The sequence below is a fragment of the Geotrypetes seraphini genome, chromosome 8 (genome assembly GCF_902459505.1).
Source record: "Geotrypetes seraphini chromosome 8, aGeoSer1.1, whole genome shotgun sequence".
NCBI lineage: Eukaryota > Metazoa > Chordata > Amphibia > Gymnophiona > Dermophiidae > Geotrypetes > Geotrypetes seraphini.
The window spans coordinates 120680059-120823537 of record NC_047091.1 but is presented as its reverse complement, the minus strand read 5'-3'; the positions used below and the strand labels follow the sequence as shown (position 1 = coordinate 120823537).

At 44.5% G+C, this 143479-nt stretch overlaps 4 protein-coding genes across 9 annotated transcripts; 3 read left to right on the top strand and 1 right to left on the bottom strand.

The window, feature by feature from the left end:
- Positions 1-5868: 5868 nt before the first annotated feature.
- On the top strand, positions 5869-32228 carry LOC117365382 (MICOS complex subunit MIC13-like). Its single transcript, XM_033955775.1, has 4 exons — positions 5869-6026; positions 13858-14014; positions 31531-31582; positions 32024-32228. The coding sequence occupies exons 1-4, from the start codon at positions 5998-6000 to the stop codon at positions 32119-32121; spliced, it is 336 nt and encodes a 111-aa protein (XP_033811666.1). The 5' UTR covers positions 5869-5997; the 3' UTR covers positions 32122-32228.
- A 4608-nt stretch (positions 32229-36836) lies between these two features.
- Positions 36837-90326, bottom strand: LOC117366212 (spindlin-W-like). Its single transcript, XM_033957448.1, has 4 exons — positions 89911-90326; positions 69083-69336; positions 41520-41753; positions 36837-37760 (listed from the first exon to the last, which is right to left on the bottom strand). Exons 1-4 carry the CDS (start codon positions 89928-89930, stop codon positions 37549-37551), a joined length of 720 nt encoding a protein of 239 aa, XP_033813339.1. The 5' UTR covers positions 89931-90326; the 3' UTR covers positions 36837-37548.
- Positions 52884-125424, top strand: LOC117366210 (survival of motor neuron protein-like). Of its 6 annotated transcripts, none has more exons than XM_033957441.1 (12): positions 52888-53095; positions 94235-94384; positions 108151-108222; positions 109116-109244; positions 111570-111767; positions 113001-113201; positions 113858-114052; positions 114438-114620; positions 114882-114950; positions 122945-123088; positions 123620-123702; positions 123980-125424. In XM_033957441.1, the coding sequence occupies exons 1-11, from the start codon at positions 53000-53002 to the stop codon at positions 123683-123685; spliced, it is 1503 nt and encodes a 500-aa protein (XP_033813332.1). In that variant the 5' UTR covers positions 52888-52999; the 3' UTR covers positions 123686-123702; positions 123980-125424. The 6 variants fall into 6 exon arrangements, with proteins under 6 accessions (XP_033813335.1, XP_033813337.1, XP_033813332.1 ...); XM_033957442.1 differs by lacking the exon at positions 52888-53095 and adding an exon at positions 53394-53471; XM_033957444.1 differs by lacking the exon at positions 114438-114620 and having other exon boundaries at positions 52884-53095.
- An 11167-nt stretch (positions 125425-136591) lies between these two features.
- On the top strand, positions 136592-140079 carry LOC117364642 (cocaine- and amphetamine-regulated transcript protein-like). The gene is made up of 3 exons (XM_033954064.1): positions 136592-136759; positions 138862-138945; positions 139629-140079. Exons 1-3 carry the CDS (start codon positions 136631-136633, stop codon positions 139734-139736), a joined length of 321 nt encoding a protein of 106 aa, XP_033809955.1. The 5' UTR covers positions 136592-136630; the 3' UTR covers positions 139737-140079.
- Positions 140080-143479: the final 3400 nt, after the last annotated feature.

Genomic DNA, 143479 nt, shown 5'->3' with positions numbered 1-143479 from the left:
CTCCGGATGAGGTCACACCATGGAGCGATACAGGGGCATTATGACATTCTTAGTCTTGTTAACCATCCCTTTTTTAATAATCCCTAGCATCCTGTTTGCTTTTTTGGTCACCGCTGCACAATGGGTGGAAGGTTTCATCGTATTGTCTACAATGATACCCAGACCCTTTTCTTGGGCGCTAATCCCCAAGCATCTGGTAACTGTGATTCAGGTTATTCTTCCCAATGTACATCACTTTGCATTTGTCCACATTAAATTTCATCTGCCATTTGGACGTCCAGTCTTCCAATTTTCTCAGGTCCACCTGCAATTTTTCACAATCCGCATGCGTTTTAACAACTTTGAACAGTTTAGTGTCATCTGCAAATTTAATCACCTCACTCATCATTCCAATTTCCAGATCATTTATAAATAAGTTAAATAGCACTGGTCCCAGTATAGACCACTACAGCACTCCACTGTTTACTCTCCTCCATTGAGAAAAATTACCATTTAACCCTACCCTCTGTTTTCTATCCAATAACCAATTCCTAATCCACAACTGAACTTGCCACCTATCCCATGACACTTTAATTTTCTCAGGAACTTTATCAAAAGCTTTCTGGAAATCTAGATACACTATAAGCTGGCTCACCTTTATTCACACCTTCAAAGATGTCAAGTAAATTGGTGAGGCAAGATCACCATATATTGTGGGGGCCACTAACAAACCTGACACCCCCCTTGGCTGAACCCACGCTGACTCCGTCTCATTAAATCATGTTTGTCTACATGTTCCACAATTTTATTTTTTATAATTGTTTCTACCATTTTGCCCGGCACTGAAATGAGGCTTACCGGTCTGTAATTTTCCGGATCTCCCCTGGAGCCCTTTTTAAAAATTGGCGTAACATTGGCCACCCTCCAATCTTCAGGTACTACAGACGATTTTAGCGATAGATTACAGATCACTAACAGCAAGTCAGCAATTTCATGTTATTGTTCTTTTAGTACCCTGGGATGTATACCATCCGGTCCTGAACCTGAGCCAGCGTTAATGACCTATTTACCTAGCATAAGTAAACAATTAAATCTCTTTAAGAAATTTTGGGCTCCTTTTACAAAGCTGTGGTAGAGGTTTCTACCATGGGCTAGTGAAGTAAATGCTCCGATGCTCATAGAACTTAAAGGAAATATGGCAAAGGAAGGTAAGTAGGTTTCCAAAGAGAGGGAATCTGCATGTTACTCAGTGTAACAGCACATTTTCCAAGCACATCAGGGAAACGAAGAGAATGGCAATAGGGAGATTTTTTTTCTGGATCCATGTATTCAACAAAGTTGTACACAGATCTATCATTCCTTCTGATCTATACCAAAATGTTACATCATGGAGTCCACATGAATCATGACAGTTCATTGTTATAGGGTCCCATGTATAGAAATGATAACTAGTAGTAGTTCTACTTATTAAATAAGGAATCAAACCATCTAAAATCTCTTTAGGTAGCCACTACTTGCTGCAGAGATCTTACCATGCAAACAAATCCAAGTTTATTTAAAATTTGATATCCCACAATCCCATTACAGCAATCTAAGTGTCTTACAATCTAAAAAAATTTTCTAATAGAGGGATAGTGCATTAAAAACATCACATGAAAGCGAGGATCAGGAGATGAACTACGCTTTTATGATAGAAAAGAAAAAGGAAGAAATGGAAACAAATAAGGAGCAACTATATGTCTTCCAAGAATTTGCCAATGGAGGTTGCTTTTGCTATAAGGTTATGTAAGGAACCGCTCCGTCTTACATGGTTAACAGATTTTCTTTAGCATCATATAAATACAGTAGAAAATCTCATGCCCTGTTTACCTTTCCGTCAATACAGGGCTGTAAAAGTAGGAAAAATTCTAGCATTCCAAACGGCTTCACATGATAAAGAATTTCAATTATTATTGCTTGAAGCCCATTCTTATAAACATTTCAGAACTCTACTGAAAACCTATCTCTTTTCAAAATACTTGATCAAATAATTTCTCTCTAGTCATCCTTAAATTGTTCTTAGTTTTTTAATCTTTTGTAAACTGCGTAGAACTTATGGTTACGCAGTTCAGAAGTACGATGTTATGTTATGTCTATAAGTGATCTAATAATCAGATATAAGCATCATTAAAGAGAAAAGTCTGATGCAAGATTCCTAACCATATTCAAAAAATAGCCTCGTTCCCTTTACCTTCCACAAACCAATTCCACAAACCTGAAAATGTAATTCTAAAAAATGCTCCCACCTTTTTCTTCATTCTTTAGACTTTCTTAAATAAAAGAAACCAGATAACAGAATCTCTATGCACTTATATTGAAATTTATTTTATTAAAACCTGGACAAACTGCCAGCTTTTGGAAAGTCCATCCGGGAACTCGGACAGTCCTCTAAAAGAGGCCATATCCGGTGACCTCTAGAAATCAGCATTTTCAGTTGGCCCAACCAATGTCAGCAAAGGCCAATGGGAAATGCTGACAGCTAGCAATGTAATGCTGACATCTGGGTTTTCTGTACGACTGGTAACTCCACCTATACCAAAGAGCATACCATCCAAGTCTGAGCAGAGAGAGATTGGGTGATGAGAATAGTTGCCATCATTGCCCCAATCCTATTTGGGAGGAGACAGGCAGGTGACACTGCTCTTGTGCCTTACTGGGTGACCCTCAGAGAAATGTGGCACAGTGACATACTGCTTCTTTCAAGAGCAAAGCCTCTAAATGGGTTTGTTTTGTGCATTCAAAGTGACACAAAAAGGCAATTGTGCACATATGTTTTTGCGTGTAGTCAATGTACTTGCACAACTTAAATAGGCTTAGTCGGCGCTGAAAATTGGCAATTAATACCTCATAATTGAAATTGATTGACATTAATTGAAAGTTACGTAAGTAACTTGGTAGGCGCAAATCTATAAAAGTTATGCATCATTAATTTTTTTATTCACTTTTCTATACCCTTCTCCCAGGGGAGCTCATAACGGTTTACATGAATTTATTTAAGTACTCAAGCATTTTTCCCTGTCTGTCCCGGTGGGTTCACAATCTATCTAATGTACCCAGGGCAAAGAGGGGATTAAATGAGTTGCCCAGGGTCACAAGTAGCAGTGTGGATTTGAACCCACAACCTTAGCTTTAACCACTGTGCCACACTCTCTCCATCAGTTCTAGTTTGTGATGCTGAAAAGGAAGAATGGTTAGGGGCAGATCATGGGCGTGATTTTAAGTTATGTGCAAGTTTATAGTATATTACATTACATTACATTAGAGATTTCTATTCCGCCTGTGCCTTGCGGTTCTAAGCGGATTACAAATTGGATGAAAACTGGACATTTCCAGGAAGTTTACATATCATGTATATAACATATACATATCAAGTTTACATATCAATAGCAATACATACAATATGTATATGTGCACAACTTAGACACAGGAATTTAGGCCTGGTTTTAGCTGACCTAAATGAGTGCTAACTAGTGCTGCCCGATTCAAATAAAAAATTTTGATTTGATTTGGCCAATTGGATTTTTTTTATTTGATACACTTTTCCTGCCCAATTGGGCGGGGGGGTTTTCCCAGATGTCCTGGGGGGTTTAATTTGTAGCCTTTTCACCCACCCCACCCCACCGCTGTCATGTAAACAAAATAAACAAAAAAAAAGACTTTTCCTCTCTCTGTTAGGTCCTAGCAGGATACACATTTCAAATCTGACATATTGTAATCACAAAACAGAAAATAAAATTATTTTTTCTACCTTTTGTTGTCTGGTCATTTTATTATTCAAATCATGTTGGTCCCAGGCTCTGTTTTCTGGTTGTCTTCTGTAAGCTCGCTCGCCAGGGTCTCCTGCCCATTTGATGTTTTCTTCTTTCTCTGTGCTCACCATTCATCTTCCATCTCTCTACCTTCCCTTCCACTGCCATATCCAATATTTCTGTTTCTTTCCCATTGTCTTCCATCTCTCTCTCTCTCCCTGCCTTGTGCCCTGGGTCAAACCTCTCTATTTCCTTCCATGCAGCATCTCTCTTCCTCCCCTGCATTATCATGTGCAATATTTCTTTCTCTCCCCATGCACCATCTCTTCATGCCCACCACTTTATTTCCAACATTTCTCCCTCTCTCTTTCCCGTGCATGTCTCCCTCCCCTCCACCATATGCAGGATTTCTCTTTCTCACCCATTTCTACATCTTTGTTGCATCTCTCCTCCACCCCGTGCTAATTTTGGAAAAAAAGCCATCTCTCTTCAATAGAGGCCCTATCTAGACCCTTCTCTACAATTCCTCAGGAATCCAGCCCCTTCAATCCCCACCCCACCTTACTCTGTATAATAAACAGAACACTCAGCAAGGAATTAATGACCAGCCCCTATGCAAGACAATATTAAACATTCAGGATTCTGCTTTGAGTCATATTGGTAATGGTATTCCAGATCCATAGTAGCTTTATTTGCTTTTGGTAAGAGCAGATAGCGTAGCTGGTTTTGAAAAGATTTTGGACAATTTCCTGGAGGAAAAGTCCATAGTCTGTTGAAAAAGACATGGGGCAAGCCACTGCTTGCCCTAGATCGGTAGCATGGAATGTTGCTACTCTCTGGGTTTTGGCCAGGTACTAGTGACCTGGATTGGTCAAACTGAGAACGGGCTACTGGGCTTGATGGACCTTTGGTCTGACCCAGTAAGACCAGGGGTGTCCAACCTGCGGCCCGTGAAGTATTTTGTGCGGCCCCGGTCGAGGGCGATGCAGGGTTTTCCTCTGCTGCCCCCGGGTGTTTACCATCTTGCCGGCTCCCTCCTGTGTCTTGCTGCAGCGTTTGAAAGTTTGGGCGGCCCCAGCCCAGTGAAGCCAAAAGGTTGGACACCCCTGCAGTAAGACTATTCTTGTTCCACTTCTAAACCTACCTGAGCTAGGCCACTGTACACCCAAGATCCTCAGTTCATTTACCTTCTTAATGTTGCTACCCTTGGGCCTCACACCAGCATGTGTGTCCAAGTGTGTGTCTGTGTTGTGAGAAGGGATTGTCTCTTACATATTTAGACAGTGCACTAGTAAATATTATGCGAGGTGACATGATCGAGACGTTCAAAATGCTGAAAGGCATCGATAAAATAGAGCAGGAAAATAAATTATTTGCATTGTCCAACGCGACACGGACAAGAGGACATGGTTTGAAGCTAAGGGGGGACAAGTCCAGGACAAATGTCAGGAAGTACTGTTTTACGCAGCGAGTGGTAGACGCCTGGAATGCTCTCCCAAAGGAGGTTATTAAGGAATCCACTGTGCTGGGATTCAAAGGCAAATTAGATGCATATCTCCTTATGAGAGGCATAGAGGGATATGGGTGACTAAAACTACATCAGGTGTATACCTGACTGGGCCTCCGCGTGTGCGGATCGCCGGACTCGATGGACCATGGGTCTGATCCGGAGATGGCAGTTCTTATGTTATGTTCTTATGTAGTAGGATCTGAACCTTGCTTTTCTGATTCTCAGCCGCTCAACCAAAACAGGTGAGGGAAAGGGCCACATTAGGCTATCAGGGGTTCAGAAACAACATTAAAAGATGAGGAGTAAGAGACTATGACAACGCATGTTAACAAGTGTTCTGCCCAGTTGAATTTCTATATCTGAAGAAAGAACAGCTTAATCGCTGCAGAAACCTGTTCATGTTTTCATGACACGATGGCCATGCCCTGGCCCCCGCCCATGCAAAGACCACGCTGAGGTCTGGCACGACTCATTTCACGGGTAGGGGAGGCAATAAGCCTGAGGATGTTTGCCGCGCCTTCTACTGGTGCAAACAACGAGGCCCAAACTACTACTCCCAGAGGCCCACGCACGGGCGGAAGTGACTTCATGCCAATACACTACAGCTCCCAGCGGCTCTCGCCAAATCACGGTTGCCAGCCAAAGGCGGCGGATGGAGGTTTGTCTGCGTCCTTGCAGACGAAAAACCGGTGACGCGTACAACATCTATTCTTGGCCACTATGAGTTCCCCGACTTTCCAGCTGCTGAAGTGAGTTGGGCCTCGTCTCTCTCTTTCTAAAGCTGCTGCCCCTGATGCCAGGACTTCCTTACGTACGACAGAGCGGAGCTTTCGCACGAGGTTAACGGCTAATGTTTCTAAAGCTTGATGGGTTCGAAAGCTCGGCATTTTTTTAGATGCTTGTCGATCTCTGCTCGTGAAAGCATATCAAACCCTAAAATAATGGATCGTGGTCGAAAGGAAGTAGGCTTCCACAACCCCCGCCTCTGAGATTTGACCGTGCCAACTACACAGCGTGCTGGAGGTCATGGAATCAATCCAAGTGTAGACGCCCTGCCAGTGCGAAAGAGACGGGGGTCTTGACAAGTGGGTTTCTTCCCTTTACCCGCGAGGGTTACAGAAGACAGCGTCTACTTTTTTCATCTTCTTCTCTTGTGTCATTGGGCAGTGTCTCAGCTCTTCAGTTTTTCCTTAGCACGTTTGATGTTTGAAGCTTATGTGAAATATAAAGCTGCACAGTCTGGAGTATCGCTACCTTCACAGAGTGCAGTTCCTTACATGAGGGGTTAGGCCACTGTACACCCTGCAACTGGACCTCAGCTTTACATCCTTTGACAGGACCTCTGGTTGCTGTGGAAAGCAAAGTTGCTTACCTGTAACAGGTGTTCTCAGTAGATAGCAGGGGAATGTAGCCACACTTGAACGTGAAGTCCAATGACTGAGCCTAACTGGCGAAGGCTCCCCTAGCTAATGGTAAGCTTTGAGCTTACTGGGCATGTGCAAGGGGACCCTACTCCTTGAGTCCCTCCCTCTGCCCTGACAGTTGTATGCCTAGCAGTAGATAATGTAAAAGTTGAGGGGATGGTGGGTGGGCAAGTGTTGCTGCAATCCCCTGCTGTCTATGGAGAACACCTGTTACAGGTAAGCAACTTTGCTTTCTCCATAGACAAGCAGAATATGCAGCCCCACTTGAAGGTGAGTCCCAAGCTGAGGTATTGAATGGGTGGAGGCAGTTCCTATATTGCAAACAAATTGCGTAGAATTGATTGTCCAAAGCGTACATCTTGTGATAAGCCCTGGTCTAAACACTAATGCTTTGTAAAAGTGTGTATGGAAGACCAAGTGGCCGCTTTACAGATATCCTGAAGGGAAATTGATCTCACATTTGCTATGGTGGAAGCCTTAGCACTCAGTGCATGTGACTGAGCAAGCCAGGAGACTGAGCTTGAGCATAACAGAACTTGATGCAGTGCGAAATCCAGGTACATATAGTTGCTCTTTGTCACAGGTTGAGTAGCAGAGCTGAAAGAAACAAACAGTTGATTAGACTTCCGTAACTGAGACGTTGCTTTGAAGTAAAAAAAGTAAGGCTCGTCTGTAGTCCAAGGCATGGAGGAGTGCGAAGGCAGGAAAAACAATGGCAAAGTTATAGTTTGATTCAAATGAAAGCCCATAACTACTTTGGGAAGAAATTTGGGGTGAGTTCTTAACTGTGTTCTGTGAGGAAAGAACTGAAGATAAGGATAATAAATGACAAGAGCTTGGAGTTCGTTGACTCTCCTAGCCGATGTCAGTGCAGTGAGAAATGCTGTTTTCCACGTGAAGAATGAGATCCCAATGGTTCAAAAGGAGCCTTCATCAATTGATCCAAGACTAGATTGAGATCCCATGATGGAGGAGGTTCTCGTATTGGAGGTCTGATGTTAGAGAGGCTTCTTATGGAACGAGACACCAAAGGGTGTTGAGAAATCGGTTTATTGTCCAGGAAAGGATGATTAACTATAATTGCTGCTAAATGAAAGTGGACAGAGTTTGGACTTCAGTCCTGAATCTGAAAAGTGAATCAGGTGTGTTAAAATAGGTCGAGAGGGCAGTGAAAAGGGTATTGCTTTCGAGCCTGTGCCTAAACTGTAAACCACTTCCATTTTGATTGGTAGAATTTTTGAGTCGAAGGATATCATGCTGCTAGGAGAACAGACTTTACAGGTTGAGAGAACGGAAGGTCAGTTAGCAGTGAGCATTCAACTTCCAAGCTGTGAGGCTGAGGCTGCGCAGATTAGGGTGAAGAAGTTGACTGTTCTGCTGAGATAGAAGCGAAGGATGGTTCCCCAGTGAAATTGGATGCACATCGAAAAGGTCCAGTAAAAGTGGATACCAGATTGTCTGGGCCATCAAGGTGTTTTGAGTATGACATGCGCCTTGTCTCTGAGAATTTTCTGAAGAACCCTAGGAAATGGAGGGAAAGCATACATCATATCGTTCCCCCAGTGAATGGAGAAAGCATCTCTTGCCATGGCTTGAGGAGCTGGATGGAATGAACAAAATTTGTTGCATTGGGCATTGTCCTGGGATGCAAAAAGATCCACGTGAGGGTTTTCCCATTGTTGGAATATTTGCTGGAGGATGATCAGATTGAGAGTCCACTTGTGAGGATCGAGTTTCCTGCTTAGGGATATTATGTTCTCCTGATATGTAAATCGCCTGAAGATGTATATGAAGGGAGAGAGCTTATTTCCACAGATGGTAAACTTTTCTGCAAAGAGAGAGGGAATCTGAGCCCCTTTGCTAGTTTACATAAAACATTGTGACTTGATTGTCCATCTGTATGAGGACCCTCTTGTTGAGAAGCCAGGGTCGAAAAGCTTGAAGAGCATAGTGGACAGTTTGGAATTCCAAATGATTGATATGAAGAGTTTTCCATTGGTGACCAAGGGCCCTGAGTGCACAGGTGGTCTAGGTGCGCTCCACAACCCTGGTTGGATGCATCTGTTATGGTAAGCTAAGGATGAAACGGACAATCGTCTTGGAGAGTCCTGGAATGAATCCACCACAGAAGAGAAGTACAAATTTTTTGAGGCAGCGGCACCCACTGTGCGAGTGAGTGACATTTCTGATTCCAATTCGGTCTGAGATGCCACTGAAGGGACTTCATATGCAGCTTGGCTTTGGGAACGAGAGATATTGAAGCTGCCATGTAGCCTAACAGTTGTAGAATAGTGCGATCAGGTAGAGCAGGAGACTGCCTGGCATGGTCTGCTAACTTTCTGATGGTCTGAAGCCTGTCCTGCGGAAGGTAAGCTCTTGCGGATAGTGTCTAAGTGTACGCCAATGAAAGTGAGGGAATGATTTGGAGTAGAGGATTTTTGGAAATTTATGATGAAGCCCAAATTTTGTAACATTTGAACAGTATCTTGGATGGTGAGCAGTGAACTCTCCCTGGATTGTGCTACCAGAAGCCAATCATCCAGGTAGGGAAACACCATATGATGGTGTTTGCGTAGGTGGGCAGAGACCACTGTGGGGCACTTTTTGAAAACCCAAGGGGCCGAAGGGGAGAACTCTGTATTGGAAATGCCTGTTGAGAAATTTGAAACGAAAGAGATGCCAGTGGGTTCGGATGGATTGGAATATGCACTGTTGGGGAACTAACAGAGGCATAGACTATGCAGGAGGAACAGGCTGGAATAGAGTGGTATTGTCCTGCATAAATTTTTGAAAGAGGAGGAAAAAATTTGACATGGACTGACTAGAACCCAAAGGATTGGCAGGAGGGACTGGCTGAATCCTGACTTGGAGGTAATGGAGAGGCTGCTTGATTAGTTTTGGAGAGATTCTTAGCCTTTTTCAAAATATCTATATGTCCAGAAGGTTGCTGACTAGGGCCAAGACAGAGCCCACGGGAGCCTTCGCTGGACCCTGCACACTCATAGAATTTGCTGTTCTGAGAGAGCTCCTTATTGAATTCGCCACCGGTGGAGAAGGGGTGCTGCACTGATCCAGCGTCGGGAGCTTTTTTTGAGCCTGCTGAATCTGCTTTTTCGTTAAATGCGGCTTCGGCAGCAAAGTGCTTTCCTCCCCTTGCGGAACCAAAACAGGGCCCTGGGGGGAGGGAGCAAGCGGCATATTGTCCTGTCTGGCAGTCTTTGCCAAAACCTCGGCATGAAGAGGAGCTGAGGGAGAACTCCCGTTCATCATGGAAAGATGACAGGCAACTTCAATGTCTTCACAGTCCTAAAGCCCACTTTAAAATCACCGGTGGGGAGAAGAGAAAGTGAACTTACAGTTCCTCCGTGATCTCCCGCACCTGTTTCTTGTTGGGTTGTTTGTTGTTGTGTTTTTTTTTTTAAGGGTCAGTGAGGTATCGATGTCTGACCCACTTGGTAAAGCAGTTGATCCTTTTTTTTAAAAAATATATATATTTCTGTCAATGTTTGACCTATGTGGTTTATATGTTGTTTGTTTTTTCTCTGTCTTTTCTTTCTAGTGAAGAGAGGGGAGAACTGTGGCTGTTCAGGAGCAGCAAAAGAAAAAACTGTCAGGGCAGAGGGAGAGGCTCAAGGAATAGGGTCCCCTTGCCACATGTACAGTAAGCTCAAAGCTTACCATTGGCTAGGGGAGAGTTCTGCCAGTCAGGCTCAGTCATTGGACTTCACCTTCAAGTGTGGCTGCATATCCCCTGCTTGTTTCTGGAGAAAGCTTTGCCATAGGAACCAGAGGTCCAGTCAGAAAAGACTGGGGGTCAGAGTCAATGCTTTTACTCCTTCAGAGTGAATCCTCAGGTTTAGAGGATTCTGGGTCTCAGGTGGGTGATAACAGACAACAGTCTATAGCATCCCTAGACTAGGGAGAAGACCTGATGGTGTGCAGACTCTTCAAAGTGGTGGATTTGATGGAAGTCATTACAGTATCTGTAGGAATTAAGGGGTCCTTTTACTAAGGTGCGCTAGCCATTATATTCTATGGACGCGTTAGCGTTTAGTGCGCACAAATATTTAGTGTGTGCTAAAATGGCTAGTGCACTTAGTAAAAGAACCCCTAAATTTGGAACTCCCACAGCTCAAATTTTGCTTATGAACAGCTCTTAAGACCCAGTCCACATTTTTTCCTTTGCATCCAGAGATAATCATGGAGTGAGTCCATAAAATCTTCAACTCAGATTCCTTTATTTATGGCATCTCCACTCCCAACTCCTCTATATATCTATAGAGGTGTTGTACTACATGCAAGGTGTGGCTTCTTGGGATTTTGGTTTATGTTTATTGTTTTTGGTCAGCTGTTATGCGACCAAGGTATTTTGTTAGCATGATTTTCTGTGCAGTATTTAGTAATATGGCTTGTTCAGTTGCCTCTATAGTGCAGGGAATATTTGTGAGGGGGAGGGGAGACAGTGTTTTTGATGATCCTTGTCCTGTATTTGTGATTTATAAAATGACAGTTTGGTATAGAATATTGTTTCTATACTTTATTAAAATGATTTCAATATAAAGTCAACTATTCGAGGCTTGTGTGGATAGGATCAGACAGAGTTTGCGGGGATGGGAACAAACTTTGTCCCCATGTCATTCTCTAAGGTGCCACTTTCACTAATATAAATATCATAAAATATATTACATTTTTTAATCAAAGAACTTTGTATCAAAATTTATTCTAAAGGTAAAAACATCCTGAAAAAAATGGGTTATGGTAATTCAATTATCAGTGAAATAAGAAATTTAAGCATTATAACATTTGCATGAGTCGGCTCCAAAAATTGCTTTTGACTCCGATTCCACAGCCCTGATTCTGACAGAGCACTGGAAGGCGCCAGAAGATCTTCTGAGGGTTGCCACGACTATGCCAAAATTGTACATGATGGGTCCTGATTTCCAGCAGCTTTTTGCCCCACCTAAGGTAGATTCGTTAGTAGCACAAGCAACTAAGTGCACTTTGCTCCCTAATGAAGGAGTGATATTACAGGATGCACAGGATCGCAGGGTGAACTTGGTCCTCAAAAGACAGTTTAATGCTTTAGCTCCGAGTCTGAAAGCAGTGGCTCTTGTACAATCCCACTTTATTTCAAGACCAGTGGGTTATTTCTGTCCATCCGCCAGGATTTTGTAGAAAGCCTCAAATTTCAGAGACTTAAACCTCTCCCCCTTATACCTCATCACTGTCACTGGTTCTGTAAATATCAGTCTTTCTTCCTACAAGCCAGGCTGTAGGAGCTTGCCTTTTCTGCTCATTTTTTTATTATGTGTAATTTCAGTCTTTACATTTGCGTTTTTTGCCCTCATGCTGCGGATATTCCATGCGGAGATGGCTCCGACTGCGGGAGCTCGCAGATCTTTGGGAAAAGTCTGTTTTTGGAGGGTTTCCTGCTTGTCTGTAAGCCCTCTGGACAGCCTGCACATCAGACTGAAACTCAGGGACCGTTCCCTTGGGAGCTAGCTCACCCCAGGTTTATCTGCTAGTGAGTTGAGCACAGGCTGTGTGGTTCTGTGGAGGCGCGCCCTGGATCAGAGCCAGACTGCGCTCCTCTGCCACTGGGAAGTATCTGCGATTCCTTGTCTTGGAGCAACATTTCCAATTTGTGGCAATGCTCTTTGGATTAGCAACAGCACCCAAAGTGATGGTGGTAGTGACAGTCCATGTTTGCACCCTGGGTGTCCTCGTTCATACGTATTTGGACGACCGGTTGATCAGAGCTCCCTCACTGTCCGTGGGGCATCAGGCTGTTCATCAGGTAGTACAGTTACTGTAGTGCTTGGGCTGGGTGATCAACTTCAGGAAAGTTCACCTCGAACCGAAGCAGGATTAGGAATACCTGGGAGTTCGATTTCACATGGGACAGAACAAAGTGTTTTTGCCTGTGACTCATCAGGAGAAGTTTCAACACCTTGTCAGGGACCTTCTGGCCACTCTGGTCCTGATGGCATAGCAGTAACTCCAGGTTCTGGGTACCATGGTATCAATGATCGATGTGGTCTCTTGGACCAGAGCCCACCTGTAACAACTGCAGGATGTTCTGCTTTCGAGCTGGAATCCCTAGCAGGATCCATTACATGCACAGTTGTGGACAACTGTGATGCAGAACTGTCTTGCATAGTGGTTGCGACCCCTCTTGCTTTCCAGGATCCTTCCCCTCCGGATCTTGGATTGGGTGATTCTGTCTGCAGTTGCGAGTCTCAAAGGCTGGGGAGCGGTGTACTGTATATGACTGCCCCTGTTTAGGACCAGTGGGCACCCTCAGAGCACAAGTGGTCAATAAATCACCTATAGCTTCGGGTGATTTGGCTGGCTCTTATCCACTTCAAGTATAGTCTCCATCATCAAGCCGTCCGTGTCGTCTTGGATAATGCCACGGCAGTGGCTTATGTCAATCGGAAGGGGGGGGGGGGGGGGCGCCATGAGGAATCCCTCCCTGAGTGTGGAGGCTCAGCTTCTCTTCTTGTGGGCGGAGAGACACCTTGTGGCAGGAGTAAACAACATTCAAGCAGATTTTCTCCATCCGACACTGGACCCCAGATAGTGGTCCCTGTCTCAAAGCGCATTCGATTGCATACTAGCTCAGTGGGGGTGCCTAACATTTGACATAATGGCGACTGCGACCAACAAGAAAGCCAATTGATTCTTCAGTCATCGTCGAGAGGCCAGCTGTGAAGGCCTGGACTTGGCCACAGGAAGGTCTGCTCTGTCTTCCCTCCCTGGCCCATGATGGGGCGTCTGAGGCAGATAGCAGTCCATGAGGGCTGGATTTTACAGTAAAGACATTTTTCCCAGTGGTTAGTTTCTCGGCGATAGGGGTTTTGGAGCTTCAGGCTCTCATGTTTTATAGTGATTTGTTTTTTTCCTCCAAATTGAATAGTCCTGTTTCTTTCACTAAAATTTGGGGTGCATATTTTTTTATGGGTCTTAATGAAAAAATGTAAAAAGGATATTTATATGCTATTAAAAATTTTTTGTCTAGTACAACCATTAATATGCAAGAATGTTGACCTTAAATCTACTGATCCCATCATAAATGAATGAAGCTACCACCAGTTGGCAAACATTCTTTCCATACTCAAATATTGTGCTTTTTTGTTTTAATTCCATTCTTTAGGATTATTACTAAATTGGGTCTGGCTGGAGGTGCAGTGTATGTCGCTAAAGAGCAAGGGCTCTTAGGGACCAGTAGCCAGGCAGAAGCAGCCCTCCAAAGAGCCAAGGCAGCCTTGCCACCAGCTGTACAAGAATGGGCAGACAATATTGGCGTACAGGTAAGGAGGATTTGTGAAGAAAGCTCAGAATCCCTGTGCCAGGGCCTGGATATTGAAGTGGAGGGGGAGAAAATAATTACTCTAAGGATAAATTAGTAATAATTCTATAGTTGATTAAAATTATATCCATAAACTGAATTATTTTAACTAACTTGTTGATTTTCTCCCTAGGTTGGTTTAATCTTCCCTAAGCTTAGATGGGCTATAGAAATATGGCTTTTGTATTTAATAACTGCGGTTGCATGAAGTTGGCAGTAAGTGTCTTGGGCTACCATTAAGGAGCTTTAAAAAAAACATTAGGGAGAATAGGTAATACTGCCTCTATATTATGTAACTACTTTAAAGATGTTCAGTTCCCATTTCACTAAGCCTGATGGTATCCTTTGTCATGTTAGAAGACTAGCCTGTAGGAAGGCACATCTTGTTTAACTCCTTGATAAGAGAATGACACAGTCCCTGTGGTGAAACTGCAGGAATGGAAAGAAATTTGGGATGTTTACCACAGGTGCATTAACAAAGCTTTTCATGGGAGCAGTAAAAAAACATTGCTCCTGCGGGGGGAAAAAATTATCGTGTTTCCGCACTAAACTTATAATTATCATTTTTCCCCACGAGTGCTTACCTCTGGCAGCAATACCAGCACTGGCATTGTCTGCCCAGCCATACTCCCTTCACCTCCTCATTTTTCTCCTTCCCTCGACGATGATTCTGATATCAGCGAGGAGGGCCAAATTAGCCTTGTCCACCCTCCCCTCAATTCTTCCTCCATTGCAACTTCAGAGAAGAGGGCCCAATTAGTCTTTTTTTTTTTTTTTTTAAATTCTTTATTCGTTTTCAATCTTACATCAAGTGCACAAATAATAAAACAATACAATTAGTCTTGTTCTCCCCTGCTCCTGTGTATACTCAATTGCCATTGCCGCCACCACACACATTTTAAAACCCTGTGACAAGTGCTATTTTGTAGGGTTTAGTTGTGGCAGCAGCAGGCAGACAGATGAGGAGATGAAGCAAGGAGCGGAGGAGGCCAGGAGGCAGGTGAGCTAGGACTGAGGAGCACAGGACCAGCAGATTGGCAGTCCTCAAATACATAGTAAGGGGAAAAGGAATGGGACTTGTATACTGCCTCTTTGTGGTTACACGTTCAAAGAGGTTTACATATAGTATATACAGGTACTTATTTTGTACCCAGGGTCACAAGGAGCAGTACTGAGATTTGATCCCATAATCTTAGGTGCTGAGGCAGCGGGCCACACTTTACATGCAAGGCAACTTTTTAAATTAAAAATGCTTTTTTTTTTCCTTTGCCCATTTCTCTCTTTCCCCCCTCCCTCCAATGACTTGATGCTGGCTGGCTGACTGCAGGTGAAGGAGGCAATGTCTTCTGGCCTGTACCGCCTTCACCCACTGAAGCCACTTGGTAGGGAGCCTGGACTCCGGCATGCAGTGGATTTTTTTTTTGGCTAAGTGTGACTTTGCTTTCAGTAGAATGCTATTAAGAATAAAAGGTTCTGTTTTAATGATGTTCTGCACTGCTCTCATCTGTATTTGAGAAATAACCTTAAAAAAAAAAATCCCTTTATTTTTAATGGCATTCCACTGTCTTATTTCAGGATGGCTTATGAAAAACTAAAATCCTGTATTCTTATTTATTGATATGCTGTAAATGAGAATAGCTATGACTGTTCTGTGATGGACTAGTAACTGTTCAGTGGCTAATTGTGTATGTTTGGTTGTAATCTGCCTTGTTTATAGGTGAATATAAATAATAAACTATAATGGTCTGTAACAAAACAGTCATACATTACCTTGGGAGAGGATGTTAATTGAGTAAGGATGATAGCAGCAGAGAAATCCATATACTGCAGTATGGGCAGAGAGAAGTTTAGAAATTTAGGCCTGCTTTTATCAAGCGTCTGAACACTTATCTCACCGGCCCCTGCTAAAAGCCTCTAGTGCAGGTTTGAGAGCAGTGTGATAATCCTCTTAAAATGTTAAAATACAGAAAACAAACAGCTGGATACATTATTTCTCCCCAGAAATTTTTTTCAGCCGGGTGGCATGAAAAAGTCGCCGGGTGGGGCGGGACGGGGAAATTTGGTGGTTAGAATAGGGTCATTAAATCCAGTGGCGTACCTAGTATATATGACAGCCAGTGCTAATCATTTTTAACAACCCTCTCCTCTATATAAAAAAGTTATTTTTTAGTAATAATCCATGAGTCACACAACAAGGGTACACCTAGGACAAGGCAGCATCTTAAACACTGCAGTGAGCACTAGAACACACACTGTAAAACTAAACAAACCAGATCCTGCACAATCAATTGATCCTGTACAGTTGATGCTAACAGAAAACCATGTCCTTTTCATACACACAGAACACAGATACACCCTTGCCCAATATGGAATAATCACAAACTAAAAATAAAAATATGTAGACAAAAATTAAGCTGAACCACCAAGAAACCAGAATCTGCCACCACAGAAACAGTGACACTTGTCCCCTAATACTGTGCAAAATATAAAGACAGTAGATGTAAATTTGAAAAAACTTCTACATAAGTCACCACTTTACAAATTAACAAATAGAAATAAAATAATGAGAAATATGAAAATACCATTTTTTTTTTAAATTCTTTATTCATTTTAAAAATCTTTCATCAAGTGTACAATATTCCTAATCAACACAATGAAACAAGGCACTTGCATATCTTACATTATAATCTAAACATATAAATACCATTTTATTGGACTAATCCATTTTTCAATTAGCTTTCAGAGGCCAAATCTCCAGGGCGGCTGTCACACTCTCGCACACCTCCTGCAGGCACTGCAGCGCCACCGCTGGGCTCGCCTCATTGATTACATAAGGCCGCCACCATCCTCCTGCTGCTACTGCCTGCGCCAGTAAAGTGCTGGCTGTGGTAACCACAGCCGATGGCCCCTCACTGCACCACTTCATAAAAACTAAGGAGCGATGTAGAGAAGTGCTGCCGGGTCCTGCCTTTGCGGAAAGAGAAAGTAGGCAGGACCCAGCAGCAAGAGCAACAAATTGTAAGTTTCCCGCCTTAGCCCGTAGCGAACTCATGCTCCAGGGCTCTGACGTGTGTGCCGGTTTCCCTTCTCTTCCCCCCTCCCCGCCCCGGACATAACTTCCGGCTTCGGAGGGAAGAGAAGGAAAGCCGGCACGCACATGTTGAGAGCCCTGAAGCAAGCGTTCGCTACGGGCCAAGGCGGGAGACAGGTTAGTGAAGCATTTGCTCTTCTTGCTGCCGGGTCCTGCCTACTTTCTGTTTCCGCGAAGGCAGGACCCGGCAGCATTTCCCCCAATAGAGCCCCAGAGCATAAGCTCGCTACAAGCTGAAATCTCCAAGCCGTTTTTTTAATGTTCAGCAGCGGCGGCAGCAGCAGATGATAGCCGGGCGCTTGTCTAAATTAGCTGGGCGGACCGCCCAGCTAAAAGGCCCTAGGGAGAACACTGGGATATGATCTAGGCAATTTACTTGTAAATTATTGGGGGGGGGGTTTTGTTCTTATTACCTGTGTGTGAAGGAAACATTTTAATTTCACAGATATGGTTGTAAATATGCAGCAAATTTCATAAATCTGTGAAAATGTGACTGGATGTACAAATTCCACAGTATCTGTTTGAGGCTTGAAAGATGGGAACAGAGCTCTTGAGCACAGAGAAAGCAAAGTTACTTACCTGTAACGGGTTTTCCGTAGACAGTAGGGGAATGCAGCCACATTTGCGGGCTGTTTCTGTTTACCGTTCACTACTGGTGCCGTTTTTTTGCTTGTCCAACGGCTGCAGTGATGAAGAGCTGCTTGTCCCTGGTGGTACCTATCCTGGGCCCTGAGGTGGAGGAGCGCTCGTTGATGAGAGCGGCCTCGGTGAGCTTGCAGTGCCGTTGGCGCAAAGCATTGCTGGAGTAGAGCTGCCTTCCGTGAAGAAGAAAAAATAGACTGCCGGTTTAAAACGGCATGGAGGTTGCCATCAAAAAATATCGGCATTTCTCCTCAAGTACATTGCCGCTTCTGTTTTCTTTTTTTTTAGAGGAACCACAGTCGGTTTAAAGTTCATGGTTTTGGTGGTGTTGTTTTTTTTAAATACTAAACTAAATAGTTCAATGAAGGAATAGTAAATCACTTTTTTTTTTTTTAAGCAAGGAGAAGGGGAGAGCTGTGACCTACTAGGACTAGTCAAAGAAAAAACTGAAGATCCAGGGGGTGGAGCTCAGGAGGCAAGGTGTCTACACATGTCCAGTGGTTAAAAACAAATAAACTACCGTACTTAGGGGAAAGCACCAGGGGCTCACAGGCTCAGTAAAAGGACTTCATCAGCAAGTGTGCCTGCATTTCCCCTGCTTGTCTCCAGCCAAAAAAGTCTTTTCCACAGTCATTCTCTATTCCTTGACATCAACACATGGTTTGCTCAGAAGTGCCATAAAAATAATGTACTTTTCTTGTACAATCTCTCTGGCAACTGAACGGCTGGGATCTTGTATCTCTATTAGCTGCAGGGCAACTAAAAGATCCTTCCCCTTTGTCTGGGAGCTTTCTGTCTTGCTAGTTTGATCCTGCAGTTTCACTACTTGGTTTCACCTCAGTTAATTCTGCTCGTGATTTGTTTTCAATTCCTACTCAGTGCGAGTAATCCTTTGGTGGGAGATCGCAGACATTTTCATGTTTGTCTGCTTCTGGAGGATGCTCTGTAAGCCTGAAACTGCTTTAAGCCCTCTGGGCAGCCTGCAGATTGAATCGGGTCTCCAGGTTCAGGAACCATCAATCCCCTGGTTCGTCCGCAAAGGGGTAGAGTGCAGGCTGCTGCGGTTCCGAGGAAGTACGCCAGGATCGGAACCGCGCCGCGGGTCTTCCCTGATTTCCCTGTGGGGTCCTGGTGATCGTGATCTGAGGTGGTAGGGAAGTTGAGGCAGCCAGAAGATCTGAAATTCCAGTTTAATCAGCTCCTGAGGTATGATCTCCCTATGCTTGCACTGTGTAATGCTGGCTGCCATTGAAATTCATTGCAGCACATGTATCTGTGGGGTCTGTGAGTCAGTTTGCCGATTTTGGGGGTTTTCTCTGCATGACCTGGTACCCCCACCTGTAAAATCCTAAAACGCAGTTTTTTCCTATGTTTTTATGTCAAAATAGGTGCCTGTGGCAGCCATCTTGGATTTTCTTTAAAGTTTTTAAAACTATATTTTTTGGACTTAGAAGCTTCGTTTTTGCTCCAAACTTCACAGATGGCCACCTCAGGTCAGGATGGCATGGATTCATGCTGTAAATCCGGCGGATGGCTTGCGGTTGCGCAGCTGCGTATTCTGTGCACCGCAGCCCATCAGGGGCGTTTTTAGTGTGTGGATTCCGCACTTTCCTCCTCCGGAGAGGACCTACTTTCCTCTGTTGCCGCCAGTGTTGCGATTCCAGTGTCCGGGACACTGCAGCTGTGCGAGGAGGGCATTTTCGCATAAACGTAGGCGCAGTTCCAGGGAAAGTCTCATTGATCTTCAAACAATTTCAAATCTGAGTCCTGCTGATCGGCTCAGGCCGCCGAGGACTAATTTCCGCCGGAAATTGTGGATATGTTGTCTCAGGCTTTCATGAGAAAGCGGGCTATGCCTGTGTCTCCCTTTCAGACTGCGGTACGGCAGTCTGTACAGCCTTTGGATTCCAGCATGTCAGTCTGATCCTTGCTGGTACGCCTGAACATCAGCAGCAGCTTCCCGCTATTGTCGTGGTACCTGCATCAGTTTCTAAGCTGTTGCTATTGCACGGCGATTCGGTGGGTCCCGCTGAGTGACTAGCCTAGTGGATCTCTGAGATTCCAAGAACGCTGATTCTCACAATGTGGGAGAGTATCAGATGGTGCGTAGGCTAAGTCCAGTTGCCTTCCTGATTCTATTTCTGCATCACTGTGGACATTGGTATTTGATTCCGACTCTGCAGTTCAGGCGGAGTGTTCGATCATGTGTTCCACGTGCCCATCCTCCGCTGCATTTCCGGATCATGAGGACTCAGTAGAAATGCTCTTGGAGGTTGGGGGACCTGTGAGGGTCCCAAGAAGTGCACTGGGGCCATGGCAAAATTGTATCCCATGGCTTCTGAATTTTCCATGCGCCTAGTCCTGCTGTGGGTGGATTCGGCGGTGGTTCAGGTCTCTAAACGTACCTCCTTGCCCTCGTATGGAGGGGTGGTCCTGACGGATGTCTAGGACCGTAAAGCACAGTTACTTACTGTAACAGTTATTATCCAGGGACAGCAGGCAGCTATTCTCATATATGGGTGACATCATCCACAGAGCCCTGATGCGGACAGCCTTGCAAGCAGACTTGCTTGTAGAAACGTAGAAGTTTGAGTCGGCTGTATCGCGCATGTGCGAGTGCCTTCCCGCCCAGCACAGGGCGAGTCTCCTCAGTTCAGATAGCTAGCAGAGAAGCCAACCAGGGGAGGTGGGTGGGTTGTGAGAATAGCATTGGCAACTTAGGAGAATAAATTTTGTAATACTCTCTGGCCAAAATGGCCATCCCGTTTGGAGAAAACATCCAGACAATAGTGAGAGGTGAAAGTATGAACCGAGTACCAGGTAGCAGCTTTGCAAATTTCAATAGGTGTAGATTTGAGGAAAGCCACTGAAGCTGCCATTGCTCTGTCTTTGTGGGCTGTGACTCAACTCTGTAGTTGTAATCGAGCCTGAGTATAGCAGAACGAGATACAAGCAGCCATCCAGTTGGAGATGGTACGCTTAGAGATTGGATGTCCCAACTTGTTTGGATCGAAGGAGACAAAAATTTGGGGAGCAGTTCTGTGTGGTTTGGTGCGTTCCAAGTAGAAGGCCAAAGCACGCTTACAGTCCAGAGTATGAAGAGCTGATTCTCCAAGGTGAGAATGAGGCCTTGGGAGAAAAAAAACAAACAAACACTGGAAGAACAATGGATTGGTTGAGATGAAATTCTGAAACCATTTTAGGTAGGAATTTAGGATGAGTACGAAGGACCACCTTGTCATGATGGAACACAGTGAACGGTGGATCAGCAACTAAAGCTTGCAGCTCACTGACTCTTCGAGCAGATGTGCAGGCAATGAGAGAGACCACTTTCCAAGTGAGATACTTCAGATGAGCTGTAGACATTGGCTCAAATGGAGGCTTCATCAGTCGAGCAAGAACAACATTGAGGTCCCAAACCACTGGAGGCGGTTTGAGAGGAGGTTTGACATTGAAAAGTTCTTTCATGAATCTGGAAACCACCGGATGAGCAGAGAGGAGTTTCCCTTCAACAGGCTGATGGAAAGCAGCAATTGCACTGAGATGGACTCGAATCGATGTAGACTTGAGGCCGGAGGTGGATAACTGCAAAAGATAATCTAGAACAGAAGATAAGGAGGAATCTTGAGGCTCCTTATTATGAGAGAGGCACCACGTAGAAAATCTAGTCCATTTTTGATGGTAGCATTGTCTAGTGGCAGGCTTTCTAGAAGCCTCTAAAATGTCTCTTACAGGTTGAGAAAACTGAAGAGGAGTTAGGTTGAGAGGTACCAAGCTATCAGGTGTAGAGACTGCAGGTTGGGATGAAACAGAGATCCTTCACTGGTAGAAGGTATGGCTCCCTGCTGCTGAGTTGAAGTAGAAGGGAGTACCAAGGTTGTCTCAGCCACCGAGGAACTATCAGAATCATGGTGGCATTATCGTTCTTCAACTTGACAAGAGTCTTGAGAATGAGAGGGAATGGTGGGAATGCATACAGGAAGAGATTTGTCCATTCCAGTAGGAAAGCATCTGCCTCGAGGTGATGAGGAGAATATATCCTGGAGCAGAACTGGGGCAGTTTGTGGTTGTTGGGAGCTGCTAAGAGATCTATCTGAGGTGTTCCCCACTGTGAAAAAATGTGATGAAGAGGCGAGGAATTGAGTGTCCATTCATGAGGTTGCAGAAGACGACTCAAGTTGTCCGCCAAACAATTTTTTACCCCTTAGATGTAGACAGCTTTGAGGAAGGTGTTGTGGAAGATTCCCCAGTCCCAAACCTTCAGAGCTTCTTGATAAAGGGAGGGAGAACCTGTCCCCCCTATTTGTTGACATAGTACATGGCGACTTGGTTGTCCGTCCAAATGAGGACTACCTGGTCATGAAGATGTTGAAAAGCTTTGAGAGCATTGAAGATCACTCTGAGTTCCAACAGATTGATGTGACACTGATGATCCATACCGGTCTAGTGGCCTTGAGTACGGAGACCATCGAGATGAGCACCCCAAGCGTAGGTCGAGGAATCTGTTGTGAGGAGCTTCTGATTGGGGGGGGGGGGGGGTTTGAAACAGCAAGCCTCTGGAGAGATTGGAAGAGAGCATGCACCAGCAAAGAGACTGTTTCAAGGAAGGAGTGACTGCAATGTGTTGAGAGAGTGGGTCGCACGCTTGCATCCACTGAGATGCCAGGGTCCACTGAGGAATTCTGAGGTGAAGTCTGGCAAAAGGAGTCACGTGTACTGTGGAAGCCATGTGCCTAGTAGTACCATCATGTGTCTCGCTGAGATTGAAGAGCGAGAAGACACTGCATGACAGAGTTGAAGGAGAGCTTCCAGATGTTGTTGCGGAAGGAATGCTCTGAGTTGGGTAATGTCCAGAACAGCTCTGATGAATTGTAGATTTTGAGAGGGCTGAAGTTGGGATTTGGGAAAGTTGATTTCAAATCCCAAACTTTGTAGGAACCACGTAATCCGTTGGGTCGCTACAATAACCCCCTGAGATGTGGAATCCTTGATGAGCCAGTCGTCTAGGTAGAGAAATACCTGAAAACCATGGTTCCTTCGAGCTGCTGCTGCTACCACCACTAGGCACTTGGTGAACACTCTGGGAGATGAAGCCAGGCCAAAGGGTGGCACTCTGTATTGGTAGTGCAGATTCCCCACCTGAAATCTAAGATATTGACGGGAGGCCAGATGAATGGGAATATGAGTATAAGCCTCCTTGAGATCCAGAGAGCATAACCAGTTGTTCTGATCTAGAAGGGGATAAAGGGGCGCCAGGGACAACATGCAAAATTTTTCTTTGACTAAAAATTTGTTGAGAGCCCTGAGATCCAGAATGGGTCGCAGATCGCCCATCTTCTTCGGAAAGAGGAAGTAACGGGGGTAAAACCCCGCTCTTCTGCTGTTCCAAAGGAACTGGTTCGATGGCACGGAGACGAAGCAGAGCTTGAGCTTCCTGAAGAAGGGTGGTCTAGGATGGACTGGAAGGATACTCTCTTGGAGGAAGCTCTGGTGGAACCTGAATGAAATGAAGAGAGTATCCTTCCCTGATGCTTGACAGCACCCAGAGGTCGGATGTAATTGTCTCCCATCAGTGATACAAATGATGGAGATGACCTTCTATGGGGGGAAGAGAGGACAGAGACAGAATGGTAGAGGTTATGCTCTATTTTAAACAGTCAAAAAGGCTGAGAAGCCTTAGGTGCAGCAGAAGGTTGAGGTTTCTGTTGCTTCTGATGCTGCTGCTTCTTGGGAGGCGGACGATTGTAAGGAGCTGCCCTCAGAACATAACGCCGTAAAATTGGAGGAGGTTATGAAGGCTTGGCAGGAGCTGGCTTAGGCTTTGGTCTGACAATGGAAGCAAAAGATTTTTCATGTTCAGACAATTTCTTTGTGGCTGCCTCGATAGATTCATCAAAGAGGTCATTGCCTGCACAAGGAATGTTAGCCAAGCAGTCCTGAAGATTAGGGTCCATGTCAATAGTGCGAAGCCAGGCCAGGCAACGCATTACTACGGAGAAAGCAGTGGCTCTGGCTGACAACTCGAAGGCATCATAAGACGACTGGAGAACATGTAATCTGAGTTGTGACAGAGTAGCAATGACTTCTTGGAATTCGAAGTGCTTCTGTGTATCTAAATAGTTGAAAAATTTAGGAAGAAGATCAATGAGGAACTTGAGATAAGTTACAAAATTAAAATTGTAATTCAGGACCTTGGAGGACATCATGGCATTTTGGTAAAGTTGACATCCAAACTTGTCCATAGTTTTCCCTTCCCTTCCAGGAGGAACGGTAGCATAAACTCTGGAAGGATGGGATCTCTTTAAGGAGGACTCCACAAGCACGGATTGGTGAGACAGCTGCGAATTCTCAAATCCTTTGAAATGCAGAGTTCTATACCTGGAGTCCAATTTGCCTGGAACAGCAGGAATTGTATAAGGAGTCTCCAGGCATCGTGTAAAAGTCTGAGACAAAAGCTTGTGAAGAGGAAGCTTAAGTGACTCTGCAGGAGGTTGAGGAAGATGCATGGGTCAAAGATGAAGCCTCACCTGGAAAATAATCCTCAAAAGAATAAGGAGACTTGGACGAGGCAATGGAAGCCGCTGAGTCCTCGAGGTCTGGAAGCGGAGACCTCAATTGAGGAGTCAGTGGTCTGGAAGAGCTGGAAGGTGTGGATCGAGGCTTAGATGAAGAAGGACGCTCTTTGGAAGAAGAGCTATGCCTGGAGGTTTGCCTCGATGAAGGCCTCGATCAACGACTAGAGTGGTGCTTAGAAGCAGGTCTCGAGGGTCGAGGAGACTTCGTCCCGGAGATGGAAGCAGGCATTGGAACCAGTGAATGGATAGGGCTAGAAGCTGTAGATCAAAGCTCAGTAGGCTTGATGGAGGAATCTCGAAGCACTCCCAAAGATTCTGCTCCTTGTATGGGGTGTGAGGATTCCTGTCGGGGCACTCGCAAAGAATCTACTTTTTGCTTAGAGTGCATAGATGCCAGACCAGACACTCGCAAAGTCTCTGCACCCTACATAGTGTGTGAAGTTTCAGCTCGAGGCACCGGAAGAGGCTCGACTTCATGGGAGTCTGCAGATTGCCCAGGCTGGATTAGAGAAGACAGCTTCGGTCCCATTTTGGTCAGGAACTGAACAAATTGCTGCTCTACCATGGTTTGGAAGGAAGCTGGCAAGGATGGATCCACATTTGAAACCGGACCACCTGCTACGGCTATAGGTTCCAAAGTTGCAGTGGAAATGTGCTTCGACTTAGAAGTCTTAGAAAGCTTGAGGACCACTGCTGGAACTTTCTGCTGAGCTATCTGACCTGAGGATTCAGGGGAAGATATAGCAGGTGTACTCGAGCTGAGAGACATCCCAATCGAGGAAGGTCTGATGAGGCTCGAGGTCAGAGTCGTGGAAGCATGAGGACCCTCGGTAGAAAGTGGAACCAAGGCCGCTTTCGAAGTCGAGGGTGTGACTGAAGAGTCCATCCCGAAAAGCTTCTTCACTAAAATCCGACAACGTTTAAGCGATCGAGGTTGAAGAGTAGCACAGTGCTCGCACAACTTCAGTTGATGGTCCAGCCCAAGGCACTTGAGGCACCAACGGTGTGGGTCCGTGAGGGAAATCGCACACTGGCATTGGCTACACTTCTAGAAGCCCGTTGCTGGCCAGGACATAGGAGGAAAAATAGCCGCAGCGAAGTCGAAGCCCGCAGGCTGCGGCCGAGCGGCCTGGCCCGCCAGTCGAACAAAGAAAAATATAGTTTTGTTTTTTTTTTTTTAAACTATAAAGAAAGAAAATAACACAGCTATTCTCAAAGAAAAGAAACACAAACCGCAGTGAGAGAAGGCATGAAGTAAGAAAGTTGAACGCAGAGAGTCAAAGACGGACTTCTCGGCTCTGCGGAAAACAGAACTGAGGAGACACTCGCACATGCACTTCTACAAGCAAGTTTGCTTGCGAGGATGTCCGCATCCGGGCTCCGTGGATGGCGTCGCCCATATGTGAGACTAGGCTGCCTGCTTGTCCTGGGATAAGCTGGATTTTGTCTTAAAGCGCCTTTTTGATTCTGCTGCGACGGGGGTGCGAGCTGCAGTGGCCACTTCCTTTGTGGCCCGGGCATGTCATACTACACCTCTATGATATTTTGACAGTTTTTGATAAGCTGGGAGCTTATTCAGTTTCTGCTAGGAGAATGTTATGGAATCACCGGAGCTCAGGGGATTCTTCATCCATGGCTACTCCAAGCAAGCTGCCATTCAAAGGTTCGCTCTTATTTGGCCAGGGTTTGGATGACCTTGTGGCAAGTGTGCAGGACTGTTAGCCTTGGGTGCTTCCTGGCCCTGGTTCTCATCCACTCAGGGGGCCAGGATGGCTGAATTTTCGTCATTTCAGGAGGACCTCGCAGGATGGCGTTTCAGAACCTCCTACAGGCCTCGCTTTGAAGGTACAGCGTGCCTGCAGCCTCCTAACTCTCGACCTTCGGTACCTTCCATAAGAGAATTATGACGCCAGGGCTCTGGCGAGGCCTCCCCGAATTGGGGGGTGGCTGTCGGCCTTCCGAAATGGCTGAATTTAACCTCAGACCAGTGGGTTCTAGAAGTACTCAGGGAAGGTCTTTGACTGCAATTCTTCTGGCTGGCGGCGGACTTCTTCATGTCCTCTCCTGAGGGCAATCCGGACAGGGCCAGCAAGGTGTGCTCTCCAGTGTGCCGGTTGCTGGATCTGGCGGCTATAGAGCCAGTTCCACAAGGTGTCTTGGGCTCTGGAGCTACTCGATTTACTTCGTCATGCCAAAGAAGGATGCCAAAGAATGGATTGCAAACCATTTCTGGACCTCATAGAGGTGCAAGCATTCTGGTGAGTTCCACGTTTCCGGATGGTATCAGTGCATGCGGGGTTACAAAGGTTGGCACCTGAGGAGTTTTTGGCTTCCTTGGATCTCACTGGAGTGTTATCTACACATCCCACTTTTCCTAGAACATTGGATGTTCCTGCGGTTTTGTGTTCTAGGGAGGCATTTCCAGTTGGCTGTGCTCCCTTTCGGTTTGGCATCGGCGCCCAGAACCTTTACCAAGTTCATGGTGATGATGGCTGCCCTTCTGCAATCTCTGGGTGCGTTAATGCATCCATATCTCGCTGACTGGCTGATCAGAGCTCCCACATGAGAGCAGGGCAGCTTGGCGGTTCGTCTAATGGTGTCTTGGCTGGAACATCTCTGATGGGTGATATTTCTGAAGAAGGTCGCCTTGTGCCAACCCAGGTATTAGAGTACCTGGGTATCTGGTTCAGCATGGGGCTGGACCGGGTGTTTCTTTCAGATTCCCGGAATCTGAACCTCAGGAGTGCGATTTGGGATGGGTTGTCAGTCCCGGCTCAGCTGGCCTGGCAGGCGGTACCTGCAGGTGTTGGGTCTCATGGTGGCAACCAGGGACATCTTCCGTGGGATGACAGCTCACCTGCGTCTTCAGTTTTCTCTTCTGACAAGGTGGAATCCCCTGAGAGATGCGCTGGGGATGCATCTGCCTGGGTTGGCAGTGGCGTGCAGCAGTATGCTGTGGTTGAACCCAGTCACTCTGCCTACATGGCTTCCTCTGTGGGTCTCGGATTGTGTGACCCTGACTAAGATGAGTCTCTCCGGTTGGGGAGCAGTTTGCATGTCCGTCCCGGTACAGGGCCGCTAGACAGGTAGCGGTTTTCATTAGAGAGAGCCAATGGTCGATCGATCGTTTGGAGCTGTGAGCGATCGGTTAGCTCTGCTACGGGTCTGAGTGCATCTCCACAGGACGGCTGTCCGTGTATTCTCGGCCAATGCGACAGCTATTGCCTAGGTCTGCCATCAGGGGGCGCGAAGAGGCTCGGATACTCTTTCCATGGGCGGCGCGTCATCTCTTGGCGTTCTCCACGGCTCATGTGGCCGGCGTCGACAGCATTCAGAAAGACTTCCTCAGTTGTCAGTGTTTGGACCTGGGAGAATGGTCCCTGTCCGGGTGGCTTTCGCTCCTTCGATCTGATGGTGTCCTAAGTGAAAAGGAAGGCGGACAGATTCTTAAGCCGCCGCCGAGAGATCGTCATCGTCGGACTTAACACTCTGGTTCAACCTTGGCCCACAGGGGACCTTCTGTGTGTCCTTCTCCCATGGCCCATAAGGCGTGTTTTGCGACGGGTGTCCTCGCACATGGAACCGGTGATTTTTGTGGCTCTGGATTGGACCAGATGACATTGGTACATGGATCTTATGAGGTTGAGCTCCGGGAGTGGTCTGCGTCTTCTTCGCCATCGGCAGTTCCTCACGCAGGGTCAGTTTACATTTCAAGATCCGGACAGCTTTGGTCCTGCTGCCTGGCACTTGAGTGGGCAGCCTTGATGGCCAGGGGGTTATTCCTCTGTGGTTTTCGCCACGCTCCTGCTGAGCAAGCGGAAATCACCGGTCTCATAAGAACATAAGCAATGCCTCCGCTGGGTCAGACCTGAGGTCCATCTGGCCCAACAGGTCCAGGACCTGTGCAGCAATCCTCTATCTATACCCCTCTATCCCCTTTTCCAGCAGGAAATTGCCAATCCTTTCTTAAACCCCAGTACCGTACTCTGCCCTATTACGTCCTCTGGAAGCGCATTCCAGGTGTCCACCACACGTTGGGTAAAGAAAAACTTCCTAGCATTTGTTTTGAATCTGTCAACTTTTCCGAATGCCCTCTTGTTTTTTTATTTTTCGAGAGTTTGAAGAATCTGTCTCTCTCCACTCTTTATGCCCCTCATGATCTTGTAAGTCTATCATATCCCCTCTAAGTCTCCTCTTCTCCAGGGAAAAGAGACCCAGCTTCTCCAATCTCTCAGCGTATGACAGGTTTTCCATACCTTTTATCAGACGTGTCCCTCTCCTCTGAACCCTCACGAGTAATGCCATATCCTTCTTAAGGTATGGCGACCAATATTGGACGCAGTACTCCAGATGCAGGCGCACCATCGCCCGATACAACGGCAGGATAACTTCTTTCGTTCTGGTTATAATACCCTTCTTGATTATACCTAGCATTCTATTCGCTCTCTTAGCGGCCGCTGCGCACTGTGCCATCTGCTTCATTGTCATGTCCATTACCCCCAAGTCCCTTTCTTGGGTACTCTCATTCAATAATATTCCTCCCATCGTATAGCTGTACCTCGAGTTTCTGCTTCTCACATGTAATACTTTACATTTCTCAACGTTGAACTTCATCTGCCATCTTGTCGCCCATTCCCCTAGTTTGTTCAAGTCCCTTTGCAATTCTTCACAGTCCTCTTTAGTCCAGTTCCACTAATAGTTTGGTGTTGTCCGCAAATTTTATTATCTCGCACTTCGTCCCTGTTTCTAGATCATTTATGAATATATTAAATAGCAGCGGCCCGAGCACCGAGCCCTGCGGGACACCACTCCTGACACTCCTTCAGTCCGAGTAGTGGCCCTTCATCCTACCCTCTATTTCCTACCCTCCAACCAATTTCTGATCCATCTATGTACGTCTCCTTCCACCCCATGGTTCTTCAGTTTCCGGAGTAGACGTTCATGGGTCACCTTGTCAAAGGCTTTTTGGAAATCTAGATATATGATGTCTATGGGGGTCTCCTTTGTCCATCCATTTGTTAATTCCTTCGAAGAAGTGTAATAAGTTCGTTAGGCACGATCTCCCCTTGCAGAAACCATGTTGGCTGGTTATCAGAAGTTCGTTTCTTTCAAAATGTTCATCGATGTTTTCTTTTATCAGTGCTATCGCCATTTTCCTCGGAACTGAGGTCAGGCTCACCGGTCTGTAGTTTCCCGGGTCACCTCTTGATCCCTTTTTAAAGATGGGTGTAACGTTAGCTATCTTCCAATCCTCCGGGATCACGCCTGTTTTCAAGGATAAGTTGCAAATTTGCTGCAGTAGTTCCGCTATCTCATCCTTTAATTCCTTCAGAACCCTTGGCTGTATTCCGTCCCGACCTGGGGATTTGTCAGTTTTTAGTTTTTCTATCTGCCTGCACACATCTTCAAGGCTCACTTCCATGGATGTTAATTTTTCTGCTTGACTTCCATTGAAGAATTGCTCAGGTTCCGGTATGTTTGATGTTAAGCCTTTCTGCCACTTCTTTCTTCTCCTTCACCACTCCCTTCCTGTCTCCTTCATCCAGTGGTCCCACCTCCTCCCTAGCCGGCTGCTTCTCTTTAACATATCTAAAGAACGCGAATGCCTGGGGGTGTTTTCGACTTGGTGTGCAGAGCTCCAGGTGGACCCTTTGGTTCCGTCGGTGGCTCCAGTTCTGGACTTCCTGCAGGCTGGCCTCAGGCAGGGTCTGGCAGTCTTTTCTCTATGTGTTCAGTTTGCGGGCCTCTCCTGTTTGGGTCCCTTTTCGTTGGGGGTTCTCTAGCTTCTCACCCAGCTGTTGACCGGTTCTTGCGGGAGACAGGGGCCCGTCGTGGAGCCTGAATTTGGTCCTATGCTCCCTGACTAGTCCACTTTGTGAACCCCTGAAAGATCTTACCATTAAGACCGTCTTCCTGGTGGCGGTCACTTCTACATGGCGAGTGTCAGAGCTTCCGGCTTTGTCGTGTAGAGTTCTTTTGTTCGCGTCACGGAGTCGGCCGTGATTTTGAGGACTGTGCCTTCTTTTCTTCCAAAAGTGGTTTCTTCTTTCCTCATAAATCAGGGAGTCCAGTTGCCGGCTTTTGTTCCTTCAGGTTCCACATCTCAGGTCCATGTTCTGCGGTCTCTGGCTATCTGGCGTCATCTTTTGGGATACTGTCTTACATCTGTTGGTCCATCTGTTTGTCATGGTGGGCCCCACGCGTCGGGGTCATCCTGCTTCCGAGACTTCGATTTCACGTTGGATGCGAGCGGCTATTTCTGCGGCCTGTGTGGTGGTAAAGAAGTCTCCCCTTGGGGTGGAAGATCACTCCTGCGGAATGGCTTCCTCATGGGCTGAGTCTCACACGGTCTCGACTGTAGAGACTTGTCTGGAGGCCACGTGGGCTTCTCTTTATACGTTTTCCAGGCTTGATATGGCGTCTACGAGTGATAAGGTCTTTGGCGTTTCTGTTCTTGCGGTGGGTTCATTGGGCCCTCCCTGAGTTTTGGGGACTGCTTTGGTATGTCCCAGCCGTTCAACTGCCAGAGAGATTGTACAAGAATGAAAGCTTAGGTTTCTTACCTCTGCTAATCTTCCTTCTTGTAAATATTCTCTGACAGCTGAACGCCCGCCCATCTGATTCGCAGGTCGCCTATTCAGTAACTGGTAAGCTGGATTTCTGTCTCTGACCAGCCTCACCAATTAAAAAAAATAAATAAAAATTCATGTGTATTCCCCTTTGTTGGGTTTAAGGGTTGGTGGGGGTTCCCCGGGGGGGGGGGGAATGCCCCTTCTGACCTTCAGGCTGTGTCAGTGTTCCACGATTTTCTGGGTTTTGCAGTTTATGGTGTTTGCATTATCTGTTTGTTTCCAGTTGGCCATTTTTGGTCGTAGTTTTTGATATGACACGATATTGAGCAGAAATTAACTGGTAGCGGGAGTTCCTGCACCCTCTCTCTCTTTTCTTCTGTTTCCTGTTGTCATAGGTCTACGTGGCTTTTCTACTAACTGAGCAAGAAAGGAAGCTCCCGGGCAGGTAGCCCAAAGGGGAGGGATCTTTTAGTTGCCCTGCAGCTGAAGCTAATAGAGATATAAGATCCCAGCCGTTCAGCTGCCAGAGAATATTTACAAGAAGGAAGATTAGCAGAGGTAAGAAACCTAATCTTTCATTCTTTGCCTATTTTTCCAGCTTCCATCTCTTCCAAAGTTGAACTTCTCTGTGTGTGATTCCTGGAACTGGGGTAAGTGTTTGATCTCGTCTTCAATTACAATTGAAAAAAAAAACCCCTGCTGAGATCTTTGACCTTCATGGCTGGCTCAAGGGACTGTAGCACCCTGAGCCAACTTTGAAGTACCCCCCCCCCCACTCTGGTATCTTTCTTTTCCTCCTTCCCTCTGTGAACCGCTGTCTCCCCTTCCTGCTGAACCAGGTGAGGCACTGATAATAAAAGGTGCTAAATTCCCAATCTAGCATCTATCCCTCCAGAAGTTTGAAGGTAGACAACATGGTATTTTAGTCAGACCTGTTGACCTTCATGGACTAGTTTCCAAATTTAGCTGCTTTTTTTTACCATTCAGAGGAACTTGACTGGAACACCGGACAAACATGTCATGTTTTACCGTCTTCCTGCCCCACAGCAGCAATGATTCTACTTATAATCATTTGTTTTATTTTCTTGCAGGAGTAGACAAGACTGTGTCAGCACTTGATTTAGCTCCAGCTAAGATTACTGAATACACCCAAGATGGCTGGAATTACTTGAAGGATCTTGTCAAGTGAAGATCTAGTGCACAAGTACTGGTTTAATGTAAAGAAAATGCCATCCATCTTGGGCTACATTGACACTGATAGTGTATAGAATAAACAGGATTTTTCAGCTGCTCCAATGCTGTAGTTGTGTGTCTGATTGAAGTAATCATAGATCTTTGATATTTGGGAGGGGGGTGTGAAGCAAGTATAGCATGGAACTATTTTTGAAATTAAAAAGGCTAGTACTAGTAAGAATCAACTCAATGAAACAATGTAACATACATATTTTAGTTTGAGATTGTGGGGTTGGTTAGAACTGACTTTGTAAAATGGGTGGAATAAGGCCTCCCAAAACATGAACTTCTTGAAATTTAAACTAAACCTTAAGTTTGTATATCAATAAATGAGGGAAGGACATAATAAGAAATAAGAGGTTATGAAGAGGATAGCTAGCTTTACATTTTAAATAGATAGCTTTACGTTTTGGAGAAAAGCCAGGTTTTCAGATGCTTTCAGAATAATTGGAATGAGCCTAGGTTCAGCAGCGGGGCAGGGAGGTTATTCCAAATCTCAGTGAATTTGAAGAAAAGGGATTTCCCTAATTTACCTGCATACATGATGCCTTTTAACGAGGGGAAAGATAATTTGAGTTTGTGGGTGGATCTGGTAGTGTAAGGTCTTGAAAGAATTCCAAGATAGTGGAATTAGGGGAGGAAGAAAGCACAGTTACTTACCGTAACAGGTGTTATCCAGGGACAGCAGGCAGCCACCAGGGAATGGATAGGGCTGGAAGCTGTGGATCGAAGCTCCAGAGGCTTGATGGAAGAACCTCGATGCACTCCCAAAGACTCTGCTCCTTGTATAGAGTGTGAGGATTCCTGTCGAGGCACTTGCAAAGAATCTGCTCCTTGCTTTATGTGCATAGATGCCACACCAGACACTCGCAGAAACTCTGCTCCCTACATAGAGTGTGTAGGCTCAGACTGAGGCATAGGAAGAGGCTCGACCTCGCGGGAGTCTGCAGAATGCCCAGGCTGGATTAGAGTAACAAGCTTCGGTCCCATGTTAGTAAGGAACTGAATGAACTGTTTCTCTAACATGGTCTGGAAAGAAGCCAGCAAGGATGGATCCGCATCTGAAACCGGACCACCTGCTTTGGCTGGAGGTTCCTTCGAGGTAGTGTGAGTATGCTTTGACCTTGGAGTCTTAGACACTTTAATCACCACCGGTGGAACCAACTGCTGAGCTATCTGACCTGAGGAAACAGGGGAAGATACAGCAAATGACGTCGAAGCAAGAGCCACTGCAAACGACGAAGGTCTGATGAGGCTCGAGGTGGAAGCAGTAGGTGCAGAAGGAGCCTCGGTGGGAGTCGAGGCCGAAGACTCCTTCGAAGTCGAGGGATCAGTAGAAGACTCCATCTCGAAAAGCTTGTCCACCAAAATACGACGACACTTGAAAGCACGAGGCTGAAGTGTTTGGCAAGGCAGGCACAACCTAGGATGATGTTTCGACCCAAGGCACTTGAGGCAGCGTCCGTGAGGGCCCGTAAGAGAGATAGCGCGCTGACACTTGCTACACCTCTTGAAGCCCGTGGCAAGCCGGGACATAGAAGGAAAAATAGCCACTGCAAAATCGAAGCCCTCGGGCTGCGGCCGAGCGGCCTGTCCCGGAAAACGAACGGAAGAAGAAAAATTTTTTTTTTTAAACTAAAAATAAAAGAAATAAACTAAAGCCAGTGATTCGTGAGGAAAAAAACACAAACCGCGGTTGAGAGAAGGCACTGAAGAAGCACTCGACTGTTGAGTTCTTGGCTGAAGCTGTCAAGTTTATCGTTTGCCTGCCCCAACAATGCACAATGAGACAAAACGATCTCTGCAAGAGAGACAACTCTCCCAGGTCCCGGATTTGGCGGCTGAGAAAGTCAGCTTGTACAATTTCCACTCTGGCCATGCACTGTAGAGAGAGCCTGAGGGTTTAGCTCCATCCACCGAAATAACATCTGAGCCTCCTGATTCAAGTGAGCACTTCTGGTGCCTCCCTGTTGATTCACATACACCACCCCCGTGGTATTGTTGGAAAACACCCTTACTGCTTTTCCATCCAGGGTGTTTTGAAAAGCTCTCAATGCCAAAAGTATGGCTGCTTAAGCCTATGACAAAGTCAGAAGGCAAGTTTGCTCCCAGGGAATGGACCCTGAGTCTTGAGATGGCATACAGCAGGCTGGCTCCATAGGTTCATCTGAAGCTTGCCCTGTGAAGCTGCAGTCTGGATCCACAGAAACTGCTTCCTTTCGCAGGCAGAGAACCCCTCCAAAACGGATCTCAAGGCACCAAAGCCACCAAAAAAGATGAACTTGAGCAGAAAAAGAAGCAGAGCAGCTCAGAAGCACTTCTACACAGTTTGCTTGCAGAAATAAAAATTGTAGGGGATTGCGTGTTCCTGTGCTATTTATGAGGAGCAGGGGAAAAAATGTGTGGCTTTCTGCTAGACCTAGTTTGTGGTATGAGATAAAACACCTATCATACTGACACCCAAGAGGTTTCAACAGAATAATGCTACTATGCAATTATTTTAAGAATTATACCAACTCTTGCACTTAGATGCTTATCATAAGCTGAATCCTGTTCAGATAAAAGGAGAAAATAGGTTCATACCTGCTAATTTTCTTTCTGTTAGCTTGTAGACTGGTATAGTCCTTACAAATGGGTTATAATCCTCATTACTACCAGCAGGTGGAGAATGAGCACAAACTTGTAAATCAGGCTAGAATCGGCCCAGCAACCCAGTCTACCAAATAGCCAAGCAGAACTTAGGAAAGACTTCAACTGAAAACAGTATAACACACTCCGAATAGGAGTGGAAAAAAAACAACAAATACTTATAAACTACTGTTGGAACATGTGTCAACTTAATCCTGGAATAGAAAACATCCCCACAGCTCACCAGCTGAGCCCTAGCCGCTGTTCTTACTTCTCCCTGGCTCTAGAAAAATTCTAGATCCTGCAGAAAAAAACAAAATCTGCACACGAGCAAAACAAAAACCCACTATCACCGCACAAAGACAGACAGGGTGGGGGACTATATCAGTCTACAAGCTAACAGAAAGAAAATTAGCAGGTAAGAACCTAATTTCTTCTTCTGTATCGCTTGGTAGACTGGTATAGTCCTTATGAATGGGCCATACCAAAGCAGTACCCATTAAGGGTGGGACCCCCGAAGGGCTGACACCAGAACACATTCACCGAATACCACATCCAGACGCACTTGAACATCCACACAGTAGTGTCGTACAAAGGAATGCAGAGAAGGCCAAACTGCAGCCTTGCAAATATCCACTGGAGGCACCAGAGAAGATTCAGCCCAAGAAGCTGCCTGATCCCTAGTGGAATGAGCCTTAAGAAATTCTGGAACAGGCTGCTTCTTCAGAAGATAAGCGGAAGCAATAGTCTCCTTGATCCAGCGCGCAATAGTAGCCTTAGAAGCACCATACCCCTTATGAGGACCCGCTAGATGGACAAAGAGATGATCTGATTTCCTGATCTCCTGGGTCCTCTGTGCATAAGAGCGAAGGACCCGACTGACATCTAACTTGCGCAACTGTCTCTGCTCGGAAGAGCCCTCCCGGCTACCCAACACTGGGAGAACCACTGCCTGATTGACATGAAAAGGAGAAACTACTTTTGGCAGAAAGCACTTCCTAGAAAGCTCCAAAAAGGGAGCCCTACAAGAGAAAGCCCGCAGCTCAGAAACACATCTAGCTGAAGTAATAGCCACCAAGAAGACCGCTTTAAGAGTAAGGTCCTCCAAAGAGCAATCACCCAATGGTTCAAAAGGAGGGTGCACTAGAACTGACAGAACCAGATTCAGATCCTAAGATGGAACAGAGGGTCATACGGGAGGCTTGAGCAACTTGGCCGCCTGCCAGAAGCAAATCACATCAGGAATGGCAGTCAAACGCTGACCTTTCAATAACCCCCAAAAGGCTGACAAGGCCGCAAGCTGAACCCGGAGAGAAGACCAAGCCAGTCCCCTATCCAGGCCATCCTGCAAGAACTCTAAGATGTTAGGCAGGGAAAGCGCAAAAAGAGACCACTCCACGCACATCACAACACTCCTCAAACAGACACCAAACCCTCACATAAGCCAGAGAGGTGGAAACCCTCCGGGACCCCAATAGATTTGAGATCACTTTATCTGAATACCCCTTCTTACCTAGGCGACCCCTTTCAAGAGCCAAGCTGTAATACAAAAGGGACCCAGATCAAACACTGGAATGGGACCCTGAATTAGAAGGAGTCCAAAACAAAATTACAACAGTACTAAGAGGGGTGCTCATTTAGTCTTACCCACCTGCTATGGAGACTGAGACAGACTGAGTTGCGGGGCAGATTCTAGCTAGCTTGATATACATGTTTGTGCTCAGTCTCCACCTGCTGGTAGTAATGAGGCATATAACCCATTCATAAGGACTCTACCAAGCAATACAGAAGGCAAGCAATTTCTAGCCTGATTTACTTCCAAAATAGGACAGATTTTGGAGATAAGTCATAGCCCTAGCCACACGATTCTCCTTTTACAGCAGTTTAATAGCTTGGTAACACAGCAGGAATCTTGTTTGAGCTGTACACAAGTAAGGTTATAGGATTCTAATTCTTGCTTATAGTACAATACTCTTTTCAGCTGTGTTTTATACCAAGCAGCACTTAAAATGCTGTATTATACAGTAGACAAGAGACAGATTCTTAAGGGTATCTCAAGCACACTTGTGCCTAATTTAATTACTAATCCATAACAGTATCAGAACTCAAAACAAGGCAAACCTCTACAAATTTACAGATGTGTGGCACAGCCACTGAGGAGGCAATTTTCTCCAGTGGTAACATTAAATCAAACATACAAAACTACTTCCCTGACATTAATCCAGCACAAAAAAAAATTTAAACCCCCCCCCCCACACACACACACACAAAAACATATCAGCAAATATGACTAGTATGTTCAAAATACTAAGTTAACAGCCATTTGACCATTTACACACAAACAGCTCAGAATGATTACTATACATGTCTATATCAATCAGCTCACTATATGCTACATTAAATGGCCTTTGACTCCAGTGAATATTATCTTTAGAGAACTAGATTACAACACAAAGTTGAAGGCTCAACATTGGTCCACGTCAGAAATCTGCAGTATTACAGGAAAGTATCCTCCAACTCAGGACTAAGGCAACAATATCACAGTGGCACAGTTTTTTTCCACTTTAATTAGTACAATGAAAGTATATTGTATTCTAAAACCTCTGCCTCTCCCATCTTCATGGTTTGGTATCCTCCACTTCTTATTTCAGCCAAGTGGGGAACAGACCAGTCTTTAGAAAATGGACGGGTAGTGTTACTAATTTAAAGAAAAGGAAAACACGCATCTTGGAATCTAAGCCACATCCCACTCTGCTCAAACAGCTTTCACCAAGTCATAGACATAGATATAAAAGTCATTGTCGAATTTAACAAAGTAGACAGAAGGCCTGGCTGGAACACGGTAAATAAACATTCCTGTCTTCTTCACTCCTTTTTCAGTGACATACTCTACAGGTTTTCCCACAAGATTGTCCTCCGCTTCAATTGCTCCTGGTTCTTGCCCAGGGGGCACTAAATGCTTATTCTCTGTAAGAAAAGAGAAAAATAATAGGGCAGGTTAGCAAGATGAAGTTTTAGCAGCTGCCTTTCTTTAAGGCAGCTGGCCTATACACAGATCCTCACTTTAGAGGGAAACCTAACCTAGAGAGTACAGATGGGGAAAAACATACTACCGTATATACTCGAATATAAACCTGGATTTTTGGGCCAAAAACTTGGCCCAAAAAATGGGGGTCCCGGTTTATATTCGGGTTAATGCCCCCCTCCCAGAATTTTTTAAGGCCTCCACGGCCAGGCTCTGCCCCACTCCTCCTCCATGCCCTATCTTTCTACCTCTGCTGATTGTTGGTAGAGGTGCAGGAAGGGGAAACCAACCACAGTATATTTCGATGATATTTTTGGAGCGGACCCTCCATGTCCTCTCACCCGCCAGTGCCTGCAGATGCCCAGTTTTTAAAAATCAGACCCAGGTGCAAAAAAGTGATATGTGCTAAAGGATAGTGAAGCAGAATGCTGGAGTTGGCAACGTTTTGCCTGCCAATCAGCAGGGAATACTTTGATAAGCACTTTGCTCTCTCAGGTTACACTTTCCAAAATCTCAACATGCAAGCAGGATTACGAGGTGTAAAGAAAGACTGCCGAAAACTTGGAAGAGATGAAGCATGTCAGTAAGTGCTTCTCTTTTTTTGCTACGTCACAGCCCAGCAGCAGAAATTAATTTGGCAGAAACGGGATAGAGGGGGAGAAAAAAAAAAAATTAAAGAATTTGCAACCTAGCTCCTTTAGCTCTCATGGTACAAGGAGAGAAGTCACTTAGGCAGCTTTGAGGAATTTTAGTTTTTCTGTGTCCAACACTGGTGTCCATACCTCAAGAGGGATATTACTCTGTTGGAGAAAGTGCAGAGGCGAGCCACGAAACTTGTCAAAGGAATGGAGCATTTGAGCTACAAAGAACGACTCAGGAAACTGGGACTGTTTACCCTCGAGAAGAGAAGACTGAGAGGGGATTTGATAGAGACTTTTAAAATATTAAAAGGATTTGATAAGATAGACCAAGAAGCAGAAATGCTAACATTTTCAGATGTGACTCAGACAAGAGGTCATAGCCTGAAACTAAGTGGCAGCAGGTTTAGGACAAATGTCAGGAAGTTCTGTTTCACTCAGCGAATGGTGGGTGCTTGGAATGTACTCCCGGAGGAGGTTGTGGCAGAGACTACGGTACTGGGATTCAAGCGCAAGTTGGATGCACACCTTCTTGCATATCATATTGAGGGATACGGTAAAGTCAGGTCTCCAAAAATGAGTACCTAATTGGGCCGCCGCATGTGCGGAGCACCGGACTAGATGGACCTCGGTCTGATCCGGTGAGGGCGTTTCTTATGTTCTTATGCAGCAGGCAGGAGCAAGCTTTCTGAACTCCTGCCCTGCTGCTAACTGGCTGCGCAGATCCGCTTAGTCCATCTCAGCGGCAGGAGCAGCAATGCGATTTGGCGCTGCTTCTTGGCGCTGAGCGACTTCCATACTGGCTCCCGCAAATTCTCGCAGGATTCTCAGCAGAGATAGAAAGAAAGGGCAAGGAGGGGGGACAGAAGGCAGAGCATGGGAGGGAGAGTGCAGAGCCTGATGGGGGAGGGGAGGATGGAAGGGTGCTGGGTGCAGAGCCTGACAGGGGAGGGGAGGAAGGAAGGGGGTTGGGTGCAGAGCCTGACGGGGCAGGACACTTAAATATTAAGCTGCCCGACTTCTATTCGAGGCAACCATTTTTCCTCCTTTTGGGGGGGAAGGGGGTTGTCTCAACTTATATTCGAGTATATACAGTAGGGGTGCCCAACGCGTCGATCGCGATCGACCGGTAGCTCAGGAAGGCAACTTGAGTCGATCCCAGAGCCCATCCCGGGCTCTGTGATAGACTCGTGTTGCCGTCCCGATCTACCGGGCCTATCAGCCTTCCTCTCCCCGACGTCAAAGACGCCGACGCCGGGCATTAGGCTGTTTTTGTCATTTCGGGGGGGGGGGGGGGCGTGGTGGCGGCAGCAGCAACAGCCAAAAAAGAAATCATCCTGGCCCGGGTCGGTGTCATACTCCGGAACTTCTACCTCTTCCAGCAGCCCTCTCCCTTCTACCTGCTTCCGGCCACACCCCCTGCTCCGCGGCTCTCTTCGGCAACTCAGCAGCAGTGATCGACACAAGCTTCTGACGTCGGGGCCTACCCTCTGCGATCCCGCTTGTTTCAACTTCCTTTTTCCACAAAGGCGGGACTCGTAGAGGGAAGGCCTCGATGTCGGCAGCTTGTCTTGATCACCGCTGCTGACGAGTTGCTTAAGAGAGCCGCAGAGCAGGGGGGTTTTGCCAGGTGCAGGTAGAAGGGAGAGGGCCAGATGCAGGACTCGTGGGTGAGGGAGCAGAAGAGAGAGAGAAAGAGAGAGGGGAGGGAAATAAAAGGAAATATTTCATACTGGGCTGGGCCGGAGTGGAGGGAGGGTGGAAAGATTCTGGCTACAGGGTGCATTAACAAAGGAAAAGGGGGGAAGCTGAAAATGGAGATAGTAACACAAAGAAGAGAAAGAGTAAGCAGGACCTACTGAATAAGGATAGAGATACAGAGGGGACATGAAGAGGAGGTGAAATATAGACATAGAAGTAATGCTGAAAAAGTGTGTGGCGGGGGGAGGTAAAGACATTGAAAGGGCAAATGGTGAACATGGGGTAAAGACAAGGACAGAGACAAATGAAGATTCTGAAAAAGTGGTGAGATAGGGATATAGGTGAGATGGACACAAAGAAGGGTGATGCTGGAAAATAGGTGGAATGGTAATTCTGACAAACACAGAAGGGAAATGCTGGATCAAAGAGAGATGGGGCTCAGGCTGGATGGAATGAGGAGAAATGCCTTGTTGGCCCGGAACTTCCTCTCCTACGTCAGAATTGACGTCAGTGAGCGGAATGCTGGTCAGCGCGACGCTTCTGCAGGGAAAGCTTGGGACAGCGGTGGCTTGGGGGCTGTTCCCCGATGGCGGTGGCAGCAAACCGAGTGGCTTGGGGGAGGGCACGGAGAAAGAAAGAAAGAAAGGGGGCAGACAGGGAGACAGAAAGAAGAGGGAACAGGGAGACAGAAAGAAAAAGTTGGGGGAGAGAATGAGGTCTGGAGGAGAGGAAACATACAGGAGGCTGAAAGAAAGATTGGATGCACAGTCAGAAGAAGAAAGTGCAACCAGAGACTCATGAAATCACCAAACAGCAAAGGTAGGAAAAATGATTTTATTTTCAATTTAGTGATCAAAATATGTCGGTTTTAAGAATTTATATCTGCTGTCTATATTTTGCACTATGGCTCCCTTTTACTAAACCGTAATAGCGTTTTTTAGCGCAGGGAGCCTATGAGCATTGAGAGCAGCATGAGGCATTCAGCGTAACTCCCTGTGCTAAAACCTACTATTGTTGTTTAGTAAAAAGGGAGGGGGTGTATTTGTCTATTTTTGTATTTTGTTACTGAGGTGACATTGCCGTGACCTCTTTGAAAAAACCCGGAATATGAATAATTAACATTTTCTCTGCCTTTCAGTGTGCTTTGTGTTTTTTTTAAATTTTATTGTTGATAGATCATTTTGACTTAGTCATTATAAAAGTAGCTCGCAAGCCCATAAAGTGTGGGCACCCCTGATATACAGTATAAAAACCAAAAGCACAATACTAGAGCTTGACAAACCCAGAATTAGGACAAAGTCATTAGAATAAAGGACTCACCCATGAACACAAGAGTGGTTTGGGTTTCTAGGCAGCACTTACCTGACTCTGGTATGATTTGCAGATCTCCATCCCTCTGGTCCTGCAGGAGAGGATATATATAAAGGATAGGATCTTTTTCATATGTGATATAATGCCAGGATGTCATGATGGGGGAACGGGATAGCACTAATCCCCGCCATTTGTTCTTTCTTCCATCCTCCTTCTCAAAAGTGTGCGTCACAGCTTTCCCCACCAGCGCCTCTGCAGCTGCTGTATCCTCACTGTTCCGCAGGACTGTGATTGAACACAGGCACACTGGTCAGTCATACTTCTGGTTTTGTCATTTTTCTCTTGTCCATGGCAAAGGGAAGCTATGCTCATGAACAGAGTACATGTCACTCTTAAACCACTTATCCTTCTTTCTTAAGATCAATTCCAACAAAAACAATGTGTTGGTTGACTAGTTTTATAAATAAGGTCTTAATTGAGGGTTTATATCCAGGTCAGCTTGCTGATACCGTATTGACACCCATTCTGAAAGCACTGAATGTAGGTTTGAGTAAAGTTGAGCATTATCATCCAGTAGCAAATATTCCATGGCAGGCAAAATTGCTAGAATTTATAATGTGTTGATACATCTTCTAAGGGTTGCCTGCACCTACACAACATGGTTTTCGACTGCTCCATAGTACAGAAACTCTTTTATTAATTTTAGTTTCTGAAATAAAAGGAGATTACGTACTTACCCTGGTAAGATCTTTTCCTGTAGATAGGTGAGACATTCTAGACCAGTGGTTCCCAACCCTGTCCTGGAGGACCACCAGGCTAAATCGGGTTTTTAGGCTAGCCCTTATGAATATGCATGAAGCAGATTTGATTGCCTCTCACTTCCATTATGTGCAAATCTCTCTCATGCATATTCATTAGGGCTAGCCTGAAAACCCAATTGGCCTGGTGGTCCTCCAGGACAGGGTTGGGAATCACTTTTTAGACCATGGGGTTATTTCCCTTTACTCGCATGGACTGCGGAAGAGAACCATTCCAGGTTTTCCACTCTGCTTCTAGAGTACTTCACAGACCAACTTAGCTCCACCCCCAGTCACCAAACATGAAAGGACACATCTGTGAAATAGAGGCACCTGCAACAACAAGCTAAACATTGTTCTGCTTTAAACAACTAAACAGCACCCGTATCCGCCAACATAGGCTTCAAAGGAGCTCAGGAACTACTCCCAGAACAGGGTGAACCTATGTACAACTAATTCCCAGCCTCTAAGGGCTAACCAGCCTCCACAAAACAAGATGGTAACAGCTAAGGAGGCAGAAATGTGACAATGAAGTCTGAAATCTGAATCTGCAATCGGAAAAAAGGCACAGCAAAGACAGAGTGGGGAGTCTAGAATGTCTTATCTATCTACTGGAAAAGATCTTACCAGGGTAAGTACATAATCTCCTTTTCCAGTGCAATAGGTGAGACATTCTAGAGTCTAGACCACAGGTGTCAAAGTCGGTCCTCGAGGGCCAGAATCCAGTCGGGTTTTCAGGATTTCCCCAATGAATCTGCATGAGATCTATTTGCATGCACTGCTTTCAATGCATATTCATTGGGGAAATCCTGAAAACCCGACTGGATTCCGGCCCTCGAGGAGGGACTTTGACACCCCTGGTCTAGACCATAGGGACATACAAAAGCAGTCTCCCAGAGAGTCAGGGTGGGCTTGATGCGACGGTCTTCAAGACTGAGGACCCGAAAACTGAGTCACGCTTGGCAGCAACATCCACTCTGTAAAATGTGCCAAATGTGTGAACAGATGATCACGTCACCGCCTTGCAAATTTTAGGAGGAACAGATCACACTTCTGCCCACAAAGAAGCCACACTCCTAGCAGAATGCGCCTGAACATTGAAGATTGTTTTCCCACCAAAATGTAAGTAGAAGAAACGGCCCTACGGATCCACCAGGAGATCGTGGCCTTAGAAATGGGAGCCCCTCGCTTTACCGATTGAGTCAGCACAAAGGGTCAGAAAGGCGAAAATCATTTTTGACCTCCAGCTACTGCAGCAGAACTCTGCACACATCCAACTTTTTCAGGAGACAATCTTGATGTTTGGAACCTGTCGGCTGAAAAACAGGCAAACATACCTCTTGATTGACATGGAATGCCGACACTACTTTAGGCAAAAAGGAAGGAAAGGTCTGAAGTGAAACTCCCTCCTCCGAAATTCGGAGGAAAGGGTCCCTACAAAACAACGTCTGCAGCTCGGAAACCCTACGGGCAGAAATGATGGCGACCAGAAAGTACAGTTACTTACCGTAACAGGTGTTATCCAGGGACAGCAGGCAGATATTCTCACTGATGGGTGACATCACCAACGGACACTTCAAGAACTTGAAAAAGTTCCTGACGCTCGCACTGCGCATGCGCGAGTGCCTTCCCGCCAGACATAGGCGCGCGGTCCCTCAGTTAAGATAAACCAGCTAAGAAGCCAACCCGGGGAGGTGGGTGGGTTGTGAGAATATCTGCCTGCTGTCCCTGGATAACACCTGTTACGGTAAGTAACTGTGCTTTATCCCAGGACAAGCAGGCAGTATATTCTCACTGATGGGTGACCTCCAAGCTAACAGAGATGGGATGGTGGGAGAGTTGGCCAAAGAAAATACAATTGTAAAACATAATGGCCGAAATGCCCATCCCGTCTGGAGAAAAAAAACCCCAGACAATAGTGAGAAGTGAAGGAATGGAAAACAACAAAAAGCTGCCAGAATTCAAAACTTAGGGACTGGGACACGATATCCCCGTGCCAGGCCCGCCAAGGAAATGAGAACAAGAGGGAGGCAATCAGCCAAGTGAAAATCGTTCCCATGAGTTGAATCAAAAGAAAAGGTTGGGATAAAATCACTGCAGCTCCGACCTGAGTAACAAGGAGGAGAAAAAAAAACACTTATAGGACAAAACATATAAAGCCAGTATCCTTGTAGGAAAAACGAGGTGCAGGAAACAACACAGACAGAAGAACTGACTGAGCGAAATGAAAATAATATTTAATTTTTATTTTTTTAATTTAATTTAATTCTTATATACCGCTAATAACCGTGAGGTTTCTAAGCGGTTTACAAAAATAATGCATTACAAAGATACAATAGATAAAAATAAATAAGATAGATACTTGGAAAATTTCCCTAACTGTCCCAAAGGCTCACAATCTAACTAAAGTACCTGAAGAAACAATTTATGAAAAATAAAGAAAAAATATAAAGATAGAGATAAATATGAATATTCCAACAAGTAATATATAAATAACTATTTTACATCTTACAATTGAAAATATTCTAACATCAGCAAATATCAGGATACAATTATGAAGAGGGAATTTTTAGCAGACAGGGAATGTGGATACCTAGTGTGAGGAAGAAATTCAGGATAAGGTGTTGAAGTTATGTTCACAGGAGAGTGTCTGGCTAGGACAAGAATTTCTTAAACAAAGTGGTCTTTAGTTCTTTCCGGAAGATGCTGTAGATCAACCTATCGGTATCGATGAGATAGCCTAGCCATGATTGCTGTCTACCAGCTTGAAACTTGAAAGTTCTGTCCAGGAAGGTTCGATATCTGCAGCCAACGATTTTCGGGTATGCAAACAGGTTGATTGTTTCTGGTAGATCTAATGGGGGAATAGAATTCAAAATAAGGTAGGAGGTAATTAGGGGCCATTCCCCAGATTAATTTATAGCAAAAGCAGGATAACTTGAATAGAATTCTTTCTTCGAGTGGTAACCAGTGTAGTCGTTTGTAAAAGGGACTAACGTGATCACTTTTCTTTAGTCCGAATATTAAGTATAAGATACTGTGGACATGAACACAGGCTCAAATACCTAAATTTAACCAGACCTTATGTATAGGTCCATTCTCTTTTTAGGTTTAGCTATATTTGTAAAACATTTTTTCATTACCCTCCTGATGTTGTTTTTTCCTTAAATGTATCCTTACTTTCCTTAAAAATTGTAGTTCACCCCTCTCACTTATGTATCACTAATTATTGTGTACATACATTATATGTTTACACTTCTCCCTCCGGATTCGCGGAGGATAGGGGCAGAGCTGGACCGCGAATGGTGAAATACCGCGAATATCTTCTGGTCCGGCTCTGACCCACCCGCGCCTCCCTCCTGCCTTCCCCCCGGCATCCCGGCCTTACCTGGTGGTCTAGCGGGCTTTCGGGACAGGAGCGATCTTCCTACGCTCCTGCTCCGTGCAGATCGCCAATAGGAAATAGCTGCCGCGAGTTCCCATAGTCTCTCGAGACTATGATGGGAACTCCCCACAGCCATTTCCTATTGGCGATCTACAAGGGGCAGGAATGTAGGAAGATCGCTCCTGTCCCGAAAGCCCGCTAGACCACCAGGTAAGGCCAGGATGCCGGGGGGGGAAGGCGAAACCTTGGGGTTTTTTCTTTTTTCCCCCTCCCCAAAAAATTGCGAATATGTGAAATCACGATTGTTGAAACCGCGAATGGGGAGGGGGAAGTGTACTTGTACAAATTGTTTTATTTTGCCTCCCCAAAATTTTTATTGTCATACACATTGAAATTATTTGATATTACGTGTATAACAAACTTTTAATAAACTTGAACACAGAAGCACCTTGGCTTGATGAAAGACTGATAAGGAGGAAGCTGCTAGCAGGGCATGAAACTCACCGATCCCCTGGAAGAGATGAGACAAAGAAGGAAAAACCATTTTCCAGGTAATAAACTCAAGTGGAGCTGATGCCATTGTTATAAATGGTAGCATCAACAATCAGGAAGAACCACAGGAATAGTCCAGATGACAAAGGGTGGTTACCACCATGAAAAACCCCTGTCATGATACTGGGAACCAGAGGAGAAATCAGAAAGAGGGCGCTCCTCGACAGAGTAGACACCGAAGAGGGAGTGGAAAATATGATAAAGGATCTGCAAATGTTAGAGGAATGGTCTAATGCCTGTCAACTAAAATTCAATGCAAAGAAATGCAGAGTAATGCATTTGGGGATTAATAATAGGAAGGAACCGTATATGCTGGGAGGAGAGAAGCTGATATGCACGGACGGAGAGAGGGACCTTGGGGTTATAGTGTCCGAAGATCTAAAGGCGAAAAAATAGTGTGACAAGGCAGTGGCTGCTGCCAGAAGGATGCTGGGCTGTATAAAGAGAGGCGTAGTCAGTAGAAGGAAGAAGGTGTTGATGCCCCTGTACAGGTCATTGGTAAGGCCCCACTTGGAGTATTGTGTTCAGTTTTGGAGATCGTATCTGGCGAAAGACGTAAGAAGACTTGAGGCGGTCCAGAGGAAGGCGACGAAAATGATAGGAGGCTTGCGCCAGAAGAAGTATGAGGAGAGACTGGAAGCCCTGAATATGTATACCCTGGAGGAAAGGAGAGACAGGGGAGATATGATTCAGACGTTCAAATACTTGAAGGGTATTAACGTAGAACAAAATATTTTTCAGAGAAAGGAAAATGGTAAAACCAGAGGACATAATTTGAGGTTGAGGGGTGGTAGATTCAGGGGCAATGTTAGGAAATTCTACTTTACGGAGAGGGTAGTGGATGCCTGGAATGCGCTCTTGAGAGAGGTGGTGGAGAGTAAAACTGTGACTGAGTTCAAAGAAGCGTGGGATGAACACAGAAGATTTAGAATCAGAAAATAATATTAAATATTGAACTAGGCCAGTACTGGGCAGACTTGCACGGTCTGTGTCTGTGTATGGCCGTTTGGTGGAGGATGGGCTGGGGAAGGCTTCAATGGCTGGGAGGGTGTAGATGGGCTGGAGTAAGTCTTAACAGAGATTTCGGCAGTTGGAACCCAAGCACAGTAGAAACATAGAAAGATGACGGCAGAAAAGGGCTACAGCCCATCAAGTCTGCCCACTCTTCTGACCTACCCCATCAAGTCTGAGTGCTAATGACCCAGTTCCTTAGCTCGACCCCCGTAGGGATCCCACGTGGATGTCCCATTTATTTTTAAAGTCAAGCACGCTGGTGGCCTTGACCACCTGCACCGGAAGTTTGTTCCAGTGATCTACTACCCTTTCTGTGAAGAAATACTTCCTGGTGTCACCATTAAATTTCCCTCCTCTGAGTTTGAGCGGGTGCCCCCTTGTGACCGAGGGTCCCCTGGGGAAGAATATATCGCTTTCCGCCTCGACACGACCTGTGATGTACTTAAATGTCTCAATCATGTCTCCCCTTTCTCTACGCTCCTCAAGAGTATAGAGCTGCAGTTTGCCCAGTCTTTCCTCGTATGGGAGACTCTTGAGTCCGGAGACCATTCTTTGGATTCTTGCCCAGAAATAGCTAAGAAGAAAAAAATAAAAAAAATAAAAAATTTAAATTGAATCAGGTTGGGCAGACTGGATGGACCATTCGGGTCTTTATCTGCCGTCATCTACTATGTTATGTATGTTAGATCAAGGGAAAAAATGCAATAGCATTAAAAAGAAGTCTGAGAGCTACAGACTCGAGACTAGAAGCAAACAAAGAAAAAAATACCACCGGATAAGAAGGTGGAAACAGGCAGAGAAAAAGACACCAGGAAAGAAACCGAAACCACTTTTGATATCAACAAGGGTGAGTGGCTGGTGTCCTGGCAGAAATCAACAAATGGGCTGAGAAAGATGTAAATGAAATGGACGCAGCCCAAAGAAAAAACCAATGAAGAAATCAAAGATTCCTGAGTTGGAGTGGACCGAGCAGGAAAATGAGAAGAAGAAAGGGCTCCCTAAAATTTGAGTGGACAAAGAGAGAACCCATGTTGACTGGGTCACCATGCATCATGGTGGTAACAGCTCTCGTGAGCTTCATGAAAAAGCTCAACAGGAGAAGAAGCGAAGGGAATGCATATAAAAATATGTTCGCCCAATCCAGGAGAAAAAGAATTGTTGAAAGTAGCTGCTAGGAAATTCAGCTCCCCATGAAAAGCAGCAAGAGGAGATGACCAATCACCTCCACGGTCACAAAAACAGGGCCTCCTGACATAACTGGAGAGAGCCCTAGACTCCTTGCTCAATCACATGTAGTGTAAACCCCTGAATTGGCTTGCAAGGAAGGAGGACTTGAGGACAGAGTAGATGATGAAAATCATGAGGTCCTAAAATCCTATATAATAAAACGCTAGCCGCGCATGCGCACTCAGACCTGCGTGATCTGTAATCCCTGATCCGTAGGTCCGTGGCCAGAGTGCGTATGCGGCGGCCAGATCGGGAAAGCACAGCAGAGCCAGCGACTACCCCCTCCCGCCTTCACTCACTGCCAAAACCACCACCTCCTCCTTCTCGCCGTCTCACCCGCGTTTAAATGGAGAGAAAAGCGCTGCACCGCTGTTTTCCTTCTGATTTGGTTTCCTTGCTGACTCGGACTGCTGCTTCTTCACGTCATCACCAGTGTTGCTGTCACTATCACTGTCCTGCCCTTTTTCCATCTGTTCTCTGGAACTGCCACACGTGCCATAAACTGCCACAGGCTCCACCACTGTACACATCGCAGAAGCATTAAGAGAAAAGCGCTGCACCGCGCTACCGCTGGCTTTGCCGTCTTCTGTCCACTGCGGCCAACCCTAGCAGAAACAGGAAGTAGTCAGAGAGGGCGGGCCGCAGTGGATAGAAGATGCCGAAGCCAGCGGTAGCGCGGTGCAGCGTTTTTCTCTCAATGCTGCTTCTGCGATGCGTACAGTGGTGGAGCCTGTGGCAGTTTATGACATGTGTGGCAGTTCCGGAGAACAGATGGAAAAAGGGCAGGGCAGGACAGTGATAGTGACAGCAACACTGGTGATGACGTGAAGAAGCCGCAGTCCAAGTTAGCAAGGAAACCAAATCAGAAGGAAAACAAAGCCCGTGCTGAGGGGGCCACTTCAGAAAACAAACAAAAACAGCATGATGAATGTTGAGAAGCTAACAGGAGAGGAAGCTACGAATGAGACAGAGAGGAAGGAGCCCTGTGCAGATGTTTCTGCCCCAGTGAATGGCGAATTTGCAGCCCAGCAGAATGAGAATGGTGAAGACAAGAACCGGGAAGAAGACCACAGTTTGGGTAGTGTAAAGCAAGAGGTGCCGACTGAATATACACAGAATGACACACACATTGATGAAGAAAGAAAGAAAGAAAGAAAGAAAGAAAGAAAGAAAGAAAGAAAGAAAGAAAGAAAGGGAAGGAAGAAAGGAAGGAAGAAAGAAAGAAAGGAAGGAAGGAAGAAAGGAAGGAAGAAAGAAAGAAAGGAAGGAAGGAAGGAAGGACAGTGGCCAATGAGAGAGAGAGACAGAAAGAAAAAAAGACAGACAGACAGGCAGTGGCCAAGGAGAGAGAGAGAAAGAAAGAAAGACAAACAGCAGCCAAGGAGAGAGACAGAAAGAAAGACAGACAGACACATCTATTCTAGCACCCGTTAATGTAACGGGCTTAAAAACTAGTATCATAAGAAAAATTAGGGAAAAAAATCCAATGCCTGGCAGTCGAAAGACCCTGAGGCTGTAGAATGCCCATATAAACCCCCCAGGCAGAAAAAAGATGCAGCAAGCATGAAGACCATGCAAGGAAGTAACAAATAAAAAGGGAACCTCCGTAGAAACTAGAGGAGATCAAAGATATACAAGCTTTGAGAGACAAGCCCTCGCCTGGTACCATTGGAAAACAAAAGACCACTGAGGAGTACAAGAATGTATTCTGACCCATGGCATAACAGAAACAGGAGAATGCCTGTTGTTCAAAAGAAACAACATTTGGAAGACTGAAACAATCTGAAAAAGAAACACTCTCAGAAGAGTGGAGGTAAAAAGTACCCCAAAGTAACATAGACAGGAAAAATGGATACGGAAAATGAAACGGTAAAGAAAATGAGATGGGTGAGAAAAACATCTGAACCATCTCTCAGGGAAAAAACAACTGGGAAAAAACCCGGATGTTAAGGAAATGGAAAAACAAGAAGGCCCTGTAATCGAATAGATGTGGCCAGCACAAGCAGATACCCCCTGAATCTGGGAGGAAACAAATCAAACTGGTAAGAATACAGCTCGGAAGCCATATGAATTGGAGCCTGTAGCGGCTGCCCGGAAAATCAGAAAGCAGAGCCATGAGGTCTGAGATCCAGAAAAAACACCATCATTCAATGGCCTTGACAATTAAGAGAAAGATCAGTAAATGAAGATAACCCTGAAAGGAGAATTAGCAGGAGAAAAACAGGAAGGACTGCCTAAGATCTAAGATCCCATGTAGACTCTCAAAAGAAAACAGTCTGAGAACAGGGTGAAAAGATTAAGTGGAGAAAGCCTCCAAATGAAGAGAACTGATAGGCTAGGCTTGTAGGAGTACATGAAAAACTGATAAGACAGCTGCCGTGAAAGTGAAAACTGCTACACAGATGCGGCCAGAGAAATTCACTAGGTCCATAATGAAGAGGAAACATGTTCCAGTACAGCCCCAGGAACACCTCTCCAAAGCAGACTTATGCAATAACCTGTCCTGTTGAGTAATGATAAAGACACAATAAAACAGGGAAACCAATTCCACAGAAATCAAACAAGCAAGGGCAAAGTGGAAATGTCCAATCGAGATGGTGCACAAAAACAGTGTCTTTCAACTCATCTGATAAATCCAATGGTCTTTATTAATCCAAAACAAAATTGTACATCCAAAGCAACTCAATGACTCGACATGATCACGTTTCGGCCATCCGGCCTGCATCAGGAGTCTACAAATTATGTATATAATATAAACAATAAAAAGTGAATAAACATAATTATACATAAAAACATGAACAACAAATATTAAAACTATATAATGTTAAAAAAACAGCAAAGAATAAACAGTATTTAAAAGGACGACATTAGTTAAAACAAAGACCTGCTGTGTCTGCACTAAATTATAAACGACCATAAAAGAGCTTTTTATCGAGGCAAAAATGAAAATTAACCCAAAAAAACAAAACAAATGAGCTCTGCATAAATAATAAATTAAAAATGGCTAATCATAAAAACATGTATGGATAGAAGAAATACAGTAAAACAATAATTTGTTTAAAAAATAATCATCCAATACAAAAATATATAATAAAAATATTGTGAATGACCTATGGGCCCTATGGAATAAAGAGTACTGGTCGTGAAGAAACTAAAAAAAAAAATGACACTCTTTTTTTGAGATTACGAAGATTATGTACAGACATTGAAGAGTTTGAGAAACAGGCCCCTTCAATGGCACGTAACTTCATTGCTAGGGGGTATCCAGAGAAGTGCGTTAAGGACTGCTACCGAAAAGCACAAACAAAACATAGAGAAGAATTGTTGAACCCAGTAGGTGTCAGGTCCAAACCAGAATTGGTATGCACCCTTAGGTTCTCCCACCTCTCCAGTCACATACAAAGCATTATCAGAAAGAATTGGCATATTTTACAATCTCACAGTTGTTTTGAAAAGATTACACCAGTCATAGCTTTCTCTAGGAATAGAAACCTTAGAGATGTGTTGGTTCCCTCTACTTTACCAGAAGCATCATCCACTTATACTGATCCAGTTGGACATATACCATGTGGGCACTGTTCGGTCTGTAGGCATAGTATGACTGTGGTAAGTTATGACCATCCGATCACTGGTTTCAAGGTTCAATTAAAAGAATATAGTGATTGTCAGACTTAACAAGTTATTTATGCGATCATATGCCCCTGTAAGAAATGGTATATTGGCAAAACCAAACGCATGATTAAGACGAGAGTTATTGAGCACAGGAGCTGTATCAGTAGGAATGTGCAATCAGCCCCAATTGTTGCACATTGGTATGAAAATAACCATTGTATTGATGATTTAAAATTTTTCGTATTGAGGGTTGTAAAGACCAAATGGAGGGGAGGTGACCCAGATATTCTGCTTATGCGAGAGGAACAACGCTATATTCATAATTTTAACACCATTAGCCCATATGGGCTGAACATTGATTTAGATTTGAGACCTTTTATGTAATTTTATGTTTTTAGCTATTATGACCTTGTCTGCAAATTTGTCTGTGCTTTTATAAGTTTGGGTCATATTATATTCTTTTAATCATATTATTTAAGCTTTGTACTTTTGTATGGGTTGCAACATTCTGTTATACATTCTCCATACAAACATGTTCAATATGTGACCCATTTTTTATTCCCATTTTCGCATATATATATATATTTTTTCTTTTTCTACATATTTTTCACATATATATATTCATTTTTAATTTTTTTATGTTGGGTGTTATTGACATCAGTTCTATATCCATTCTATTGTGGTTTTTTCTCTCCCCCTTTATTTTTATCACTCATTCTCAGGTGTTTCCATGGTCACTGTTTATGTTTCAACCCTCATTTTCAATTAGGTCTGCCACTCTCTCTCTATATTTTTTTGGGTTCTGTTGGTTGAGAAACAGTTTTATATCGTCTCTTTTCTCATTTATATCACTTTATTTTCTTTATTAATCTTTTGTTTTCATCTTCTGTGTTCTACCCCGATTTTGTGTGTTTCAAGCCTCTCTTTCGTTTTATGATGTCAACATGCTCATTATAGGCTTCCTTTTTAAACCACGCCTTTTCCCGACTAAGTTTTCTCTCATTGCATGGCTGTGTGGTTTTGCAGCATTTACAAACTTGGTAAGTTTTACGATTTTTCTGCAACTTTCATTTTGTTTTTGCTCTTTCATATTGTTTTTCTGGTGTTCCTTTTTAAAATGCTTTCAATGTATTTGCCTGTTTACAATGTCATTATGCTTAGTTTTGTTCGTTTGGGATTTTGTTTCCCCTCCCCTCTTTTTTTCTGTTTTTCTTTCCTCTTCGGTTTCTCTGTGGCACTTGCAATTTGTTTTTAACTTGGTTTTTGGTTTGTTCACAATGGGTTCTCCTTAGGCCCCCTCTTTTTGCATTTAGTTTTTAATCCATTGTATTTTATTACTGCAGGAGCAATGGTATGATTGTTTCACTTTTGACCATTTGCCATTTAAAGACTACTTGCTACCCAAAGACTTCTAAGGTACAATTATTTTGGCCTCTTCATTAATTGTTAGTCCTTTCTTTGTCCTATTGAACTAGTTTATATGTGTCAGATGCAACATAGGTTTTTATCATATTATTGTTTTCAAGTTTTCATTATCTGTTCATATTTTTCTTAAAGAAATCATTTTTTCCATCCATAATGACTACTTGAGCCATAAACTGTTTGTTATTAATTTTATTACATTTAAACTATCCTTATTTGAGTTTTATATTGCGACTCATATTGGTTATATATATATATATATATATTTTTTTTTTTAAAAAAATTTTCTTCACGATCAGTACTCTTTATTCCATAAGACCCATAGGTCATTCACAATATTTTTATTATATATTTTTGTATTGGATGATTATTTTTTAAACAAATTATTGTTTTACTGTATTTCTTCTATCCATACATGTATTTATGATTAGCCATTTTTAATTTATTATTTATGCAGAGCTCATTTGTTTTGTTTTTTTGGGTTAATTTTCATTTTTGCCTCGATAAAAAGCTCTTTTATGGTCGTTTATAATTTAGTGCAGACACAGCAGGTCTTTGTTTTAACTAATGTCGTCCTTTTAAATACTGTTTATTCTTTGCTGTTTTTTTAACATTATATAGTTTTAATATTTGTTGTTCATGTTTTTATGTATAATTATGTTTATTCACTTTTTATTGTTTATATTATATACATAATTTGTAGACTCCTGATGCAGGCCGGATGGCCGAAACGTGATCATGTCGAGTCATTGAGTTGCTTTGGATGTACGATTCTGTTTTGGATTAATAAAGACCATTGGATTTATCAGATGAGTTGAAAGACACTGTTTTTGTGCACCATCTTGATTGAGTAATGATAAAGAGACACTCAGATGCAGACCAGATCTGTAAAAAACAGATCTGCAAAAACAGGTACTGAAATTGAAAAGCGGCTACATGGAATGTATACACAAATGTATGCCAAGTAAAACCATTCAGGCAGGAAAGGAATCTAGTAAGCCCATTTGGCTAACCGGTCCCCAGCTTTATCCACTCTGCCCAGAAAGACAGAAGCCTACACACTAACCGTGAGGATGAACTCCACCAGGAGGGAAACAATGACACATGTTAACCGCTTCAAAAGGCGTGTCAAAAAAGTTCCCATAGAGATCAAGGAACGGAAGTAAAGGACCCTTGAGATAAGTACAAGAAAGGAAAAGACATTCCGTAGGAAAAGAAATTACTGTACAAAGTCAACTCCCAAAGTTGCAGAAAATTCCCTAATGGATCTGTAAAAAAAATAACGTCATGCAAATATGAAGGCTTTGCGAACCCCACTCAGGGGAAGAAAGCACATGTGATGAAGAAGCACCCACTAGAGAATGACACGGTGGCGGTTTACCCGCGGCCACCGCATTTTAGCCGCGGGTCACCCGCCGAAAACGGGGAGGAAAACTAGCAGTCGCTGCGGCGATGGGGACAAGGCCATTCACCGCCCGCGGGGCGGTGAATGGTCTTGTCCCCCGCAGTGAGGCATGAAGGATCGCGCGGTCCCCGCAGCTCACACCCGCCAGCCCAATCGATTCTAGTGTTTAGCCAGCTCTCTCCCTTCTCCTCACCTTAGTTTGTAGATTTTCTTTTTCGGCGACCCGCACGCTATCAGAGAGCCGCGCACCCGCTGCTGCTCAGTGTTCAATCTTCTGCTCTGACGCTACCGGAAACAGGAAGTTGCAGCAGAGCAGAAGATTGAACACTGAGCAGCCGCGCGTGTGGCTCTTTGGGAAAGCGTGCAGGTCGCCGAAAAAGAAAACCTATAAACTAAGGTGAGGAGAAGGGAGAGAGCTGGCTAAACACTAGGATCGATTGGGCAGGCAGGTAGTGGCTGCGGGGACCGTGCGATCGCTAGTGTTCCCGGCTCAAATTGGAAGGAGGGAGTGAAAGGGAAAAGGATTCTGGGCCAAGGGCAGAAAAGAAAAACCCACAGCAGGAAAGAAAGGGAAGGACTGGCAGGTGAGCCAGATGCTAGAAGCAGGGGGTGGGGGGAAGAAAGAGGGAAAAAAGCTAGATGGGGTTGAAAAGAAGAGACACACTGGTATGGAAGAGGAAGATAGGGGAAATCTGGACACAGGAAGGTAACAGAAAGAGGGGAAATTATGTGCATGGGGCATAGGGACAGAGACATAAAGGGGACATGCCATGGGGATGGTATATGGACACAGGGGGGGGGGGGGCAATGACAAATACATAGGGGAGATATTAGAAATGGAGAAAATAGGAGCACAGAAGCGAGATGGTTTGTGGGGATGGGACAGGGACCGAGCTTGCAGGCTCCAGTGGCTTGCACAAATTACATTGTAATGTGCCATGAAAATAAGAGGAAGGAAGGTAGATAGGCCACGCGAGAGGAGCTGAAGGGTAGTAGAAAGGAACAGATGGTAAAGGAGGGAGGGAAGGGTGGTGGTGGAAAGGAATAGAACAGACACTGAAGGAGGGTGGAGAGGAACAGACCCCCAAGGGAAATGTGGAAGACAGAGTGGGAAGAAGACAGATGCCAGACTATGCGGGAGCGGAGGGAAGAAGATGGGTGCTAGACCAATTGGGGGGGGGGAGGTTAAGGGAGAGGCACAGTAACAGCAAATGGAAGACGCAGAGAGAAGACACACAGTGGATGGAAGGAATTCAATGAGAAGATGTGGAAAGCAGAAACCAGACAACAAAGGTAGAAAAAAAAATTATATTTATTTATTTATTTTTTGCTTTAGGATAAAATAGTATATTAGTTGTGTTGATAAAAATTTATAAACAAAGCCCTGCCAGCTGAACATCTCTTTCTCTAGTTCAGCAGCAGGAACTTTGATTTATAAGAAAGGAATAAGCTAAATATTACAGTACTAAGGCTTATATGGATGCAGCGGGGACGGTGACGGGGCGGTGAATGGGATGGCAGTGGCGGTGACGGGGCGGTGAAAGGGATGACGGTGACGGGGCGGTGAAGGGAACGGCGGTGACGGGGCGGTGCAGAGGATGGTGGGCCGGTGACGGGGACAGATTTTTTCCCCGTGTCATTCTCTAGCACCCACCACTTCAGAGAGAGATGGGGTGTCCAAAAGACACCCCAAGCCTCTCAACCAGGCAAAACCAAGACCAAAAGAAGATCACCGACGGTGTGGACTGGTGTCGGATTCCTGGCTGCGTCGATGGGAAACTGCGCTGAAGACAAGTTCCACCACAAAACAACCACATGGAGGAAGATTGGGCAGGAAAAACCAGCCCGGAACAAGAGCCATGCAGAGGGGAGAAAAGAAAATGACGATCCATAAGGCCCCACAAGGCCAAACCGACAATGGTAAAGAAAAAATAAAGTTTAATTGGTTTTTTTTTTTAATGTAGTATGGACTTAAGAAAGAAATAAAAAGAAGAAACTGACAAAAGTCAGTAAACTGCGAGAGCGGGAAGGCAGCGAATGAAAAACTTTCCAACAGCCGTTGAAACTCGACTTCTTAGCTCCGTGGAAACTAAGAAAATGAGGGACCACGCGCCTACGTTGGGCGGGAAGGCACTCATGCATGCGCGGTGCGGGCATCAGGAACTTTTTCAAGTTCTTGAAGTGTCCGTACCAGGGCTCAGTCGGTGACGTCACCCATCAGTGAGAATATGCTGCCTGTTTGTCCTGGGATAAAACCAGTCTTGATCGTAAGATCCAGAAGCGAGGCATCACAAAGAGGCTCAAAAGGAGCTTTGACAAGGCCCGACAAAACCACATCAAGGTCCCAGGATGGGAACAGATTCTTAACAGGTGGCTGGACCCGCAGAGCCCCTTTCAAGAAATGAACCACATCTGTATGCAATGCCAATGAGGACCGGCCATCCCGAGCTCAGAAACATGAGAGACCGGCCATCCGGACTCTTAAGGACGCCACAGTGAGGCCAGACCAGCCTGGAGAAAGGCAAGAACACTAAACACAGAAGCCGAAAAAGCGTCAACCTGATCCTGAGTACACCAATGTTGGAAGATACTCCACGCCTTAGCATAGGCCGACACTGTGGAAGACTTCTTGGATTTGAGAAGCATAGCAATCACCAGCTCCGAATAGCCTTTACGTTCTAAGGCCGCATGCTCAAGAGCAAAGCGACCCGAATTTTCCATGGCCACCGGGCCCCGAGCAAAAAGGTCCAGGGAGGCGCTCAATCGCATCAGATCCGCGTACCAGGGTCTACGCGGCCAATCAGGAGCCACTAGAAAGACTCGACCTGGATGAGTCGCAATTCTTCGAAGAACCCTGCCTATCATTGGCCAGGGTGAGAAGACAGAGAACAACATCCGGAGACCACAGCTGTACAAGGGCATCGATTCCTTCGCTTCCGGGCTCAAATCTGCAGCTGAAGAGCAGCGCGTTCCTGTTGTTTGCTGTGGACATAAGATCAAGGTGGAGTTGTCCCCAACGTCGCACAATCTGCTGAAATGCCAGAGGTGACAGGGTCCATTTGCCGGGATCCAGACTCTGACGACTTAGGAAAGTCCACTTGAACATTGTCCACTCCAGCTACATGGGACGCAGTCAGCGCCTAGAGATGACATTCCGCCTAATGAACAGAAGCTGAGCCTCCTTAGCCAGAGGAGAGCTCCTGGTTCCACCTTGTCTATTGGCATTTGCCACTGCCGTCGCATTGTTGTAAAAAAACTCGAACAGCATGCCCCTCCAGACGATTCTACAACGCTCTCAGGGCTAGCCCGTAGCACCAGCCTGTTGATGGACCACTTCCTCTGTGGCGGGGTCCATTAGCTCTGAAGGGGACAACAATCTCAGTGAGCCCCCCAGGCTAGAAGGCTGGCATCCATGGTTATAACAGTTCAGGAGGCAATCTGTAACTGGACGCCCTTGCTGAGTGATTGCAGGCGAAGTCACCAGGCCATGCTTGTTCTAGCCTCCAATGTCCATGGCAGAAGCATCTCCAAGGCATTCTAGTGTGGCGCCCACCGAGAAAGCAAGGCACGTTGAAGCAGACGCATGTGTGCCCTCGCCCAGGGGACATCCAGCACAGTTACCATGGAGCCCAACACCTGTAAGTAGTCCTACGCTGACAGAGCCTACCTCTTTAACAGAGCTGAAATCTGCAAATACAGCTTTCATCTGCGAGGTTTGGGCAAGTAAACATAACCCTCTGCAATATCGAACAGAATTCCCAGGTATTCCAGGGACCACGTGGGCAACTGGTGGTTCTTCCGGAAGTTGAAGATCCAGCCCAAGGATTCCAGTACCTGGAGCACTTTACCACCGTAAAAATCCCCTTGTCCAAAGAGGACGCTCTGATCAACTAGTTAACCAGATACAGGTGAACTTGCAACTAGAGAATGACACGGGGAAAAAATCTGTCCCCGTCACCGGCCCACCATCCTCTGCACCGCCCCGTCACCGCCGTTTCCTTCACCGCCCCGTCACCGTCATCCCTTTCACCGCCCCGTCACCGCCACTGCCATCCCATTCACCGCCCCGTCACCGTCCCCGCTGCATCCATATAAGCCTTAGTACTGTAATATTTAGCTTATTCCTTTCTTATAAATCAAAGTTCCTGCTGCTGAACTAGAGAAAGAGATGTTCAGCTGGCAGGGCTTTGTTTATAAATTTTTATCAACACAACTAATATACTATTTTATCCTAAAGCAAAAAATAAATAAATAAATATAATTTTTTTTTCTACCTTTGTTGTCTGGTTTCTGCTTTCCACATCTTCTCATTGAATTCCTTCCATCCACTGTGTGTCTTCTCTCTGCGTCTTCCATTTGCTGTTACTGTGCCTCTCCCTTCACCCCCCCCAAATTGGTCTAGCACCCATCTTCTTCCCTCCGCTCCCTCATAGTCTGGCATCTGTCTTCTTCCCATTCTGTCTTCCACATTTCCCTTCAGGGTCTGTTCCTTTCCACCCTCCTTCAATGTCTGTCCTATTCCTTTCCACCACCACCCTTCCCTCCCTCCTTTACCATCTGTTCCTTTCTACTACCCTTCAGCTCCTCTCGCGTGGCCTATCTATCTACCTTCCTCCCTCTTATTTTCATGGCACGTTACAATGTAATTTGTGCAAGCCACTGGAGCCTGCGAGCTCGATCCCTGTCCCATCCCCACAAACCATCTCGCTTCTGTGCTCCTATTTTCCCCATTTCTAATATCTCCCCTATGTATCTGCCATTGCCCCCCCTGTGTCCATATACCATCCCCATGGCATGTCCCCTTTATGTCTCTGTCCCTATGCCCCATGCACATAATTTCCCCTCATTCTGTTACCTTCCTGTGTCCAGATTTCCCCTATCTTCCTCTTCCATACCAGTGTGTCTCTTCTTTTTAACCCCATCTAGCTTTTTTCCCTCTTTCTTCCCCCCCCCCTGCTTCTAGCATCTGGCTCACCTGCCTGTCCTTCCCTTTCTTTCCTGCTGTGGGTTTTTCTTTCCGTTTTCATCCCCTTGGCCCAGAATCCTTTTCCCTTTCACTCCCTCCTTACAGTTTGAGCCGGGAACACGGGTGATCGCACGGTCCTCGCAGCCCCCACCCGCCTGCCCAATCGATCGTAGTGATTAGCCAGCTCTCTCCCTTCTCCTCACCTTAGTTTGCAGGCTTTCTTTTTCAGCGACCTGCACGCTTTCCCAAAGAGCCGCACACGCGCGGCTGCTCAGTGTTCAATCTTCTGCTCTGCTGCAACTTCCTGTTTCCGGTTGCGTCAGAGCAGAAGATCGAAACTGAGCAGCGACGGGTGCGTGGCTCTCTGATAGCGTGCGGGTCGCCGAAAAAGAAAATCTACAAACTAAGGTGAGGAGAAGGGAGAGAGCTGGCTAAACACTAGAATCGATTGGGCAGGCGGGTGTGAGCTGCGGGGACCGCGCGATCCTTCATGCCTCACTGCGGGGACAAGACCCATTCACCGCCCCGCGGGCGGTGAATGGCCTTGTCCCCGTCGCCGCAGCGACTGCTAGTTTTCTTCCCCGTTTTCGGCGGGTGACCCGCGGCTAAAATGCGGTGGCCGCGGGTAAACCGCCACCGTGTCATTCTCTACTTGCAACCCCATCGTCCTCAGATGAGCTGCGACTACCATCATCAGAGCTGAAATCGATAATGCTGACCAGCATATGAAACCTCAGAAACTTGTGGTGAGCTGGAAATATGGGGATATGCAGGTACGCCTCTGTAAGATCCAAAGAGCTTGTCACTGGCTCTATTGCTCGAATATCCAGCAAGCGCTAAACTGTAGCTTGGACTCTGCGTGCTTTTTCCTGACCCCCTGCAGGAGAGGTCACGAACCAATTGGACAGAGGTTGGTCGAATTCCAGCTTATATCCCAATCGAATAATTTCCAATAATCACTGATCTGTGTTAATGCGCATCCAGGCAGGCAGAAAACTCCAATAGCCGACCCCCTATCTTTTGCTGGCAGGTCTGGTAGAATGGGCAGCAGCAGGCTGGGAATGTCTGTAGTCCGCATATCGACCTCTGAAGTTCTGTGAAGATGTCTGCAATGAGAGGGGGAAAATTGTTTTTGGTGCCACAAAAAGTAGAACAAGTGCCCTTAGGGCTGGCCCGCCTATCCGGCAGAGACTTAGGGTGTCGGTCCATCATAGTATCCATGAAATCATCAATCCTATGCCAAACAATAACTGCCCCTTAAAAGGCTGATGAGCCAGAGTTGCCTTGGAGGTGGAATCTCCAGCCCACAGCCGAACCCAGAGCATTCGGCGGGCCAATATCGAATAGGCTGAGACCTTTGCCATTACCCTCACATGGTCATATAAGCCATCCACCAAGTAGTCCGTCCCAGCCATAAGAAGCTGAGGAGGAGCTACTGCCTCAGTCTCGAGCAGCCGAGCCAAACAAGTGTGGGTCACAAATGACATAGCCACAGTAGCTTCGACACCTAAATTTGCTCTCTCAAAAAGTGTCCTGAGGATCACATCCACCCAGTGATCCTGCATATCTTTAACACAACACCCCCGTCACTAGATAGCGAAGTGCACCGGGCCACAAAAGGAATCCACCTTGGGTTGTCCTAGCAGCTGCTTACACTCCTGAGCCAGAGGATACAAATGAGACATGACCCGAGCATTCTGCAAGGGACCTTCTGGAGAGTCAAACTGTTCTGTGACTAAAACACTCAAATCCAGATGCCAGGGAAAAATGGCAGACTGGGTGTGAAATTGGAAGAAAAGGAAGGAAGGGGCTTGCCATCCAAGCCCAATTCCTCAAGTCAGGGAGTACTGCAACTTTAAACAAACACATCACAGTCAGGTCTTCTCCAGGATCAGGAGCCCCTAAGGAATCCATGGACCCAGTATCTCAAGCCAGATCCTCCAATCTGGGGAACAAATGATCAGCGAGGTCTGGATCCGCTGCTGTAGTCTCCTGCATAGACTGTGAAACAGCCGTCCCTGAAGAAATACTGGCACTGTGTGATGGCGGAGGGGCAACACCTGAACATCCAGCAGCCAGACCCCTTGATGGAAACTTGGACCATAAAAATTTCAAAATTTCAAGAACTCCAAGAAGGCATTTGGACCCTGAGGCATAAAGGCTTTTTAGGCTGCGGAAGATCCGTCACACAGATCAAATTTGTAAACTATCCAACCCACACTCTGATAAGAACATAAGAAGTTGCCTCCACTGGGTCAGACAAGAGGTCCATCGTGCCCAGCGGCCCGCTCCTGCGGCGGCCCATCAGGCCTATGACCTGTGAAGTGTTCCTGACTATTTCTAAAACCTACCTCTACTTCTATCTGTACCCCTCAATCCCCTTATCCTTTAGGAACCTATCCAGGCCCTCCTTGAACCCCTGTAGTGTGCTCTGGCCTATCACAACCTCCGGAAGCGCGTTCAACGTGTCCACCACCCTCTGAGTAAAAAAGAACTTCCTAGCATTTGCTCTAAACCTGTCCCCTTTCAATTTCTCCGAGTGCCCCCTTGTATATGTGGTTCCCCTCAGTCTGAAGAATCTGTCCCTGTCTACCTTCTCTATGCCCTTCAGGATTTATTGCAAATTAACAAAAATGGGGGTCTAGGATGACTTATACTTCCTTTAGTACAATTTTTCTCTCGCACCTACAGTGCTTTAAATTATAAATAATTACATTTATTGGCACACTTATTTTGGATCTATAGAAAGTAACTTAATTTAAAGATAGAACTTATCTCCAGACTATAATGAGGTTGAAGTATCATAAATATGCATAATTCTCAGTAAAGAGACCTCTTATAACCTAGATGTTATTTCAAGTCTTCATTCTGAAAGCATATGGTGTAATCATCTACTTCAAAACCTCTTTCCTGCCTATAAATTAGTTTATTTCTTTATAAATTTATTGAAATATTGTTAAAAATGTTTATTAATGAGATGATTCAAGAACCAACTAACTAATTGGGGAATATAATTTAAAATTGTTAAGCTTAATCAGTATATATATATATATATATTATTATTCTAAATGTATACTTTATACAAGAGCAACAACACTTATCTTCATGGCTTTCCAGCCAGAGCCAACGTTGGAGGACCATGAACTGCCCGACGCTCACATTGTATTCAGAGCGTTTCAGCTAATGAAAAGCCTTCTTCGGGGGACAATCATACTGTTGTGCCACTATGGAGAAAAAAAAGTTCTATCTTTAAATTAAGTTACTTTCTATAGATCCAAAATAAGTGTGCCAATAAATTTAATTATTTATAATTTAAAGCACTGTAGGTGCGAAAGAAAAATTGTACTAAAGGAAGTATAAGTCATCCTAGAACCCCATTTTTGTTAATTTGAAAATCTGTCTCATGGCAGACAAACAAAGCCGCAGAACCAAGCCACAAAAAGAAATGTGGCCACCCCAATGGGCTAGCTGAGTGTGAAATCACCTGCTTCTGTGAAGGAGGCTGAACCAGTAGTTACCGCCCCCCACCCCTGACTGCAGCGCAAAAATACTTTAAATGCAGCAATTTTTCCAAAATTTGGCAAGAATCCACACAAGGAGACTTTTCCAGCAGTTTTCCTGGCAAAATTTTGAATTTTACAGAAGCAGGGAAAGTTTGAAAAAAGCTCATCAAAAATTCAAAATGGCCGACAGACCTGAATTTACTTCAAAATCACGCCAAAAAAAAACCACACATAAAACTTTTTAAAATTACAAAAATAAATTTCAGATGGGGAAACAAAGGAACACTAGGAAACCTTCAAAACCCCTCTCAATTACTGTTTAAAAGATCGATTTTGGAGCTTCTGAGCTCCAAATCACAGTTATAGAGAGACACACAGACAGCCTGCTTTTTTTCCCCCAGCCTTTGCACTGGCTGGTCTAGAATTCATTGCCACACTGCTGGAAATTCATATTTCAAGCTGAACGTCAAGCTGCTAGTCAAACATCCCTGTCTGACTATGCCTCCACCCCCTGCAGACCACCGGATGCGCTTCTGGACAGGCGGAGGTGCAATAACGCAGACAGCGCGCTGCAGAACACTGCTGAGCCCCTAAGTGCACTACATAGTCTGCACTCTACCCCCCGTTTAACAGGAAGTGAAATTAGGTCAGGGATGGCCCTGAACTCCAAGGAAGACTAAGCAGACTGGCTAACAGGTACCCCTAAGGGATCGGCCTGTCAAGTACAGACCGAAGTCTGTGAATTCTCAAACAAGCAGCCTGTTAAAATTGCTTGAAATGCGAATGGGAACTAACTTCACTGAATGAAAAATAATAAATGTGGGAGAGCAGAACTCTAACACTTGCAGCCATGCAGAAGAGAAAGACTGGGGGTGGAGCTAAGCTGGTCTGTGAAGTACCCTAGAGGAGTGGAAAACCTGGAATGGTTCTCTTCTGCAATCCATGCAAGTAAAGGGAAATAATCCTATGGTTTAGAACAGGAGCTTCAAACTCAAATCACATAAGGGACCGAGATCTAAAACACAGGCTAAGTCATGGGCCGGATTTTTTATTAAGATACTTATCCCCTCCTTTGCTGATGCACAGCGTGGGCCCCAGCGCCGGTGGTGGCTCCGACGATCACAGGACTTCTGTGAGCGTTGGATCAATCGCTGCTGCCGCCAGCGGCAAAACCCACAATGTGTGCCAGCAAAGGAGGGGGTTAGTCTTAGTAGAAGTATAGGGATACAATCTCTCCAATCCCACACCAGCTACAAAATAAAAAAAAGATTTTTCTCTTTTTTAGGTCCTAATTTATACTTGCTGTCTAACACCAGTTCTGGCAGGATACACATTTCAAATTTGACATATTGTAATCACAAAATAGAAAATAAAATTATTTTTTCTACTTTTTGTTGTCTGGTCATTTTGCTTTTAGTCCCAGTTTCTCTTTCGGATTTTGTCTATCTTCTAATTCTCTTTCCAGTGTCTGCTATCCATTTTTTTTTTCTCCTTTTCTCTCTTGCTCCAGTCCCTGTCTCCAACATATTGATTTTTCCCTTTCAACTTTTCTCCTTTTTTCTTTTCTACCTCTGTCCTCTCAAATCTCGCCCTCTTTCTCATCCTTCTCCTTTAAATTTTCAGCTACCTATCAATTTTCCATCTTCTCTTATTCTGTAGCTCTCCCATTTCCCAACCTCCTATTTCCTTCTATCTCTCCTTTTGGTCCAACATTTTGCTCCCTCTCTTTTCTGTTCTTCTTCCCTCCCCCCCCTTGATGCTGAACAATGACAGAGTACAATACTGGGTTTCAAAAAGGGACTGGATGACTTCCTGGATGCGAAGGGGATTGCAGGGTATAGATAGAAGGTTACTCTACAGGACAAAAGCGAAAAGCGTATGTAAGTTTTAGGATAGGAGCACTATCAGGTCCTGGACCTGAGGGGCCACCGCGTGAGCGGACTGCCGGGCACGATGGACCTCCGGTCTGACCCGACAGAGGCAATTCTTATGTTCTTATGAGATGGAAGGAAAAATAAAAAAGAGATGCTGCATCTCCCTCTCCCTTCCATCTCTAGATCCAACTTCTTTCCCTTTCTCTTCCCAACTGCCCCCATCCTATCTCTCCCCCTGTATGCCTGCCTCCCTTCTCTGCCCCCAGAGCCACCATTTCTCCCTTTCTCTTCCCAACAGTTCTCCCTTCAAGTATCTTGTTCCCTCGTCCTCCACACTACCCCAGGTCCAACCTCTCTCCCTTCATCTCACTTTCCTCACAGCCCAGCTTGCCTTTCCCTCCAGCGCCAATCCCTGTCTCCTCACAGCCCAGCGTGTCTTTCCCTCCAGCGCCAATCCGATGTTGCCACCAAGCCGAAGAGTCTGCCGGCCTCAGCAATTCGGCAGTGTTATATGTGGCTCCCCCTCCTGCTTTTCGCCTGCCATGGTCTGTCTCCAATGATGCGCAACTTCCTGTTTCCGCCTGGGTGGACTGCGGCAGACGGAAGACAGGAGGAGGAACCACGGACAACACTGCTGAGACTTTCCGACGTGACCACAATGTCGGACCGGTGCGGGAGGGAGGACATGCTGGGCTGAGAAGGGGAACTTCGGGAGCATTGCCGCAGGCCACATAAAAAGGCCAGGCGGACCGAATTAGAGTGCAAATTGTGGTGTTCCTCAAGGGTCATCTGTGTCTCCTTTGCTTTTTAATTTGTATATGAGCTCTTTGGCTGATTGACAAATTTAGGCATTTTTATTTTATCTTATGCTGCTGATATTTTTATCTTAAGCCCAGCATTGGATAATCTGGAGGCGGCTTTGAGATTTGTTCAAAAGGGATATTAGTGGATAACTGGGCAGCCAATAATTTCTTATAGTTGAACAAAAAACCCACCCCACCCACCCCCCTTTTACAAAAAGCAAAGAAGAGGTTTTTAGCACCAGCCAGCGAACTGTATACTCTGCGATGCTCCGACAGTCAGAGTTCCTATGAGCACTGGAGCAGCACCAACTGGCGCTAAAAACCTCTTCTACGCTATTGTAAAAGGGGGATAAATTAGCTTGTTGGTAATCCAAGTGGGTTTATTGGTCAGAAAATAGTACCAAGTACTGGAGAAATTCATACAATAGAAGAAAAATCTAGGTTTTTGGGAATTATTTTGGACTGTGATTTGACATTTGAGAATCAATTAAATGGATTGGTAAAGTGTCTTTTCTTTATTGTCCCTCCAGACTGGCAGAGCACTAATGGGTATAAGTGGGCTGTGCAGTCCCAAGTACAATCAGTCTGTTCTCAGTCTCCAGCCTATGCAGTCTTTTAACTGGTTTAGTGTAGGGCTGTTGAATTTTGTTTACATTGGCCTTCTTGTCCCTGTTTGTCGTGCCGGACTGAGCTTGGGGACTCATTCAGGGGTTCGACCTTGGGAGTACCACACTCGACTGGTTGAGTGCCTCTCTCCATTTCCCCCACCTCCCCAAATTTTTATTTTAGAGGTGCCTCAGCTGTAAGCCTTGCCATCAAATACAGGTAAAGCATATAGGTTTAAGAGCCAGTGGGATTTGTTCAAGGTAAATTAAAGTTATATTGAAAAAATAGTACTGAGGCAGCCTTCAGTTAAGTTTATTTGAATTTTATTGCTAACCGGCACTTTTCTTTTTCCCTGTAGCAGTTTTCGCATTGAGCACTTTTAAGCTGAGAAAGTGTTCATTGTGCTCCAGATGTGCAGTTGATGTGGCCGGCGTGTGCACAAAGTGCACTGGCCGCCACGAAGGGGAATCGTCGATTTTGGGTGTACTACTCATCAGCAGCAGGCAGTAAGGAAACTCGGGCTTCCCCTACCGCCCACACAGGGATTTCCCCAGCCATGACTGTCTGGGAAATAAGGTTTCCCTTACCGCCAATAGTGCTGAGGACTACTTTTTCGCTGCTGCCAGCTTGCCTGCTTTAGCAGCTGAGTCTGTTCAGGCCTCTTTGCCGCTGCAGGCCTCAGAGTTTTTTTCAGCAGGTTTTTTGCTGGTTATGGCAGGAAGCTCCGCCATCTTACCTGTGGCCTCAGTGACCTTTCCCCTGTTTTAGAGACAAAAACAGGTTTCTCCTGTGTCTCCTGCTTTGGCAGCGAGTCCTTCTTGGCTGCCATGGGGGTTTGCCCCTGATTTTGTTTTAGCCATGTACAAGGCTTATTTGCAGGCAGCCGGGGGTTCTGTTTCTTCCCCAGGATTCTCTGGTTTTTCATGGGGAGGGGGAGGCTTGCCTTCCACATCCACCCCCATTCAGCCCCCCTCGGCATCGGCTCTGGCCCAGTCCCCCCGTCTTCGCCTAAGTGGCCGCAGAATTTTTTGTTTGCAGATGTGTTTTCACCTGATGAGGACTTGGATACCGCAGACGTGTTTTTTGGAGACACCAGCTAGCAAGGATGCGTCGGTGGTGCTTATTTTTCACCGGGAAGAGCTACAGGACCTTATTCTTCAGTTTCATCAGTTTTACACTTGGCTTGAAGAAGTTGAGAAACTCTGCTCTATACTGTGTGAACTTGAGACACAGTCAAGTTCCACTAGAAGAATTTGTGTGGTCCAGAGAACAACTTCCCCAGGGCTTTGCCTGAAGTGCAACGGGTTGCTCTTCACTTATTCAAAATGTGCAACATAGGTATGTGTGTGAAGGATCCTTGGCAGTGTACCATCTTCCATTGTATTTCTATGGAAGGATCAAGTAGAGTTCTGTTAACTGACTTTTAGTTATCTGGTGTTCTGGATTAACTGACCATCAGGAATCCAGGTTCTGTCCACTCCCTCTCTCCAATCAGGGCACTAACCATACCTTCCAGATCCTCCCCCCCTCCCCAAACAGCAGCATAAGAACATAAGGGTAGCCTTACTGGGTCAGACCAATGCTCATCTAACCCAGTATCCCGCTTTCACGGTGGCCGATACAGATCTCAAGTTCCTGGCAAAACCCCAAATAGTAACAACATTCATGCTACCAATTTAGGGCAAGCAGTGGCTTCCCCCATGTCTGTCTCAATAGCATACTATGGACTTTTCCTCCAAGAACTTGTCCAAAAACCTTTTTTTTTTAAAACCAGCTTCATTAACTGCTCTTACCACATCTTCTGGCAATGCGTTCCAGAGTTTAATTATTCTCAAAGTGATAAAATATTTCTTCCTATTGGTTTTAAAGTATTTCCCCATAATTTCATTCAGTGTCCCCTAGTCTTTGTAGTTTTTTATGGAGTAAAAAAAAAAAATAAAAAAAAATCTAATTGTACCCAATCTACACCACTCAGCAGCCTTTTTATTCCCAGACACCTCACCTAACTCAACCAAGCTTAACCCCCTCCTAATGCTGGTGCCCCTTTCAAAATGGCTGCCATGAACTCTAGCAGCAGTCTTGCAAGTCATAGGTCAGTGACTATTTTGAAAGCAGCACTGGCACAAGCAAGAGTGACTGGGGATTTTCCCTGCCCCAGTCTCACCACTAGGGCCTATGCTTGGTTGGTTTGGTGGGGAGGAGATACAGACTGCTACTGTTTGGAAGGGGTTAAAGAGGGAGGTATGCAGTGCAATGTGTAGGGTCTGACCTATTAGTCCTATCTACCTTAGATATCAAGACTCTACTGTACTTCTATATCCTAACATGCAATGCTGGCAAAATTTAGTATTTTCCCAAGGTTTGTACAATCCTTTTCCACAACATACAAGGCTATTTGTTATAAAAAGCAAGTTTGGTAAAGACACCAATATTCAATGGAATTCTTACCTGATCTCCTAGGCAAAATCTGCAGGTTTTTCACTCGCTTATCTTTAAAGAGCTCAATTCCATACACGCAGTCAAAGCCGTCATACTTTACTAAGTACAGGGAAAGATTCACCTCCATCTGATCAAGCACAAGTCCTTTCCATTGGCTGATCTTCTTAGAGTTCTCTTGCCATCCATGTTGAATAGTCTCACCAGTGAGGAGTGGGGGCCACTGTGAAGTCACAGGATGCTCTAGCTCTTCACTGCTCTGTTTTCTGCATTGTTGTATTAGAAAATAATGGAGTTAATAAATCCTAAACCAGTTCCTAATTTAGGGTAAGAAACACTAAATTCAGTCTGTAACAAACAGTTTTTTTTGTTTTTTTTTAAAGGAGGCAGATAAAGACTGACTTGGCCCTTCTAGACTGCCCTGTAAATGTTTAGAGTAGTGACTGGTAGTCCTATGCCTTTCTGAAAGCATGATTTAAAGGTCAATTGACAGGATATCCAGTAGTTAGTCTTACATAGTACCAGCTAATCTTTACTTTCCATGACTGAGTACATGATGCACGACCTACTCCTACTGGAGCGCTGGTCTAGGTCCTGGCAACTCAGCTTCAATGCCAAAAAATGCAAAGTCATGCACCTGGGCAGCCAAAATCCATGCAAGACTTACACCCTTAATGGCGAGATCCTAACAAGAACTGAAGCAGAACGAGACTTAGGGGTGATCGTCAGTGAGAACATGAAGACTGCCAATCAAGTGGAGCAAGCTTCATCCAAGGCAAGGCAAATCATAGGTTGCATACGCAGGAGTTTCGTCAGCCGTAATCCGAAGTCATTATGCCATTGTTTAGATCCATGGTGAGGCCCCACCTGGAATACTGTGTGCAATTCTGGAGGCCGCATTACCGTAAGGATGTGCTGAGACTGGAGTCGGTCCAGAGAATGGCCACCCGGATGGTCTCAGGACTCAAGGATCTCCTGTACGAGGAACGGCTGGATAAGTTGAAGCTGTACTCACTCGAGGAACACAGAGAGAGGGGTGACATGATTGAGACATTCAAGTATCTCACGGGCCGCATCGAAGTGGAAGAAGATATCTTCTTTTTCAAGGGTCCCTCGGCAACAAGGGGGCATCCGTGGAAAATCAGGGGCGGGAAACTGCACGGGGACACCAGGAAATTCTTTTTCACTGAAAGGGTGGTTGATCGCTGGAATAGTCTTCCACTTCAGGTTATTGAGGCCAGCAGCGTGTCTGATTTTAAGGCCAAATGGGATAGACACGTGGGATCTATTCATAGAGAAAGGTAGGGGAGGGTCATTGGGGTGGGCAGACTAGATGGGCCATGGCCCTTATCTGCCGTCTATTTCTATGTTTCTATCCAGTTTCACAATGTCTCTCTCACTTTTTTTTCTTTTCAATTTAAATCATAAATCAGGAACAGGCAGTACAATACAGCAATAGCACTCTTTTTATCTCAGTGACTTAAATTTTTGCATATCACAGAATGTTAATATCTTGCTTTAAGATCATAATTTGAAAAAGTGAACTCTATGATCCTGAAATGTACAGTACAACTCCCCCCCCCAAAAAAAATCCAGTTTCTCCTGTTTGATATTGTTATATCCATATTCTTTGTCTTCAAAATCACAAATATCTGAAATAGAACTTTTAATTTTTTTCTTAAAATTTATGTACCTTTGCACCCATTCTCACACTGCCCGAAGCAAGAGGGGTCCCAGCTTCTGCTTCTCGAGAACTCATCTCAGTTGCTAATCCCACTCAAACTTTGGGATCCCTGCAGAACTTGCATTGCACTCCTAGCATTTCAATGCCTCTTTTCCTCAGGCTCGGCACTAGCAGCAATGGTCCATGTTAAGAATGTGGCTGCCAAACACACATGGTGGATTTGAAAACTATCCCCTCCCTCCCATATGCTCACCTGTCGCACAGAAGGGAGAAAGAGAGAGGACCATCAATACAACAAACAAATACTTGAAGGCTTCCCTCTTTTTAATTCCGTAGGCTGTTCAAAGGCGGCACTCTGGATTCCAAGAACAAACCTCCAGAGCCGCGACTGCCAACAAGATATGCACATCAAGTGTGGGGCCTTGAGCACTTGTGCATGCTCAAGGTCTGCTGGCTCCTGCCTTCTCCAAGATTCTCTGAGGAGGATGGAACCAGCAGGCCTTGAGCATGAGCAAATGCTCAAGGCCCCACACTGGATCTGCGTATGTCATTGGTAGTTGTGGCTTTCTTGTGCTTCGTGGCAGCAGCTTTCTTCTGCACCAACTGGTAAGCTGCTGGCTGAAGAGGGGGTGGATAAGTAGGATAGTGATGCTAAGTTCATTGGTGAGGGGCCTCTATAATAGACAGCGGCAATGGTATTCATTGAGGGGGGGGTAGCACATGGCAGTGCACAGCCGTGGTAGTCATTGGGGTTGAGTGGAGGAGGAAGAAGAGGACAGCCACACCAGTGGTCAGGTGGTGGCTCGAATATAAATATTTGAATATACAGTAAAACCTTGAATTGCAAGTAACTTGGTTTGCAAGTGTTTTGCAAGACAACCAAACATTTTATTAAATTTTAACTTGATATACAAGCAATGTCATAGAAACATAGAAACATAGAAAAAGCGGCAGAAAAGGGCTATAGCCCACCAAGTCTGCCCATTCCAAGTATCCTCCCCCCTGAGTTTACTTCCTTAAAGATCCCACGTGAGTATCCCATTTTCTCTTAAAATCCGTCACGCTGCTGGCCTTTATCACCTGGAGTGGGAGTCTGTTCCAATGATCCACAACTCTCTCGGTGAAGAAATACTTCCTGAAGTCGCCATGAAACTTCCCTCCCCTGATTTTTAGCGGATGCCCTCTGGTGGTTGAGGGTCCCATGAGCCGGAATATATCATCTTCTGACTCGATGTGCCCCGTGATATACTTACACGTTTCAATCATATCTCCCCGTTCCCTTCTTTCCTCAAGTGAGTACATCCGCAATTTCTCTAGTCTTTCTTCATACGCGAGATCCTTGAGCCCCAAGACCATCCTGGTGGCTGTTCGCTGTACCGACTCGATTCTCAGCACGTCCTTTCGGTAGTGAGGTCTCCAAAACTGAACGCAGTACTCTAAGTGAGGCCTCACCATGGCTCTGTACAACGGCATCATAACTTCAGGTCTCCTGCTGACGAAACCTCTGCGGATACACCCCATCATTTGTCTTGCTCTGGAGGAAGCCTTCTCCACTTGATTGGCAACCTTCATGTCCTCGCTAATGATCACTCCTAGATCGCGTTCCGCTGTGGTCCTAACCAAGGTTTCACCATTTAGTACATAAGTTCTACGCGGGTTTCTCTTTCCCAGGTGCATTACCTTGCATTTTTTAGCATTGAAGCCAAGCTGCCAAGTAGTTGACCATTGTTCCAGCAGCAGTAGATCGTGTGTCATATTATCAGGTAATAAGCTTCTACCTACTATGTTGCAAAGTTTGGCGTCGTCGGCGAACAGCGATACCTTTCCCTTAAGTCCTTGCGTCATATCTCTTATGAATAAGTTGAATAGAATCGGACCCAGGACCGAGCCCTGCGGCACTCCACTTATCACGTCCGATGCTTCAGATGGGGTACCGTTCACCACTACCCTTTGATGTCTGCCGCTCAGCCAATCCCCAACCCATGTAGTTAGAGTGTCTCCTAATCCTATCGATTTTAGCTTGTTCAGTAATCTTCGATGAGGGACGCTATCAAATGCTTTACTGAAGTCCAAATACACTACGTCCAGTGACTCTCCAGCATCCAGTTGTCTAGTAACCCAGTCAAAAAAGCTAATCAGATTAGATTGGCAGGATCTACCCTGGGTGAACCCGTGTTGGTGTGGATCACGCAGTTTTTCTTCGTCTAGGATTGTGTCAATATTCTGTTTGATCAGTGTTTCCATGAGTTTACACACTATAGACGTGAGACTTACTGGTCTGTAGTTTGCTGTCTCTGTCCTGCAGCCCTTTTTGTGGAGTGGGATTACGTTGGCGGTTTTCCAGTCCAAGGGGACCCTTCCTGTGCTTAGGGAAAGATTGAAAAGAACAGATAATGGTTCTGCCAGGACTTCATACAGTATACACACATCACAACTGAGCCGATGGTGCTCTCCGACACTGCAAGAGAGATCCCACGTGCCTATCCCAGATCCTTTTGAATTCAGACACAGTCTGTCTCCACCACCTCTTCTGGGAGACTGTTCCAGGCATATACCACCCTTTCTGTAAAAAAGTATTTCCTTAGATTACTCCGGAGCCTATCACCTCTTAACTTCATCCTATGTCCTCTCATTGCAGAGTTTTCTTTCAAATGAAAGACTCGACTCATGCACATTTACATTATGTAGGTATTTATATGTCTCTATCATATCTCCCCTCCCCAGTATACAGATTGAGATCTTTAAGTCTATCCCCATACGTCTTATGATGAAGACTACATACCATTTTAGTAACCTTCCTCTAGACAGATTCCATCCTTTTTATATCTTTTTGAAGGTGAAGCCTCCAGAATTGTACACAATATTCTAAATGCGGTCTCACCAAAGTCTTATACAGTGGCATCAATACCTCCTTTTTCCTACTGGCCATACTTCTCCCTATGTAACCTAGCATCCTGGCTTTCGCCGTCACCTTTTCAACCTGTTTGGCCACCTTAAGATCATCACATACAATCACACCCAAGTCCTGCTCTTCTGTCGTGCACATAAGTTCTTCATCCCCTAAACTGTATTGTTCCCTTGGGGTTTTGCAGCCTAAATGCATGACCTTGAATTTCTTACCATTAAATTTTAGCTGCCAAATCAGACCATTCTACAAACTTCGCCAGGTCTTTCTTCATGTTATTCACACCATCCAGCGTAGCTACTCTATTGCAGATTTTGATATCATCCGCAAAGAGGCAAATCTTACCTGACAACCCTTCAGCTATATTGTTTATAAAAATGTTAAAAAGAACAGGCCCAAGAACAGAACGTTGAGGCACACCACTGGTAACATCCCTTTCCTCAGAGTGATCTCCATTGATCATTACCCTCCGTCGCCTTCCACTCAACCAGTTCTTGACCCAGCCTGTCACTTTGGGACCCATCCCGAGGGCACTCAGTTTATTAATTAGACGTCTAGCACACATCCTCTATCCAATTCTCTGGTCACCCAGTCAAAGAAATTGATTCATCCCCCCTCTCCCCCAAAAAATAAGACTCACCGATTCAGTGAACAGCCCCCCCCTCCCCGAGCCTGACATATCTCCAGGATCTCCTAAAGCAGCAGCAGTAGTGGTGAGGGGTTTTGAGGCAGATGGAAGCTTTTAAAATCAAAATAGCAAAACCAAGATGGCTGCTGCAATAACGATTTTTGTGCCTAAAACAGCCCATGGCAGCAAACAAGAAAGACAAAAAATTCAGGGAAGGGTTTCTTGGAGGTGGGGGACCTAGTTCCTAGCCATAGAAACCTCTGAAAGTAACTTTTAAGAACTCCTCACACATTTTCACTCACTGTGCCATGCTTAATGTTGGAAGCTGCTCACACTGAACCTCTAGTCAGAGGTACGAGGGGCATTCAATAATTTAGTAGGAAAGAATAGAGTGTTCAAAAATTTTGTGGGTTTTTTTTCAATATCGTTTCCTGATAGCATCAAACACTTCATCCATTTTTCCTGAAATGACGTTAACCCCTTTGAAAAGAATTCTTCGTTTGACCTTCAAACTAGGACATCACGGCTTCCTTGATGTCTTTATCACGTGAAAACCACTATCACAGAAGAGATTTTTTCAAAATGCGGAACAGAACAGTGTTCTCCCCAGAAATTTTTTTCAGCCGGGTGGCATGAAAAAGTCGCCGGGTGGGGCGGGACGGGGAAATTTGGTGGTTAGAATAGGATCATTAAATCCAGTGGCGTACCTAGTATATATGACAGCCAGTGCTAATCATTTTTAACAACCCTCTCCTCTATATAAAAAAGTTATTTTTTAGTAATAATCCATGAGTCACACAACAAGGGTACATCTAGGACAAGGCAGCATCTTAAACACTGCAGTGAGCACTAGAACACCAACACACACACTGTAAAACTAAACAAACCAGATCCTGCACAATCAATTGATCCTGTACAGTTGATGCTAACAGAAAACCATGTCCTTTTCATACACACAGAACACAGATACACCCTTGCCCAATATGGAATAATCACAAACTAAAAATAAAAATACGTAGACAAAAATTAAACTGAACCACCAAGAAACCAGAATCTGCCACCACAGAAACAGTGACACTTGTCCCCTAATACTGTGCAAAATATAAAGACAGTAAATGTAAATTTGAAAAAACTGATACATAATCACCACTTTACAAATTAACAAATAAAAATAAAACAAATTGAAGATAAGAATATACCATTTTATTGGGCTAATCAATTTTTCAATTAACTTTTAAAGGCCACAGCCTCCTTCTTCAGGTCAATATAGTATACTGCTGTTACATTATACTGTCCTGACCTGAGATAGGGGGTTTTGGTCTCTAAAAGTTAGTAAAAAATGTATTAAAATAAGTCCAGTAAAAAGATTACCTTATTTTCTGTTTCTAAAAGTTTTATCAATACAACTAATATTATTTTATTCTAAAGCAACAAAAAATATTTTTTCTATCTTTTGTCATTTCTGCTTTAATCATCTTGTCTTCACTCTCTTCTTTCTAGCCAGCATCTGTCCTCTCTCTGTCTTCCATGTAGCATCAGCCCTTTCCATTCACTGTCTGCCCTCTCCCTGTTCCATATGGTATCTTCCCTCTTTCTATGCTCCTTCCATAAACTGTCTATCCTGTGCCCCGTCTCTCCTTTGTACATGATTGATTTCAGCTCTGCCAGCTCTCCATTTTTCTCTCTCTGTCACCACCTCCTCTGGCATCTCTCTCTTCTCCTTTCTTTCCTTCCCACCCCACGGGCTGGCATCTCTGTCTCCTTCCCTTCCCTGATTCCCTGGCATCTCTCTCCTTTTCTTCCATCTCTCCCTCCCCCTCCATGCCCTGGCATCTCCTTTCATTCCTTCCTTTCCCACCCTCCCCCATCTTCCTTCTCCCTTTCTTTCTCCCTCCAGTTGTGTGCAGCAATTCTCTCCACCCTCTGCTCCCTTTCCTCCTTCTGTCACCCCATCCCCGGTCATGAACTTCTTCGGGCAGCAGCAGCAGCATTCACAATTTGCTGCTGTTGCCAGCTTCGGGCCTTCTCTGTTGGATTCTACCTTCATGGAAACAGGAAATAGGCAGGACTCGGCAGAGAGGAAGACCTGAAGCTGGCAACAGCAGCAAATTGTAAACACTGCCCAAAGAAGTTAATGACGCTAGTTAAAGTTAAAGTTAAAGAGCAACCAGAGCAGCCCACTTCTCCCCACCCCCACCCCGCTGACCCTCCTATCTCTCCCTTACATGCGAACCCCACCGTGAGATGACCGACAAACCTCCCTCCACGAGCATTGGCAGCTGCAGCAATCTAAACAGTTATAGCTATAATACCAAGAAAATTGCTTCATTAATAAAAAATAATAGCAAATTTTAAGAAAAATGGAGCTTTGTAATCAGTGACTTTGAGGGACCCCGGGAAGGGCTTTCAAATTTTTAAAAAAAATTATTTTCTGATCAAGTACAATCAAATTCATGGGGAAAACTTCAATTCAGTTTTTCCAACTTTAGATTTTTCTGAATAGCCTTTGAAAGCAGACATGGAAGATTGGCTCAGCCTTCTGGTCAGGACAATGTGATGGTGACACTTCTCACTCACCATTTGTCCTTTTGTGGGAGGAAGGCCCAGCTGTGAAAAGGAGGAGCAGGAAAAAGGGAGTGGGGGGCTCTGAAAATGACAATGAAGAAAAAGCAAATTCTGTAATGACAGTAAAGGAGAGGTAAAAGACTGCTCAGTTTGGCTCTTCTGAGCTGCCAAAAAAAACCAAAAACCCCAGCTGAAATAACTACCAAGAAAACAGCAGTATTAACAAGGGGGCTTGCAAGAATTTCCATTAAGATGGCAATTTGTTAGTGCACTTTTTAAACAAATTATTTATAGCAGTACAGCCACTCTGCTCACACTTTTATTTTGAAATTCAGCTGGTTATAAGTAATAAAAACCCCATATACACCCCCAACAAACCGCGGGGCCTAATACCTTCTCACTCTGGCCACTTTCTACCCCTACTCTCGCGCTTCCCGTGCACCTGCGTTGTAGAAGTGATTGAGCACGCCGGTCTCACCAAAGTCCAGTTTGTTGAAGTGCAGCGGCTCCAGGGCGGCTGTCACACTCTCGCACGCCTCCCGCAGGCACTGCAGCGCCACCGCTGGGCTCGCCTCATTGATTATATAAGGCCACCATCATCCTCCTGCTGCTACTGCCTGCGCCAGTAAAGTGCTGGCTGTGGTAACCACAACCGATAGCCCCTCACTGCACCACTTCATAAAAACTAAGGAGCGATGTAGAGAAGTGCTGCCGGGTCCTGCCTTCGCGGAAACAGAAAGTAGGCAGGACCCAGCAGCAAGAGCAACAAATTGTAAGTTTCCCGCCTTAGTCCGTAGCGAACTTATGCTCCAGGGCTCTGACGTGTGTGCCGGTTTCCCTTCTCTTCCCCCCTCCCCGCCCCGGACATAATTTCCAGTTTCGGAGGGAAGAGAAGGGAAGCCGGCACGCACATGTTGAGAGCCCTGAAACAAGCGTTTGCTACGGGCTAAGACGGGAGACAGGTTAGTGAAGCATTTGCTCTTCTTGCTGCCGGGTCCTGCCTACTTTCTGTTTCCGCGAAGGCAGGACCCGGCAGTATTTCCCCCAATAGAGCCCCGGAGCATAAGCTCGCTACGGGCTGAAATCTCCAAGCCGGTTTTTTTTGTTTGTTTTTTTTTTAATGTTCAGCAGCGGCGGCAACAGCAGATAATAGCCGAGCGCTTGTCTAAATTAGCTGGGCGGACCATCCAGCTAAAAGGCCCTAGGGAGAACACTGCAGAAAATAATCCAAGGGAGCCAGGTCAGGGCTGTAAGGTGGATGGTTCAGCTGCTGAAACCCATATTCTTGGATGGCAGCCTGCGATTGTCATGACACATGCACCGGTGCATTGTTGAGGAAAACACAGAAAGGGTGTAGCTTCTTCACGTCTTTTTTCCTTGACTGACTCCCACAAAGCGATCACTGAGTTGGTGGTAACTTTCCCTGGTTATGGTTATCTTGTATGGCATGAACACCAGAAGCAAAAATCTTTCATCTCAGAAGACAGTTGCCATGATTTTGCAAGCAGATTTTTGTCTTTAACTTTTTGGGGGTGGTGGACTGCATTGACTCCATTTTGGACTCAGGATCTCTGTGATAGACCCAAGTTTTCTCTCCAGTCACAAAAGATGAAAAAAATTCACTTGGTCTTCACAGAACATCTCCAAGTTCCCCTGACAGCACTGGAGCCTCATGGTCTTCAGACATGGCTTCAGCATTCCTGGAACCCATCTTGCACTTACCTTGGACATGCCCAACTTTTCATGAATTATTTTCCAAACTGTACTGTAGGAATGATGCTGCACACACAAGGCTCAGAGTGGGAGGAGGCGACCTAAAAGGATCGTCTCTCCCCCTTTTATTGAGAATCATAGTTCCATTAATTACTTAGCTAATGCTCTACAAGGTTATAATATCATAATGCATTTACAGTGAAGATTAGACCAAGACAAAACATTGTTTACATATTTCATGTGATTCACAAAGTTACTATCTCACGTGACATATGAATACATAATACAATAAAGTGATTCCCAATGTGTACATTTCTGATATGTATCAAATCTTACTATAGCATGCGACAGTTCAAAGATTATAAATCACAGTTACTTACCGTAACAGGTGTTATCCAGGGACAGCAGGCAGATATTCTCTACATGTGGGTGACGTTACAAACAATCAGGGACACAGGACTCCAGAGTAGATTATCTGACCAAATCAAGAGCCGTCAAAGCGGCAGTTAGAGAGGCCAAATTCCGCATGGAGGAGTCTCTAGCAAAGAACATCCAGAAGGGAGATAAATCCTTCTTCAGGTATATTAGTGACAGAAAAAAGAACTCGGGTGGGATAGTACGACTCAGAAAACCAGACGGAGACCATGTAGAGACGGACTCGGAAAAGGCCCAACTGTTCAATCTTCACTTGCGAGGCGCCGGGAATCGGCCCTCAGCCACAGACAAGGATTAAATCAGTAGACCCGTTTAGTAATTTCAAATTTACACCCAGCAGCGTCTACTGTGAGCTGTCAAAAATCAAGGTCAACAAGGCAATGGGGCCTGACAACCTACACCCTAGGGTACTCAGGGAGTTGGGTGATGTCTTGGCGGAACCACTATCCGCGCTCTTCAATCTCTCCCTTAGTACAGGTAACGTCCCGATGGACTGGAAGACGGCTAACGTCATTCCACTACACAAAAAAGGCTCCAGGATGGAGATGGCAAACTACAGATCAGTGAGTCTCACTTCAATAGTGAGCAAACTAATGGAAACCCTAATCAAGCGCCAATTGGATAGGATCATGGACGAGGAGAATCTGCGGGATCCCCGCCAACATGGATTTACTAAGGGGAGATCCTGCCAATCCAACCTGATCAGCTTCTTTGACTAGGTGACGAGGAAGCTGGATGTTGGCGAGTCCCTGGACATCGTCTACCTGGATTTCAGCAAAGCATTTGATAGCGTGCCACACCGCAGGTTGCTGAACAAGATGAGTTCTTTAGGTTTGGGCGACACATTAACCAAATGGGTTGGGAACTGGCTTGAAGGTAGGCTTCAGAGGGTGATGGTGAATGGCACCCCCTCCTAGATGTCGGAGGTGATAAGTGGAGTGCTACAGGGCTCCGTCCTGGGTCCGATCTTGTTCAACATCTATATAAGAGACTTGACAGAAGGGCTCCGAGGTAGAATAACATTGTTCGCCGATGATGCCAAACTGAGCAATGTAGTGAGCAAAAGCACAACAGACAAAAAAGCAATGACAGACGATATGGTGCATGACTTACTTCTGCTGGAGCACTGGTCTAGGTCCTGGCAACTCAGTTTCAATGCCAAAAAATGCAAAGTCATGCACCTGGGAAGCCAAAATCCATGCAAGATGTACACCCTAAATGGCGAGATCCTGACAAGAACTGAAGCAGAAAGAGACTTGGGGGTGATTGTCAGGGAAGACATGAAGTCTGCAAACCAAGTGGAGCAAGCTTCATCCAAAGCAAGGCAAATCATAGGTTGCATACGCAGGAGTTTCGTCAGCCGTAAACCTGAAGTCATTATGCCACTGTATAGATCCATGGTGAGACCGCACCTGGAGTACTGTGTACAATTCTGGAGGCCGCATTACCGCAAGGATGTGCTGAGACTGGAATCGGTCCAGAGAATGGCCACCAGGATGGTCTCGGGACTCAGGGAGCTCCCGTACGAGAAGCGGTTGGGGAATTTGCAGCTCTACTCACTCGAGGAGCGTCGAGAGAGGGGAGATATGATCGAGACATTCAAATATCTCACGGGCCGCATCAAGGTGGAAGAAGACATCTTCTTCTTTAAGGGTCCCGTGGCAACAAGGGGGCATTCGTGGAAAATCAAGGGCGGGAAACTGCACAGTGACACTAGGAAGTTCTTCTTCACTGAAAGGGTGGTTGATCGCTGGAATAGTCTTCCACTTCAGGTTATTGAGGCCACCAGTGTGGCGGATTTTAAGGCCAGATGGGATAGACATGTGGGATCTATCCGCAAAGACAGATAGGGAGGATCACTGGAGTGGGCAGACTTGATGGGCCGTGGCCCTTATCTGCCGTCTATTTCTATGTTTCTATGACGTCACCCACGGAGCCCCGTCGCGGACAGCTTTTCAAGCAAACTTGATTAAAGATCTCAAAGTTTGCTAGTGCTGTACCACACATGCGTGTGCCTTCCCGCTCCACTAGAGGGCACATCCCCTCCTCGTGGTCTTCAGTTCTTAGTTTTCCACGTTTTGCTAAGTGCCTTTCTAGCACCGCGGCTTCTTTGTTTTAGTCGGGAGTCGCTGTGCGGTTTATTCTTGTTTTTTTCTTTTCAATTCAGTGACCGGGGGCTCCCAGTTTGCCGTAGCCATTTTTTTCTTATGTCCCAGCCTCTCAGCGGGTTTAAAAAGTGCACGCAGTGCGGTCGAGTTATTTCAATCACAGACCCGCACCGCTGTGCCTGGGAGCTGATCACCCGACGGACTCCTGTCCTCGTTGTAACACTCTTCAGCCTCGGGCTCTGTGTCGGCGTTGGGCCAGGATTGCGGAGCTCTTCGCCATGGAGACTGACACCGCTTTGGCCCCGGTCTCGGCCTCAACGTCAGCCTCGAAGACCTCGGCCCCGGGCAAGTCTCCCTCGACTTCGAAGGTCTCAGCTTCGAAGACCTCAGCTCCGGATAAGTCTCCTCTTCCGTCTTCAGGTTCAATTCAGCTACCGAAGAAGCCTCTAATGGAGCGGGGAGGCACTAGCAAACTTTGAGATCTTCAATCAAAGTTTGCTTGTAGAGAATATGTAGAGAATATGCTGCCTGCTTGTCCAGGGATAATGCATACTTCTTAAGCTTTCTGGATTAGCCTTAAGTCAAGGCTTGCTCAGACAAAATCTGATTGCTGCCAATATAAGGGATGCTTAAACAAGATAAGGAAATAAGGGTAAATGTGTCAGGTTAATATGCGACAGGAAGGGAGAAGAAATGCCTCAGCATTCTGTCACAAGGTGCAAACCTTGTCCTTGCTTAGAATGTTTATGTGACAGGAGGGAGAGGGAATGAGAAACAGGGCCTCAGATCCGCACACAGGCCTAGATCCGCACACAGGGCCTAGGTCAGTGTGCCGTCCTGGCCTGTGTTCAGAACCGCCTGTGTGCTGACCCTGCCTGTGTTCTGATGCCCTGGATCAGAACTTATCAGATCTCCATCCCTACACTGTACTTGCCAAGATGCCCATTTCTTCAGCATTTCTGTGCAAGTTGCTTCCACAGGCCGTCCAGTGTGAGGGTCATCTTCAATGGACTCTCTACCCCACTTAAATTGCTTGCTCCAAAATTTTACTTTATAGGATGATGGGGCAGACTCACCATAAACTAGTCATGTGTTCATGGGTCTCCTAAGGCTTTTTCCCTTCATTTGTAAGAAATTTTATCACTGAATGGTGCTCCAAATTTCTTACTTGGTTCGCACGAAGACTCTCCTGACATCCTGTCTCTTGGAATATTAGACTTGAGTAACCTCGAGACATGTCACAACATGCTTGCTACTTTCTTTCATACCAGGTAGATAAATTATGAAAGATTTCTGCCTCAAGCAAGCCTGACAGAGAGAAATCAGCTTGTTTCTTTGGATTGCTGTCCAGTCTTCCCCCTTGGGACTGGACCCTCACACCCCCCCCCCAAAAAACCTGCACAACATCATGGGGGGAGAAAAGTAGTTGGCTCTGATCTTGATATCTTCCCATCAAGGAAGCCTCACAGCCTGCACTCAAGCCTACTGTGGACAAAACCTGGGGTGAGCTGGCTTCCAAGGGAACAACCCTGAGCCTCTGAACTATTAATGTAGGCTAGCTACACAGGAATCATGCAAAGCATGTGCCTGTATCTTCTCGCAGCCAGAAATTTCTCAAGGGAACAGAGATCCTCTGCAGCACCAAAAAGCTTCACTTATGGGTGAAACCCTCGAAAAAGAAAGAAAAATAAATGTGAGCAGAAGAGAGAAGCTCTTACAACTCTGCTGTACAAAGTGAGGAAATCCAGCACAGCCTAGAGCAGGTGTGCCCATACTTTTTGGGCTTGCGAGCTACTTTTAAAATGACCAAGTCAAAATGATCTACTAACAATAAAATAAAATTTAAAAAACCCCCACAAAGCACACTAAAAGGCAGAGAAAATGTTAATTATCATTCATATTCTGGTTTTTTTTCAAAGAGGTCAAGGCAGATGACTCTATGCAATGTCACCTCAGTAAAAACCATACAAAAAATAGACAAATATACCCCTCCCTTTTTAGCAGTTTTTAGTGCAGGGAGCTGTGCTGAATGCCCCGCGCTGCTCTTGACGCTCATAGGTTTCCTGCGCTAAAAACCGCTATTGCGGTTTAGTAAAAGGGAACCATAGTGCAAAATATAGACAGCAGATATAAATTCTCAAAATGGACCACTAAATTGAACATAAAATAATTTTTCCTACCTTTGTTGTCTGGTGATTTCATGAGTCTCTGGTTGCACTTTCTTCTTCTGACTGTGCATCCAATATTCCCTTCTTTCAGCCTCCTGTATGCTTCCTCTCCTCCAAACCTCATTCCCTCCCCCAACTTTTTCTTTCTTTCACCCTGCCCCCTTCTTTCTCTCCGCCTCCCTGCCCCCTTCTTTCTCTCTGTCTCCCTGCCTCCTTCTTTCTCTCTGCCTCCCTGCCCCCTTCTTTCTCTCTGTCTCCCTCCATGCCACCTTTCTTTCTGTTTCCCTTCTTTCTTTGTCTCCCTGTCCCCCTTCTTTCTGTCTCCCCCAAGCCACTAGGTTTGCTGCTGCCGCCATCGTGGAACAGGCCCCCAAGCCACCGCCGCCCCAAGCTCTCCCTACAGAATCCAGGCAGCGATTGGCTGGTCCAGAACTTCCTCTCAGACGGCAGAATTGACATTGGGGAAAGGAATGCTAATTGGCCTGACGTAGGGAAGTAGGGAGAGCTTGGGGCGGCGGTTGGGGACGTCGGGGAAAGGAAGGCTGATCGGCCTGGGATGGGCTCCACGATATTCGCGTTGCCTTCCCAATCTACCGGTCAATCACGATCGATGTATTGGGCACCCCTAGCCTACAGTGAGAGGAGAAGATCAGAAAAAAATGTAAATTAGGCTGTCTACAGACTTCGCAGTAAAGGAGGGTAAATACCTGTTGGTTAAGACTTAAGAATGCACACCTTCAAATCTCTTGCACTAGAATTTAAAAGCTGTTTGATATATATTAAAAAAAATACAAATGAAAGCAGAAAAGACCATATTACATTAGTATTTATAGATCATTAACATACCCCAAAAGCAGTTCAATGTAATTTACAATTTAGAAGAGCCTGGCCATATCCAGGGATTAAATTATTTCATTAGGGTTCATGACACAGATTACTTTATTTGTGTTCATGTAGGCGTATGATTATGGCATATGGATTGAAGATTGGATATATCTCAATATTATGGATTTTGGTACTGGTGTCACTTTTCCAGTGTTTGGTCATCTATCGAGAAAGGAGAGGAGAGTTCTACGTACTATCCTTCTCCCTTAGAGTCAATGTAACATAGTAACATAGTAGATGAGGGCAGATAAAGACCCGAATGGTCCATCCAGTCTGCCCAACCTGATTCAATTTAAATTTTTTTCTTCTTAGCTATTTCTGGGCAAGAATCCAAAGCTCTACCCGGTACTGTGCTTAGGTTCCTACTGCCGAAATCTCCGTTAAAACCTACTCCAGTCCATCTACACCCTCCCAGCCACTGAAGCCCTCCCCAGCCCATCCTCTACCAAAGGGCCTTATACAGACACAAACCGTGCAAGTCTGCCCAGTACTGGCCTTAGTTCAATTTTTAATATTATTTTCTGATTTTAGATCCTCTGTGTTCATCCCATGCTTCTTTGAACTTAGACACAGTTTTACTCTCCACCACCTCTCTCGGGAGCGCATTCCAGGCATCCACCACCCTCTCCGTAAAGTAGAATTTCCTGACATTGTCTTTGAATCTACCACCCCTCAACCTCAAATTATATCCTCTGGTTTTACCATTTTCCTTTCTCTGGAAAAGATTATGTTCTACGTTAATACCCTTCAAGTATTTGAACGTCTGAATCATATCTCCCCTGTCTCTCCTTTCCTCTACGGTATACATATTCAGGGCTTCCAGTCTCTCCTCATACGTCTTCTGGCGCCAGCCTCCTATCATTTTCGTCGCCCTCCTCTGGGCCGCCTCAAGTCTTCTTACGTCCTTCGCCAGAGTACTTATCCCAAGCTTTCTTGAATTCAGATACATATTTTGTCTCCACCACAGGCAGTTCCAAACGTTTACCACCCTTTCTGTGAAACAGTATTTTCTGAGGTTACTTCTGAATCTATCTCCTTTTCTTCTTCTTATTCCCCTCTCATTCCAGAGTTTCCTTTCAACTGAAAGAGACTCTCCGCATGCATTTATGCCAGGTAGGTATTTAAACATTTTTCATATTCCTTCCCCCCCTCCAAAGTGTATAATCTGAGATCTTTAAGTCTGTCCTCATGCTTTATGATGAAGACCACTGATCATTTCAGTAGCCTCCCTCTGGAACAACTCAATCTTATTTATATCCTTTTGAAGGTGAAGTCCTCAGAATTGTACACAATGTTCTAAATGACATTCCTTTTAAAAATCAAAATTTCAACTATCTGTATTAAGGGCTATGTATCAACATTGTATTATAAAGAATGCATTTTCATGAGAAAATTAGAATTATTGTATGTACTCAAATATAAACCTATATTTTGAACCAAAAACAGGGATCTCAGTTTATATTTGATTCTTCCCCCCTCTCAGAACCATCACAGGTCTCCTTTAAGCCCTGCTGGTTCAGTGGTGAGCCAGAGCAAGAGTGATCCTCCTATGTTTCAAGTTTATTGTGAACTTGATATACTATCAATACTCCTGCCCCATGCAGTATTCACTACTCAAAATGGCTGATGCAAGTTCCCACAGTAGTTGCTATATGTACTGCATCTTCATGAAGAGATTCACCCAAAGTTGTTACAATACACTGAATATTAAATCAGGTACTCTTAAGTATTTTCCCTATCTGTCCCTGCATGCTCACAATCTAATTGTGGTACCTGCAGCAATGGAGGTTATTAAGTGACTTGCCCAGAGTCACAAAAGCATGCTGGGATCGAACTTGCAACCTCAGGTTGCTGAGGCAGTAGCTCTAACCACTAGGCTACTCCCTTCCACAGTAACCTTACAAGACTGAGGCAAGTTCGATTTATATTTGAGTCAACCTTTTTTCCCCATTTTGGGGGGAAAAAGGTTACCTCTGTTTATATTTGAACATATACAATAAATAGAATCTTGAAGGTTTGAGTCTGGAATACATTAGGGACTGTCTAGCACAGGGGTGCCCAATACGTCGATTGCAAAGGCAAAGTGAGTCAATTGCGGAGCCCAGTGATAGACTCGCATTGCCTTCACAATTTACCAGGCCAGTCAGCCTTCCTCTCCCCAATGTCAATTCTGCTGTCGGAGAGGAAGTTCCGGGCCAGCCAATCGCTACCTGGCTGGCCTGGAACTTCCTTTCCGACGGCAGAATTGATGTCAGGGAGAGGAAGGCTTGTCGTCCTGACGCTGGGAAGTAGGGAGAGCTTGAGGTGGCGGTGGCTTGGGGGCCTGTTCCCCGATGGCTGCGGCAGTGGCTTGGGGGAGGGCAGGGAGAAAGAAAGAAAGGGGGCAGGGAGACAGAAGTTAAGAAGGGAAAAAAAAGAAAGAAAGGGAGCATGAAGAGAGATAAAAAGAAAGGGAGGCAGGGAGAAAGAAAGGGCAGGCGCTTCAGTGTCCTATTTACGGCGGCGACCTGTTCCCCGATGGCGGCAGCTTGGGGTAGGGAAGGGAAACAGAAAGACAGACAGGCAGAAAGGAGGCATGGAGAGAGAAAGACAGACAAACAAAAATAAAGGGGGGCAGGGAGACAGAAAGAAAGACGGAGAGAAAGAAAAGGGGAGGAGGGGAGGGAGAGAGGAAGAAAAAATTGGGGGAAGGGAATGAGGTCTGGAGGAGAGGAAGCATACAGGCTGAAAGAAGGGAAGAAATATTGGATGCACAGTCAGAAGAAGAAAGTGCAACCAGAGACTCATGAAATCACCAGACAACAAAGGTAGGAAAAATGATTTTATTTTTAATTTAGTGATCAAAATGTGTCCGTTTTGAAAATTTATATCTGTTGTCTATATTTTACACTATGGCCCCGTTTTACTAAACCGCAATAGCTGTTTTTAGCGCAGGGAGCCTATGAGCTTTGAGAGCAACGCGGGGGATTCAACGCAGCTCCCTGCGCTAAAAACTGCTATCACGGTTTAGTAAAAAGGGAGGGGGGTATATCTGTCTATTTTTGTATGGTTGTTACTGAGGTGACAGTGCATAGTCATCTGCCTTGACCTCTGAATAAAACCTGAAATATAAATGAGGATGTCACACCTATCTTCAAAAAGGGAGCGAGGGGCGACCCGGGGAACTACAGGCCGGTAAGTTTGACTTCAATCCCGGGCAAGATGGTAGAAGCACTGATAAAAGACAGCATCAGTGAGCACATAGAAAAAAAATGGACAACTGAAAGCGAGCCAACATGGCTTCTGCAAGGGAAGATCGTGCCAAACAAACTTACTGCACTACTTTGAAGGGATAAACAGCCAGATGGACAAAGGGGAGCCCATAGACATCATTTATCTCGACTTCCAAAAAGCCTTTGACAAGGTACCTCATGAGCGGCTACTTAGAAAATTGCAGAACCACAGGGTGGAAGGGGACGTATACAGATGAATTAAACACTGGTTGGCAGGCAGGAAGCAAAGGGTTGGAGTGAAGGGCCACTACTCGGACTGGAGAAGGGTCACGAGTGGTGTTCCGCAGGGGTCGGTGCTCGGACCGCTACTGTTCAATATATTCATAAATGACCTTGAAACAGGGACGAAGTGTGAAGTTATAAAGTTTGCGGATGACACCAAACTCTGTAGCAGGGTTAGAACGGCGGAAGAATGTGAAGACCTATAAAGGGACCTAAACAAACTGGAAGAGTGGGCAAATAAATGGCAAATGAACTTCAATATAGAGAAATGCAAAGTCATGCATATAGGGAAGAAGAACCCGATATTCAGTTACAAAATGGGGGGATCAGTGCTAGGAGAAAGTAACCTTGAAAAAGACTTGGGTGTGCTGGTAAATACAACAATGAAATCAACGGCACAATGTGCAGCAGCCTCAAAGAAAGCGAACAGAATGTTGGGTATTAAGAGGGGAATTACGATCAGGACGAAAGAAGTCATCATGCCGCTGTATCGCGCGATGGTGCGCCCGCATCTGGAGTACTGTGTCCAATTTTGGTCACCATACCTCAAGAAGGAAATGGTAATGCTTGAGAGGGTTCAGAGGAGAGCGACAAAAATGGTAAAAGGGATGGAGAACCTTTCTTACACAGACAGGTTGGAAAGGCTGGGGCTCTTCTCCCTGGAAAAGCGGAGACTCAGAGGAGACATGATAGAGACTTTCAAGATCATGAAAGGTATAGAGAAGGTAGAAAGAGACAGTTTCTTCAGCCTATTGGGAACCACAAGAACAAGGGGGCACTCAGAGAAATTGAAAGGGGACAGGTTTAGAACCAGGAAATTCATTTTCACTCAAAGGTTGGTGGACACCTGGAATGTGCTTCCAGAGGTTGTAATAGGACAAAGTACTCTACCGGGCTTCAAGGAAGGATTGGATAATTTCCTGAAGGACACGGGGGTTGAGGGATACAGATAGAGGTAGAGATAAGTTATGAAAGGGCTTACAGAGAAGGCTAAGGGGATTAAAAGGGCTTAGACGCCGGTCACCTTACAGGTCATGGACCTGATGGGCCGTCGCGGGAGCGGACTGCTGGGCGCGATGGACCTCTGGTCTGACCCAGTAGAGGCAACTTCTTATGTTCTTATGTACAGTGTGCTTTGTGGGGGGGGAGGTTATTTTATTGTTGGTAGATCATTTTGACTTGGTCATTTTAAAAGTAGCTCGCAAGCCCAAAAAGTGTGGGCACCCCCTGGTCTAGCATATTACAGACCCAACGATAATTATGGGCTAATCAACAGAGATGGTCACAAATGAATGCTTAAGAATGCACACCTTCAAGTCTCTTGTATACACATCTATGAAGCTAAAAGTACAATTGATTTGTACACTCAAAAGGTTCTTGCACGCATATGTTCTTATAGTCTGCATTTTCTTCAAAATTTGTGGGCCACCAACAACAAAAAAGCCACCCCCCACACACAAATCACAAAAACTTTTGTACACAACACAAAGAGTAATCAAACTTTTTGTTGGCTATGCATGCCAGCCATGGGTAAAATAGTTTGCACAAGCCTTTATGTTGGCTTCTCACTACTGGAAATATACCAGTGTTAAGGACTACAAGATTTGTAGGAAACTTGGGTTATCCTCAATTCTGCTCTAAATCCTGGTTATCAGAGCAGTTCTCAGGATAGGAGATGTTATTTTTTTTTTTTTTTGTTTAGTCTTGGATGCTTGAACAAACACCTTGATTATGACGAGGAGTAATTTCCTGTGGATTTAGCACCCCCAATAATTTTGAAAAGTTGACTCCTATGCTGGAAACATAATTTCATGTTTACTATCATGTACAGTTACATTATTGTTTTGGGAATGTTCAAATTGTTTTCTCTTCTGTCCTTTAACTTTTATTTGGTTGTGAAGCCAAAAAGAGAGTAGAAAAACTTTCAGGTGCAGCCATAAATGGATATATATATATGGGATGGACTAGTCAGTACAAAAGGTAAAATCCAAGAAAACTGCTTAAACGGTCCACCTGGGAAGCTGTTACGATTTCTTCTTCTCCAGTTGCTGGCAAGAAACAGACCTCCGACCACCCCCCATAGAGGTATTTCCCACATTCTCTCTAATACTGCGACTGGGCCAGCGCTTCAACCTTGTTTGTGAGGCAGAGCACAAAAACAGCTTTAGGTTTTTTACCAATGGCGAAGCCCGTCCACGGTTACCAACTGGAAAGGGGAAGAAGTTTCCCCTGTAGGTTTACTAGTGAACACTTACCTCAGTTTTCGTTGCGACATCACCACATGAACGGAGCTACCCTGGAAACGCACAGAGGGCGGGTGAGCGAGGTATAACGACACCAAAATAATAACATCGCACTATCCCCGCCCTCCAGCAACTCTTCACTGACCGCCCGATCAGCGGGTAGAAACCATTTCACCACCACGTACAGCTCGCACCGGCCCCACACCGTTACTCCTCTCTTCACTAGGGACTGCCCGCGACCAGCAACCTACAACTCCCAGCGTGCAACACTGAAGGGAGGAGCGGGAAATGTAAACTCCCAGCATACCACGGGCCCAAAGGGGCGGGAAGCGCAACTCCCTGCATACAGTGTACAACCGGCGCAAGTACGCTTGAGGTACGGTCCCCGCCCCGCTCCTGCAGTGGCGGGTTGCGTGTTGGGAGATAGTTCCTGCACCCACCTTCTATTCCTCGGGAATACGTCACATTCGGAGGATGTCACCATAACTCCCAGGCTGCAGCGTTTGGATTGGAGGAGGAACTGGAACTACGATTCCCAGAATGCAACGGTATTGCATGAGAAATGGAAGTTGGTAGGCCAGTTCTGTGTTACAGGCAGTTCCCCGATTGAGAACGAGTTCCGTTTTTAAAACCGTTCGTAAGTTGAATTTTGTATGTAACTCGGATCTTGCTTCTCTTCACAAAGCTGCGGGCAGCATTTCCTACAGTTGCCCGCAGTGACCCAGAAACCTTCCTTCTGAGTATAGAGTAGTGGAAAACTTTTTTTCCCTTCCCAAAGTCTGATCCTATTATTCTTTCTGCCTTCTCCACCTCCTTGAGGCCCCTCTTGCATCCATCTCACTGTTCCTTCTCCAGGACAGAATCCACATATGTGGATTTCATTGTTGAGAAATAAATGTGTGTTATTTCTGGGGAAGTTCCCCATGCCCCTCATTCGCTTTTCTTTTGTTACAGTGGAGCTCAATTGCTTTGGTACAGACTGAAGATGGTACTATATATACTCCAGTGGTGAAGGAGGAAGAGTTGAAAAATGTGATTGACATCCTTCACAAGCTTGGATTGATCATCTAATGTAGGAACTTCTGGGTATATTAACAGAAAGGTAAGAACCTAATTAATACTATTACTCTGAAAACTGGAACCATCTTCAACACTGAGAAAACCTCCAAGTACTGGGAGTCACTTTACATAACTCATTAAGTTTTTAAGATCATGTTAATGACTTAGTCCAAAAAATTTTTCTTACACTATAAAAACTAAGAAGGGAAGTCCCTATTCTTAGAACAGCACTACAAGATACTAGTGCTAGTGCAGTCAATGATACTGTCATTAGTGCTGCCGGATTCAGGAAAAAATTTTTGATTCGATTCAGCCTATAGAAACGATTATTCGATTCGATTTTCCTGTCCGATTGGGTGTTTGTTTGTTTTTTTCAAATAGCCTGGTGGGTTTATTTTATAGCCTCTTCACCCCCTTTGCCCTGGTCCTATGGTGTAAACAAACAAAAAATACTTTTCCTCTCTCTTTTAAATCCTAGCTACCAGCTCTGGAAGGATACACATTTCAAATCTGACATATTGTAATCACAAAACAGAAAATAAAATTATTTTTCCTACCTTTTGTTGTCTGGTCATTTTTTCAAATCATGTTGGTTCCATGCTCTGGTTGTCTTCTGATCAGGCTCTCCTTTCTCTGTGCTAACCATCCATCTCTGTCCTCCCCTTCTGTTTCCCTTTCCTCCCCCGGAGGTCTGGCATCTTTCCTTTTTTTCATCTCCATCCTCCCGCAGCTACAGCAATGGACCCCACCACCCACAGATCCACCATCTCTCCTTTTCTCAACTACACTTTTATCCAGCATCTCTCTTCTGTATCCCTGTCCCTATTCTCCTCTCCAGTAGTGTCCCTGTTCCTATGCTCCCTACATGCTCAGCATCTTTTGTTTCATGTTTCTCCCCATATCAAGCTTCTTCTTTCTCTCTTCCTTACTTCCTGTATCTCCTTCCTCAGGTACAGGCTTTCTCCTACTATCTCTCCTGCCATCCTGCACCCTGCCCATCTACTTTGGAGCAGTATCTGTCCCTCTTGTATCCTTCCCCTTGTAGTCTTGCATTTCTCTCTCCCTCTCTCCATTAGTCCAGCACCTCTCTGTCATCTGCTTTCCTCCCCCTCTTTTTGGTTTGGTCTCTCTCTCTTCCCTTCACTTCACCCAGGTCTGGCATCTCCCCTCTCTTCTCCTTCCTCCTCTTCCCTCTGCACAGGCCTACCTCCCCGCCACGAAGGCACTCTTCCTCCTCCTCCCTCTGCACAAGCCTGCCTCCCAGCCGCGAAGGCCTGCCCCCCCCCCCCCCCCCCCGCAAGCCTGCATGTTCGCCCAGCTTTCCCACTTTTACCTTAAGCTAATACGGCAGCCTGCAGGATCGCTGGTGCTATAGCGATCCCTGCAGATGCTGTCGTCCTCAGTGACACGTTTCCTGTGCCGCGATCTTGACCCTGACATCAGGAGGGGCAGGACCGTAGCAGAGAGAACGCGCCGCTGAGGATGATGGCAGCTGCAGGGATCGCTATAGCGCCAGCAATCCTACAGGCTGCCGTATTAGCTTAAGGTAAGAGCAGGGAAGCTGGGGGGAACATGCAGGCCTTTCCGACTGACCCTCCCCCCTCAAGCAGGAGCGGCAGCGGATGGCCAGCAAGAGGCAGTGCTGCCGCTCCTGTTTTAGGAAGGCACAAGGGGAAGGGTCGGTCATCGGATCAGGAGGCCAATTTTTTTTTTTTTATTAAATCAATTCAAATCGATTCACCTGATTCAAATCGGTGAATCGGGCAGCACTAACTGTCACTACTAGATTACTACAATGCTCTACTCTCGGTTATCTCCGTGAAACTAAAGAAAAACCTCCAACTGCTATAAAACCAGCAAAACTCACTACAAATAAAGATTTGACCATGTCACACCACTGCTTATAGAACTACACTGGTTACCAATAGAATTCAAACTATGCTTCTTATCATTTAAAATGTTATACGATGATGTCCCTAATGGCTTCCCTAGATTTAATGAACTACCATGTTTCCCCAAAAATAAGACACTGTCTTATATTATTTTTGGGCCCCCAAAATGCACTAGGTTTTATTTTCGGGGAAACTGCCCAATCACAAACCCACAGAATCTTTCTATCCCCCCTGCCAAGCAGTCGAACCCCCACCGACCCTTCCATCTCTCCCTCCCCACGCTGACCGCAAGACTGACACATCATTACCTACTTCCAGAAGGCAGCGTCGTAGCAGCAATCTAAACGGGCTGCTTCGGGCCTTCTCATGTTGGGGCGTTCCTCTGCCATATCACTGATGATGTCATCAGCAACGCGACAGTGGAACGTCCCGACGTGAAAAGGCCCGAAGCAGCCCGTTTAGATTGCTGCCACAACGCTGCCTTTTGGAAGTAGGTAATGATGTGTCAGTCTCGCGGTCAGCGTGGGGAGGGAGAGAAGGAAGGGTTTGCTGCTGCATTTAGGAAGATCCTGTTACCAGCAGTGGACTTTTATTTTGCTCTCTCCTACCCCCCCAAAAAAAACACTTCAACTAGGGCTTATTTTTGGGGTAGGGCTTATATTAAGACCTACGCCAAAAATAATGCTAAGACTTAATTTCGGGGAAACACGGAATTAGGCAGATCTGTGGGTCAATGTAACTCTAACAACCTGACCCTATCATTCCCAACTCTGAAAGATATAAAATACATGATATCTCAGAGCAAATCACTCAGCTACCAAATAGCAAAAGTGTGGAACTCACTTCCCGTCAAAATTCGCACAACCACAATATACATACTGTTTTACAAAAATCTAAAAACATTGCTTTTTAAGAAATCCATACTAGGGGTCCAAAGAGACTTGGACTGATACTACAAGTCAAAATCATACAAGAAACAAAGATAATGTTAATGGTCAGCTGCTATTTATAATATATGTATTACCTCAGACTGTAAGTATTATTTGATAACTTTATATAGCATGTATAATTCTTTGTAACATATTTAACTCTGTACAAAATTCTATGTAACAATATTTTGCCTGTAACCCTTCTAGAACTCTTATTAATGAGGATTCAGTGGGTTATAAGATAGCACATAACATAACTGTTGTTATCCTGGAAACCACTGCTTAGAACCTCCAGCACAGGCTTGGGAGACCTGGTATAAGAAACATTGATAGTGAATGCAGATAATGTCCATATGACCTTCCAAGTCTGCCTATCCACACCAACTGTTTGGGTCTACTGTCTTGTTTTATTGTTAAGAAATGTTCTGTGCTTCTCCCTTGGTTTCTTGAATTCAGATATTATCATTGCCTCAATCTCTTCCTCTGGATGTCCCGCAGAGGGAAGGCTTCTGGGTCAGCCGGGGGGCACATGTAGGAGCTGCTGCTCACAGCTTTGTGAAGAGAAATGAGTGCAGCTGGAAGGAGGAGGAGGGAACAAGCCAGAAGGTAAACATCCGCGGGAGGAAGGCATGAACGTGGGACACAGAATGGAGGGAAGGGGAGAGAGAAGTGCTTGGGATACGGGAAGGGAGGGAGAGGGGCACTTTGGGACATGAGAGGAGATGTGTTGGGACATAAGGAAGGGAAGAGCACAAACTTTAGGGGATATGAACTTGGGACATAGAATGGAGGGAAGGGATGGAGGGGAGCATGAACTTGGAACATAGGATGGAAGAATGGAAAGGGTGAGGGAAAGATGCTAAGTTGGGAGAGGGAATAAAAAGTGAGAATTGTTGGGCATGGGTAGCTGAGTGAGAGGGAAAGAGAAATGGTGCACATGGGGAAACGAAGAAAGAGAAGAATTGCTGGGCATAGGGAAGGAGAGAGAATTATTGGACATGGTGGTGGGAGAGGAGTGAGGTAGAGATGAGAGGGAGAAATGTTGGATGTGGTGATGGAGAGGGGAAACCAAAAGCAAAAAGGAAATCCAAAGGTTCCACAGTGAAATGACGAGACCAAAAGCAAAAAGGTACTGTGGAATGTGATGTTCAGGATTCAGATATTAATTCAGTCAATATACAGTGTGATGCAATCAACAGTTCTGTTCTGCTCTGTAACTCATGAGTAAGAACACAGAGTTATATAAACCAGCATTGGAGTTCATACAACTGTCACTTGTTTTGTGGAATTGTTTCCTAGTTTTCAATGATTGTGAAAATTAAATAAATATACTTTGCATTGCGCTGCACCATTCGAGTCTGGATAAGTGGGGTTGAGGTTCAGATGATTGAAGACTTGGGTCTATAGAATGGGGCCTGAAATAACTTTGTGTTATAGGAAGCCCGATGATTGTTAATAGGGGCCTGTTGATGATTGTTAAAGGGGCTTGATGATGATAAAAGTTTGATGTTTCTCTCCCCCCATCTTGTAAAGAGTATTGTTATTTTATATGGGCATAGATAATATTTTGTGGTGACAGCACTCATACCTCAACTAGATTTTGCTCTTGATGATTTGATTCTTGAGTTTTTCTACCCTTTGTATATTTCTCTTTTTGGCACTGAATATGGTGGCACCTCTATAACCTATCCACTTTTTATTTGAGCGATCTGAGGGGATATTCAGTGGCACTATTAATATCCTCACTTAGGAGGTGGCAAGCGGGCATGAGAACTTCCTGCCCACTTAAATTGCTCTGAATATCAGCTCCATTTTCAACCAAATTTAAAAATGAAAATAACCTTCTGGCTGAAATCAAAACCAGGCCTAGGGTTACTATACATCCAGGAAAACCCAGACATGTCCTTTTTTTAGAGGACTGTCTGGGTGCCTGGACAGTTTTTTTTAAATGAGGGAGTCTGTCTGGGTTTAACCAGCTCTTCCAACTCCCACACCTATTTCCTCCCTGGCCGCTACATTGAATCTTTGGGCAGGCGGCAGCGGCAATGAACTGAGCTTGCTGCTGTCAACCTGCCCTGGAAGCCGCCTCTCTGCAGGTCCCATCTACTTGGGGGTATTGGTGGATACAACGATGAAACCAGCGGCACAATGTGCAGCGGCCTCAAAAAAGGCGAACAGAATGTTGGGCATTATCAAAAAAGGTATCACTACCAGAACGAAGGAAGTTATCCTGCCGCTGTATCGGGCATTGGTGCATCCGCATCTGGAGTACTGCGTGCAATACTGGTCGCCGTACCTTAAGAAGGATATGGTTATGCTTGAGAGGGTCCAGAGGAGAGCAACAAAAATGATTAAGGGCATGGAAAACCTTGCCTATACCGAAAGGCTGGAGATGCTGGGGCTCTTTAGCCTGGAAAAGCGGAGGGGACATGATTGAGACATATAAAATCATGAAAGGTAGAGAGAAGGTAGAGAGGGACAGATTCTTCAGGCTAGCAGGGGCATCAAAAACAAGAGGGCACTCAGAAAAACTGAAAGGAGACAGATTCAAGACAAATGCTCGGAAGTACTTCTTCACTCGGAGGTGGTGGACACCTGGAATGCGCTTCCAGTAGAGGTGATAGGACAGAGTACAATAATAGGTTTCAAAAAGGGCTTGGATGACTTCTTGAAGGAGAAAGGGATTACAGAGTATAGATAGAGGGGTACTATACAAGGTACTTCAGGATTAGGGCATAAACAATTTAGGTGGTGGGAACTTACAGGTCAAGGACCTGGAGGGCCGCTGCGGGAGCGGGCTGCTGGGCGCAATGGACCCCTGGTCTGACCCAGCACAGGCAATACTTATGTTCTTACACGGAAACATGAAGTCACTGCAGAGAGGTGGCTTTCGGGGCAGGCCAGCAGCAGACTCACTTGGTTGATTGCACTCGTATGTCCTTAATGCTATGGACAAACTTTATTTAAAGTTAAAAAACCATCACTATCATTTTACTTATCCACCAGCTTGGACTGCTATGATTTCTTTTAACTCTTGTTTTGTGTATATGGGTAGAAATGCTTAATTCTTCAGGTTGAAAAAAATATTTCAGTGGTTAGCTTTTATGAATGTTTCATCGAGAGCTGGAAATTGCTTTTGGTATTAATACTGTTCCTTCATTGTAAATGACTAAAGGGTTATCAGTCCATGTATTATGATGTGCTTTAGTTTTCTAGTGTGTGCTTTCTTACTTTTGTTTTAAAATATACTGAACTTGTGCCTGTTCTCTAACACACACCCCCATACCTTTTATGAATCCGCGTTAGCTTTTTTTATTACTGGCTGTGGTGTTAAAGTTCCAATGTTCCTAGGAATTTTTTGAGCATTGGAGCTTTTACCATCACAGCTGGCTATAAAAAATGCTAACGAGGCTTCATAAAAGGGGGGATAAGTGTTTGATCAAGAAGGTGTGGCTCACTGGTAGAGCTGCTGCCTCTGCACCCAAAGGGTGTGAGATCAAATTTCAGTGCTGCTCCTTATGACCCCGGGCAAGTCACTTAGGGCTAGATTCACTAAGCAAACTGATCGTGTACCGATCGGTTTGCAAACCGATTTTGCAAACCGATCCGTGCATGCAAATGAGGGGAATGGCATGCAAAGTAGGCAGGGACGCGATTCACTAAAGAAATCTTGGAAACCGACTGGGCTGGCCGATCAACATAAGAAGCGACTGCTGGGGACCGTCGCAAACGTCCTTTCCGACTGTCCTCGGCCTGAAATCCCAACCCTGCAGCCCATCTTTGCTGTTCTGCTCTCTGCCCCTTCCATCCGAGCCCTGCTCTTGCTGCCCCGACTCTCCTGCTCTCTGCCGCCCTTCCCCGCAGTGCGAGCCCATGGTTTTAAAGCGGGGCTGCACTGTGGGGAAGGGCGGCTAAGAGCAGGAGATTCAATAATTGCATGCTTTTAAAAGTCCCCTGCCTCTCGCCACAACGAGCCCTCCTGGCAACATCCTGCTGAAAACGTGTTAGCTGTGGCTGGGACTTGCCGGGGCAGTGAACTTATGTCAGCGAAAGGGAAGAGGCTGCTGCCGCCAGGAATCGCCCTTCCCTGGGAGAACAGGAGAGTTGAGACAAGTAAAAAAAAACTAACCCAGCAAATACGGACACAAAACACATGCGCAGATCATCTACAGGGAAAGCAGATGGTCTGCGCATGTGTCAGGATCGCACACTAGCGATCCATACGGTCAGAAGGGGGCGTTCCTCCGATCTCACTCATTTTAATTTTTTTGTTTTGTGAATTGGTCGGGCCTGCGCGGATCAGGAATGGAGAGTCAGGTTAGTGAATCTAGCCCTTAATCCTCCAGTGTTCACCACTTTGAATGTCAGCGTTGAGTGAAAAAGCCACAAAAAGGCAGTATACAAGTCCTCTTTCCCTTTTGGGGAGAGTGTGGTGCAGTGGTTAAAGCTACAGCCTCAGCACCCCGAGGTTGTGACCCTGGGCAAGTCATTTAATCCTCCCATTACCCCAAATACATTAGATAGATTGTGAGCCCACCGGGTCAGACAGGGAAAAATGCTTGAGTACCTGAATAAATTCATTTAAACCGTTCTGAGCTCCCCTGGGAGAATGGTATAGGAAACTGAATAAATAAAATTTTTGTTCTTTGCATTGTATAGCCAAAGCATTCTTGTTCATATTGACTTCTTGACAATAGGTGAATGGAATCTTCTGATGGTAGGAACTGTTTATAAAACACACTAGACTAAGATACCTAGAGCCATTAGAAAAAGTTATTCTGATCATATAGGTCTAATTTGTCTATAAATTCAAATTATGACTTTTAAAACTGATTTTTAAAAAAATTTATCTTTACTGAAGCTTCAAAACCATACAAGGAACAGTAACAACTCAGGAAAAATGATATACAACGTAACCTAGCTCAGAGTTAAATTTCTAAAAATATACAGAGCCAACACAAAGGCCCAGAATATCCCAACTCATGAATACAGTAAAGCAGAAGAGGACAATGGTGCCACTAAGCAGTGACTCATATGGTTAAAAAAGCTTATTTTATGTTTTAATAAAACCCCAAAAGAAAAACCTATTATACTCGAAGCATCATACACCACACTCCTCATCCACACTTTCTCACCTCTAACATTACTCCGTTCCAAAAAACATTCATCCTCCTTGCATTCATACCACTCCACCCCTCCCCCTCCATCCCCCAGTACCGCATAGGGTGACATCCTGTTAAGCAGAGGGTATCTGAGGGAGCTCCACGCTTGTGGTCTTCCACAGAGATTAATAGTTGGGAGTCCGCAGAGCCCGAATAAAGCACGTCTTACCAGGCAGCGTGCATCTGTTGACCCCCCCTCCCCTTAAAACTGGTTCTTTAGCAACTCTTCAGACCGGTATAGGTATCTGACAAGCGGGTTTATATCTCATCATGACCAGCAGGTGGAGACCAAAACAAAACTGGAATAGTACATAATAGGTGCCTTTCCCTATTCCTATCAGTCTTCTTTCAGTTCAGCAGGTGTGGGGCCCTTGGTAGGGCTGTTGGAATTTGTTTAGGGATCCTGGTGTCCGTTTTTGTGCCGGATTGAGCTTGGGTGGGCCCTGTTTGGGGGACTGTCCGACCTCGGGGGTGTCAAACCTGGCGGGTCTCGTGCTGGGTCCTTCTCCCCTTTCCTCCACCTCCCCAACATTTTTATAGAGGTGCCTCAGCAGTAAGCCTTGCCTCCTATTTCAAGCAAGGCATTCTGCTTTGAGAATCCTGAGGTAGTGCCAGTCTGAAGGGTTGCTTTCCCTGTAAATTTTACTATATTTTTCAACTGGCACTTTTTCTTCTAGCTAGGTCATGTATGGAGCAATTGAGCACTTCTCAGAGGAAGAGGTGCTCAATTTGGTCCAGTCACGAGGCATTCATGGCCGGCCTGAAAACAGCTGTTCAAGCTGGTGTGGTGGAGGAGCCTCGTCGGCAGCAGGTGCCGGCGTCCAAGGCTTCCCACCGCTAGTGCCTCACGAGCTGGCAGCGGTTTGCAGGGAACCCTGGTCTTCTCCGGCCGCCCACGAAGGGATTTCCTATCAGCTGTTTTCTTTCACATCTGATGCCGGCTTTTGCCTGCTTTAGCGGCTGGAACAGTTCAGGCTTCCCAGCCGCTACAGATTCTGGAGGGGTTTTTTATGACGGCAACTTCACCATTTTTACAAGCAGGCCCCTCCATTTTGCCTGCAACTCAGGTGACCTTTCCCCTGTATTGGTAAAGCAGGGGCAGGTTTTTGCTGGGTCCCCTGCTGTGATAGGGAGACCCCTGGTACCCCAGAGAGTTTTTTCCCTGATTTAATTTTTACTTTGTGCAGAGCCTATGGAGAGTTCCCTCCGCACCCCCTTTGGCTTTGCATCCCTCTACATCTTTGGCGTCCCCTCTTCCTCCTCCCTCATCCAAGCGCCCAATGGTGACTTGGGATAAAGATTTGTGGTCAGAGGAGCGTGTCGGCCTGGCTGAGGACCTGGACCCTTTTGAGGAATTCCATAATCTCTCGAGGTGACGGCCACTGGTGGCAGGTTTCCTGCTTTCCGGCGAAGAGGTGTCAGTGGTGCGCCTTTTCCAGAGGGATGAGCTGCCAGACCTGATTCAGCAGGTCTCCTCGGTGCTGCGTTTTGAAGAGGTGCCACTGGAGACCCCGCGTGTGGGGGACCCGCAATGCTTGACGCTCTTTTCCTATGCATCAGGATATTTGGTATATTGTCCTGGTGCAGTGGAATACGCCGGAGGTGCTGTTTTGGTTAGCGCGCGCCATGGCTCATAGGGGATAGGGATACTTTGAAGTCGCCAGTTGTGGACGCGGTGGTCTCAACACTTGCTAAGCAGAATACCGTTCCTGTTGAGGACTGTTCTGCCTTATGGGACTCTGAGGAGCGTAAGCTAGAGACCATTCTTATCAGAATTTTGATGTCTCAGTCTTGGGGGTCCAGGCAGCTATTTGGGGGCGGGGGTGGCTGGTAGCTCACGCCATTTTTCAGTGGGCCGAGCGTGTCCTGGATCGTGAGCCTGATGACTGGTCCTTGGTGGATCAGGAGGTGGCAAAGATTGAGATGGCTGCCTCGTTCCTCTAGGATGCCCTTTATAACTTGGTGCGGACGTCTGCCAAGTCTATGGCTTTGAAGTGGCCACGTGTTGTACTTTGTGGCTTCACACTTGGTTGGCGGATGCTGTGTCCAAAACTAAACTCACTAAATTTCCCTTTTGAGGGGTCTCTTTTATTTGGAGAGGATTTGGATAAATTGGTTCAGACTCTGACAGATTCTAAAGTGCCCCACCTGCCTGAGGACTGTGCCCGCCCGGCGGCTCAGGGTAGCACTGCCCTAGGAGGTGTGTGGGAGTTCTGCAAATACCGCCCTGGGTGTGGGAGCTGCTCCTTTTCCGGCTTTGGGGTTTTCCTGATGTCGTTTTTATCACTTCATGCAGTCCTTTTGGGGGGCACGTTGGGGGGCTGGGAATCCCTCTGCCAGTTCCCCCACTACCCGTCCTGCCCAATGACTCCTTGTCGGCGCCTCCTCTGGTTCTGGTGGGTGCCTGGCTGCGTGACTTTTTCCCAAATGGGCCGCGATCACGTCCAATCAGTGGGTCCTGGAGGTGGTGCGGGACGGATATGCTCTAGAGTTTGCCCACTCTCTGCCAGATCATTTTCTAGCTTTTCTGTGTCAGGCAGCCTGGAAGACGCAGGCTTTTCGCCAGATCCTTCAGCGCTTGCTAGAACTCAAAGCGGTTGTTCTAGTACCCCCTCAGGAGTGTGGCACCGGCAGGTACTCAATTTACTTTGTGGTGCCCAAGAAGGAGGGGACTTTTTGGCCCATCTTAGATTTAAAAGGGGTCAACAGGGCTTTCAAAATCCCTCTTTGCATGGAGACACTGCAGTCTGTCATTCTGGAGGTTCAGCCGGGGGAATATCTGACTTCTCTCGATCTGACGGAGGCCTACTTGCATGTTCCAGTTCGGACCTCCCATCAGTGCTTCCTTCACTTTGAGATCTTGGGTCAGCACTATCAGTTCTTTGCGCTTCCCTTTGGTCTGGCCACAGCTCCCCGGATGTTCACCAAGGTTATGGTGGTCGTTGTGGCAGCCTTGCGGACAGAGGGTATTCTGGTGCATCCCTACCAGGACTGGTTGATTCAGGCGAAGTCATTTCAGGAGAGCACCCGGGTCACAGCTCGGGTAGTGGAGTTTCTGCAGTCGCTGGGATGGGTGGGCAACCTTTGCAAAAGTCGGAGTACCTTGGGGTTCTGTTCGACACCTCCTTGGGGAAGGTCTTCCTCCTCAGATTCGCTTGCTTATGGCATCCTGGTGTCCTCGGGCGCAGAATTTCCTCCAAGTCTTAGGGTCAATGGTGGCTTCCCTAGACATAGTGAGGTGGGCGCGGACCCACCTGCGTCCTCGTCAGCATGCTCTGCTTTGGAGGTGGTCGCCCCAGAGGCACAGTCTGGATATCCCTGTTCCTCTGCAGGGCTTGGCGTGCTGCAGTCTTCATTGGTGGCTCCAGACCTCCCATTTTGTTTAAGGGACGAGTCTGGATCAGCCAAGGTGGACGGTGCTTCTCACGGACGCCAGTCTCTTTGGTTGGGGAGCACAGTGTCTAGGTCAGTGGTTCCCAACCCTGTCCTGGAGGACCACCAGGCCAGTCAGGTTTTCAGGATAGTCCAAATGGATATGCATGAGAGAGTATATATATATATCTACTAGTCTTTAAGCCCGTTACATTAACAGGTGCTAGAATATATGTCTGTCTGTCTTTATTTCTGTCTCTCTCCCTGGCCCTCTTTGTCTTTCTGTCTCCCTGTCCCTGTGTTTTATCCCTCTCCCTCTCTTTTCTCTTTAATTCAAAATCTTTTTTTTTCCTTCTTTTCTCTCCTAACAATGTAACTTTACCCCTCCCTTTTATTCTCAAGCCCCACTCTCATGTTTGTTATTGTACAATGTCTTCAATGTTCACTTCCCCCCCTTTTATAAGTATTATTCTAATTCTTATTTTATCATAGCATTGTAAACCGGCTAGATACTTGTTGATGTCGGTATATTAAAAACAATAAATCTTGAAACTTGAACTTCCTTTCTTTCTCCCTCCCTCCCGCTGTCTGTCTGTCTTTCTTTCTATCTGTCTCTCTCCCTGCCTCCTATGCAGCAGCAGCATTTCCCTCCCCCCCACTTCCCTGTGCAGCAGCCGCAACAGCATTTCCTCCCCCTCTATTTCCCTGTGCAGCATTATGCCCCCCACTTCCCTGTGCAGCAGCAGCATTTCCCTCCCCCACTTTCCTGTACAGCAGCCGCAGCAGCATTCCCTCCCCCTCCATTTCCCTGTGCAGCAGCATTTCCCTCCTCCCACCTCACTTCCCTGTACAGTAGCAGCATTTCTCTCTCCCCTCCCCACTTCCCTGTGCAGAAGCCACAGCAGCTTTCCCTCCCCCTCTACTTCTCTGTGCAGCAGCAGCAGTATTTCCCTCACCCTCCATGTCCATGTTCAGCAGCAGCAGCATTTCCCCCTTCCCGCAGTCTAGCCGGCTCCCTTAGTCCCTTGCCAGAGTTATTTTTAAGTTTAAAAGTGCCGCCGCGGCTCCTCTCACGATCCCCGCCTGCATCAGAAGCCTTCTCCGACAGGTGCGGCTTGTGAGAGGAGCCGCGGCGGCGGCTTTGAACTTAAAAATAAACTTTGGGTGTGGAATGTAAGGGAGCCAGCCAGACCGCACAACATTACCTTGGGGACCGTGAGTGTGGGGCCGTTGTAAGTGCGCATGCGCACTCCTGCCGGCCACGGACCTATGGATCACGGATGTAGGAGTGCGCATGCGCACTTAGCGTTTTATTATTATAGATAGATAGATAGATAAAAGCAGGTGGGGCTGGGGCAGCGTCATGTGTCCTCTTTTTTAATTTATATTTATTTATTTGCATTTCAAATTAATTACAAGAATCCTCTTGTCACAGTAATACAGAGCACAATTATTAAAGGATATATATGATTGTCATCAAAGGTTCAAAAGAAAAAAGTGAACATAATAAGCTATAAATCATATAAACATTAAAACAATATCCAAAAACTCTTCCTTAGACCACACAATAGCCCTGAAGAAACAAGTAAGAAAGATAGATATCTTACTATAAAAAAAATTGGTTACAAGTAAAGCTTAACGCGGTATAAACCGGCCTTTCACAGCTCTAATACTATTGCATTAATTTTTTTGTATCCAAAAAGGTTCAAAGCTGCTCTGGCTCAACAAATACATATTTTATACCAGCATATTTTATCTAACATTTACATGGATAGGATAACCAGAAATTTGCTCCCATTTTTACAGCTTCTTCCCTCATAACTAAGAATAACTTTCTGCAGTCCTATGTTATTTTGGTAACATCTGGGATTATTCTAATTTTTTGTCCCATAAAGAGACTATGGGGAAATAAAAAAAAAAGCCTTCATAATTAAATTCAGGTCCTGCTCAAAAACCAGTGAAATGACCAAAGTTCCTCTGTATTCAATTTCCTCCTGAGAATTTTCTAATAAATCAATCAGATTATTCAAGTCAATTCGTTGTTCCATTTCTTGTTGATTTTCTTGTAAATTCTCTCTTTTTTTTGGTAGGTAATACAGTCTATTTATTGGTGGAATCATTTTGGGGGTGAATTGAAGATTTTACATCAAATATTTTTTAAACAGGTTTGAAGGATTAGTTAGTTTTATTTTAGGAAAATTTAATATCCAAAGATTAAGCCTCCTATTGTGATTCTCCAATTGTTCAATTTTCTTCAGAAAAAAGACTATCTATCTTTGACAACAGTATCTGAAATTTTCTGAAGAGATGGTTATCTGGTCAAACTTAGTCTGTTTCAGTCTTAATATTTTGTACAGATGTAGTAAGTTCATCCAGTTTACTTACAATTTTTGAGAATTGTTCAGCTGATTGAGTTGCAGTAGTTTCTAGTTTTTGGAGCATTCTCCAAATGTTAGGCAAAGTTGCCTGCCAGGAGTCGGTTCCATCTGCTCCTCCTTTCAATGTCGTCTCGGCTCCATGGGCTGCGTGAGGTCCTCCTCCGGTTGGTGTTGGGCACATCAGGTCCTCAGCGTTTCCGCCCTCAAGACAACCCTGAGCCGGATTAGGCAGTAAGCGAGCTGCGTGGGGGGGGGGGGGAAAGAGATGTTTCTAGCCTTAAGGCTCCAATGTCTCCCTCCACCGGAGCAACCGCAAGGATATTCTCCCCTCTCTCTCTGGCAAGTGAGCTTGTCAGGAACCGGTCCAACAAGGACTGCCCGGTTGTAGAAAGATCCAGTCGGACGGACCCCTTGCATTTCGTGTGAGGCATAGTAATTCTCACTAGGAGAGAAAAAGAATGCTGGCAAACAATTGCTCAGACTGAGGAATAGCAAGGTAAGTGGAGCTCAGGTTCCTAGCTGCTATTTTGTTTCTCCAAGCCTTCATGTGTCCTCTTTTTTGTCTTCACCAATATGGAACCCAAAGGCTTGGTCTCTGACAACTTCAGAGGTATCTGAATGTCTGCACGTCCTCTTTGGTTTCCTTGGAGATCTAGCTACAGATATCTTTTTTCCAACTATATGGGTCAAAATTTAAAAGTCCTGCAATTTTCACACCTTTTTAGTAAACCAACTGCCAAATTTATATGCAACTCTACAAGTTAGCGCTGCCCTGCACCCAACCTAGCTATAGAAACAAACAGCACTGATGAAGTAAAACTCTTCCTATTTGCAGTCATGGGGAATGTATGCACCTCTTACTCCTTTCTTTTAGCGCACATCATTAACCCAGGGCTACATGCCCAAAGCTTTTTTTTTTTTTTTTTTTTTTTAACCCAGCTAATTGCTTTTACCACATCTGGCAATCAGTACCCGAAGTTGAACTGAAATAACATTTTCAGCATCATTTAAAAAGCTGGGGTAAAAATGCAAATATATTAGAAAACCTTCTGCTAAAGAGTGGGAGGTAGCACACTACTGAAAAACTAAAAGCTACCTTGCAGTGCAGTATGTGAGAGACAGGATGTTTGTATTTTGTTGTTATTAGAGCAGAATGTGTGGAGGATGGAGGCCATGACGGTTAGGCTTGCCAGCTAGTTTCTGGTTTTCATCTGCAAGTTGATCTGGTCCTAGTCCTAGTTTTTACACCACTCACTATATGCACTTGTAGTTCTCATTTTTGTAAGATGCTGAAACAGACTGGTCCATTAAGCCAAGCACACTCCAACAGGAGGCAGTTTGGATCACTTGAAAGAACCCAGATCTTTCTTAAAAGTCCGTTCCCTATTGCTCATATGGTGACACTCCACTACTACTACTGTTTATCCTTTTTAAAGTGCTGAAAGGCATACACATATATATGCATATGTGCATTTAACATGTAATAGATGATCCCCGTGCAGAAGAACTTGCAATCTAATTTAGACAGACAAACAGGACGGGAGTTTCTCACACAGAGAATGGAAAGAGCATCCTCTGTTGCAAAATAGTTACCATCTTAATTTTTATATTAAGGAAGAGTATAGAGAGCTTTGACAGAACAGTGAACTTATGTGACTAATGACTCAAGGAAGGGAGAGAAAAGTCAGTAGCCAATGCGTGGAGCGGGGGAGGGGAAAAGCAAGCCTACATGAACCTATTCATATCACTGGCAAACCAGCTCCTATCGGAGCTCAGCCTGGTGAACAGAGCTCCTTCAACCGCTGCTTTATTTCCACCCCCACTCAGAACTCAATTTATATTTATTTTGTCAGGTTTTTAAAAACTTTTGTAATTCACTTTGCTACGGTGAAGATTTCTAAATAGGTGGAATATAAATAAATCCGTTAAATTAAAATACATCCCTGCCCCCAGGTCCCGTAAATTCCTTCCTTAGCCTCTCTGCCAGTTCTGTGGATGCATTGTGTGAGAGAAGCAGGGCTCAGAGTGCGAGCCAAAACTCAAGAACATGAGTGGGTCTTCTGTCCTGGGTGATTTTATGACTAAACAGTCCAACAGCCAAGAAAGGGGGGGAAAAAAACATTTTTTTTTTCTTAGTGTTTGTAATTAGCATAAAAATGACTCAACCTTGGACTAGCGCTTCCCTCCCCTCTTTTCTACAGCCCCGCTAAAAGCATACATAAAATGACCCCGCCCCCCCCGCGTGCCTGGCTAGAGAGGGCGGCCGAAGGAACGCGTGCTGGAATCTGGGAGAACAAGATCATTGGACTCGAAATAAAAATTTAATTATCAGCCTCCGTGCTCAATGGGGGAGGCATGAAATGTCAAATACATATAACAATGGTCTTGCAATAGATACCCAGAACCTGTAATAATAACTAGTGAGAAATCTTTAAATGAAAACTCTAAGCATGTATAAGAGCCAGATAGGCTGATGACGCTGTCAATACGACCTCCTTTCTGCCAGGGGGCGCGGTATTCCGCTCTCTTAAACGTTCCCATTCTCTGGCGCAGGCTCAGCCGCGTGACGCTCTAGGACTTGTAGTTTTTTGCGCAATAGGGCTCCTCCGGGTTCCGGGGGCCCCGAGACTATCTTTCCCGGCATGCTGTAGTGGGCGTCCGCCACATGCTGGGCTGGGCCGTAGCACACAGGCCGGGCTGGGGGCTGCTTACCTCCTGCTTACTCTGGCCATGGGCTTTTAAAGGGGGAGCAATGGCGGCATGTGATGGGGAGGTGGTGTATCAGAAGGAGAGCTCTCAGGTGAGGTTCTTGGACAGAGAAGACCTAGTCGTAGTCTAGCCCGGACTCAGAGTGGCTGGGTGGTAGCTAGTGGGGCTGGCTCTTTCCTTGTCTCTGAACCTCGGGGTATTTAGTTCCTTCCTACTCCCCCAGCTTTGCATTTTTGGTCTCTTTGTATGGGATGGGATGGGATGGGATAGGGGGGGGGAGTGTTGTATTGGTCTGACCCCCAATCTGATCGTCAGCTTTGTTTATTTACATTGGGGTATCACTTATTGAAAAACAATGATTTGCTTTTTTGAACTTGTTGGCAGTAGCAATTCGGTTCTGCAGCTGAATGTTGCACTCAAAAATCTCATATTCTCTCTTAAGGGTGGGGCTAGTGAAATCCTGGCTGGGTCGTATCCTGCAGGAAGGATCGCAGTGCAAGGGTGATCCTAGCAACCCCGAAACTTCAGAAAGTGTTAAATGTAAATGACATGGGCGAATGAGCTAGGTCTAAATTTGAGCAGTACAAGCAAACAAAGCTTCCAGCACTAGGATGGTAAAATACTTTGGGGCCATTCAGTTGGAAGGTACCTGGTGAATCGCTCAAGCTTATGATAAGCCTGCAAAAGGGACTTCCTTCTATGAAATAAATTTGTTGCCACGCCCCTTTCTGATTTGTGGTCTTCTTCTTAGAGTGAAGATATTGATGAATGGGATGATGCAGCGCTCATAAAGTCATATGAGAAGGCTGTGAAGTCTTTTCAGGTAACTGATTGTGTTTCTCTTTAGATTTAGCTCTAGCTCTGTGCTTTTTAGTAGTAGCTCAGGGCAAGTTACATTTAGGTATTGTAGGGCTCCCTGTGTCCCCAGGGAATTTACACTCTAAGAAGGCAAAGATGGGCAATGACAAGTCTTTCTTTGGTGGCCACAACCCAGTCAGGTTTTCAAGATTTCTACAATGAATATGCATGAGATTGATTTGCATGTACAGTGTATGCAAATAGATCTTTGCATATTCATTGTAGAAATCTTGAAAATCTAATTGAGATATGGTCTTCAAGGACGTAATTGCGTATTCCTGCCCTAAGGACTAGATTTACTAACGGTTACAATGCACTAGTGCTCTTAATGTATGTGGTTAGTAAATGGGTGTCATTACATAAAATAGGATAAGGGGTGCATAAAGTGCATAGATGCATTTTAGCATATGGTAATTAAATATGTTTATTTCTGAGGTAGAGCAGGGTGAAATAATTTACACAAGATCACAAGGAGCATGAGTGGGATTTGAACTCTGGTATCTCTAATTCTTAAGCTGATGCTCTAACCTTTAGCTGATGTCATTGCCTGCTTTTCTGTGCCCTAAGTTCTGCCACCTAATATATTTTCATATTAGTGCTGGGGACATCCTATTTCTGTTTGTATCTGTGAGATTGCCAGTCGGTGCCAGCTGCTCACCCTGTGATTGAGAGCATCATTCTTGCGGTGCTCACACAACTTTCAGACATAAACTGGAAGCATATTCTTACTCTTTTAAAAGGCTGAAGTTAGAATATTAGAATTTTCCTATAGTGGAGGCACAGGACTTTTACGGTCTTGACTGTCCTTTCTTTGGTTTCATCTGCTCTCCCTCCCCCCTTTTTTTTTAACCTTCACAGGATATTTTGAGATGTAATGACAAAAAACGAGATGCAGAAGGCCCTGGGGCTCCCACAGCCCTTCAGCCTCCCCGCCAGAGAGAGGAGGGTGTGGAAAAGAAAAAGAAGTCATTGCAGCAGAACTCTAAGGTGAAGACCAAGCCTGTTGCATGTCCATGCTCCCAGCTGAGGTAGTGGAGGATCTTGAATAGAGTTCAGCTAAGGGGTGTCTCATACATGGAGTCTGACTGAGATTAAAGGTTTCATCTAGATCAGCGGTCTCAAACACACGGCCCATGGGCCGCATGCGGCCCCCCCAGGGACTATTTTGCGGCCCTTGATCTGTCCTCTCCACTTCACAAGTTTTCCGATTGTGGAGAGGACAATCGCATACAGACCGCAAGTGCTGTAAATGACTTGTCAGCAAATGGCCTCCTGGTGGCACTGTGCTTCTCCCAGTCTCAGCCTCCCTCCGCCCGCTTTGGCTTGCGTCTCTAGGCGGCATTAGCGGCTTCCGGGTTGCGCTGTGCATCTCGCGATCTCAGCTTCCCTCCGCTCCCTCTCAGCCCGGATCCGGAGTGCACGGCTCACTCTGCCCTTCAGCACAGCTCACTCTGCCCTGCAGCTCACCCACAAGCACCGGAACCAAGCAACGAGGCATCCCAGGCTGTGGTGGCTGTAGGCCTTTGGCAAGTATGTGAAAAATGTGTTTCTTTGGAAATTGCAATTATCTGTCCCACAGAAATGTTTTTTTTTAACGCCCTATGATTTCTCATGTGGTGGTGTTTCTTCACATAGGCTTTGATTTATTACAATTGTCTGTCACACAGAAATGTTTTTTGATTCCCCCCCCCCCCTATGATTTCTCCTGTGGTGGTGTTTCTTCACATTGGCCTATGTCAGTGGTCGGCAAACCGGCTCTGTAGCCACTTGAGTGCGGCTCGCGGCTCATCTAAAGCAGGGGTCCCCAACATGCTTCCCTTTTCACTACCCTCCCCCAAGTCACCGCCATTGGGGAACAGGCCACCGCCACCATCGGGGAATAGGCTAACACCGCCGCAATCAGAGAACAAGCTGGCACCGAGTTCTTAGCTCTCCCTGCTTATCTTCCCTAGCGCGGAGCCGACCAATTCTCACCACCCGATGTCAATTCTAACGTCGGAGAGGAAGTTCTGGGCCAGCCAATCACTGCCTGGCTGTCCCGGAACTTCCTCTCCGATGTTAGAATTGATGTCGGGTGGCGAGAATTGGTCAGCCCTGTGCTGGGGAAGATAAGTAGGGAGAACTAAGAACTTGGCGACGGCCTGTTCTCCGATGGTGGCTTGGGGGAGGGCAGGGAGAAATAAAGAAAGAAAGGGAGGGACAGGGAGACAGAAAGAAAGAAGAGAGATGGGACACAGACAGAAAGGGGCATGGAGAAAAAAAGAAAGAAAGAGCATGGAGAAAGAAAAAAAGAAAGAAAGGGGGCACCGAGAGAGAGAGAAAGAAAGACAGACATATAGAAAGAAAGGGAGCATGGAGAGAAAGAGAAAAAAAGAAGGGAGCAGGATGAAAGAAATAAAAAGTTGGGGGAGGGAAGAAGACAGATGCCGGAAAGGAAGGAAGGAGGGAGGGAGAGAAAAGAAAGAAAGATGTCAGACCATGGAAATAGGGATGGAAGAAGAGAGATAGAAGGGAAGGTAAGACATGGAAACATAGATTTTGAAAAGAAAACTGAAAAATTGAGTATTAAGTTAATGCCAAAGATGGATGCACGGCAGAAAGTGAAGACGGAAAGAAAAACAGTCAAAGGACAAGAAGGCCCTGGAAACATAGCAAAGAAAAATAAAGTCACCAGCCAACAAAGGTAGGGAAAATTATTTTATTTTCAATATAGTGATTGAAATGTGTCAGTTTGAGAAAGGAAAGATATTAAACTTTAAATGTGAGGGCTGCAGAAAAAATAGGGTACTTGGAGGGTGCAGAAAAAAATAGTTAATGACAATTTCGCTTAAGGTAAAACTCTTTATAGTTTATAAATTCTTTCCTTTAACTGTTAAAGGAAAGATTTATAAACTATAAAGAGTTTAACCTCATGCAAAGTTGTCATTTCTTTAATAAGACATTAACTATTTTTTCTGCGGCCCTCCAAGTACCTACAGATCCAAAATGTTGCCCCACTAAGGGTTTGAGTTTGAGACCACTGATCTAGATAGTTGACCGAGGGAATCCAAATGTGCTCTCGAGTCAGTTTACTCCTGGCAACCACACAATGGATCCCGTGTGGGTTTTTTTGTTTTGTTTTTTGGTATGATACAGGAGTGGTTTTCCATTGCCTTCTCCTGAAGCAAGAAGGGTTAAGTGACTTGCCTAAGGCTACAAGGAGCCACTATGAGATTTGAACCTGAGTCTTCCGATTCCTAGCCCACTGCTCCAATTAGGGAATAGGGATCATGAAAGTATGTTTGAAGACTGAACTCCGTTTCTTGGCTGCAGTGGAAGATTGGGGACGATTGCCGTGCAGTCTGGTCTGAGGATGGTCTTGTCTATCCGGCACGAATCCACTCCTTGGATGAGGAGGAGGGCAGCTGCCTGCTGGTATATGAGGGTTATGGCAATGAAGAGGAGCACAACCTGACAGACCTGTTGCCTCCCAGTCCCAGTGCTGAGGAAAAGCTAAAGTCACGGAGAAGGGTAAGAGTTGGTTCTTGGTACAGATATCATGACGCAGATTGTTGCTGTTTGTTGCCTGGTATATGTTTCTTACCGGTTTGAAGGTTTCTGTAACATATCTACAGTTGAACAACAGAAACATAGCGGACTAATCTTTTTCCTTCTTTAAACAATGTATCTGTATAGAAGTGTTTCCCATGGGAATATATAGCCAGAGAAAGAATGTATTTTATGAAAACATAACCTTGTGCATCAGCAATGAATCCAAAACATTTGACTGAATGAACATGGGACACTGACACTGGAGACAGTTGTCTAGGATCCCACACAGCATTCCAGGTGTCCAGTATGTCGTCATCCAGACATCTTAAGAGCAACATGAGCAATTTAACTATTATCAATTTAAACAAATTGATATATTGAAGCTGATAATCTTCCTTCTGACATGCACATGTCTTTAGCATGAGCCAGATTTTGCTAGTGAATTTTTCTGCTTGGGGAGGAAGGTTATATAATTACATACACTAAGGGACCTTAAAAAAAGATAGGAAATGAGTCCCATTTTCAAATTGTTAGAATCTAAGAATTGCCATACTTGACAGACCGAAGGTCCATCAAGCCCAATATCCTGTTTACAACAATGGCCAACCCAGGTCCCAAGTACCTGGATAGATCCCAAGGAGTAAAAGAGATTTTTTGCTGCTTATCCTAAGAATAAGCAGTGGATTTCCCAAATCCATCTCAATAATGACCTAAGGACTTCTCTTTTGGGAAATTATCCAAACCTTTTGTAAACCCTGCTAAGCTAACTGATTTCACCATATTCTCTGGCAACAAATTCCAGAGTTTAATTGCATGTTGTGTGAAGAAAATATATTTTCTCCATTTTCTTTCTAAATCTACTACTTAATAGCTTCATCTCATTCCCCCTAGTCCTAGTATTTTTGAAAAGAGAAAACAAGTGATTCACATCTACCCTTTCAACTCCACTGTTGGTTAACGTAAATGAAACGACAAGCAAAAAGTTTCATGGCAACCTGGTGACTGCCTCTTGTAGTAAGTGTAGCACAGAGTAGCAAAAAATGTCAAAGTGGTTGGTGGCATCTTTAAAAAAAAAAAAGAAAAACAAAACCAATTGAGGCAGAGCTTTTGAGGAGAAGAATGCAAGTCATAAGATGTGAACGCTTGTCTTTTGTCACCCCTCTGGAAGCCCCACCAATTGACTTTTCTGTTCCTCCACTCTTTCCCTTGCAGTGGAAGGTGGGTGATTCTTGCAGTGTGGTCTGGTCAGAGGATGGATGTGTGTACCCAGCAAAAGTAAAATCTATTGACTTGGAGGCTGGCACGTGCATGGTAGAGTATGACGGATATGGGAATATGGAAAAGCACCACTTGGAAGAGATCGTGTCATTGGGCAGCAGTGATGACAGCAGCAGCAGCTCTGGAACCAGACGGGTAAGTGCGGTACTGGCAGCTCTGGGGCCAGGTCGTAAGGTTAGAGGTGGTGACGGCAGTTCTGTAGCCAGGCAAATGAGTGAGGGCAGCAGAGAGAATAAGGACTAATGGAGAGTTCACACATTCCTTGAGAATAAATTTTGGGATGCCCTTCTAAGCCTGAGTTACATTCTCCTGCCATGTTCACTGACTGATTTGCTTCTGGGGAAGCTGTGGTTTGATCTCCTCCTTTCCTGAACATGTCTGCTTTCTTAGTCTCTTAACCTGGAAAATTGTCTAGCTTCACTCTGTCTGCTATCCTCATTCTCTTCTCAGAAATCACTGTACAATCCAAGCAGCCTCCCTATAAAATTCACATCAAAGAGTCATGGACCGCTTTTCTGTGGTACAACCATAGTGGTTTACATTTATTTTATGCAGGTACTGGCCCTAGTGGGCTCATAGCCTTACGTTTTTTTACCTGGGGTAATAGAGGTTAAATGACCAGCCCTTGGCTTCTCTGAATACGGGCTCACTTGAATTACCACCCGGTTTTTTCTCTCCTTTACTCAAAGTTCTCTGAATGTCTTAATTTAAGACTCAGAAATATGGTCTCTGGGGAACAAGGCAATTAATGGGACTTTGCTGACCCTGTATTTCTGCCTTTGCTCTCTCAGTGGAAGGTGGGGGATCGCTGCTCTGCTGTCTGGGCTGAGGATGGGCAGGTGTATCCAGCTGTTGTTAAATCTGTGAACAGTGCCACAGGCACCTGCATAATTGTGTACGAGGGTTATGAGAATGAGGAGCAGCAAAACCTGGCAGACCTGCGGCCTCCCAACCGTGGCACAGTGGACACCAGGGCTGGCAAACCGGTGAGTGTGGCAACATCTCCACCCTTGGCAGAGCCCTGCTCTGAACATGCAGCCCTGGTGTGAAACCCTGCTATAACACTAGCTTATGTTTAGGTGCTGTCATCAGTGTGTACAGGAACAATGCAGAGAATCTCACCTGAAGTGTTCTGCCCCACAGCTGATAGGGTAGGTTCGATGCACAGGGAGCTTAGGTGACTTACCAGATGATAAATTTTGTTTGAGTTCCTAATGCTGTCACCACCATAGCAACAGTGAATGAAAAGCCCTTTGCCATGTGGCAGAGCTTCTTTGAAATCCAACCTTGGCACTGCCAGAAGGGGCATGGGAGGCTTTGTCAGTCGCAGGCAGGCGCGACGTTTTGGTGAACCAGTTTCTCTTTTACAAGGGTGAAGATGATTCAGATTGGCTGTGCAGAAGCTCTGCCTCTTCTCAGGAGTTCTCACGGAGCTGGAGAAAACCAACCAAAAAATCAGACTGGATATATTCTTTTCCTCCCCCTCCTCCACCTCCTCCCCCTCCACCGCCGCCACCACCACCGGCACCTCTGCCCCCTCCACCACACACAAAGGTAAGTAATCTGTCCTCCTCTATGGCCCTTCCAAGCTGCACAGCATGTAGTGGCCATTAGCAAGTGGCAAATGTTCCTTGGACTCGCTAATATAAGCTAATTCTCCTATTGCAAGCCTTAATGGCAAATGTTTTCTCATTTTGTGGGTTAGAAGCATCAGTTTCTGAAATAAGACTGAAAATGATTATCTACCCCAAACCTTCCAGCCAAGATTATGTACTCTCTGCAGCCCTTAGTAATGCTTTCATTTTTGCTTTTCAGAACTGTTTCTGGCCTCCGCCACCTCCATCTGTGCGGGCTCATGTGCCGGCCTGGCACAACTGGCCTCCAGTAAGTAACTCTTTCAGTATAGCAGTGTTGCGTGACTTATACCAAATGACAGGCATTGTAAGGTAAGGGGAAAGAAAAAAGAGTTGCCTGTGATCAGAGTGCCAAGAACAGAGGTAGGTTTTGAACCCATGTCTCTTGCTTCAGCCCCATAATTCTAACAATGAAATCACATGCTTACCCAGTAGTTCTTGTGTGTCATGCAGGATCAAGTTACTTATTTGCAGGGCCTACAGTGGTGTGCAAAAGTCTGGAACCACTTGTGAATTTTGCATTCGTTTAACTTTCTGACATTTTATTTGAATTTCTTTGTTGACCCAATAGATTTGTTTGTGTACCACATTATAAGGGATATATTTGACTACTAGAATTGGCATTTTATTGTTGGGGTTTTTTTTTAATTCATTTGCTACAAATTTTGTAACAAACTCAGGAATATCCAATTACAACTATAAACATAAAGTTACAAAAAGGAAAATAAAATCAACAGTAATCTAGTCCACATCATCTAGCCGGCAATACCATCGTTTAGCAAAGTAATTAATATAGGAAAAATATTTTAAACTTCTTTAACTTCTAAGCAAGTAGAAGTGGCATTTATACATCTGTACGTTTCTTCAATTATCCTCCCTAGTTGGAAATTAAATAAAAACTCCCTAAAAAAGGGGGAAAGAATAAATCTAGGAATTTGCTGGAACCAGTTTATCTTTTAAAAAACCTAACTGGACTGGGTCTAGAAAGACATATTTATCACTTGCATATGATATAAGGCATTTACATGGAAATTTTAAGAAGAAGGTTGCACCCACTACCAAGGCCCTAGGCCTAAATGCTAGGAACGCTTCCTTTTCATTTGAGTCTGCTTAGAGACATCAGGAAATATAAGAATTCGTTGGCCACAAAATAGAGCCTGTTTTTTGTAAAATATAATTTCAAATCGGCTTGTTTCTCTATCTCCGTTTTTGAAGACTACTAAAAGTGTAGCACGCTTTGTAATTGTGTCTTTAGATGATTCAAGAAACTAAGATCTAAGCTATCTGGAGAAATTAATTTATCAATTTTCCCCTCCACACCTTCCTCCCTAGAAGCCTTCGGAACACAATAGGTTGAAAATTATCCTCTTCAGAATATTGCAGAATTTCCCTCATATGCATTCTTACTAGCTCCAAAGGGGATAGAAAGTATGTAATCGGGAAATTCAGAAAACAAAGATTCCATACTCCATTTTTTCCTTTTTGGCATGAAATAGTACACTTTCTTTAATATTAGATAGAGCCGTACTATGTAAATTACCCACAGACTTATCCAATTTATCTAATTTATTTCCTAACTGTTATTTGATCATCAAGTTCTTTCATTTTAACAGTTACATCTGAGGAAAATTGATACAATTTCAAAACCTTGTTTTGCAAAGAAGACTCAATTCTGTTAACAATTAACCATATATCACTTAAAGTGATAATTTTGTCCTTGGGAAAAACATCAAGGGTTGACTCCATAGTCATCTGGAGGCATTTTATTCTAGCTTGGCCTTAAATTTCTTTTCTGAGTTTGTTAAAGTTGCCGTATTGTTTTTCTATGTAAATCGAGTAATGCACTTCACTGGTCAAAAAAGTACATACGAGTGTCATCTATCCTTCATGTAGGTGGTCTTGAAAAAAGCCATTTTGTGTGTAAGTGATGGTTCGGTATTTGGTGTGGTAAGAACAGATAGCATAGCTGGTTTTAAGAAAGGTTTGGACAAGATTCTGGAGGAAAAGTCCTTAGTCTGTTATTGAGAAAGACATGGGGGAAGCCACTGCTTGCCCTGTATTGGTAGCATGGAATATTGCTACTCCTTGGGTTTTGGCCAGGTACTAGTGACCTGAATTGGCCACCATGAGAACGGGCTACTGGGCTTGATGGACCATTGGTCTGACCCAGTAAGGCTATTCTTATGTTCTTATGATCACCTGTCTGTACCATGTCGGCATTGAGTGAACCAGTTTGATGAGGTGATCATGGGTGACAAAGTGCAACCTGGATCCAATGATTGACTCAAATTAATTCACATTTTGATGTTGGATGTCTTTTTGTATATCTCCCAGGACACCAGAGATTGGGCAGACCAGTTGATTTAACTCAACATTGTTCTGACGCTTCCAGTTGATCACCTGTTTAGAGCGATGGAAAGGTGTGTTGTCATCTTGAAACAGGAATTGGCCTGGAAACAGCTGATGGCATCATACACTTTTGCAGTATTGTGATGTTCTTGGTCTCATTGATCAATCCATTGACGGTGTGCAAACACCCAATGCCACTGGCAGCAATGCAGCCCCAGACCATGACCTTCAAAGGTTGCGTCACAGTGAGATTGAGACACTCAGGCTTGAACTAATCTCCAGGAAATCTCCTCGCATGCAGTCATGTGAAAAAATTAGGACTCCCCATTCAGTTCTTTCTTAAGAAATGTTCACATATCGATGTCAAATCTTTTTTTTTTTTTTTTTTTAATTTATCTCTGGAAAAGAAAGTAATGTAATTGCAGGTAAACAACTAAAGTTTTCCTTGATTTACTCATGAAGCAAAAGATATCTACAAAAGGTGTATTCTAACTGAGGAATAAATTAGGACACCCTAATAGCTAGTGTTGCCCCCTTTGGCTGAAACTGCAGTGAGACGCTTCTTGTAGCCATCTACCAGAGTCTGACATTGGTCTGAGCAAGGCAGGATTAACCAATAGACCAAGTAGGCACGTGCCTAGGGCCTGAAATGGTCAGGGGGGCCCGATGAAGGAGGGCATCAACATTGTTTTTTCCAACCGGCTATGGGCCCCTCCAGCATCGATCGGCAACGCGGGCCCCACCCCAATCGGCAACGCAACCCTCCCCCCATCGATGGAAAGTAAGACAAGCAAGCAACGTGGGTAAGAAAGGCAACGGGAACTGTAATTGTGCAAGCGGTGCTGCTTGCCCAAAGCTTCCCTCTGACACAGCTTCCTGTTTCCGCCTAGGCGCATGGTGGGGTGGGGGGAGGGGGGGCAGGGGGCCCTGTTTGCATAGGGGCCCTCGATGAATTAATCCTGCCCTGGGTCTGAGGAAAGTTTGGCCCACTCCTCAATGCAGAATTCTTTCAGCTGTGAGATGATTGAGGGTTTTCTTGCATGTACAGCCTGTTTCAACACAGTATCTCAATGGAATTAAGATCAGGTCTTTGACTCGGCCACTCCACGACTCTCCATTTCTTAGTTTTCAGTCCTTGGTGGATTTACTGGTATGTTTTGGATCATTGTCGTGTTGCAGCATCCAGTTCCGCTTCAGCTTTAATTTTCTTACAGATGGTCTTGCATGATGCACCCTCTGATTCATGGTAGAATTCATGGTGGCCAGGTCCTGCTGCAGCAAAGCATCCCCAAACCATGACACTTCCACATCCATTCTTCACAGTTGGTATGAGGTTCTTTTCCTAGAATGCTGTATTTGGTGTACACCAAACATGTCCTCTTTTCTGGTGTCCAAATAATTTTATTTTAGACTCATTTGTTCATAGAACACTATTCCAGAAGTCCTGGTTTTTGTCTACGTTCTCTCTGGCAAATTTCAGTCTGGCCTTGATGTTTCTCTTAAAGAGCAAAGGTTTCCTCCTTGCACACCTCCCATCCAAGTTTAGATTTGTACAGTCTCTTTCTGATTGTAGAGGCATGCACTTTCACCTCAACAGTAGCAAGAGCCTGCTGTAGGTCCCATGATGACATTTTAGGGTTTTTGGAGACTTCTTTTAGCATCTTGCAGTCTGCTCTGGGGGGGTCAACTTGCTTGGACGGCCAGACCTGGGCATATTGGCAGTTGTTTAGAAAGTCCTCCACTTGTACACTATTTTCCAGACCGTGGAATGGCTGATGTCAAATTATTTCGAATCTTTTTAAATCCATTACCAGACTTATAAGCTGCTACAGTCTTCTTTCTGAAGGCCTCAGACAACTTTTTTGATCTTACCATGGTGTTCACTCTCATCGCAGCAGTCATGAACACACCAAACTAAATATTTGAGGTTTAGGTAGGCCAAATCTCCTTCAAAATGCTGAGTAATGATGTTCGAATCATGTGCACCTGATGTGATACATCTGTGTGTGATTTGAGCCACTTTAAGTGGGAGGATATGTGGGGGGTGTCCTAATTTATTCCTCAGTTAGAATACACATTTTTGTGGATATCTTTTGTTTCATGAGTAAACAAGGAAAACTTTTGTTGTTTACCTGCAATTACATCACTTTCTTTTTCAGAGATTAAAAAAAAAAGATTTGGCATCGATATGTGAACATTTCTTAAGAAAGAACTGACTATTTCATGGGATGTCCTAATTTTTTCACATGACTGTAGGTGTGGGCCTGGTTACCAACAGGCAGAAGATGCTTTCATTGCTGAAAAGCATCTTTTCCCATATTTCACTTGTCCAATTTAAGTGCTTCCACACCAACTCAATCTAGTTAGTCTTTGGGTGTCAGTCATCAGTGACTTGTGTGTGTTGCAGCCCCGCAGACCAAATTGCAGGCACTGGCGACGAACTGTTGATGAGCTGACACTGTCATGACACTCGTCTGATTGATCACGCAGTAGCTGAGGTGAGGCCAACTTGCGATTGGGCAATGAAATGTGTCAAAGTGCACAGTCTTGGTGTAATGTTAGTGCACATGGATGACTGGACCGAAGCTTTTCTACCACTGAACCTGTTAGTTTCAAGTTTATTAAATTTTGATTTTACGCAATATCAAATATTTCAATGCGTATTACATAATTGTAATGTACAATAGAAACCAGGGATAACAAATACAAATAAGACAAAATACAGACTAATCATTATGTTCTATTAATACAAATTGAAACATGTAGGTAAAAGGTGGAAATACAATTTAAATAATTTATAATATTAATAAAAAAGGAAAAAAAAAAAAAGGGAACAATTAAGGTTTGTACATAAGGGTAGGGGAGGTGTAATATTAGGAATAATTAATCGGTTTAATATTAGAAAAATTTTAATATAAAGAGTGTAAGAAGATCCAGATTAATATTAATGATAATTTGATAGAAAAGAAAAAAAAGAGAATTAAGATTAAAAACACTTATAGTTTCTATGTTGATGTTCTGCTCATTTAATTCCTTAAAGAACAAGTATTGTGTTTATTACGATTACTATCTATGTATTGAATGCATCTTTATAAAGAATGCTTTTCAGACCTCGTTTGAATTTGATTAGTGATGTTTCGTTCCGTAAGTAAATAGGTAAATTGTTCCACAGTTGAGGTGCTTGTACAGAAAATATAGTTGTTCTTGTCCCAATTATTTTTAAAGAAGGAATAGTTAGTAGGTTTTGTTGCGTTGATCTCAGCGTCCTTAATGAAGAGTAAGGGATTAGTAATCTGTCCAGAAATAATGGCTCGTGTGTTTGTTGGATTTTAAATGTTAATAATGCGATTTTAAACGTAATTCTGTGTATAATAGGTAGCCAGTGTGCATCTTGTAAGAGAGGTGTAACATGATCATATTTTTTTGAGTTTGTTATAATTTTTATAGCTGTATTTTGTATTATTTGTAGTCTTCTTATTTCTTTATGAGTTATGCCGCAGTATAAAGAATTACAATAATCTAACCTAGAAATGATTAGGGAGTAGATGAGAATATTAAGTGCTTCTGGTTTAAGAACTTTTGCTATTGATCTGATGAGTCGCAATTTGTTGAAACAGTTTTTGACAACTGTACTAATTTGATTATGATAGCTTAATTCTTGGTCCAAGGTTACTCCCAAGATTTTTGTTTTATTTACTTGTTGAAGGGGGATATTGTTTAATATTATCTGAGATGAAAATTGTTCTTTGAGATCTTTTTTCCACGGGAAAAACATCACTGAAGATTTTGTTGGATTCAGCACTAACATATTATCTTTAAGCCATTGGCTTATTTGTGTTAACTTGTTATTTATGGATATTATCTCATTTGAGTTTAATGGGTTTAAAGGGTGAAGCAATTGTATATCATCTGCATATGCAAATGTAGAAAATCCAATAGATTGACTAAGCGTCAGTAGAGGAGCCAAAAAAATATTAAATAAAAGCGGTGAAAGAATTGAACCTTGTGGAATTCCAAATGAATTGGTGAAATTATTAGATGTTGAATTATTAAACACTACTTTTGCTGAGCGATCTTGAAAATATGATTTAAGCCAGTCTAGCACCTGTCCTGAAATGCCAATTGAAGAAAGTCTGTTAATTAGTAAATGATGATCTATAGTGTCAAATGCTGCGGATAAATCAAGTGAAATCAGAATTATTGATTTATGGTGATCTAAATGGTATTGTATGTTGGTTGTAAGTCCTATCATTGAGTGTTCGGTTGAGTGATTTGCTCTGAATCCAGTTTGATTTGGGTGTAGTATATGTGTTTTTTCAATAAAGTTAGTTAACTGATTAAAAACGACTTTTTCTATTAATTTAGTGAGGAATGGCAAATTGGCTATTGGGCGATAATTTGATATTTCCGAGGTTGATTCTTTGGGATTTTTTATTTTTGGTCTTATAATAGCTTCTTTCCATTCTTTAGGAATGTACCCTATAGTTAAGCTTGATTCTATCATGCATTGGATAAAAGGGCCAAAGAAAGAAAAATGTCATTTCAATATAAAAGGGGAAATAGTATAAATATCTGTTCCTTTTGTGTTAATTTTTCCTAGAAGAGATTTAAGATCCTCAATGGAGGGTATAATGAAATTTGTGCATTTGGAAGTAGGTATTGTTTGTATTTGTGCTTCTTCTTGGTTAAAATTTGTATTTATTTTAATGTTGCTTCTTATTTTATATATTTTATTTATAAAATAATCAGCAAGATTTTGTGCGCTAGGTTTAGTTTGTATGGATGGATCTTCAATAATTTTGGATACTGTAAGCTGTTTTAGGATATTATAGAGAGCAGATTAATTTTACTTTTTTCTTTCGTACATTGTTCACTACCACACTGTGATTGCAGCTGATTTTGCTGGTGATCCAGTGGCATAAAAATTCATCCTCGCTCATCACTGACACATGAACACACTCTTCCAACATCAGGTTCTGAGTCTTGTTCATGGTTGATTCAGAAAGTATATGCTTTTTTAGCTGCCCTGTTACTTAGACGTCTGGACTATGATTGGCTGATGAAAGTAGCCTCCTGATTGGATAGACCCGATCCAGGTTTGAAGCATAATCTGTAAAAGTTATAGTAGCTATGTTCCAGCAGAAAGAAAATTGTAAAGTTAGAAACAAGTGATCTTAAAGTTGATTCTAATAGCCAAATATATCCCTTATAATGTGGTACACTGACAAATCTATAGAGTCAGCAAAGCAATTAAAATGTCAGATAGCTGAAAGAATGCAAAATTCATAAGTGGTTCCAGACTTTTGCACACTACTGTACCTCTTCCCCCTCCCTCTTACAAGTATTACAAGCTCTAGGAAAAAAAGATGGTGTTTTCCCACTTTCAGGATTTTTAACAATAAGATGTATTGGTGCAGCACTTTTGAGAAGGCTTACTTACCAATCATAAAGAAAACTAACTTTGTTTTGTTTTTGTTTAAAAGAATTCCTGGAGGGCCACCCACACATAAAAACAGCTGCTAACCTCCTGCTGTATTCTCTGCATCAGCCACTAGGGGGTACCAAGTTGCTGTTGTAGGATTCTTACTTCATCATTATGGGCAAGACAGGCATTTTCAGTTGAGACTTTTCAGACCTAAGAGATGCTGGGGTGTAGCAGGGCTAAAACTGAATCTGTTGTGGTGGATTGGGTGTGTATGCAGGCATTGAACATAGTGTACATACAGCAACAGGTATCTGGAAGTGAACGGACCATGTTCTGAACAGCAGGCAGTGAATGTCCAGCACTTCCAGATCCAGCATAAAAGCTGATTTTTATTTTGTCTTGGGACAGTATGCTGTTGTTCCTCATGATCCTGGTTCCTAACCTGCCGCTGTCTTCTCTCCTTTCTGCAGTCTGCACCCCTCCCTCCCCCTCCCCCTTTCTTCAACACAGAATGGGAAGAATATGATGAGGAAGAAGTGGCGCCAGATGAAGATGCCCTGGCCTGCATGCTGATGGCATGGTACATGACTGGCTACCACACCGGCTTCTACATGGTAATGCTTGGGCTTTGATATTTAGCTAACCAGGCAGTAGTTTTCATTTGGAACCGAAATACTCTTACCAGTGCTGTGTCCTGCTCGTAAGCTCTAGAAGAGAGCAGTCCCCTCAGTCTGACCACCCCCACCCTTGCCCAGGCTGCTAGTGTGACTGATCCCCGCTGAAGTGCTAGGAATAAATCCTATTGCTTGCTGCAGCTGAGAAGTTTTCATCTACATGCTTGAACCCAGTGGTGGAGGTTGTGCAGAAAGCAGAAGGGAATGCAGCAGATCTGGGGATTGGGGTGGGGGGAGGGAAAGAAAGGCACTGATTTAGGTTAGCAATCCTAGTCATGTAAGTGTGTCCCTGAAGCTGTCTTATAGTCACAATTTGTATCTTCATTAGGTTATCCCTACAGCTGCTTTTGTAATGTTTCCAAATGGGTTAATTATATGCATAATGAAGCTTGTCTCGTGCCAGGATCTTTTGGAAATAATTCCCTCTTCTCTCTTTGTGATGTGCTGAAAAAGAGTTGTGCTGTTTTTCAGGGACTGAAGCAAGGACGGGCTGAAGCTCTAAGAACCACGTGCAAAAAAGGGTCTCGACGAAAATAAGAACACATTTAAGAAAGGTGCGTGATTGTGTCCCCTAGTATCCCACCACTGCACAGGAGCAGCATGGGCAGCAACCTTACAAGCTTCATCCATGCATGCACACATTCTATTGCATTGTTATAGTACTGGCAGTACAAATGCAAAATGTGCTGTCTTTCCCCCTCTCGTCTTCCCCACATGTGTTGTCCACTCCTTCGGGTAAATCCAGCACAGGCAGCAGGCATGCAACCCACACCAACTCGCAGATCATTTGGTTCCTTCATTCCACTGCTCCTATCCCTTTTGTGTTTTCAGGACTGATTATCTCTCCCATGGAGATGGACCTGCAGCAACTCATCCTTTCTGAGATCCAAGCCCAGGAGCGATCCGCAGCTCCTCTTTCAACCGCTGCCAGAGCCATTGCTACTTTCTTATACCTTTATCCTTGTTTGTTTGGTTTTTTTAAAGTGGAACTGCAAGGGGGGAGGTGGGTTTGTGAGCTGTGCTATTCTGTTGTTTTATGTTCTATATCCTCCTATTTATACCACATCAGCTGAGATGTGATACCCATTCCAGGGCATTACTTTCATACAAGCCACAAACGAAAGCGCTTGAGCAAGGTAAATAAAAAAAAGAAAAGAAATTCTATATTACTGTACCAGAAAGGTCTGATAGTTGGAGTGCCTGTGGAGTGGATGTGATGGAAGCAAGAATTTTCTCTGTGGATGAGGGTTGTTCTGTCCAAAGGCCTTAGTTTTGCAACCGGTGTTGAGATCTTGCTACCTTTTTGTCAGTTGCTGGAATGGGCCTCTCTACAGAGAAAGTGATTGAGCAAAGAAAATTGCTTCCTCCCCCTTCTTATTCCATGGTTTATGCCTGAATATAGAGTTAATATGAGGGCCATTAATTCCCTTTGCCTCAGCCTCTATGGAATTACAGGAAAAGGCCATGACCCTATCTGCTGCTTTTTCACCTTCACCATTATCAGCCTGCTTGCCACCAATTTTGCTCTCTGCATGTAAGCACTAATTTGTTCCATCTCCCACTGGCCCATCATTGTTCTGAATTATATAGGTACTTATGGACATTCTTCACACCTTGTGTGCAATGACTGAATATTGAGAGAGACTAATCCAAATCTATTGACCCAGGTCAGTCTCCACATTTTCTGAGTACACTAAATACTAGTTACCTAAATTTATGGGTTTGTTTGGTTTGGTTTTTTTTTTTGGATAATTAGAGTTCTTTTAGGCTGTGGGTTCTTGATTTTCCATTCACATAACATGTTTCCCCTAGCATTTCAGAGTTGTTTTGTTTTACTCTGTTTTTTTGTGTTGATATTTCCTGTCTGTACCTGAAAGCCTTAGCCATCCAGCCCAGGCCGCAGGCTTTTGTATTTACTGTGCAAGCTGCCTGGCTTGAACTGTAACTCCCAAGGTCCCCCCAGTAAGCAGCAAGCACGTGAGATCATGGCTGACGCTGTGGCATTCAAGTATCAAACACAGAATCATCTACTGGTAGATCCATCCTTGGAGAAGCCAGGGCGGTTTGTTATCAGATACAAGTGAATGGGAGAGGAAAAAAGTAAAAATGAATATAGAGAAAATGGATGCTTGTGGAGAGGGAGGAATGAATGAAAGAGAAATGGGAAAACAATAAGCTGGGAAAGAGAGTGCATGAAATAGAGAAAAAAAAATTTAGACATACAGCAATGATTGGCAAATGTTTTATTTTTAAAATAAAAAGTTACTGAAAAGACAGCAGAAGAAAAACTGGTCTTTATGTATATGAAGTAATATTAAGTGCTATTTTCTCTAAGAAATCTGGGTTGGAAGTAGAATGCCTATTTCCAAAGTCCTGCTCATCACAGAACCTATTAAAAAAAAAATATATATATATATAGGTGGGAGTAAGCTGGCAATAACCATTTTACAAGAAAAAAAGTTTCATTTGGAAGCTTGAATGTACCAGCACTAGCTGATACAAAAGTACATATGGGTCATTTTTGAAAACAGAAAGTTTGGTACGGTTGCCCCTCTATCACTTGGCCAAAACAAGCAGTTTACTGACACTGATGTATGCTCCAGGAGAGGTGCAAAAACTGGATTTTAAAAAAATATATACTTGTAATCTTGGGCAGAATCGGGAATCCAATATAATTTTTTGCACTATATATGACCATGCCCTCTGTGAATCTGTACACCCTGCAACATGTAAATAATACTGACAAACTGAAGTTCAATAATTGCGTTCCATTTGATTGTATCATTCCATCCCTCTGGCATCTGACCTTAATCCAAATCTGTTCCCTGTTGTCCCTTTAATGAGGAGTCAGTCTTTTCAGTGATTAGCCAGTGCATGTGCCTTTATGATCTTGCATGTAAAGAGTGGCATTATGAAAGCATGGGCTTGTGTATGCCTTTTGCATGTACCACCCACCTATTCTAAAATGGGCTCCATAACATATTGCAAATTTAGTATAGAATTTTATAACCTATGCTGCTGAGCCTGCCACAGGAGAATAATGGGTGTGGTTATTGCTGCTGGATAAAAGTGGCCAGTTTTCTTAGGCAGCAATCCCACTCTGGTTTAATTAGATTAGCTACATAAAAAACATGCTGCATGCCTTGCTTTCTTTCTGCAGTAGCTTTTGAGTTAAAAGAAGTTATTTGTATCCTGCGATCTCAACTGATCTGAACTGGGAGTCGCAACCCCTCTGTCTCTACCTTAAAGGGAGTGATGGAAAAGACATACACACAAGTGGGCAACATGAAGATCTCTCTATGCTAGTGCCCTTTCTGACTATAGAGTATATGCAGTTGCCTATTCCCTTGCTGAAAATTGACACAAGAGATGGCTTAGAAGTGACATGATATAAGAGGTCTATAAAATAATGGGTGGAGTGGAAAGAGTAGATGTGAATAGCTTGTCCACGCCTTCCAAAATTACTGGGACTAGGGGACATGCAATAGTAGATTTAAAACAAACCGGAGAAAATATTTCTTCATAAAACGTGTAATTAAACTCTGGAATTTGTTTGCCAGAGAATTGGTGAAATCAGCAGGGTTTAAAAAAGGTTTGGATAATTTCCTAAAAGAGAAGTCCATAGGCCATTATTGAAATGGCTTGGGGAAATCCACTGCTTATTCCTAGAATAAGCAGCATAGAATCTGTTTTGCTACTTGGGATCTAGTTAAGTATTTGTTGGGACCTGGGTTGGCCACTGTTGGAAATAAGATGCTGGGCTTGATGAACCTTCAGTCTGTCCCAGAATGACAATTCTTATGTTTTGATGTGAGCCAAATATAAGATAATCAAGTCATTGTGATATCACTGATGAGGCTGACTCCTTAGGCATTGGTGGAATGAGGCATTATGACATCACAATGTCAGTTCTGTATTGTTGCTACTCTGGGTTTCTGCCAGATGCTTGGGACCTGGGTTGGCCACTGTTGGAAACAGGATAATGGGCTTGATGGATCTTCAGTCTGCCCCATTATGACAATTCTTATGACCTTAGAATGGGTAATGAATGAGATGTCACAGCTGCTGTTGTAACTACTACTACTTATTATTTTTATAGCACTACCAGATGCATGCATTACTGTACATTAAATACACAAGTGATAGTCCCTGCTCGAAAGAGCTTACAATCTAATTATGATAGTCATACAGGACAAGAAGGGTGAATCTATACAGGTTGCTCAGGACTATAGAGGGAATGACAAACAGGTATGGGTGCTTTACAAGTTGATTGGGTTAGAACTTAAGGCAGCTGCAAAAAAGTGGGCTTTCAGCATAAATTTGAATACTGCCAGAGATGGAGCCCAATGTAGATTGTTCCGGGCATACAGGGATAGAGTCAGGAATTGGCAGTAGAGAAGGGTACTGTCAAGAAACTTACCTGAAGAGCAGAGTTCCGGGGTGGAGTATAAGGAGAGATAGGAGAGCTACTGAAGAGCTTAAAAATGAATATACTTAGGGGTTCCAAGATGACGGCGATTGAGTAACAGTGTTAACGACTGATTGTTGAGAAACGGAAAGTTTTACCTTTGCTGCCGGAGGGGAAATTGATAGTTCAAAGTCCAGTTCTTCGGTTGCTCCACCCACCGAAGAAACAGCAGACTGCCCTCCGATTCCAGCTTGGGATCCAGTGAACTCCTGAATGGAGCGTTGCTTTGGGGAAGATGTTCTGGCCATTGAGGGATCTACTTCCCTTTCGAGTGAGGCATAAAGCTGTGGTAATATAAAAAGCTCGCTCTATCCGTTGGCTTCCAATACAAAGAAGTTTGAAAGATATTATGTACTTTCTTCTTTGTATCGGAAGCCAATGGATAGAGCGAGCTTTTTATATTACCACAGCTTCCACCCACAAGGATTGAGATCTAATCTTCCTACTAGCCAATTTTTGAGGATCCGCCATCTTTGTTCTTCCATTGACGATTATAAAATACAAGCGAAGAAACTCTGGCAACGATTCTCTCAGAGAGGTTACCCCAGACATATTATAAAAAATGCTTATTTAAGAGCAAAATATGCTAATCGAGATCTATTGTTACATATGAAGAGACAACTTCCAGAAACTGATTTGATTTATGTACAAAAGTTTACTATACTCTCTATGAAAATAAAACAGATATTCCTTAGACAATGGCATGTGATCCAGTTGCTAGATGAAATGCCTGAGCACCCTTTATTTGCATTTCAAAGACATCGCAACATAGGAGAAATCCTTCATAGTCCTAATATAACAAACCAACTGTCGAAACAGACAAGGGAGCTAGTAAAGCGATTTGAGGAAAGGGGTAAAGTGAGCATAACACAGGTGGAATACAAAACGTGCAACAGAATTCTGAACAGATTGAAGGGGAGAGAGATGGCTTAGTGGAAGACGTGCGAGAAGCAAGTTGCAGTAGTCCAGGTGAGAGGTGATGAGAGCGTGAATGAGGGTCTTGGCAGTGTGCTCAGAAAGGAAAGACTTGATTTTATCAATGTTGAGAAAGAGACAACTGGTTTTGGCGTCCTAGATATGTGAAGAGAAGAAAAGAGATGAGTCAAATATGATTCTGAGATTGTGAACCGATGAGACGGAATATGAGAGTGTTATCCACTGTGAGATCAGAGGAAGGGGAGAGACAGGTTTAGGAGGAAAGATGAGTTTAGTCTTGGCCATGTTTAGTTTTAGATGGTAATAAGACATCCAGGTACCAAAATCAGACAGGCAAGCTGAGACCCGGGCCTGGATTCCCATAGAAATTTCAGTTGTAAAGAAGTAGCATTGCGAGCCATCAGCATAGGGGTGATACTGGAAGCTCTAGGAGGAGATTAGAGCACCAAGGGAAGACGTGTAGATGGGGAAGAGTCCCAGGGCAGGGCCTTAAGATATATCAACCGATAGTGGAATGGTGGTGAAGGAAGATCCTTCAGAGCTTATGCTAAAAGTGCAACAGGAACGATAGGAAGAAAACCATGAAATAACAGAACCCTGAGACCCAAGCGAGGACAGCTTATTGATGAGTAGGTGGTGATCTACAGTGTCAAAACACTGCAGATAGATAAAGGAGGATGAGAACAGAATAGAGGCCTTTGGATTTGGCCAGGAGCAGGTCTCCAATGACTCTAGTAAGGCCAGTTTCCATAGAATGAAGAGGGTGAAAGTCTGATTGAAATGGGTTTGGGATAGCTCGAGACAATAGAAGGTCAAGACAATGGCAGTGAACATGCTCAAGTAGCTTGGATAAGAAAGGGAATAGGGAGATGGGGTGATAATTGGAGGGGCAGGTGAGCCCAGTGAGGGTTTTTTGAGGAGCAGCATAACTACGGCATGTTTGAAGGCATCGGGTATAGTCGCATTGGAGAGTGATAGGTTGAGGATATGGTAGATAGAGGGGATGACAGTAGGAAAGAGTGTGACCAGTAAACGGGTGGAGATGGGATCAGAGGAACAGGAAATGAGTTTGGAGGAGGAAAGAAAATGTGCAGTTTCTTCAGTGATTTTTCAGAGACGGAAGAAAAGGTGGCAGGGGTCAGCGGAGGGTTGGCAGAGTGGACTGTGGTGGGAGAGGTAGAGGGGATTTGATCAAGAACTCAAGGTTTATCTGGTGAACCTTGTCCTGGAAGTACTCTGCCATAATCTGGGGAGAAAGCAAAGGAGGAGTTGGAGGTGAAGACACTTTAAGTAGAGAGTTGAGCTTGGCAAAGAGAGTGCAGGTTGGATCCAAGAGAATCAGTCAAGCAGGAGTAGTAGTCTTGTTTTCAAAGCAAAAAGGCAGATTGGGAAGAGGTGAGCAGGAATTAGAAGTGCACAAAGTTGGCATAAGTGTGGGATTTCAGCCAATGATGTTTCACAGATCTGGCACAAGAACATAAGTAGCAAATCATAGAGGATGGCCAGGGCTGGGGTTTGGCATGCCTTACAGAACTTTGACATGGGAGGAGCAAGGGTATTAAGAGCAGAGGAGAGAATGCCTCATTGACAGACTTACATAGCATGTTTGAGAAGAGGAGGGAGACGGTGGTAGAAAGAAGAGTGCAAGGGTCAGTAGCCTGAAGATTTCCTGAAAGTATTGGTGAGGATCAGTCATGAGAGAAAGATGAGACTACTTATGTTAAAGGTGCTTCATGAAGTATCTATGAGTGGCAATCCTTCCCTTGACTGCCATTATTAGGTGATGGTTTGTGGAAGGCATGAAGACAAGTCGGCTGATAATGGCTCATATCTTCCAAATGTCAGAAAATGGGAGCACTATGTAAACCAGAATTGACTATCAATGGTTCCAGAAAGATGAACTCATTCTCTGGTAGACACTATTCTGAATGTATTTGCTCCTGAAGTTAGTGGCTGGGGATTGGGGATTAGAACTTAGGCAGACTCAGCAAAGCAATGAAGATTTTCAGTAATAAGTTTGTGTCTTCTTTCTGTTTTGTTATTAAATTGAACTCTGAATCTATCTCCTAAAGACCTTTTAACCTTCTGTAGGGATGTTTAAGGGTGATTTAACCACTTTTGTGTTTGTAAATGCTACGAAGTGTTGGGAAAATATTTACAAAGCATGACTGCTGTTGGGGGGGGGGATGTTTATCAGTATTAACATTGAAACATGTAATTCAGGGAAATAGTGAGTTGTGTTTACAGTGCTGTTTTTGAGGCTTAGTACTGGAATAATGGAAATGTCATGGCAGGAATGAGATGCATAGGTAGAGCTGTATGTATAAGGATTTCAGAAACTGAATAGCAGACCATGCTAAAGGGAAGAAATAAGGTGCATTTGCAGAACTCTAGGAGAGGGAGGGAAATAATTGGCTGCTGTAGGATGTGGTGAGGGATCTTGGCAGAGCTGTGTCTAGAGAATTTCATCACTAGTTGTTACAGCACAGGAATGAGGGGCAAAATGGAAGCTGGGGCGGAGGTATAGTGATATTGGACTAGTAAGCTGTATAATAGGGTAAGAATGAGGTGCAGTGGCAAAACTATGCATGTGTTTTGTAGAGCAGGAGTATCTTAACTTGTGTCTGGAGAAATGAGCCACTGCATCCTCTTGTCTCTCATCTGAGATTCGATGTAGCTCATAACACTGAAGGCTCGTCAGTTGGATTTACAGTAGATTGAGGACACGCTTTCCAAGTTCCCAAATCTTTTGGACAGTTGTTATCCCTTCGGCTTAACAACTATAAACCCATAAACAGAAAGACTGGCAAAGGGCGAATCTAGAATTATTTATTACAGAAGATAAAGACTTATTTTAGAAACTCTGCCCGGGCACTGCACGTGCTCAGAGAGAGAAAAAAAAAATTCTCTCTGAGCTATTGGAGAGCTTATCCGCCAATTGGGAGCAGTTGGGACAACACCCATATGTGGCTGACTCATCCTGCTTGTCCTAGGAGAACTATCATTTCGATATCTTTATTGTATGGATGTCTAAATCCTGAAGTCAAGATATGAAAATCTAAAACTAGTACCACAAGAGGCTGTGGATTAGGTATGTTTTGGGCAGGTCCAGGGTGGAGTCAAAATAAGGATGCCCAACTCTGATTTCAGAAGAGTAAGGGTCTTCTATGTCTAAAAAGATAAATGTTATTTAGACCTGTAACTCTATGTTGCAGAAAGGTGCTCTAATTGAGTATTCTCCATGGGAAGGATTAAGGCAGGACACCTTCTTAATCCCTAGTGGTTTCTATCCCCCATCCCCAATGTGAAACTGACAAAGGATACTGGGCTCTGTGACTGTTTCAGGAACTATGGATGTTCTTAGTACTAAAATCTTTTTAAATTAACTTCTTAATAGACCTCTCTGGAGTGGAGGAGTAGCCTTGTGGTTAGAACAGGGAGATCCTAGTTCCAAATCATATTTCAGCTCTTTGTGTGTGGGGGTTTTGGGGTTTGGTTTTTTTTTTACTGTGACCCCTCCAGAGACTAGTAAAATAGCTATGGTATCTGAGTGTACACTGCTTCATTAACTTTTGAGTTTGCAGGTGCTGTATAAGGAACCCAACATGATAACAGCTGCATTGTCTGCTACCAGGTATATCTTACCACTAATTAATTCCTCCCTGCAATCAGAAACAATACTGCAAAGCTGGAAATCAGCAATCATCAGACAAATCTTTTTAAAAAAACTAACACTAGACCCAAACAAACACAGCAAATACAGACCAGTCTCCAACCTCCCCTTCATCTCCAAGATCCTTGAAAAGACTATACTATCACAACTCCTAGCCTTTGTTGACAAAACGCCCTTTCCTCTTACCAATCAGTATTCAGAAAATTCCACAGTATGGAAATGGTCTTAGCAGACATTATTGATGACTGCTGGAACATACCAGACAGGGATCGATGGACTACTGGTCCTTGTAGGCCTTCAGTACCATTGACCACCACTGCCTCCTTGCCAGACTCAACCATTGGAATAAAGGATCAAGCACTCCAATGGTTCTCATTGTTCCAGAATCATAGAACCCAAAGCGTCCTACTAAAATTACTCTATTGTGACCTAAACTGATAAAATATGGAATACCGCAGGGCGCCCTTTGCTTGTCAATCTCTATATCAGACATTACCTTAAAATACCAAATAAAGATTCACTTGTTCGCTGACAACATACAACTGTACCTACCGCTTGGCTTGAACCATGATGCTCCAACCTCAAAACTACATGGCTGCCTTTCAGAAATAAAACCTGGGTGACACAAAACAAGCTGCAACTAAACATGGCAAAAACTAAACTCCTCGGGATAAGAAGAGATACCCCCAAAACAACAGGACAATCATCTTTCAGCAGCTTAAAAATAATACAAAGAACTTTAAATTCAACTCAAATACTGATAGGCAACCAGTGTAACTCTTGTAGAATAGGTGTGATATGTTCAGATCTGAATGTCCACACAATTGTATGTGCAGCAGCATTTTGCACCAATTGAAAGACCTGTACCATATATTTCAGAAATTCCAGATACAAGGCATTACAATAATCAAACACAGGTATTATTCATTGACAAATAATCCCGTAAATCATGTAACAAACAAAGTTTAAATAAAGCATGAGAGACTACCGACTTCACCTGCAGCTTAAAAGAAAGGGTATAGTCCAACACAACTCCTAGATATCTGTGTTGCTGAAGTACAGCCACCACCACATTACCCAACACCTCTAATGGAAAGGATGATAATTCTCTCTCCTGACCTATACAAAGCACCTCAGTTTTTGCAATATTCAGCTACAAATGAACTTGCAGCAGAGGAGTACAGTCAGGGCTTAATTTATAGGGGAATGGCCTGGAACACAGTTCCACCACTTATCAGTTTCTAGAGAAGCAAGGAAGGACACTGCTCTAGTCCCTTCCTTCCAAGCAGCCTGTAGGGAAGAGGAGGGTAGGTTATGAGCCTGGAGCAAAGCAGAGAACAGGTACTGTAATTCCTAATCCATCCCCTCTGCTATTATTCCTGCTTCTGGCCCACCCAGACCTTTCCTAGCCCCACTTCCTTTTTTTCTGCAAATTAAGCCCTAAGTGCCATGGAGTTCACATCCTGAAAGGATCTCAAGATGGTGACAGCTTAGGATTGGATGATGTCCCCTAGATCCGTAGGAAAGTCTCTTTCATATGGTTCAGACAAGGGCATAGCTCCAAAGTTAATTCATTTTGTTCTGGACATAATGACTTCACAAACACAAAAATGTCCATTTTAAGTCATTGAAGATGCAGTTCTTGGAATTCAGGAAAGTTTTGGACCCAGGCACTGCAGTATCTGGGGTAAGTTAACCAGAGGTCCTTATCTCTGCGCAAGTTCATCAATGTGAAATGGTTGCATCAGCTAACTAGGTCACAAGCAATTTCTTGCTAATATGCAGAACTTGTCAAGAGCATGCTGCACTGAAGCATTGCCCAATGTGTGGATCGCAAGAAGCTGTCAGCCAAGCTCTGTAGCTAGATAAAGAGGGGCCTAGACCTCTGTATTCTCTCATCTTGGGTAGAAGATCACATAAGCTTCCCATTTAGCTTTTTAGATCTATTTTCCCCATGCCAAGTTACAGAAGTCTGTAATAATCTCAATAGATGACAATACTCATGTGACTTGTCTGGATACTGGGGCTCATAAATCCCCTGGATAATCTGCCAAGCAAGCCTTATTGTGAGTGTTTGCCTTTCTAGAACTTTTAGTTATTGCAGAGTGTGCTGCCTGCCAGAGAGACCAGCTGCTAGTTAGGTCTAACAGAGGGCAGCATTTCTAATGGAGAATAGAAAGGCTCCTCCACCCTAAGAAGTTTAGATCGCATACATTTAATCTCCATCATATCACATTTCAGAAGCTATGGTAACAATTCTATAAAATTATGTCTCATTTTAGATATCAATGCAGGCCAAAAAAAAAAGAAAGAATAAAAACCCCACGTGAAGTCAAACAAAAAAGAATTGCAAGTGGGGAGTGGGATAGAACACGTCAACCTTGGAACAAACAAATTTTATTCATATAAACTCAGGTTAAAATACTTATATAAGTGCATAGATATAAAGTCCTATATCATGGGGAACCCATAAGTGCATAGATGTGATGTTCCTAGTTGTAGGGTCTTCTACAACTAGGAATATCACAACTATGTACTTATGGGTACCCCATGATGTAGGACTTTATATATATGTACTTTTACAGTATATGTATTTTAACCTGAGTTTATATGAATAAAATTTGTTTGTTCCAAGGTTGACATGTTCTATCCCACTTCCCGCTCGCAATTCCTTTTTGTCTCATTTTAGGTGCCACAGAGGTGCTCAGCACTAATTCAATAATGATTTAAGGGCAGGCCTAAAGTTAGGCATGCTTACCTAGAACAAGTCAATGACTGGTATAAATGGGTGTGTATAATAACAACGCCTGCAATACTTGCAACTGGTAGTATTCTATAAATTGTGTGCATCACTTGGATGCACACCCATGATATGCTTATGCTCTGCCTATATGCTGAAACTTGCAGCAGCCATTTTCAGTACAGAGACCACATGGGCTGGAGCATAGGAGGATTTCTCCAGCTTCTGCTCACCAGGGCTGTAAGGTTGGCTCAAGAAGGGGCCTATGGTGTATCCAGGAGCAGGGTTTCATCTTTAATAAACCATACAATGGGAGGGATGGCATGGGAGTTCTAAGAGGGGGGAGGGGTTGGGGGAAGGGAGAACTAGGACCAGAGTTGGCCACAGCAAGACATCTTAGGGAGGGAATTGCAGGTATTCTGGATGCTATGGGAGAGGGAGGGTGGACCCAAACATGAACTGAGATTTAATTTTGATGCTTTTTTTTGGCCAACAAAAATCTTGGTTTATATTCAAGTATATATGCTAGGTGCATTGTTTATAGAATAGCACCTACCACATGAGAAATTGCCAATTATTAGTGTTAATCTGGCTCAGCACTGTTCTTACTCCAAAAGATGTATTGCTCCTTCCTGGTTTGGGTTGGTAATTAGTACAAGCCTTGGCTTTTCTCTACAGGACTGACCTCTTTATAAAACAGGTGCTCTGTAAACATTGGGTTTTGACATTGCTTAGAGATGTAGCCGCAGTAGAGAGCAGTTTGTTTGCTCAGATTAATAAAGCAATTTTTCTAGTCACGGTTGCTGTAGACCCTTCTTAAATGAGAGAGTCACACCATATTCCTCCATCCGCAAGTGTCAGAATATAGGATCATTTACTCTTAATGACCCAGATGAAGCAGATAAAGGCAGAAAAAAAATAAAAAGAAGGTTCTGTGAGGAACACGGGGTGGAGGGATGGAATCTGACATTATACATTTACTTTATTCCCCACACCATTTACTCTCCCAATTGACACTAAACTCTCTAGGTTAAAAGTTCAGCAACCAAGCAAAACTTTTATATTGTATTTTTATTGGGTTTCTGGCCTAAATGAGGAATTTTCTGTTTCAGAGAACTAGGAAGGTTTTATTCACTACAATCAAGGTTAGCTATATAATTAACATACACACACTCTCTCTTACTTACTTTTCATGATGCTACTGTATTATGGTCTATACTTAAATACGTGGACGGCAGTCATAGCCAGTTCTTGTGGCCTTCATTTAAATTATAACAACCCCACTTCTCTCCTACCCTCACCCAAAATGTTCCAATAAATTGGTCCTCCTGTACAAAACTGTCAAGACTTCAGAAAGGATGCTGTCTCCTTCTCCGTTTCCAGGCTAACATGAAAAATCTAAAACATCAAGGAACAGATGTACCACTGAGCACCAAGGAACGGGAAAGTGCAACTGTGGGAAGAAGGATTCGAAAAAAGAAAAAAAAAAAAAGTCAGCATATTTTCTCCAGGGAAAACATGGATGACAAGCAGTTCACCAATGGGGGCCCTGGGAGTCATCAGCGTCTCGATGACGGAAAAATATAAAGGGAGGTGGCCCAGACTTGGAAACAGCAAGCAGGACTCTTGGCAGTGTCTGGCAGTCAGCCAGTGACTTTCAGCACCATGGCCAGCTGCCGGCTAGCGCTTCTCTGCCTCGCCTACTCGCTGTTCTGCCTACAGGCTACCTCCGAGGGATCCCTGGAGAGCAGGTCCACAGAAAGCGCCAATAAAAGTCAAGAAGAAAAAGAGCTGGTAAGAACATTTCGCCCCCCCCCCCCCCAACAATAAAACACACATTCTTTTTAGAGACTGTTTTCTTTCCCAAAGTGCGTCCTTTTATTTCACTTTTATAAAAATCTGTCATGCCAAAGATATAGCTAGATGCCTTTGTTTTGGGAAAGCGGCAGAATTTCCCCCCACTCCATATCAGAAGTGTGTGCATTACTTCGAGAGTCACTTATCCGTTTTTAAATTAACTTTCATTATCATCACAGGCTGTGCATGTGCTATATGGAAGCATCCAGGAATAATCAGGAAATACTCTATTTCTCTTTCATGCACTTGACTCAATACGAGCGTGTTATTTAACCCCCTCCCCCCCCCGAAAACAAACCTATGAATACTTCCGTTATTATCATTAATTTAATTATATTTAAAATATTCCGCTCTTCCCCCAGCGTAGTTAAGTAAATATCCATTTAAAAAGAACCCCCCCCCCCCCAGTAAAATGCATAAAGTAAAAGACAGAAGTCTCCCTACAAGATATCCTACCTAAATGGCCGTCTAACTAACTTATTAATGAAACAGAAAAGGAGAAAGAACATTCAAAATATCCATAGATAAACGAGAATGTTTAGAAATATTCCATACATTGAAAGAAGAATTTAGTTTCAACTGCCTGTTTCTGAACGTAATTTTCTTTTAACCTATACAAGTGATTTATAGCGTCAACTTTCTCGGTTTTTCCTTTTCTAGAGAACGCAATATAATTACGTGTTTAGCTAACACGTAACCACAATAGATCCTGGGATTAGGGAGAAATAATAGTGAAGCTATAAAATACAGAAGATTGAGTTATGGTTATATAGATCCTAGAAGGATTTTCAGAATTTTCTTGTCTGCACTTGTTACATTTCTGTTTTATTCCCCAGCCACCCTGTGTGTGTCAGTGGGTTTCTGTATCCAGAATATTACTAACCTAATCAAATGAAGTTAGATGACGGTGGAAACAGGTCGTGAGTTGCAAATTGCAATGAAGAAAGAAGGGGAAGTTTGTTGTTACCATACGTTATTAAGTAACTGCATGTTACTGCAGTGTTGCTACCAGCAGTTCCGGCCAATCTTAGTTCATTTATATGGGAAAAGGCAGCAGTTCATGTTTTACCAACAGCTGTTTGAAAATCATTAAGGCCCCAGCCCAGTGAGGGAACAACTGAAGCTTTCAAAAATTTGCAGTTTGAAGCCATGATGCGAAATATTTATACTTCTTAGGATCAATTTCAGTTGGAAATTAACATAGCTTGACATGGATCTATTCTTTGGGATTTAAAACGTATTTCCTAGTAACTCACTGGTCACAGGATCCCGGACTTAATGGGGCTTTGGTCTGGCCTAGCATGTTAATCTTTATGCTCCAACACAGAGATAGGCAATCTCAGTCCTGAAGGGCCACAACTCAGTCGTTTTTTTTCCAGGAGTTCCCCAATGAATATGTGTGAGATATATGTGTATGCACTGCCTCCGTTGTATGCAAATATATCTCATATATATACATTATAGAAATCCTAAATAAAAACCTGACTAGCTTGGGGCCTGAAGACTGAGGTTGCCCACCCTGCTCTAACGTTAGGAATTCAACCCAAGAGAAAGAGATGAGTATTTGAGTGTGCTTGTGCATACCAGTTATTTTTGTGCCCATGTGTGAGTGTGTCTGCATGCATTTGAGGGTGTATGTGTATGAAAGAGTGCTTGAGTGTGTGTATGTGTTGTATATGTGTACATGTGTATATCTGATGGGTGGATGTGTGTATGCATATAAATCAGCGTGTACATATGTGTATGCATAACTATGTGGGTGTGCGAGTGTTTATGTGTATTTGTTTGTGCCTGTGTTGCTTCTGCTGTGCAAAGATAACCCAACTGAAAGCATAATTCAGCAGTGTTTCTTAACTGAAATCTTATTCAATATTTCTATTGACATCATTTTGCACAGTGCCTGTATGACTTGATGCACACATTACATAATTCATTGCAATAATTCATGGGTGTGATATATATGCAGTGCCTGAATGTCTCCCTACTCATCAGGCACTCTCGAGTGCTTCTGAAATTTCAGGTCTGTTTGGTCCTTGCAGATTGAAGCACTGCAGGATGTCTTGAAGAAACTGGAGAGTAAACGGACGCCTTCTCTGGAGAAGAAGCTAGGATGGTTGCCCTCGGTAACTCAAGCCTTTAGATATTGTTATATGTGTATGTGGGGGGGGGGGGGGGGAGGGAGGGAGGAATGATTGCAAATGCCAGGGGTGATAAGATGGTTCTCATTAGGTAAAGGTGTCTCAGCCTGCTCCTAGATTCTATAGTCTCTATAAGAACATTATTATCTGCTGCAATTACATTTGATAAGGGAATGACAGACAGACCATACGTTTAGCAGTCATAACCTGTTTCCATCGCTTGTCAGTGGAAGGGACAAAAGTGTTGTTGTGACTCTCCTTCATCACTGCCAGCAGCGATCCTGAGTGAAGTATTGCTCCAGAAGGGATAGAGGAATAGGAAAGAGAGAAGTAGAGAGGTATGGAGAGTGGAAGAGGCAAGAGAATGAAGACAAATGGAATGAGGAGGAGAGGAAAGAAAAGAATGTTTTCAAAATTTGAATGAAATTGAACAGGGTAACTGATGAGACTTCTGTAAAACCCTTGCATTCACCTATGATTTTAGTGATGTGAAATATACTCTGGGAGCATATGAAAACATCTATTGCAGGAGCCAAGAGAAAGAAAATCTGCTTGCTCTTCTGCAGGTGGTCCAGGTCCTGAAAGTTTGGGAAGAGGCTGATTGTGGAGCAGTTTACCTTCTTTCCTCTTTTGATTGCCCTGTGACCTGTTTCTTCCTTTTCTTCTAGTGTGATGCTGGAGAACAGTGTGCTGTGAGGAAAGGGGCTCGCATCGGCAAACTGTGCAGTTGTCCTAGGGGCACCGCCTGCAACTTCTATATCCTGAAGTGCTTATGAGGAAGAGGAAGGAATCTAGACAGAGTGTCTGGCCAGAGCCCACTCCTGCCCCTGACTTCTTCACCATTCAGACTCTATGAATTCAAAATAAAAAGAAAATGGCTTAAAGTGTGTCTGGATTACTTGTCCCCTCTGACAGGGCATCCTTCTCTTGTGACATCCCCTCTTGTGTAATAGTCCTTTCTGTGTGACAGTTTCCCTGAGCATTTTCAGTCTGAACCTGGATTTGTTTATATATTTTTTTAAATTGAGTTTTGAATGTCTGTATTTTTTATGTGTAGACGAATAAATGCCAGTGAGGACTGAGGCAATTTCTGTCCCTGTCACCTGGAGCTTATTACAATATTTGTAGTCAAAGACTTTCTGTTTTGGTTCTTTCTTTCCGAGACCCTCTGAAAGCCTTGTTTGGGGACCCCTGCACACAAATAGATGGATATGTCATCCATGAGCAGAATAGATCCTATCTCTTAGCTTATGCCAGTGTACTGGAATCTCTGTCTCACCAAAGCATCCTGACCCTAAGCAATCTGCCTAACCTATGGTTCCCATTCTCTGTTTTTGAAAGTAGGAGGGGTAGACTCTCATATTCACAATAACATTTATTGAAAGAACGTCAAAGAAGTAGTATTTTGTTAAAACAAAATTTTAAAAATTGAACAAGAGAACAAAGAGGTTGGGTGGAGATGACAGCTTTCTTAGGCTAAAATGTGCTTGATCTGTCCCTTAGGTAAGTGTAACTCACACCTCAGATAAACTGCTTCTGCTCTATCCATTGTCTATACTGCTCTTCCTCACTGTTCCAACACTCTATAACTGGCTGTCCATACATGTTAGATTTCCACAGGGTATTCATAATGCAGTCATGATATTCCCAGGTCATCCTTCTAGCTTCAAAAGGATAATCTGTGATATCATGCCATCCCAGCACATGTCCTGGTGTACTTCTCATATTAGGGCCATAAAATGGACAGGAAACTTGCACAGCCTTGTGGTAGACTAGCCTGGTTTGGCTGGCTAGCCTGGCTTGCCCAGAAAGGTCAGCACATATACAGCCAAGACACAATTGCATATAAAGAGAATTTTTATTTGTTATTTGCCTCATACAAAATAGAATGAATTTGGCTTACCTCAGCCAGACTCCTACAGGCATCAGTCTGTTTTCACAAGGCCTGCCTCTGCCCATGTCTAAGGAAAACTTGACAGTACCTCTTTCTCCTTAGGGGACTTTTCTAGAATGAGCCCAGTTAGGGTAGAAAAACCTCTCTCCTATGAGTCCTGCCCCTGTGACTCAACACTGAGCTCTATAGTCCAATGCATGCTGGGACCTGTAGTTCCACATTTGATTAGCATTAGAGAATGACATGGTGACTGTTACCCGCAGCTAGCCACAGGTAGCCGTGGGTAACCCATCGAAATGGGGAGGGGAAAAATGATCGCTGCGAGTATGGGGACAAGGCCATTCACTGCCCCCTGGAGCTGTGAATGGCCTTGTCCCCACAGTTAAGTGAGGGAATGCATGCATAATACTTATCACCCCTTGCAATCGCACAGTCCAGTAGCCCCCTCCCTCCTTCCTTCCGATCGCCAAAGTCTGGGCATCTCTCTCCCTCCCTCCCCCCTTCCCCTCACCTTCACTGGCGATTTTCATTGTCTCTGAGTGGCACAAGCCTTTAAACAAGTCACGCGCGGCTGCCTGAAACTTCTCTGACACAATTGGAAACAGGAGGTTGCGTCAGAGAAGAAGTTTCGGGCAGTCACACGCAACTTGAAAAACAGGCTCGAGACAATGAAAATCACCAGAGAAGGTGAGGGGAAGGGAGGGAGGAAGATGCCTGGACCATGGTGATTGGTAGGGAGGGGGATGCTGCTGGACTGCACAAAGGGCACTGAAGGGAAGTGGAAAGAGAGGGGGGAAGGGTGAGAGGAACAGACACTGAAGGGAAATGGGGTGGAGAGAGAGGGGAGAAGATGCTGAAGGAAAGTGGGGAGGGGAGAGAGTGGAACAGACGCTGAAGGGAAGTGGAGAGCATGTACTGGATGGAAGGAGGGGATAAAGGAAAAGGGCATATGCTGGATTGGAGAGACAGATACCAGATCTGAGGGGAGGAAAGAAGGAAATAGATGCTAAAAAAACCACCTGGGGGAGGGAAGGAAAGATGGAAGGGAAGAAAGAGATGGCAGACTATGGGGGGAGTGGAGGAAAGAAGATGGGTGCCAGATCAATGGGGGGTGGGGTGGAGAGAGAGATGGAAGGGAGAAGCACAGTAACAGAGCAGATGCCATATGGAAGAGGCAGAGAGAAGGCAGACAGTGGATGGAAGGAATAGAATGACAAGAAGATGAGGAAAGCAGAAACCAGACAACAAAGGTAGAAAAAAAAATTTATTTATTTATTTATTTTTGCTTTAGGATAAAGTAGTATATTAGTTGTGTTGATAAACATTTATAAACAAAGCTCTGCCAGCTGAATATTTCTTCCTCTAGTTTGGCAGCCAGAACTTTGATTTATAAAATGACAATTGTACATAATATTGTTTCTTTTTATACTTTAATTTAGTAACATAGTAGATGACGGCAGATAAAGACCCAAATGATCCATCCAGTCTGCCCAACCTGATTCAATTTAATTTTTTTTTTTTTTTCTTCTTAGCTATTTCTGGGCAAGAATCCAAAGCTCTACTCAGTACTGTGCTTGGGTTCCAGCTACTGAAGCCTCCATCAAAGCTCACTCCAGCCCATCTACACCCTCCCAGCCATTGAAGCCCTCCCCAGTCCATCCTCAACCAAAAGGCCATAAAAATAAGTTCAGTATAAAACTATTTGAGGCTTGTGCATATGGGATCAGATGATTGGCAGAGACGGGGACAGAGATCACGGGTATGGGGCGGGGACAGGGACTGAGCTCATGGGGATGGGGCGGAGAAAGGGACAAATTTTTTCCCAGTATCATTCTCTAATTAGCATCTTCTGCTGCCTAGGGGTATAGTTATGGGTAGGGTAAATTCCTTAATCTGTTACACACCTACACAGAGTAGCAGTTACTGATCTTCAGGTGAGGCATATGGGTCAGTGAAATTCAAACAAGAATGTGAAAGTCCCAAAACTACATCAGAATTCTATAGACCAGAGTGTATTAATCTGATCACTTTAGTGCTCATTCTCTGCAAAATCCACTCTTATTGTTGGCTGACTGAAGCACACAGGCCCAAATTATCAGTATCTCTTCTGGCATGGGGAAGCCTGACAGCTTTAATAGGAAGGTGATGATGGTTAAGGCCAAAAACTGAGGGCACCAAAGTCCATAACTTACACCAATAGCCAAGACACCAGTCCTGTTACATAAGAACATAAGAAACGCCTTCGCCAGATCAGACCGAGGTCCATCTAGTCCAGCGATCTGCACCCACGGCGGCCCATTTAAGTACTCCTTTTTGGAGACCCAAAATTACCGTATCCCTCAATATGATATGCAAGAAGGTGTGCATCCAACTTGCGCTTGAATCCCAGTACAGTAGTCTCCTCCACAACCTCCCCGGGGAGTGCATTCCAAGCACCCACCACGCGTTGCGCGAAACAGAACTTCCCGACATTTGTCCTGAACCTACTGCCACTCAGTTTCAGGCTATGACCTCTAGTCCGTGTCACATTTGAAAATGTTAGTAATGCTGTTTCTTGGTCCATTTTATCAAATCCTTTTAATATTTTAAAAGTCTCTATCATAGTCTTCTCTTCTCGAGGGTAAA

Bases quoted from the DNA above. Each gene is read 5' to 3' on its own strand.
- LOC117364642 (XM_033954064.1), top strand. From the start codon at position 136,631: ATGGCCAGCTGCCGGCTAGCGCTTCTCTGCCTCGCCTACTCGCTGTTC. The intron at 136,760-138,861 runs GTAAGAACATTT...TGGTCCTTGCAG, and splicing joins GTCAAGAAGAAAAAGAGCTG to ATTGAAGCACTGCAGGATGT. The intron at 138,946-139,628 runs GTAACTCAAGCC...CTTTTCTTCTAG, and splicing joins AGCTAGGATGGTTGCCCTCG to TGTGATGCTGGAGAACAGTG.
- LOC117366212 (XM_033957448.1), bottom strand. From the start codon at position 89,930: ATGTCGCAACGAAAACTGAG. The intron at 69,337-89,910 runs GTAAGTGTTCAC...ACAACAATGCAG, and splicing joins ATGTCGCAACGAAAACTGAG to AAAACAGAGCAGTGAAGAGC. The intron at 37,761-41,519 runs GTAAGTGCTGCC...CTTTTCTTACAG, and splicing joins GCAAATCATACCAGAGTCAG to AGAATAAGCATTTAGTGCCC.
- LOC117365382 (XM_033955775.1), top strand. From the start codon at position 5,998: ATGAGTTCCCCGACTTTCCAGCTGCTGAA. The intron at 14,015-31,530 runs GTAAGGAGGATT...CTATTTTTCCAG, and splicing joins CAGACAATATTGGCGTACAG to CTTCCATCTCTTCCAAAGTT. The intron at 31,583-32,023 runs GTAAGTGTTTGA...ATTTTCTTGCAG, and splicing joins GTGTGATTCCTGGAACTGGG to GAGTAGACAAGACTGTGTCA.
- LOC117366210 (XM_033957441.1), top strand. From the start codon at position 53,000: ATGCTCATTATAGGCTTCCTTTTTAAACCACGCCTTTTCCCGACTAAG. The intron at 53,096-94,234 runs GTAAGTTTTACG...TCTTGAATTCAG, and splicing joins TTGCAGCATTTACAAACTTG to ATATTATCATTGCCTCAATC. The intron at 114,951-122,944 runs GTAAGTAACTCT...TCCTTTCTGCAG, and splicing joins CCTGGCACAACTGGCCTCCA to TCTGCACCCCTCCCTCCCCC.